This window comes from Vidua chalybeata, chromosome 6 (assembly GCF_026979565.1).
Source record: "Vidua chalybeata isolate OUT-0048 chromosome 6, bVidCha1 merged haplotype, whole genome shotgun sequence".
NCBI lineage: Eukaryota > Metazoa > Chordata > Aves > Passeriformes > Viduidae > Vidua > Vidua chalybeata.
This window is the reverse complement of record NC_071535.1, coordinates 62,476,536-62,598,431: the sequence shown is the minus strand read 5'-3', so window position 1 is coordinate 62,598,431 and position 121,896 is coordinate 62,476,536. Positions and strand designations below refer to the sequence as shown.

At 44.7% G+C, this 121,896-nt stretch overlaps 1 protein-coding gene and 1 long non-coding RNA gene across 9 annotated transcripts; one reads left to right on the top strand and one right to left on the bottom strand.

Annotated features, from left to right (window-relative positions):
• Window positions 1-557: 557 nt before the first annotated feature.
• On the bottom strand, window positions 558-48,259 carry BDNF (brain derived neurotrophic factor). Of its 8 annotated transcripts, XM_053944897.1 has the most exons (4): window positions 48,153-48,259; window positions 43,980-44,071; window positions 41,217-41,371; window positions 558-2,388 (listed from the first exon to the last, which is right to left on the bottom strand). In XM_053944897.1, the coding sequence occupies exon 4, from the start codon at window positions 2,365-2,367 to the stop codon at window positions 1,627-1,629; it is 741 nt and encodes a 246-aa protein (XP_053800872.1). In that variant the 5' UTR covers window positions 2,368-2,388; window positions 41,217-41,371; window positions 43,980-44,071; window positions 48,153-48,259; the 3' UTR covers window positions 558-1,626. The 8 variants fall into 8 exon arrangements, with proteins under 8 accessions (XP_053800872.1, XP_053800865.1, XP_053800871.1 ...); XM_053944890.1 differs by lacking the exon at window positions 48,153-48,259 and having other exon boundaries at window positions 43,980-44,385; XM_053944896.1 differs by lacking the exons at window positions 43,980-44,071; window positions 48,153-48,259 and adding an exon at window positions 27,070-27,243 and having other exon boundaries at window positions 41,217-41,254.
• Window positions 48,260-61,602: 13,343 nt separating this feature from the next.
• Window positions 61,603-64,100, top strand: LOC128790185 (uncharacterized). The gene is made up of 3 exons (XR_008431652.1): window positions 61,603-61,690; window positions 63,012-63,055; window positions 64,010-64,100. It is a non-coding gene; the product is annotated as an uncharacterized LOC128790185 (long non-coding RNA).
• The last annotated feature ends 57,796 nt before the right edge of the window (window positions 64,101-121,896 follow it).

Genomic DNA, 121,896 nt, shown 5'->3' with positions numbered 1-121,896 from the left:
CAGCTCTCAGCCTCACAACCTCTCTTTTTAGCAATACTCCTGTCAGGAGAGGGGGATCACAGAGCTGAACACATCCCTCAGAGCCTAAGCAAGCTAAGCCAACTCCTCCAGCACTTGCTCCTCACTTACTTCCAGAGCAGCTGCTTAGTGCCCGTGTTTGTTTCGTAAGGGAAGTCTGCCGGCAGAGGTGGAGCCATGCAAACACAATGCCAATTGCTCCAGCTGGAAGCAGCTCCTCTCTGTCCCATTCCCAAGCTGGGTTCCGGGGCTCCTTCAGGCACAGGTGCCCAGTCTGCCCGCCAGCTCTGCAGGGCTGGGGCTGCCGGCGTGCTCTGCAGGGAAGGGCACCACGCACACGGGCAGCTCTCGCTCTCTACCGCAACGCGCACAGCGCCTTGGGCAACGACTGCGGGGACAGCCTCGGCCAACCCAAACGCTGGAACTCGTTCCAAAACTGGCTGAGCTGTAAAGCCCCACAACCAGCCTGGCTGCAGATCCACCATCCTCTTTTCTAGACCCTTTTGCTAGTGACAATCTCACCGTGCTTCACCAAGACATTTGATCCAAGCACAGTCTTTTATTATATGAAAATAATTGCTCTGAACACTATAGAATATTCTCTATATGACAAGCTCCAGTTCTATGGTAAGTGAAATACTTAAAGATCACAACCAATGTCCCTCCAGAGGAAGAAAAGGGGGAAAAAATTCTCAAACACAAGCAAACATGGTATAAGCAAATGCATGTCTCAAAAGACTGAAAATTGAAAAAGAAAAAAAAAAAAAAAAACCAACCCCAACAACAACAAACCACCCCCCCAACAACCAAAAAAGCATGTTGCCTTACAGCTTACAGTTAAATAAGTGTTGTCTTTAAGCCTGAAGTTCAACAATGTGAAGTGGAACATCACCATTCTTTTTCAGTTGCCTCTTTTTATTATTTTTTGTCAGTAGTCGGACTGCTATTGCAAACACCTTCACAACATACAAAAACCAAATTTTTTTCTAATCCAGAATAAGGTAATGATTTTTTGTTTTGCAATCTGATGGGAATCCAAAAGTAAAAGAGAAACAGTAAAACTATGACAACAGCACCTTGACATTGTTTTAATTTCAACGCTATCAGAAGTTAGAAGCAGTAAACATATATACTAACAGACTAAAGATACTTACTGTCTAAAATGTAAACAGAATGTTTTGGTTCAATTTATTTTTCTGAAAGAGGACAGTTTATCATTAATTCACAATTGAAGCAGCATGCAATTTTATTCTTTTTTTTTTAAATTTTTTATATTTTCAATTCTTGGCAACGGCGACAAACCACAATGTTATGGAGGAATGTAATGCAGACTTTTTTGTTCGCTTGATTTTCTTTTTTTTTTTTTTTTTTTTTTGGTTTTTTTTTTTTTTTTTTTTTGTTTGTTTGTTTAAACTTGTGCGCAAATGACTATTGTTCCCCTTCAGGTCATGGATATGTTCAATAAATAGATTGTGTAACCACTGTACTGTATAAACTTCAGTCATACATGCAGTCCATAAAATTATTTTTTACCGAATAATTTACCCTGTTATGTATATATACAAATAGATAATTTTGTCTCAATATAATCTATACAACACGAATCCACTATCTTCCCCTTTTAATGGTCAATGTACATACACAAGAAGTGTCTATCCTTATGAAGCGCCAGCCAACTCTCTTTTTGTTATCCATGGTGAGAGCTCTCACGTAAGACTGGGTAGTTCGGCACTGCGAGTTCCAGTGCCTCTTGTCTATGCCCCTGCAGCCCTCCTTTGTGTACCCCTTGGGGTTGCATTTGGTCTCGTAGAAGTATTGCTTCAGCTGGCCTTTGGGTACTGGAACTTTCTCCAGGACGGTGACGGTGGCCCCGGACATGTCCACTGCAGTCTTTTTCTCTGCTGCTGTCACCCACTCGCTCGTGCTGTCACACACGCTCAGTTCCCCGCGGCGAGCCGGGTCGGAGTGGCGCCGGACCCGCATGGACATGTTTGCAGCATCCAGGTAGTTTTTGTACTCCTCGAGCAGGAAGAGCAGTGGGGGTTCCAAAGGCACTTGACTGCTTAGCATGACTCGGGATGTGTACAAGTCCGCATCCTTGTTTCCCTCGCTGGGCTGGATGTCCTGCTCCTCGTCTAGAAGCTCCTCTATGACGTGTTCAAAAGTGTCTGCCAACGATGTCAGTCCCCTTGAACCAGCACTGGGCCCATTTATGCTCTCAAGAGTCCCGTGGGTCCAAAGACCTGGGTAAGCCAAGCTGCCTTGTCCTCTTAGACTGGCTTCTTTCATTGGGGCAGCTTTCATGCAAGTGAAGTATGAGATAACCATAGTAAAGAAAAGGATGGTCATCACTCTTCTCACTTGGTGGAACTGTAAAAACCAAGAAAAATAAATTAACTTACAAGGTTTGGAGTAATAAAAATTCACCCAAGTTGTCACAAGACTCTGCATTTTCTACAGAGGTTTCTGCATGCAGTTGCAACTCATTACCAGTGATAAAATATAGTCTTGTAAAAGAGTGGCCTTTAATTTAGAGTTTCAGAAAAAGCATATGCTGCAGCACAGGCAACACTGATCCCAGCAACTCGGTTCTTACATGCTAAAATCTCTCTGTAGCAAGTATTAGATTAGGTACTATGCAGACTCCTTATTTATTGACCAATTACACTTATTCCAAGTAACAGCAAAAGCAGAATTGCTATTTAGCAATAGAAAATTTCAGCAATAAAAGGCAGCTTCACAGCTGTGAAAGGCAAGACTTCCATTTCAAGTGCAAATGTAAATACTTGATTTTGAGGATCTCTCTATGACATAAAATAGTTCATCATTCTGCCCACAAAAAAAAAAAAAAAAAAAAACAAAAAAACACAACAACTGAGCAGCACCAGGATAAACTGCATTTGTGTTTTGAAAGCAATGTTCAAAACACAGGAAGAAGCCATACAATTCTGAGGTCTCAGCAGGTCAGTTTCTCATCTCAACCTAGAAGGTACATACACCTAAACACAGAACAGGACAATGGCCTGGAACATGACAAGCACAGCAGAGTTGAGCTGGACAGATGCTTGCACCACGTGAACAGCACGGACAGGGCGTGCTGGAACACAGAGCTGTGAAGAGCTACACTGAAGGGACAGCAGCAGAACCACTGCTCGGTGCTTCTCCAGGGCCCCACACCACCTGTTCTCAGGTGGGCAAAACCCAGAGGCCATCATGAAACCCAGCACCACCAGCTCTACTGCCATGCTGAAACACAGCAGTCTGCCTGTTTCTCTCACATTCTGCCCCAAAATCTGGCACACGTTACGGGTTTATGTGTATGCTCATCTCTGTCCTCACTGAGAGAGGAGGGGTAGCACCAGAGAGGAGTGCTGGTAAGGAGATTCCTCACCAGGCTTGGAATCAGCACAGCTCACTCCTGTCAGGATTCCCAACCGCGTGCAGCTCCTAGGAACTCCTTCCCAAGTGCTTTGCTAAGGCTCCTCAGGTAGAAATTGTTTCCTCCTCAAGTGCAGAGCAGATACTTTAAGTCCTGTTACAAGAGGTGCCCCCAGATCCTGCAGTGACAGAGAGCCATGCCTTCTGTCTGATCCCAAGCACTACTACAACATCTATCACATCCAGTTGTTATTTTTTTCTTTCCGATCCCTCTTCTCAGCAGTTCTGTTTGCTAGAAAGCAATGGCATTGTTCACATTTTTGAAAAAGCAGCTAATGCATGTTTCAGAGCTTTTGAAGTTCATTTGGAAGTACCTCATACTTGGCAACACTCATTGGAGTAAATGCTATTTCTGTTTGCCAACAGGGTGCTATGTAAAAAGACTTACTTTATCTCCAGCAAATATACTGTGGGAAATGAGTACTCTTATGACTTAACATGGAACGGCAATTTATCATAAAACATACAAGTAAAATGAAACATGCACTAGAAAGGCAATGCCCAAAATGTAACCCTTAAAGTACTTATTGAAGGCAGGGTGGGAAGTGTTCAGGTTTGTGTCCATGCCCCCCTCATCGCCAGACCCCCACTAAACAAGATTTTGGCCAAGAATCCTTCCTAACCCAGCACAACTCTTCCTTCATCCCTCCATCCCTCTTCCTGTTTAATAGTGTTGTTGTGGCATAGATTTATTAAGATTAAACAAACCTGACATCTGTGACTCACAAGAACATAGTGTTTGCTTTAACCATGCAGAACATGAATATTTTGCAGTTTTTTTCATGTTGGGATTTTTAAAACACTCTTCAGGGAGTGTCAGATTTCTTCCTCAAAGGGGAGGAAAAGAGGCATTACAGAGGTGATTTACAAAAGAAGGAAAAAGATTGCTAGTCTACCAAATGAGACACGAGACAACTCTTCATGTCTTGAAATGGGTGGCTCAGCTAACATACAAATGCAGAGCCAGTGGAACAAAAAAATAATATTTATACACTCTCTCTTCAGAGAATTGTTTAATATAAAACCTAAAATGAAAAGAGCCCCAAACACTCACATCACACTTTGTGGCCACCAGAGCAATGAACAGAAAACAGATCTTCTGGCTCCTAACCAAGTTCCTGTTATTTTTATGGAAGCAGTGCCCAGCGGTCCCGGCCAGTTCCTGACTCTGTGGGACAGAGTCTCTCTGAGCACGCAGGGCACAAGAGAGAGGGCACCAGGGGCACCACCAAGCACAGAGCAGGGAGAAGTTTGCACCCAGCAGGTAAGCACACCACCTGGAGCTGATCAGTGCTTTTTTTTTTTTGAGTCAGACAGATGAACAAAGGAGAGAAGAACCCCAGGACCAGGCCACATGTCACCACTGTCACTGGGCTGCTCACCCTGCACGGGTGCAAACAGAGCAGCGGCTGTGCACCTTCACTCACAACAAGTTGCAAGAATCTGTACAACTCTGAAAACCAACAGTTTTTAGACAGGTGTTACCCACATAACATACTGGTGATACACTGCTTAAAAGCCAAGCCTCTTCCTCCCATTTCAAACTGTACAAGACCATGTCAAAGTAAGCTTTAGCAGCGCAGGTACAAGGAATATTGCCAGCAAGAAACCACAGATCAAACATCTACTACTCTGCAAGTGAGCCCCAGACTAAGCTGAACTCCAGAAGCAGGATGTAAAAACATTCCTCTCTCTATCTTGACAGCAACTTGAGCGCTATACAGGGTCCTTATCTTTGGCAGCAAAACTATATCAAGTGATTTAATACAAGGACATAGTATTTTATCACCTGGGAAATATCTTCATTTTAGAGACCACAGCAATTTGTATTAGCAGTTTCTAAAAATCAACTAGTTTAACATGCTGTAGCAGAATAAGATCTCTCACTTCATGAGTAGAATCACACAACCTTTCAGCTATTCTTGAACTGACACACGAATGCATGTGTGTTGGTTTTACCTGGCTTGATTTTTTGATGAGGAGGGAATAAGCCAGCCACAGAAGTGATTTTTTTTAATACCTTTTAGGTTTGAGCCTATTTTGCCCTTAAAGCATTTCTTTCCCATACTTACCTCAACTCATGAGCCCCTCTGGCTTTTCTTTCCCCCTCCTCTGCTCAGCTATAGCAGAGGAGAATGGCTGAAGAGTTTTTTCGTGGGTGCCAGCATTTAGCCAGCATCAAACCACGACAGCACAGCATGGTTCATCCCTTTCTTAATGAGGCAGGACTAATATCCCAATGTAGCACCAATAAGGTCGTTGGAAACACTTTGGATGGCAGCTTCCAGTCCTTTTCCTCTCTGTTCTCCAACCACCAAACCTTCAATAATTGCAAAGATTAAAGATACTGCATGTCCTGTTACATTAAGTGTCTTGTAAACCCCAAACATTAACATATTGTGTACATCCTTCTGATTATGAGCCAGTCAGTGTCCCAACCTGCGGGGAAGGGGACCTGGGCTGGGAATATGGGAGAAAACTATTTTTCTATTTTCCCAGCCTGCTCCTACCGAGCAAGGTACTGATCCTTTCTGTGCTGGCCATATCCACCACTGAGAGGCCTGGCATGGAGATGCCCCAGCATTTCTGCGTACATCCATGCTTGAGGCCACGCTGGCAGACTGAGCCACTATCTCCCATGGAGGCTCACCAGTGCTGAGTTTTTCTTAACTGGAGCAACCTGGCTGGTAATGCATGTTCTGAGGGCATCAATACATCTGAATGCCAGACAAACAGTGTAGCCATGACTACTTGTCGTAAGATGTGCACCCACAAATACACAATAAAAAAAAAAATCACTGATGTTACAACATCAGTCTGTAGTCCTACAATACACTCATTTTCCCTCCCTTCTCAGGTGGAGGAGGTTCAGGTCTTTACTCCACACCTTCTAGGAACAACAAGTAAAGGCTGCAACCCCTCTGCAGGCCTGTTCAGCCACATCCCTGGGCATAAAAGACTGCAGACCTCCTTGGTCCAATTATTGTCCCACGCACTGTACACCCACTAACGTGTACAACACAGATGCACACCAGCCTCCCTGAGAGCAAGCCTTAAACTGCTCCCTCAGGACATGAGGCGTGTCTACCAGAAATCACATTTGAGACCAGCTTTGTGAACACTGTCCATTCTCAGGGCCACAAGAATGTCCCCTCTGCTTTCATGCAGCACGGTGAGGCTGCAGCAATGAAAAGAGGTCACCCACCGGACTGGATCTCAGGAAGATGTGACCTACTTCATACTCCAATAAAGTCCAACAATTACAGCTACAGTAAGGGCATGGAATTGTGGCAGGCATCTCCACTAATGGGAAGCAGGCTCATTAAATGAAGGTCATGTCAATTACCTACAGCTACTTTACATATGCAGTCAATTACCTTGCTGTACTATTTATTTCAGTGCTTGTATTTAATGAAGATTCATCAGTTAATTGCTTTATTTAATTATTTTTACTTCTTTTAAGTGGAAATCCGGTAGCTTAACAGGTTATATTTCCAGCAGAGAGACCTAAGGAATAGCTGTGAACATGCACTTGCTTTCCAGCATCCTGATATGTGCCATGTGAGTTGAAATAACTTTCAGTAGTGAATAGATTCATGCTTTAATCTCCAGAAAGGAGTGCGTGAAGGAAGATAAAATTAGCAGCAAGTGACATTCATTTTGTGCCTTGCCATTTTCTAAGATCTTTACACAAAAGTTCAATTTACTAAATCCTACTGAATGCCACAGGCATGAGTTTCTGCTTTATGCATCATTACCAGAGTGTGTGAACAGATATCAAAATGGGATGCATGTCAGCACATGATTTGCAAAGACTAAATGTACTGAGAACAAATAGTATTAACCTTTATCACATGCATAACTGGATGTCTGACACACTCTACTTATCCTCGAGGCTATTTATGCAGCAAACTATATAATTACATTTTATTACTGCAAATAAAGCACCCACCCCCAAGAAATATACATGCACACCCATATCCAATTTGTATTCTTGTAAGTTGGTGCTTCTCGTCAGGAAGAATAAACCTATTTTATTTTTATTCTCATGTTGGTTTTCCCTGAGGTAATGACATCTACTTAGTCTTAATGCCAGAGATAGCAGAGACTAGGAAGTATTTTGAAGTCCAAGATAAACAGCAAGCAAATTTACAAGTAGTGTTAACTTTAACTATAACTTTTAGCATGAGAAATTTGCTTTTATCTTATGTTGGTAAATATCATCTGTGGTACAGCTTCTGAGAGCAAAGAAACTCAAGCAATGTCTATATTGGCTCTGGAAAAGCATGTGTCTGTCTAAAGGAATACAAGACATTTTTTGTGGGGTTCCAAGGTTTTAGTGGCCTCTCTCCTCAGTACATACAGAAATCACAGCTTCTGACAACCAGAGGTGAGAAAGAACCCAAAGAAAATAATGGCAAAACAATAATGTCATGACATCACAGTCCTGATCTTTCACAGAGCTGTGTATCAGAGTTTCCTACAGACTTTGCTCATACCTTCCTAGACACTCAAACACTGAGTGAGAATTCAGCTGCTTTAATGAGTGCAGAGCAGACTCACTGCAAACACGTTTCATTATATTTCAATTGGCTAAGTGCAGCACTACAAGGTGTTCCCAGCAGGATCTCTGTTGGACACATCTCAGACCCACTCTGCCCATACCAGGGAACAGGAAGGATGAGTTTTGACAGTACGTACAAGTGAAGGAACAGCACACCAGATTCACAGATGGTATCAAATATTTTCAGAGAGACAACATCTTTAGAAGAGATGTGCACTTATTTTACGCTGTGATAATGGGAACTGATTATTGAGCCAGCGACACACTTACTGCCTTTGCAGCTGTTCACACAGCACACCACACTTGGGGCACTCAAACCACAGAAGTTGTGATTCCAGCTGTACTCAAAGAAACTCAGCTCCCAAAGGAGCCTGTGTGTGTGCCACTGCTCATATCAAGCACCATATGCTTCACCACGACATTCTTTGCCAAACTTTCATGTTGAAATCCCAAGGTATTCAGTGAATGTCCTCCACAAATAAAAGCACTACCAACAGGTTTATTTCTGCTTTTCAGAGTATTGGTAGAGTAATATGCTGCACTTCTATTACTATGTCACAAATACTGTACTAGTAGGAATGATACTTCTAAGCCCAAAACTTGTGCATTAGCAAATTCCAATTTCAAAACTGACTTCAGAAAACTGCATTTATCCCTTTAGAGTATACATCGAGGTATGTCCATGCCCTTACTGTGGTCATTCAGAAGTAACATTAAAGCAATCTCTGGGAAAGAAAGGTTCACCTATAGAATAGGGTACATACTCCCCCCATGAAAACAATCCATTAAGTAATTACTCCATCCCAAGATACTATCTGGTTCTTCCATGGGCGCAGATAATGACAGTTCTCTGAAATAATTTGCTTCAATAGCCACTAGAGCTTTATAAAATGCTAATTCAACCTGTGCACAAAAGAACATTAAGGCAGAACCTCAGACCTTTGAGCAGCATCTGTAGGTTGTCTTCTGTTTCACTAGGGTTCTTTGGTATGAAACACTGCACTGAATCATCACAGGACTAAGCTATTCTGCCAAGTACACACATGAAGCTCACACAGAAGTCAAGGACAATTGGCACCCAGGAGCAGGAACAGAACAGATCATGTTGTGCAATCTAGCACGAGTTGGATCCCTTGAACAGCGACGTGCCCAGCAGCCCTGGCACAACCCAGGAGTTCCTGCACCAGTTGAGGCTGGATCTCACAGAGTGCCTACAAACTATTGAACAGCATGTAAAGCATCCCACACATCCACCAGTTCTGCTGCAAGTGGCAGCTTCCTAGGACCTACAGAACATTATGCACCCAACAGGAATGTAAGTGAAGATTTGCCAAGGAAAAGAAATGGTTAAAAAGCGTGATGATCAGATGGAGCAGTTAGCAGTGCTTTCACTAGGGGGAGGAGAGGAGAGCAAGGGCTATTCCTGCTTGTTGCAAGACTCTTACCTTTGCCGAGACCCTGACTGTGCGTGGCACTGCTCTAAGACAATACCTCACTTTTAGCCATAGCTAATACTTGAAACGCAGCTGTACACTGTGATGTGCACGAACCAGAAACCAGAACTGCTTGTTGTGAGAGCCCTGACAGGTATTAACAGTACTCCTGCATTTGCTAGTGGTGTTTCAGTCATCTTTTGGCTGCCTGCCCTTGTGTGTGGATTTTTCTTGACACATGCTCAGTCCAGCTGTCAGCACAGCATCTCCATGGAAATAATTTCCGTACACAGGGCAAGGATAAAAACTTACTCTGAAGTACCACAGCACTTCCTGGGAGTATTCAAGTCCAAAGTTACGCGGGAGCAGAAGCAGAAATCCGTAGGTTTGCAAAGTCACCTCAATCAACGTTAACAGAATAACGAGGACTTGTACAATGATATAAGGATATGCTTATTGGGAATCCACTTCACTGGACAGCCAGCCCTGAATGTGTCTGGCTGTGACAACAACTTTATCTTTGGAGATAACACTACTGGAAAATTATGTCAGTGTGTTAACATAACTGTAGTGAAAACACTTAGGCAAGAAGTGCTCTTTCACCAATGATATTTTACAATGACAATACAGCTTCCCACAGATTTCAAAGCATTATAGTTTTCAGCTTTTTTTTCCCACCCTCTAAGTGGTTTCATGTTGAAACAAGACTTTTACACTTGCTGTGGCTGGTACTCTATCCCTAATCTGTTTGAAAAATCTGGGGGCCAACGTCAGCCAGATTCAATAGAGGGATACACAGGGTCACGTTGTATAACCAGCATGCCAGCACCTGAGAGTGACCCAAATAAGCTCTTCTCTTCCTCCATCCTTAGGCAAACACCAGTGTATAGGCTTATGGACTTACAACACTATTTTCCCTTTCATTTCACAAGCTCCACAGAGGGAAAGCGTTTGGAATCCCTAGAAGGAGTGAGGGGGGTACAAATCTGGCAAAGATGCAAGGGTTTGAAAACAAGCTTCATTAGTTGTACTGCTCAAGGTACAAATATTTAATGGAACATACAGAAAAAAAAGCCCCTGCAGTCTTACAGGAAGAATTAATTTATCCAACTCCTGCATTCTCCCAGCTGTATAATGGTGTAATTTCTTTCACTAAGGAGTGTTACACTGTGATTTCTGTGAATTACATAGACATTGGGACCTTCCCTTCCCTAATTAAAAATGAAGTTACATGGTTCCTGACTTTTCATCCTTGCCACCAGATATAACAGATTGTAGCATCATGGGGAATTATATCCACAAATATTATGGAAGCTCCAGTTGACCTAATTCTGGTGGACACAATCCCTTGCCTGGTATAAATCCACAGTGTTCCATTCATAGATTTATATCAGTTGCAAAGGTGGCCATTATTTATGTGGTCAGAAAATCAGATGGGGTCACAACCTAAACTATAGCTAATAGCTGTATCAGAACAAAACGTGGCCGGTTTCAGCAAAGCAGCTTCCTCAGGACTCCTGAGGAATCCACACACATTTGGTAATACAGTTTAAAGAGAAATGAAAAAACCTTTCTAGGTGTGCAGGCTAGCTCTTCTCTTCCCTCACTGACACAAGCACATAAATAGTCTGGACATGTCTATAAAGAGAAGTATGCAAAATACAGCCCAACACCACCTAATGTTCCTCACTTGGGTGTCCCATTTCAGGCACAGCCCCCCACTGAAGAAAGTGGCTTTGCTGCCAGCAAAGCACTGTTCTCACTGTAAGAGCCCTTAAGCTCCGAAGGATAGGTTTGTATATGAGATTTGAGTCTTTAAATAAACACGTCTCGAGAAAAACTTCAATACCTGTCCTTTCATGTAAGCAGATCCCACTATGCTGCAGGGAAGGACAGCTTCTCGTCTAACAGCTGGGGGTGGGGGAGGAAAGAGAAAGTTGAAGCAAGAAACATTAAATTACACAATTAATCTTGGAAACAGCTAAGTATTCTCCCTCTCCCCAAACATCTCCACAACATAATGGAATAGCTACAGAAGTCACCATCCCATTCAAAAGCAAAAATGTCACACCAGAGATAATTAGTAGTTATAGAGAGGAAAAGAGGTTGCAAAAGCTAAGAAATCTGATACTTAAGCTGTTGTGACTCTCAGTTGTACAACACTTTTTGGAGAACATGCTATCAAAGCCTCCAAAGTGCTTTGCAAACACTGTATCCCAACATACTTAAATGAGAAGGAACTGCATCAGAAACTGTGTTTTCCCTCTGGGTAGCCTAAAGCCCACAGGTATTTTAAACAGTTTACCCCAGCAAGTCACTGCTGAACCAGAGGAGAACAGGGGAGTTCTTGCTCAAAAGTCCTCAGTTCAGCCACTACACAAAGCTGCCTTTACCATGTGTACCACAGGCATATTTTGCTAATCTCTCCACGACAATTTAGATGCCTAACACAGAAAGATGCTGATTAAAACCTTAGGGGTATTTATTTGAATACATATGCTAGCTCACTTCCATCTGTGTCATTATTAGTTGCTGACTGTAGGTTAACTATAGGGCATGTTGTCACGAGCCTAAGGTGGGGTGGCAGAAACTCCTGCTATTGCCATATGGCTTTTTGTTTCTTCTTGCATTTTTCAGCTTTTAGCCTCATGCTTCCAATCTGTGGGCTCAGCCACTACATAACAAAGAGCAACAAGGAAAACAAAACTAGCGTTAAAATACAAATATTCTTCACCATTAAAACCTCTAAGTTTGATTTGAAATGCAACACAAGTTCCTATCTCATCCAGACCAGAGACTGCTTTTACCTGCAGCAAACTCGTTATGAAATTTGGGAAAGACCTATTCCCATAAAGAAGTACTATTGCACAAGCAGGTATTTACCAGCCCTACAAACACAAGCCAGGAAGCTTTGCAAGTACCAAGGGTCATCCTTAATTCAGATAAAATGGAGAACAGCAAGGTTATGCTACTTGTAATATGGGTAGCAGCACCATCACCATCAAAGCAATAAAAGGAAAAAAGATGACTGAGTTCCAGTCATCTTTATTCCCAATGCACATCCACAGATCCAGCTTTATGTTAAAATACCGATGGCTCCATACTGTCCTTAAAAAAAACTACAGGTCATGTTTTGATGTACACCTGAGCATGACAAATTACAAGATATGCAGAATATCAGTAGTTCCCCTGCAGCCACTTTCTAGTGAGCACAATTTGAATACAAAAAGGTCTGGTGGTGCTTTGCAACTGAAGACTTGCTCCAAAGTGTTTAATTTAAAATAGACATGGAAGTTATTTATTGTGTTTTCTAGGTCTCACTGCATGCCTGTCCTTCCATTAGCTAAAGGCAGGAAGAATGATTTATAGTATTTCCAAGCAAAAGAGTCTGTAAGTTTTGTAACAGTTACAGGAATCAGAGCAGGTTAAAAAGTATACAATCATTTCGATGTTGGACCAAATTGATTAAGAACCAGGTGATAGGACTTCATGCTTGAAGTTTATGGACTTCAAGATGTTGCCTACAGGTTTGTCACTCTCAAAGGCAGACTTCTTTGGAGGCTTAGACTTCTAATTAACTTATTCTTAAACATTATTTCTGCCTTTTTTAAAATGGAGGCATGTGGAATTCACTCACTTATTCTTTTGCAACAACCTTGTTCATTGGTGACATTGCTGCTACTTTTGCAGTTGCAATGGCATAAAAGTTTTGCACAGGGGACAGGAGAAATTTATCATTAGTGCAAAATCAAGAGAGACAAAGGACTTAAATGAGTCTTTCAAGGAAGGTACCTTCATTCTTTGTTTTAAATTCATGTGCCAATCATTTGCCTTTAAGGGGGAAACTCATTTCCAGACATCTCTTGCTAGTCAAAAAAATCTGTATACCTGTGGAAGATGTAAAGAAGCACCTGCTTCTTCGCTTTACACCTTTTCATTGGCATCAATTTGCCAATGCCACACCAGTAAATACTCTGCTGCTGTAATAACATGTGAAGCAGCCTTCTTTGCCTCCCATAAAACAAAAACAATCCTTCACCAGTCTACAAGACATAAGCTGACAACAACAAAAAAATCATGACATTGACATAAATGGTAGTGTTTATATCTGGAAAAGCAAAAATGCAAAACTTCAGATGTGTTTATTTCTGGTTTTGGTTCAACCCATTATAAAGATAAAGGGTGGTCATGATGCTCAGAAGGACATTCATAGCTCACCACAGTTTCCTGGCACGGGTTCTGGTTAAATCACTCTTGCCAGCTTGAACTTGTTATTGAATTTGCTTCCTCCTCACACTGGCTCTCTCAGTACAAATTCTATCAAATAGCATTTCTCTCTCAGCATTTACAGCTCAGTCAAACTGGATAATCAACTCAGAAGGAATGTAAATAGCAAGAGAAGATCCAAGTCTTAATGGAGGCAGCCAGCAGGCAGAATTACCTAGAAATACTTCAAAACAAGTCCTGTCACTCACTCATCCCAACAGTATCCATACACTTCTGTGTCGGAAACACGGTGGAGCCACAGCCAACGCCAAAGAAGGCTTCAGGCATCTCCTCTTTATTCTCAGTACAACCTTTCATCCTCTTAATCTTACATGCATTCCACCTGTGTGTCCTCTCTACCCTTTGGTAGAGTGCTCAGCACAGCTGGGCACTCCATGGCTCGTTACCTTCAACCTTCCTTCCTGGAGTCCTTCCTTCCTTCCTTCTCACCCGTCCTGCACAGCTGCACCCACTGGGGATCGGCCACAGCCCCACTCCCAACCACCACACACCGTGTGCCCACAACACTTCTGTGGTACAGTGAGAGCTATGACTAAGGGACAGGTTGGTGTTACTAATCCAGCCTTTCAATAAAGTGTAGGTTTCATTTCTTTTCTTCGCAGTGTATCATGTACTGAACACTCTACAAGAGCACCAAGGCCAGTGTAAAGATGGATAAACTAAACCATATGGCTACTAGATGTTGCACCAAGCTTAAAAAGGGAATGGCATAACAGGCTAAGGAATCCATAAATCAGAACCTTTCATTTCTTGATCTAGAGTAAACAGCATTTCTCCAGGAGCAGTGTTTTCAAAAAAACCTAGTGTTTAGATCACATTAGATAAGGCACAACATGCACTAGAATTGGAACAAGATTAGGCTTCACTCACTTTTAAAAGATATATAGTACAGGATTCTGTGTTGAGTCTTTTACATGCTGAATTAATAAAGAGCATATAACAACATTTTGCTCAAGGTTTTGCCTAGTTCAATTTTTTCCCAGATTCTTCCTGCATTTATGCAAAGCCTACTTGTAACTCAGTGCACGTCCCGGAAAGGTTGAGGCTGATGTGGAACTCCAGTGAGCCAAGAATAGTTTTTCAAACCCTAGTTTGGTATTACAACTCACGCACCCTGATATGGTATAAGCAGTTTGCAGTTGCCTCCCGACGTGTGGCAAATATCCCTGCATCACAGTTTCTCAGTTTCCCACAGGAAAACTCTGTTCCCTCAGAAGTTTTTGATTAAGCTCTTATCCCAGTCCCACTGACAGACTTCGAAATATCTTAAGAAATTTAAAAAACCATCACCTGGAAAGTTATACAGTACACGCAATTAACCAGTGGGTCGCATTTTCGGGGCTCTGTGAAATGATGTTATCATCTCCAGGTTTAGTTGGGTTGGTTTGCTTATTCCAGTGGGCATTTGATAGATGAGAGCTAGCATTTGTTATAAAAGCCCCAAAACATACTGTGTCTCTAAGAGTCACAGAGAAATAACTGAACATGAGATTACGAGTTCAGGGGGTAAAAAAGGCTCATTGTTTCCCTCTGTAATCAGGAAACAATGTAAGTAGGGAACAGTGCTTTTCTCTCAAATGCAGAGGAAGAAACTGCTATGGCAGTTTGATGTGCAAAATAAAAAAACAAGGAGCAGATACTAGGGTATTCCATGTTGTTAGATTTGAGGTAGTAACAAATAGCTACATATCAAACTTAACTGCGATACTTCGTTTTAAAATTGAGAAAATTCTGAACCTAGTGAAACCAATCTAAAGGCTGCTGAGTTCACACATTTAGGGAAATCAGATTTTTTTCTATTCCAGCAAATATATACTAAAGGACAGTCCCAACAAGTAGGCTTCAAAGATGGGATAGGGAACAAACCAACCTTCAAGCAACCTCAAATCCTTAAGGGACTAATTCTACATTGCATATTATTGGTGTAGGCTTTACAAAGGCTACGGGGCCTCAGCAGCAGCTGCACCAAACCCTTACAAATCTGACTTGCAAATACTTCTTTAGGTGCAGTCTAAATTAAATCAGCAAATGATTTACTGAAAATGATGCTTATTTGCTTGCCTACTTAAGCCACACAAGGAAGACTGTATACAACTTAGTTACCTTCATCACTAGAACAGGATTCACAGGTAGACATCAATTACAGGGCTAAAAAAGTCTGTACTCGTACACTAAATCTATACTGTGGAGTAAGGACTGGGATTAACTCATTTTCAAGACGCAGGCTCCCTTGCCAGAGACAGCCCAAGCACCCTATGTTCGTGCATCTCTAGGTGGCAGCAGCTGCTCAGATTTTGAGATACTGTAAGATGCTTATCTCAAATTTAGCAACCAGTATCCTTCCATCCTCCTAGAACTGCCTTTCCTAACGTGAAATGTGACCCCTCCCCCATTTCTTCATAATTTATAGTAGTCTGTAGCTGAGTCACAAGGATTTCTGCATTTTCCTAACCAAGTACACAAGAAAAGAAATGAACTGCCAAAGGATTGAGGTAATTTATAGCGTGAAGCATTGAGAGCTTCTAGCCGATCAAAGGACTCAGAGAAACAAATATAAGAACAATCATGCCTTCTGTTCTCTACAAATGCCACGGCCAGAAATAACTGTCCTAATTAACTGGTTTCAGAAAATGACTTCTCTGAAAAATACAATATTCTTACCAAGGAAAGTATACAACTGCTACAGCCTTATGGCAGCTGTCAGCAGGGCATGAAAAATCACTAAACGAAGTTTCCTTTTGCTTCCTCTGGTTGTGCATGGTACTCATCTTTAGACAGCTGTATCTATTCACGGTGCCTAACTTATGCTGTAAGGGGCATTCTGCTACCACCGGTATCAGTGTTACCAAGAATTACAATCACAGCAGGTCAGTGCCACCCCAGCCAACCTCTGTTCACTGCTTATAAAGGGCAGACGTTGTACCTGAGATGAGGTTGGCTTTTTTTTTTTTTTTTTTTTTTTTTTGGTAAGACAGTTGCCTGGTCAGTCATGCCCAGGGCATTTCCAGTATTTCAGACAGTTTCATGTTCACTGTTGCTGTTGGGCGTAGCAGTTGAACTCCACCAGTCTACAGCTGCCTGACAGTGAGGTCCTGAACGCTGGAAAGGAGGAAAGGCTGAGCCTGACCCTACAGATCACCTACACTTCACACATAAGACTGTTTGCCCTGTTCCACATGGACAACTCCTGCAAACAGTGCTCCTCCCCGGACTGCTCAGTGCCTGGAATTGGTAACATGCAAGTTTAAGGCACCACGGCAGAGTTGCCTGTATGCACTGCATAGCAAAATCTGTTATTTATTGTTTGCATTACAAGAGCATTGGCGAGTTCTTGTTGGGTACCAGAAAGAGCAGAGAGGCAAGACTATCTCTGCCTCAAAGAGCCTGCAGCCAAAGATAAGACTGGATAACAGATGGATAGGGAAACAAAGTAAGATTTGTGAGCTGGCAGACAGGGGCACAGCCTACCAGCCCCATCCCAACTCATGTGCCAGGCAGTTCGCTCAGTGCACACCTGTGCTGCTTCCTCCTGGTGTAACACAGCACACAAGGGCTGTTACAGAGCCTTCCCTGCTGGAACTGAAGACAGGAGGTTACTGGCGAACAGTTCACTTCAGCAACACACAAAAACAGCCTAGCTTCAGTGTCTTTAAAAGCTTCCTTTTACAGGGTGTTTACAACTAAGGATTATCAAGAATGCCAGTGGATGAACTGATCTAAGAAATGATTGAGAGTTTCTCAATTAAGCAGCATTTCAGCTATTTAGGAGAAACCAAGTGCTCACAACATACGCTTGAGAACAGGTCAAGACAAGTTAGCAATTAACCTATTAAAAGCACATATCCTTCTCTAGTGGAGCCTCCAACAATTCACACAATGCCTGATGTGAGATTTCTAGTGTAGGCACAGGGCACATTCTTAGATGAACTTTTCAGCCTTTTATACGAGCCAGGAAGGCAAGTATGAGAAATATCTTTTTTTTTTTTTTAATAGGACTATACTTATTGCACAAGTCATTCAGTAGAGTGGCTTGTTTCTCCTCCTCATGCAGTGCTTACCCATAGAAGGGTTGAGAAGGTCTCCTACTTCCAAGCTTCTTGTGACCTGCTTTTACACGTGCACTCCCTGAGAGAATTATTATGTGAGCAAAATGTGCAGCTTCTGTGTTTTCCTTACAGCAACAGCAGAGTAAGAGTTGCACAAATACTTCAGCTACTGCAAGGACTTTTTAAGTGCAGCCACTTTCAGCTCACCACTATCATGTATACAAAGCTTTTAAGCAAAAGCACAGAACCTTATTCCCCCCTATATTTTTTCCCATGTTAATGAGCCTTTAAAAACCTTTGCGTCTGTGCACTACATTTTGTAGTATTCCAGCATACTGCAGTACTTCCCGAGCACCACTGTTACAACACAATGCCTTGCTGCTTAACGGCTTGAAGTTAACACTTTTTTCAGTTTAGCCTTCCTCTGTCCAAGATAAAAGTCCTTTCCCATCTTCCTCCACCATTGTATCTGGATTATTCAGATAAAATGTTCTTCATCTTTCTGACCTGGTTTACCCTGATTTCACAGCCACATAACAACAGGATCTACCCTGCAGTTCCGGAAAGCAGAGAGCTCTTGCAACATGAACAGAAGGCACGCTGCTTACAAATGGGTTTTCCCAGACAAGGTTCAGTGAAGCTGAACATTAGTGGTAGTACTACAGCAGAAGATAGATGTTTTAGAGTTGAAACAGAGGCGCTGCTTTGCTCTGAGAGCCAGGTGAGGGACGGCACTCATTCCTGCAGAACATCACTGTCTGTCTTCTCCCTTCCCCGGCTCTGTTTACACAGCCAGTGCCCTGGAACTCCGCACACAGGAAGCCGCAGCATCCCCCAGCAGCTGCTACCTCCTCTCACACGCCAAACTACAGGACTCGCAGCGTGCCTGACGCCAAGAGCATCCCCTCTGCTGACGTCCTTCCATACCCACACCAACTCAGGGCCGTCGCTGGGCTGCAGTTTTCACCTGAGGGCTTGCAGACAGCAATCAGCTTTGTAAGCAGAGCCTACGATTTACACACTCACTACCCAACACAAAAGAGCAGGCAATATGATGATCTGCTTACCCGGGACAGCCACTCACGTGTAAATAGAGCAAAGTCTTCACCTTTGTGACCAAAAAGCCATTAAAACTTGGTGCTGTGAAAGTTCCTCCTGCCCACAAGCAGGCGGCTCATTATCCAGCCCTTTACTCGTATCTATAGACGGAAATTCATTTTATCTATTTATCACCATGAATTAAAGATTACAGAAATACGGGCTGAAGAAAAATGTATTGCCAGGATAGATTCTTTGCATTCATTAGAACTGTGTTACTAGAAACATAAATAAGTAATGACTATTGATCTTGCATAACCTCAGAAGAGCAAACTACAATAAACTGAGAGGAAAAGGACATATCTTAACTGGAATGAACAAACCAAGACACCAACAGCACCTCTTAAAAACAACCAAGCAAAGCAAGCGTGGCCCACAGCTGTGACACCTCATGCTTTTAATCTTAGGGGGAAAAAAAAAAAACCCAAATCTGTGGGACAGCACAGGGTTTCCGAAGCATTAATTAAACCTCTGCCGAACAAATTTACCATTTAAGCCCAGGGTTTTTTCCTGGGTGCAGGCGTGTCTGACGCCCGACAGGAATGCCCAGCCGGCGGGTCGAGCCCAGTCGCCGCTGCCTGCCGAGCACCGACAGCTCGGGCCGCTCCGGCCGCCGGACCCTCCTTGCGCCGCCCTGCCTTCCCTCGCTGCCGGCGGCACCCGGCGGGCGCCCCGCGGATGCTGCAACGGGACGGGCAGAGCAGAGGGCACCGGCTCCCGGAGACGGAGCCGGGCATGCTTCACATTCCAGCGACGGTCCAGCTTCAACAAGTGCATCGCAACGGGGGTGCATCGCGCCCCTCCCCGGCGGCGCCCGGCCCTCCCCGCCCGCCCCACGGCCGGGCCCCGCCGCTGCTGCCCCACGGCCCCGCCGCTCTCCCGTCACGGCCGGGCCGGGCCGGGCCCCGCCGCTCTCCCGTCACGGCCGGGCCGGGCCGGACCCCGCCGCTCTCCCGTCACGGCCGCCCCGCGGCCCCGCCGCCGCCACCGCGCACGGAGGGAGGAGGCCGGGCCGCCGCCCCGCCGCGCGCCCGCCGCCAGGGGGCGCGCCCCGCCGCCTGAGGGGCCCCGCCGCGCCCCGCGGCCGCCGCCGTCGGGGCAGCGCCGCCGGGCCCCGCCGCTCCGCCGCGCTCCGCCGCTCCCCGCGCCGCCGGCAGCGCGCTCCTGCTCCCGCCGGCCCCGACTAAAGCCCCGCCGGGCACCGGCCGCGCCGACAGGTGCGGGAACAAAGGGGCGCGGGGTTGCGCCGGCCCTCGCCCGCCCTTACCGCTCCCCGACGCCTCTCGCCGGCCGGCGCCCTCCCGGCTCCGCAGCCGCCCGCACCCCCTGCCCCCGGCCCCTTAAGTTTCCTGGCGGGGCGCCGCGTACCTTGTCGTCCACACAAAGCCTGTCCGGGTCCCCCTCCGGGAAGTCACATCCTCTCCCGGGCGCCCAGTCCCACCGACCGCCTCCCGCCGCCTCGACAACACAGGCGGCGTCTCAAGTGTCTCATCAAAGCTTTATGAGGGGCGGGAGGGCAGCGCAGCCGGATCCCACACTCCCGCCGCTCAGCCGGAGCCTCCCGGCCCAGCCCCGCCGCCTTCTCCTCGCCGAGCGGCTTCGCCCCCGGCCGGCGGCTGCGGCGGCCGTAGGCACCGCGCTGCCCCGCTCGGAGGCTCCGCACCGCCTCCCGGCCCCGCCACCGCCCCCGCCCCGCCCGCCCGGCCCCGCTCCCCTCCGCTCCCCCGGCGCTTCCCGAGCGGGGAGCGGGGCGGGGGGGTGTCGGTCCGCCCGCGGCGGGATATTGGTTTACTCCGCCGGGTATTAAGCAAGCCCAATCCATTTAAATATCGCTCCCGCGCTGACCTCTCCGTAGTTCGCCTATTAAGAATGCAATCAAGATAATAACAGGCATTGCTTATTAATGAGCGCCCCAGGTAACGTTACACCGGTGACTTTCTGCAGGCGCCCAGCGGGAGCTCAGTCCCAGCGGTCCCGAGGCGGCTCTGCCCAGCCCGGGACCGGGACCGACAGCGGGGCCGCCCGTCGCATCATCGCCCGCCGGCGGAGACAGGGGCGACCGCGGAGCCCGGCGATCTCGGGCGGAACGCCTGGCTCGGCTTTGCCCGGCCGCCCGCGGGGTGCATCCTGTACCCCCTGACAAAAATCTGTTTGGCCATCTCCTCCTCCTGCGCGTGCAGCAAATACAGTAAATTATTGATAGTGGAAATTGAATGGCGCAGGCAATAATGGTATCCCCTGATTGACTAGCTCCATTTGATCTCGGTAAAGACAGAGAGATGGCACGCTCCGGGCTGGGCTGGCTGCGGCGAGCGGGAGCGCACGCGTGTGCTGGCGGCAAGAGCGAGCGCTGGGAGAAGAGCTGGCTTCACCCCCTGCCTGGCATGGGCTGTGGTAGCCTCGCCTCTTCCCTTCCCTCTTCCCTCACAGGCAAAATTGGAAGCAGCTGATCTTCAGAAGAAGCTAGCACAACTCTTTCATGAATCGGTTAAAACGCATATTTTTCTACACCTCAAAGCCTGACTGCCATCCAATTGCAATTAATACCAAAGGCCCATTCACTCCATGCACTTGTGAAAATGTATTTATACTACGAGAAACGTGTGCAACTCATTGCTGCCCTCAGACAGTCTGATTGCCTGTGTGCTTTTGCTATGAAACACCTGCATTTATCAGTAAAGAAAATAACCCAGGTGTTTGAAATTTGAGTACATCTAAGGCCTTCCATATAATTCAGCTTTTAATATATATTAAAGGAAAGATTCCTGGTGGTTAATAACCTTTGCAGCTTTAAGAACTTTGTAGAAAATCATGCTTGAGTACCACATCACCATTCTTCTTGCACTTGGGGGTTTGGTTTTGCGTGTTTGAACTAAAAATGTCAGCGAGCACGAAGACAGTTCTACCTCTTTTTGTCTCAGCGTTTTCCAGTCCAAATATATCCAATTTATGAGAAAGGAGACATTTTCAAAGCCTTCACTAGCAGCCTGGGCCTGAGGAGTCATGTCCAGCTCTTGCTGGCTGATGGATAGTCACTAATAGGTAGCTCTTCAGGCCAAGTCCTGCTCTGCTATTTCTGTGTTATTCAAATTCTGCCATTGGGGATACATCAACCGCTCTGATAAACCAGTGTAAGCTTACAACTCCCAGCAACAATGCCGGGTGAATGTTCCAGAGGTGTTTCAAACGCATGCTTGTACCTGGAACTTGCTCAGTTTACGTGTGCAATTTATTTATCTGTTTTAGACTTGGCTCCACAGTACCGTGTAGCTTTCCAGGTGTTAGTGCTGGTACCTGATTTCACCAAGGCAGCACGTTTTCAGCAGCCTTTTTGCACAGTCATAAAACAGCACAGTTCAATAGTCTGTGTTTATAAGATGGTGCCTGCAAGTATTTGGATGATGTACCAGACAAGTTAAACAGCAGCAGGAGAGGCTACTTTAATCAGCTGTAATGTAATACATTGCACACTTGTTATTCCTGGAGGAAAGACTCTTCTGCTGGTACACTAGACATGCAGATGAGCAGCAGCAAATATCATGCTTTAGAAACACTGCTGGCTTTTTCTCAGGAGTGAAGGAGAAGGGATATACTCTGAAAAAAATCTGCTTGCAATCAGATTTTTTTTTTTTTAATGTTGGAAAGGAAGCATGTTACAGACAGCCTGACAAGTCCTCACTCTGTGGGAAGCGCTTCAGATCAGCTCTGCTAAGAACATGAGAACCATTAATTCCATGCAACCATGAAATTCCCATTTCTCTCTGCTACAAACGTGTTGCCTTTTGCATCGGTGTAGAGATTTTCCCAGGGAAGAGGTGTGGTCAGAGGAGCTGCTGATTCTTGCTGGTGTAATCAGCCCTTGGAGCGTTATTACCAGCCAGTGCTTGATTACTCGGAAAATGAAAAAGTAGCGTAAATAATTACTTGTTTGGATTTTTAAATCACATCCAAGCTGGGTTCCGTGTTGTTAAATCAGACCCTGACTTCCAAGAGAATTTTTATGAATGAACCCCCAAAAATTGTGTCTTCAAGGTATTTGTTTGTGAAGCAACTGCTAGTCCTGACATGGGGACACTGCTCTGGCTGGACCTCCACTCCTTTGTCCATAAAATGCACTATAAATTGGGAGGTTACATGAACCATCCCCTTTGGGATTTGTGGGATACATAGGATGCAAAGGTCAGGCATCCCAGTGTTTTCTGATAGACCCAAAAGGAGTTCTCTCTTGTTGTGTCTTCCAGCTATGTTTTCCCCATTTGGACTGTACAGATGTCACACGTAAGAGGCACCTGAAAAGAAAGTCACACCACAATTGCATGGGGAAGAAAAGGGCAGGCAGACCCTTTTCTGGTGGGTTCAGATAATTCAGTGTATCAAGCCTCTTGGTGCTGTCACAGTATGCCTGCTTTAAGCATTCACCTTGGAACCAAGTGGTTTTTTCCTATTCATTACTAAGTAAAATAATTGTTTGCATACACAAATCATACTTCACCATTTTCCAAACAGCAGCAGAGAAAGAGTATGAGTTGTCAATCAATCAAATGCTGATTTATCCCTGAAGTGATACTGTTTGCAGGAGGGTAAGACATTGCTTTTTGCTGAATTCAATTTAAACTGCAGCATAGGCACTAATGATGCTGTAGATACTATAAAGAAGAAAGCAGAAGCACGCACACCTGGTTTCTGTCTCAGTGGAGGTTATGCATTATAGTGATTGATGTATGAGGTCCAAATTTACTGATAAACTAATTATATGATAAAGTAGTTTGTAGGGCTCTTAAATTCCCCCATTGCAATTGTAGGAGAAGCAATAAAAAAGTCAATATTTGAAAAGAGTAACATTCATAAAAGGTACATAATTAGACAAAAGGCAACGGGTGATTGAGTCTCCCCTCCCCCAGACTGTGTCTTTACACTCCCCATTTTATTCTCGTAGTATCTTGACCTGTTTTTGAATGAGAAAAAGGTCAAGAAGCTGTAATTTGGAATTCTTCTCACTTGGCTGTCAGGAAATATAAACTAATCCTGATTACAAAAAGGACAATGCTACTGATGTATTCGGGGTTTGATGCTACAGGGTTTTTTCCATTTAAAATTTTAATTGGCTGAAGTAATTCCTTATATCATTACAAGCAATTTATGTTTGATTATGTTTATTCATGTTTCCTAGTTACCTTTACTTGCTATTTTTTTCACATTAAAGAGATGGAAAATTCATGGAAATAAACTTTTCCAACTCAAGCAAAGCTAAAAATTGCAGTGGGTTATAGACACAAGTTGCATACACTGTCAGGGTTGCAGACACGGTGCATTTGTAGGATGACTGGGCTATGATGCTGCTCTGCAATGGTTCAGTGGCTGCAGCACACACACGAGAGCCCCTCATGCTCCACACCAACATCACTGCACTGGAAAAACTTCAGCATCTTTGAGGACCAAAGCCAAATTCTGCTTAACTTTGTAAAATCTTCCTATTTTTGAGGCTTTGACTGAAGATGATGAGAGAAAGATGGTGGTGGTCACTTCCCCAGCTTTCCCCTTGCATTCAGGGCTTGGCCAAGCTGTGGCCACAGCCGCTCCCAGCCATCAGTGCTGTGTGTCAATGCCCTGGGGCTAGTGGCTCTCGGGTCTCACAAGCCCAGGGTTTACACTGGTTCAGCCTACAGAGCTGCTGTTGTTCTGGTCTGCAAGCAGCTTGCTGGGTGACCAGAACAGACCCTTCAAGTGCCCTAAATAGTGCAGGGTAGCTGCTCTTAATTTCAAGCATAATTTCACCTTCAGTGAACAGCATTTCTTGAGAGGCCTTGCAGCCTCATTTTAGCAGGGAAAGTATTAAGTGAAACAGCAAAGATGGGAATACAAACCCAAAGGTCTTCCATTAGACAAGGTTTATAGGCTGCATGTACACAGGATAAAGGAGGAAAACCTACTCTTTGAATCACAGACACCAAAACCACAACATTTTTCCTGGAGAAAATACCACTTAATAGCTCAGAATTGTCACCCTGCAGCTACAACAAAGGTAGCTTTAAAACTCTAGCCAACAATTAAAATAATTGTTTTCTTCTCATGTCTGCTAAAGGTATGCCAGCTTTCCATCACATGGCAGGATCTGTACCCTGAATCTTGTCCCATGCCTTCTAATCAGGGATTTCAGCACAATTTATGTGCATGAAACCTCTTCTCTGACAGAGTTCTGTGGTAGGTGCAGATTAGCCATTTGCAAACAAGGAAATGCATGTGTCTATCACACACAAGTCCATTAAGCTGCTCATGAACATACTTGTTTGGCGAGCACACCAGTTCTGGGTTTGTCCCTTGCCACTGCTCATATCGTTGTCTCTACTGGCAAGAGGTGCAGAAATAGAATGTGTGATATGTGGCAATGGCCACAAACACACACGCAGAAGATCCTCCCCATGCAAAGCTCTAGGCTTTTCTTTTGGGGTTTTGCATGAACTCCATGCACTGTTTGGACAGAGGGACTCCTAAACCACACGTGAAGTGTCTCTTCCCTGTGCTGAAGGGCTGGGGGAAGCCAGGAGGATAACTCACCCTTCCTTCTGATCCCTGGTCCCTTGGCCAGTGTCCAGCCACACCAGGCTTGCCCACACTGTGGGGTGCTGGGCAGCTGTTGAGGATGATGGCACAGGAAAAAAAAAGGTGAGAACAAGAAAAAAAAAAAAAAAAAAAAAGTAAGGAGAGGATGAATCCAACCCCGCAGAAACATTAAAAGTTTGGTTTGTCATTTCCTGATGCTTTGACATTCACTAAAGCTGGCAATTCATCTCCTGAGTGTCTCTGCCTTACTGCTGCTGTTTCAGAGGCATTAAACCCCCATTACCTGAGCAAAGAGGAAAGTATCTGGGCTGTGCCCAGGAGTATCCAGTGTACCAGGTGTCTGGCGTGTGGTGCCTGAGCCTCCCTCACTCACCCCTGACCCTCCTGCTAACAGCACAGCAGACAGAAAAGAGGGCATGGGACAAGAACAACAAAAACGCAGATCTGAGGGAGCAGCAGACATGGGAAGGGAGAAGAAAATCCCCTCTTCCCCAAAGAGGTTGTGTGTGATTCCTTGGGATGGTGGAAACCTGAGCCAAGTGTGGAAAGGTTAGATGGCTGGAGATGCTCTCCTGTGACGAATCAGGCCATTGGAGCTCTAGGATTAAAGAAGATCAGAAAACTGTTGGTGCACTTGTGGGTGAAAGGTGTGGGGATTGACTCATCTCTCCTTTCCTCTAAGTATTCAGTGGGTTTCAGTTAGATGCAATATAGTGGATTATTTTTAATATTTAAAGGGATCAGATTCCAAGGGGTTTATAAACTTAGCCAGGCATCTTATCAGAACAGGTACATGCCTTAGCAAACCCTGCTCAGTGCATAACTTTGGAGAGCTTATTTTGAGTGTGTGCTAAAAATAAGCAAGGCCCAAAATCCCAGGCCCACAGCCCTATGAATGCTCTTCTGTAGTTTATTTCTATTGAAGCAACTAAGATCTCCCCTGACATCAAGCTCAAGCGCTGCCTTGGCCAGGTGCAGCAGCTTGGCGACATTGCCCGAGGGTGATGGCCAGTGGCTGTCCCGGGGTGCCCACCACCCACGGGGTCCCACTCTGCCAGGAGCTGGCAGGAGGGATCCTCCTTGGGTACACAGCAATCCTTGGGAATGCAAAGCATGTGTAAACATTAAATAGTTCTTCTGGCTCTCCTGCCCTTCAGGACTTTCATATTAACATATTTTATGCTGAACTTAGATAGTTGTCTTCATCTTCTCGAAGGGGTTAAGGAACTTTGGCTCCATCCCTTTTCAAAGCAGAGCCACATCAATGCTTTAAACAAGCTGATGTGTTTAAAGATAAATTCAGGATATTTTTTCTTTAAATAGCATATTGAGCTATTTCACCTAAGAAACAAAACATAAGAGTTCAAAACATCTTCTACGTTAACCACCTAAAGCATTAAAGAGAGAAGTATCTGCGAAACAGTACATATTTTTGTTAATTGCAAACTAAAATTATCAGTACAGCAATAAATATTAAAAAGAGTCCTCAAAATGAAGGTTCTCCTCCTCCAGTCCCTGTGACTCGTGGCTCAAGAAATAAGTACTGGATTAGTCACATTAAAGCAAAAATTTCCTTTGACTAAAACATTTCATTTGCATGGTGTAATTTCTGAGTATTGAATACCTGGGGTTGTCAATCCTTCGGTAACGTAATGGCTGGAAGCACGTTGTGTGTGAACGTTACTACATTCCACTCTGGAGATCAACGGGCAGCCACGTGCCTGCCCAGGAGCTTTCATCTGTCCAAGTGAAAGGCAAATCTGCTCATCCGTGGTGCTCACCCACTCCTCAGGGTCTGCTAATACACAAAAAGTGCAACAAAGAAGGTGCAGTCCTCACTTCCTCTGTCCTCACACTGCAACACCCAGCTCCAAGGGGCAGGAATTGCACAGGGGCTGTTATTAACTCTACACTGGCCAGGTGAAATTATTTCATTGACTTGCATGGCAGCATTGCTTTAAATAGTGCCAGTACAGCTGGCACAGTTTTTTGGTACTACTATTAAAATATTATTTTCCTCCTCAGCAGCACAGTATGGGGATGCACAGCTGGATGCAGAGCTGGTTCTCTCTCTACAGCATGTGATGTGCTCAGACTATCATTTACAGATGCAGAGAGAGGGGAACAAAACACAGGGTGGATGTATGACTACTCGGGAATCCAGAAATTCTGAAATATCGATCCACAAAATCAATACAAATTTTAAGCTATTTTAAAATAACTTTCCTCACGTTCCACACCATTTCTCAAATGGGAAAACATATTGATTTCTCTGCCCCAGCAAGGTCAGGGTGGCCTTTGAGGGGAAAAGGGTGGTTGGGCCGGGCACATCCAGCAGTGGAGACACCACAAACCCCATTTGAACATGATCTGAAGTGGGAGGAAAGCAATCCTGCATTCTGAGGCTCAAAGCCCCTGTATTTTTAGTGTTGGCTATAACTCAAAGAATACCCAAGTAAAATCTACCCCTAGCCTTGGCAAGTCAGTTAGTGGGGCCTTGGTGGTTCAGGACTTGTGCCATTAGAGTATAAACTCATAAACAACATAATATACATTTATTTTCTGGACAATGTTTATTTTTCATGTAGTTTATACATCTGAAACATAAATGCTTACAAGCGAGTGTTTTAAACACCTCTTTGTATTTCATTAGCTGGCTGTTTAATCTGCTATAATTTATTGCAAATTGCAGTTGTACTGTATGGCCTCACGGTGTCTTTACTTATTTGAACATAAACACCACTGAAGTCAGCAGGAATGCAAAGTTTTTAAATCAGAAGGGAGCCAAATGCTAGATTTTCAGCAAGGACTTTGCACCAAGGCATTAAACCCCTTATTTTAGACTTTTGTTATGTTTCTGTTTGATGCTTTACCCTGCTATGTGCTCCAAGCAGAATCATTTTCCCTTGGAGGCATGTACAGCTCCTTCCCCTTTGGTTCCTTAATTTGGGTTAGATCCCGTAATATGAAAAATATACTCAGATATTGCACCTAGAGCACATTGGTGAGACCTAAAGAGCTCTTCTGTGAAGGGAATTAAGATCAAAAAGAATGTGGAATTTAAATATTCAACATTTCTTCTTGGATATGAAACAGAAAAATTGTTTTGATGCAAAAGTTCTTGTGACAGAATACGTTACTTAGACTCTGAGACCATATTAGGATAAATTGGCTTTTTTTATATAGGAATTGCACTCCTTCATATGGAAATTATGACATTTTGTCTATTGCCTCTTACTACAAATGCTTAAAGGATCTGTTAAAAATATTCTTTTAAGAAGTTATATCAAGATAAAAGAGAGTAAATAAGAGCCAGTACCATTTTCAGGCTTATTTCTGATTAGTTTCTTGATTTAGATCCCGTTAGCTACCAGAAAATTGCACCAACTACTGGAGCTGGGGAAGCATCTAACTGACAGCACAGTTCACTTTGCAGGGTGGGTTTGCTGTGCTTTTGTCAGACCCTCACCCTGGCAGAAAAGGAACATTGTGTTGATTCCATGAACGGATGGGCTTACAGAGACTTGGGAAGAAGGGCTCAGCCTGAGTGCCGACACGAATGAAAGACAAGCAGATGAAATGCACATTCTCATGGTCTGACAAAGTACTAGACCTTCATCTACATTTAGCTGATCGATTTTTAACCAGCCATTAATCTTTACTACCACCCCACGGAAAGCACAGACTGGGAAGGCAGCGGACAGCTTCCCCACCAAGGCTTCAGGTAAGGAGGGCAGGACACTTGCAGATGGATGAGGGATTGCCAGATTACCTGTTGGGAAGGCAAAGGAAAGGGCCTTACCCTGCGCTCTTCCACACTAGGCAGGACTCACTGCTGGTTCTTTTCCATGTCAGCACTGCTCCCCTGGTGTGGAGGACTCCAGCCAGGACTCCAGCGCTCTCCACCGCTTCTGCCTGCCCTCCACCTCCAGTGCTCCCACGCCTGCTCGCTGGCAGAGCCCCACGGGGTGACAGGAGCCCTGCAGGGCTTCCCTGCAGGCAGGCTCTGAGGTGTGAGAGCGCCAGGCTCTGAGCTGTCACACTGGAGCTGGGTCAGTGCTTGCTCTGGTCCTACCCTGTAGCTCTTGCACAGGCTGATGGATCCAAAGAAAACAGTTTGGAAAGGTCCATCATCTTTGGCTTTTCTCCTGGCCTGAAGTGCACGCCTCACATCAGTCTGGATTTCTTCCCTCTTTTGGCCCTACAGAGACTGAAAAGGAAATTCTGGCCATTCCAAATCAACTTCCTAGGCTTGTCTTTTTAAGGACTTAGCCTTCTTGTCAGATGTTTTGGCTTCTTTAAAATTTGGGAACCAGCAGAATTTTCTTAAGGGACTGCTGCAGAAATACTTTGATGGGAAAGTAGATGATAAAAATAACCATTAGGTGCCAAAGGCAGTGGACTGGGAATTAAAAGCTCTTCTTAACTCAGAGACATTTGTGTATTTAAAAGAGCTCAAAAAAAGAGGTGAGAAAAGCAGTGGGGATGCAGGGCTATGACCATGGCTGGACAGCTGACTGAGTCCAGGTGAAGGATTTGGGAAGAGGAAAACAACAGGTGGTGGGCAGGAAGAGCCTGAGAATCAGATCTGCCTGGGGAATACCCTGTGGATAGAGTGACTGGTGCAGGAGCAAACGCCACACAGACAGAAAAGAGGTGAACCTGTGGTTAAACTTCACCTCCTGCTACCACCAAGACCTTTGTGAAAGACTTATGCATAACAACTAAAACTCAAAAACCAAAACTAGGGAACAATCCTAGGATTAAGTACTTGTTCCCTCAGAAGAGGATGAGAACAAAACCTGGGCCAGAGGTTATTCATGTCACTCAGGTGCTCAAAAACGGTGATCAATGATGAGTGTGCTGCAAGCACTTAAAATATCTCAGTAAATAAACAAATTTGGGGCACAAAAAGACATTCATAAGGAAAATACTGTAAGATTCACTCTTTCTGTGGATGGCCAATAGATGCAGTAGGCTTCTTTCTCTCTGATGCAATAAATTTTCAGCAATATAATAAAGGGTATCACACTTCAGGCTACAGCAAGAGATTTGTACAGTAGCAAAAGACATTTGAGATGTATCATCATCACTGGAAAATTTCAAACCTAGAATTTAGCCTCATTTAAAAACTGCTAAGTCTTTTTGTTTTCCCGGTCAATACTATAATATCAGCTATCTCTTGACAAAATTCAGCCAAATATTCTCTCAGATGGTTTACAGACTTTTGGCAGGTCTGAGAGAACATGGATTTTACAGAGCAAACCAACACATGAGCAGCTCCAGCCTCTTGACCTCTGCTCATGTCTCTTGCTTCATCCCATTCTCAGTAGAGTTGGTTGGGTTTCAAAAGGTATTTGCTGTCAGAAAGCAGCTGCCTTTTTTTTTTCCCCCTTTGGTAGCCACCTGTTTTCCTGAAATCCATTAAATCCATTGTCTCTTCATGATATTCTGTGGGTTTGAATCTGAATATTTTATCAAATGTCTGTCAGATTATTGATGATAGCTTTAGACAGAAGTACTGAAAGCCTTTTTGAATACTGTTAAACAATATAGAACTCAGTTTATGTTGAAAATATTGGAAAAAAAATTAATTTTGAAATGTCAAATATTTTCCCAGCTCTGTCTGCCTTGACAATGTGTGGCCTTTCCTGATTCCTGAGAGAAAATCTGAATGGGAACTAAATGACAGATACAAAACTGCTTGTGGGCCACCATACAACCTCCTCCTACTGCTGCTGTTTCAAGGGGTGAAACACGTAAAAGAATAAAGAAACCCGAATGCAGGGTCAGGGCTGACGTCAATATTTTGACGTTTCCATAGCTGTACAGGTTCAGTCCCTAATATTAGAATAATACACTGCAAAAGGTGGTTTGTTAAGCTACGCCGTTATGCCTTGTCTTAGACTTGAGCAGGAACCATCTAACTAACCTCCATCATGCTCTTTCCATTCTCAAATGTTTCTTAAAAACATGTCCTTCAGATGAAAGACTGTGAGCTTTGTGGTTGGGTTTTGCTCCGTTTTCAATTTGTGGTATATTCGCCTTATTCGGTGCCCAGAGGGGAGCTCGGTACCATCTCTGTGTGGCTGGTGAACAAAAGGAGGTGAAGGAGCTGGGAAGATCTGCCACAAAGCACACAGGCTGCACAGGAACCTGGCTTTACCATGGGTTATCAAAGGAACCAGCCTGGCTGCTCCTCCCTCCCGTTTGCCTCTGAAGAGCACACACACAGAAAGGGAGCCCCCAGACACTGCCTGTGTGCAGTGATGAGAGAAACAGATGAGAGAAAAGTTTATCCTGAAGCCTTCCCACTGCCAGGGTCCCTTCCACCTCAGCATGCCTCACCTTTTTTTTTTTTTTTTTTAACTGCTTCAATTTGCAGCTTACCATTTGTTATAATAATGGAGTCTAGTGAGAAGCTTGTGGCCCCATAAACTTTGGACATAATTTTAACTGTGTCAGCTTTAAAAAGTCAGTATCTGCCTCATCAAAGGGCAATCATGTCCAATGTGGGTGTCTCTGTCAATTGTGTTTTGAACTGCAGCAATAATCCAACCAAACCATGCAAAGATCTTTTCTACACCCACATTTCTTAATTATCATCATGAGACTGAGGTAGCTGAGACCAGATCTATAATGTTTTCTGGATGTCAAAATGCCCACACACCTTCTGTAATCCTTGTGCTACCAGCCCCCTTTCATATTGCTTTTAGCTGGTCCATCTAATTATCTACTACCATAACTTTTTACTGCATTATTCCCAAATCCCACAAAGGCTCTGTTTAAGAGAAAAAGAAACAACTGGTCTGATGAGACCTCCTTAACTGAACAACCCTATTAACATTTTAGTGGATGATAAACCCCTCTTCACCCCTTTCAGAAATTAAACAATTTTTTTAGAGTCAGGGAAGACCTAGGGCCTTAAAAGTCTCTGCATACATTGCATCCATAAACAATGCAATTTCTTGGGAGCTTTGGGGTCTACTGTCCATTTGGAAAATAAATAACTTTGTTATTTTCACATGTGCTATAGTCAATAAGGATCTGGAATGGGAAAGTAGCAAAAATGTTATGACTTAATGAACACATTGCAAAATCATTCTTGCCAAATGTCAAAATAAATTGGAGGCCAGAGTGTATGGTTTATGCTTGTTAAATTGGGGGTTTGTGCGCTATTTTGGGAAGGGGAAAAAACAAAAAAGGACAGACCACACCACGAAAAGGCAGGGGGAAGAGAAAGTATACACTTGGCCACTTATGGCAAGAGCTTGGCCCACTGCAGTGCCAGCACCAGGGCTCCCCACAAGGGACAGCACAGCAGCCGGGGCCGTGGGGAAAGCACTCACTGACAGCAGAGCTGGCTCTGGGGCACTGCCCTGGCCCCGGGGCTCTGCCCAGCAAGGGCAGGGCCAGGCCCCGCAGCCCAGCTGCTTCCCCACACCAGACCCCTCCGGGAAGCACCGAGCCGTGCCAGGTGAAAACGCCTCACGCCCATCAGCCATTTCAGAGACTTTTTCCATCAGGGAACTGTGCATTTGCACTCTGCCATGAAGTTCAAATGACAACAGGAGTAACGTGACTGGAACCAGATGTGCTTGTGCTGGAGACTCCTGTGACATGCCTGATCATTGCCACAGGTATCCCACTTTTGGCACAGACGAGCAGGTTTTGCCTACATTGCAGAGAGTTTTCTGTTTGTCCAAGCAATGAGCAGCTTGAAAGGTCTAAGTTTAGAAATACCTACACAGCTGAGGACCTGATCCTTTGAACACCAAAGTGTGTCACAGCTATTTTCCCTTTGAGATTGCCTCAGGAAGAGACCAATTAGGATTACATGATAAGTAAAATTATTCCCATACTTACATGGTTGGGAAAATAGGTCTCTCCAACTGCATATTCAAAAGGAGATCAAAGCAATATTGTTCTTTTGCAGTTAGATTTTGACTTATTTATGTTTTTCCCCATTACGTACCTGTTCCAGCAGCACCAAGAGGCCACAGGCATGTGCTTCTTACCTCCCCTCTACATCTAGTAATGGGAGTGCCATGAAAGTGCCTCTATTTCTGGCTGCCTGCATGAAAATGCGTGGATACATATATGTATGGCTTTCGGTTATTTTACTTCACGACACAAGGGTGGGGGGAAATCTTCTTCATACACCTACATCTATCACAAAGCAACTAAGAATAGAAGCAATATTGAGCCAGATGGAAATGTTAATGGTGACAGCTCACAAGCAAGAATCACACATTTGTGAAATAATGAAATGGGTGGGCAGTTGTTATATGAACTCCATGTCAGTCGGTATGTTTTCCTGGCTATAATTTTGCAGAAGTATGTCTCAGAGATATTTTCAGTTCATGGGAGAAGCCTGTGCCCTACCCTACACCTTGCTGCTGGCACGTGGGCGGAGGAATTCACCAAAGGTGGCGAGCAGCTCGCCAGTGACCCTGCTCATCACGTGCCCTAGGGGTGCAGGATGTCCCCTGACATTTCCCTGCCAGGGCACTTCACTACTCCTAACAATGTGGTGGGAGAGATGCAGAAAGGAAGTGTAAAGACATTTGCAAAACCAAACATGAGAGAAACATGGGATACCCACACTTGTTCCAAAATCTCACTTCCAGGCATACAAGTATTACCTTTCCTTTTATATTTCATCTGCCCGTATTCTGCAGTCCTTCTTATTAGCTGGACTTGCTGACCACAAATGAAAATGAGCATTACAAAACCAGTCCTGCATTTCTTCACTCCTCCTTTCTAGTTCTTCATGCCCCAAAAGCCATCAAATCCATTTTAAGGACCACTTTGACAAGTTTGCTTTTGCTAGCCCCAGTTTCTTAGCCCCAGTCTAATGTTAGCTCAAAGGGGAGGGAGCTGTGAAAGTGTCTTTTCAGACATATTTTACCTTGCACTACCTGTCTCATTCCCAAGGTCTAGGGAATCTACTGATTTTCAACAACTTTGATAGGTACTGTTTCTTGCAGATGCTGTTTACTGCACTTGACGTTACTATTTTTTGCCAGAGGAATGAACTAGTTCTCCTGAAATCTTTTGGATGCTCTCTTTGTTTGCGTAGCTGATTAAAAAAATTCTAGCAGCTACATCTTCAAGTGCTTAGTGGTGATTTACTACAATGATTCATGGTAAGACTTACAGCTCCGAGGAAAATCTGTCCCTCAGGATTTATCCACCTTTCCAGAATTTCTCATGGCAGGGCAACCATATGCCACTGTATTTAGGAAGCAACTTATGGTTACTGAATGGCAGCCAGTCTGCATTTTCTTAGTGCATTTCTAAGAGCTCAACAGCATTAACGTGATAAAGGAAAAGAAAAAAAAAAGGACTTGCTGTACAAAGCCAAATGTATGCATCCAGCCACCTCAGATTAATGAAATGCTAGACATTAATCCACTGGCATACATGCCTGTGAATGCTGGCCACTAAAAATAAATAGTGAGAAATATCAGACCGTTTGAAACAGGAAATTGTTGAGCAATCCTGAAAACCAAAAGGTTATCCAAATGGTGAGCTGCTGAGAATGGCAAACTTGCACAGAGACAACGCCTGTGTCAAACACCATATATTATAAAAACCATCTCGTGCTGGACACAGACACCTGACAGACACCAAACCACTGAAGACAACACTCGTGGTACCAGGTAAAAGAAAACCTTAAAAAATAGGCAAAAATCACTGCCACACCAAAACTGGAGGATGAAGACATACTCCAAGGAGATCAGCCATTTTACAGTACCATAACTGTAAGAGATGAAAGGGGGTGATGAACCACCACCAAAGCAGTGACAGCTCCTGGAGAAACAGGAGATACTGAAATCAATAAAGCTACTTGCAGATTAAGGTATGAGTCACCACGATGGGACCAAATACGGCCGTGTCATTTGTTAGCAGCCGTCCATCCCATGCGTCTCTGCAGAGAATGATTAGAATTCCAGAGAAACACGGCAACAGAGGCAGAAAGGGAAATGTTGGAGTTTTTTAAGAGCTGGCAAGAAAGTAATGGGTGCAAACTTAAAATACAGGAAGATACACAAAATTATGCATGGAGTGGAAAATTCATATAACTAGAAGCTCCTTGACAACCTCCTAGATAACAGAAAAATTTATTTTGGGAAGTGGGTAGATTTTTAGTAGGGCTCATCAACCTCTAGTTCAGAGTGGATGTATTGAAATATTAGCTCTACCACATTACTTTTTCCTAAGTGAAAAAAGGTCAGGGGACATTTCATTATGAATTTAATGAGACCAGTACTGCAAATCACGAGTGTTTGAGTGTCACCCAGCCTCCTGATGAAGGACGCTGCTGAGACCTGGCTCTTGTCTGGCTCCTCTCTCCTCGCCTCCACAGCTGCTAAGAACTGCCTCCTATGGCACCCTGACAGGTATCCCCAGCAAACGCAAGTTCTCCAGGTGGAAATGGAAAAATCCACGGAGGGATGCTGCCCGCTCCCTCTTCCGGCCGGCCGTGGGGGGGGGAAAAGGAGGACGGCGCCAAGCCAAGGCCGCCGGTAGCGCATCTCGCGGGGAGGAGAGCGGCTGCTCTCCCCGGCCGCTCGGAGCCCCGCAGCAGACACGGCCGCAGCACAGCGGCAGGTGACCGACTTCGGGGCGAGCCCCGCGCCCCTCCGGCGCCGTCCTGCGCCACCTCCATTTTGGCCGCGCCGCTGTCCGGTGCGGCTGCGGTGCTGCCGTCCAGGGGCTGCCGCTGCTCCCGGGCCGCGGGGCGGAGGGGGCGGCAGAGGGGCGGCATCCCCGGCGCCCGCATCCCCGCGGCACCGCGTCCGCAGGACGGAGCCTCCCGGGGGGAGGCGGTCGCCGTAGCAACCGCGGTGGGGAGGGGGGAACACGGCGGGACGCAGCCGGCGGGGGCAGCCCGGCCCGGCCCGGCGGGCGCGGTGCCCTGCGCGGCGTCTCCGCCCTGCTGCGCGGTGGGGACGCCGCCCCCTCCCCGCGGCGGGCCGGCCTCCCTCCCTCCCTCGCTCGCTGCCGCCTGCCGGGGGCTTCCCTGCCCGGCGGCGCTACGTGCGAGCCGAGCGGGAGGGAGCCCGGCGGGAGGCGGGGGCGGCGGGGCCCCGGGATCCGCCCTCCCTCCCTCCCTCCCTGCCGGCGGGCCCGGCTCCGCAGCGCGGCCGGCCGCGGGGCGCTGCCGCAGGGAGGGCGTGTGGCGCCGGGGCTGTGCCGGGGGGCTCGGCCGGCCGGGGAGCAGGGGGGCTCCCCGCGGCCGGGATTCCCCGGGCGGAGGAGCGCAGGCTGTGTGGAGCGGGGCGGCGGGCACGGCGCGGCTCCGGGCGGGCTCTCCTTGCAGGACCGCGCTCCCCCGGCGGCGCGGGGAGCGGGGGAGGGGGGGTGCACAGCCTCCGTGCGGAGCCGGAGACCCCCTGAGCCTCTCTACCTGCGAGCGCTGCTGCTGCCGCCGCTGCTCCGCCAAACTGCTGACTTTCCAGAGCTTATTTTTAGCCCGGAGACTAAATATTATTAGCTACATTTCTACGTAGGAAGAATCGGAAGCGCGGGGAGGGGTGGGGGGAGGCACTAGAGATAGGGAGGGAGATGAGCAGAAAGCTTATCCGAATGATCTCCAGTTGGGGGGGCTGCGTTTGGGTTTCAGGCTTGCCAAAGGCGCGCACGCACACACACACAACACACACACCATTAATTATGGCAAAGTAGATGCGGATATTGGATCATCAGCAATACATGCACGGCTCTCCCTTTGAGCCTTAGGCTGCGTATACAGAGGGGTCAGCTAATCTCCGTGTAGGTAAACATCAGCTGCGTCCCTTTATCTGTGAAAGATCAGTCCTGCACATCAGTGCCAGCTAGAGCTCAGCTGCATCTCTTTAGCTATGCAAAATCAACTTGCATTCTCAGCCAGGGGAAAAAAAAAAAAAAAAAAATCCGTCGCATCTGCTTCTCTTGGTAAAGATCAGTTGCATCTCTGCCCAAAGCATGCACACACACATAGGCGAGATTCCCAGGTTAAATCAGGCACAACTTAAGTTAACTCGTAGTTAAATCGCATCCAGCTTCTCCTTCCTTCCTTCCTTCTCTAGCCCTCACACACATCAAGCAGCCAGCAAGGTAACAAAACTAGGCGAAGAGCAGGCACCCATCCCCGCACCACAGAGAGGGAGAGGCAGGAGCCAGAGGGGCCGCCGGGGGTGTCCCCCCTCTGCTTACCTTGGTTACAGCTAACACCACGAGCAGTGGCTAGATCGCGGAGATAAATACTGGCATTTCCCAAAGTTGACACCGTCAAACCAACCCCCGGAGCTTGCAAGACTCTTTTTTTTTTTTTTTATCCCTCCTCTCTTGTTCCTATTCCAGTCCGCACCGCTAGGAATTCAACTTAGCCCAGCTCCAGCGGGGCGAGAGGGCGGCGGGCGGGGAGGGGAGGGGAGTGCAAGCACCGGGGGCTGGCGGGGGAGGGAAGCCGGTACCCAGCGCCAGCGGCTCCCCGAGCCCGCCGGGTCGCGGAGCGATGCGGAGCGGCGCGGGGCCGCCTCCGCCGCCGCTGTCCAGGGTGCTGCCGCCTCCCCGCTCCGCTCCGCTCCTCGCCGCGGCCCCCCGCCCGTCACGTGCCGCTCCGCGCCCCCTCCGGGGCAGCCCCGAGCCCCCGGCCCCCCCGACGGCAGGCGGCAGTGCCCGCCGAGGGAGAGGCAGCGAGCGCCCGGCGGCAGCCCGGCCGCCACGGCTCCAAGTTTCTCTCTCAGACGCGCCGTTTCCATCGCAGCCCTAAATCAAAGAGCGCCGCAATTAAAGTTACACCGTCTAAAACACAATTCTCCCGGCCCCCGCGGGTTACGCTCTTTGGCGTATTAAGTACTAGAAAGCCGAGCCCGTGATATCAGATACTGTCGTTAAGCAACATCTCAAGCTTTTTGGTGCAGTTGTTTTGTTCTTCTCTCTAGGTATTAAAAATAAGCTTTTTTTTGTAGGTACTCACCATTGTTTCTTTGCTGTCCTGGAGACAGAAGTGGTTTAAAATCCAGTCTCTCCAACAGATGCTGGAAGGTAATGTGTCTTGTTTGAAGTCATCATGTGAGAACTTCTGCTTTGCTCAGTGGATCGCCCACCACTTGGTGTGACTTATGAATCTAATAACCCTTTGCAATATCCGCAAGCTTAAACTCTCCACCACCTTGGTGCCTACAGAAGACAGAAAGCAACTGGCAGGGAGTTTTAAAAACCTATAGATTTACGCAAACGCCTTAGCTCAGAGTCACGTTTCCCTCTGAGTTCTTACGTGATCTTAATGAATGAGAGGGGTTACCAGCCAATACGGTATAAAACGTGATCGCAGCCGCCTCCCAGGAAAGCGGAGCGGGACGCTAAGTTCCCGAGCGAAGTCCTGGCCGGCCGGGCGCGCTCCGCAGCGAGCCCTGACTCCCACCGCCCTCCTCCCACCTCCCGGCTCGCACCTGGGGCCGTGCAAGACGAGCCGGCTCCGGAGATTTACGTTCGGGACAGGTAAGTCAGCATTTGGGGGCTCGCTTGTTTGTTTGTTTGTTTGAATGTCACGTTCGCTGCGCTCTCACGGGAAGTGCTCCAGGGACTTGTTGCATACTAGGTCCTGCCACAAGAGGAGCGTGGCACAGTTGCCAAGACGAGTTCCTTTCCGAAACCCTTGCCTTTCCCGAGCTGCAACTTCCCGCACGCCTTTCCTCCCCCTCCTCCCTCCACCCTCGCCGGGAGGCGCATCCCGGGGGCGGGCTGCTCCGCCGGCCCGCGCTGAGCCCCTGCCGCCGGCAAGGCGGAGGGGAGAGGAGCGCATCCCCGGCATCTGCCTTTGCTTTCCCTTCTCCCCTTCTCCCCTCGGGGCCCCTGCAGCGCCCGGCTCCGCCCGTGGTTTCTATCGCCAAGTCAATTCCGGTCTGCTTGCGTTGGGAGAACGCCCGCACACCTGGGCGCCAGGGCAGCCCCTTTCCCCGAGAGAGGTGGCCGAGCCCCAGGATTGCTCCTGCCGAGGCTCACAAAGTCCTCGTCCCCAATTTGTCTTCGCATGTGGGGTTTATTCCCAGCGGCTGCCCCGCCTCCCCGGCTCCGAGAGCCCCGCGGGAGCGGTGCGGGAAGGGCTGTGGGAGGTGGTGCGGCGGGTTTCTTCGCCTTTGAAGGCGAATTGCTGTCAACTGAACCTGGACTTGCCAAAGTTTATGGGTGCTGCCTCTCATAAGGAAAAAGGAGACCAAGACCGAGGAGCTCCTCGTCCACACCCGTTCTCTCCCGACTGAGTGTTGGAATCACATTCACGGGTCATTTCTCTCCGAAGCGCCCGTTTCTCCCGCCCCCCGAGTCCCAGGTACCTCTGCCTGGGAGCCCAAGCAAGCAGCCTCTTCCATGACAACCATCTATGTTGATCCATGCAATAACCAGCAGATGCTGCCCTAAGACTGGTACAGCTGGTACTTTCCTGCCTCGGCTGTCCTGGGGACAAGGTGTTAGAAGAAAAGTCAAGTGGTACCCAGCAAAGCTGCCCTGAGGAGAAGCACGGAACCCCTCAGTGCATCACACGCTGCCTGCGTGCCATGTGCAGGCAGAGCCTGCCGGAAAGCCTGCCGCTGATGTAACACTGCACCCGGCACATCACCCTGTCACTGACACGGTGTCACCCGAGACACGTCCTCAAGTGCTGATCTTCAGTCAGGAAGCTGAAGTTTTCTTCCAACAGTTGGAAGTACTCATAGTTACTGTTAACACTGGTCAGGAATACAGTTTTAAGTGGCATTAAAGTTAAAAAAAACCCCATCAACCTAAGTGTTTCAACATGTGGACTTGCAATGAGTTCTGCTTTCTCCCATTCTTCTAAGCAGTTTGCTCCTGCCTCTTCCTCAGGGGAATAAAGTAATTTGGTAATATCTACTTTGGGTAGTAAGTTGTACAATTCACATTTTGACTACATAAACACATATCTAAATCATCTACTTTGGGTAGTAAGTTGCACAATTCACATTTTGACTACATAAACACATATCTAAATCTTAAAGGTTTCTGACCCTGTGGAGTCCTCAGCGTTTTATAGAGAGAACTTTACAAAGATCCTATATGATTTAAAACATATTTCTGCATACTTATTTTAGAGCTCAAGAAACATCGTCTTCATTGAGAAAGTAATTGCCTCTGTAGCACTTGTAACAAAGTGCTTTGCAGCACTGTTCCTCCCCTACTTCTCATTTCATTAACTTCTAGGTATCTTCATTTTCTGATGAAGGTCTCGATTGTTAGAGATGCCCATGAGAAACCTTTGGTGGGCCACGGTATCATATTGATGTAATAACCTTAAAGTTACAGCAAAAAAATCCTTCGACAAAGCTTCCCAGGAGCTCCACAGCAGGAAGCAGCATGGTGTCATTTCAGCCCTGTGCAGATGCATTTCCTACGGGAAACTGGTGGGGTTTGCCAGCAGTGATAAGGCAGGGTGCTGCCTGGAGGGCTTGTGTTTGCTGGGGATACCTGTCGGGGTGCCGGCCACGAGCAGAGTTACTTCTTTGGACGGCTAACTAGAAGGGCTCCTGGTCAGTATTTCTGCTGACGAGCGGGACTCCACCCACCCCCCGGGGCTAGGTGACAACTGATAACACATCTCATTCTCAACAGACCAAATTAAGCACGTGTTTGCTGAAGGGATTGCTTTAGATAGCCTCAAAGTAATTAATGGAATTAAACAGGGCTGCAGTCAAGGGAATGGTACGAAAGTGTGTGGAAAAACAAAAGGTCACAATAGGGGATGGTATGGAGAACGGGAATTACCTGGCAGAAGACGAGTAGGAGGAGGCAGTATAAAACAATCAGAGGTCTTTCCTTGTAGTGGCATTCACAGGTGAGAGAACAGCCCAAGTCATTCTGATGGGCCAGAGTTAAAGCTGAGACACCAGACAATGCACCAGTCACTCTGTCAGGGATTCCTGCAAGAAGGGCATTAGAAAGGGGATGGATTAGAATTAAACCTAAATGCCTGTTGAGTTTCTAGACATTTCCTTTCCCTAGGTCTTGTTTCCAGCTATGTGTTTTTTTTTTTTTTTTTTTTCCTCTAGAAGGTCTTATCCCCAGGCCATGGGACACCCAGCCATGAAAAACCACTTGATGTGAGTTGGTGTGGAGGGTTTTTTCCCTTACTACTGTAGAGGGGCACAAATGACTCAAAGTTACTCACCTGACAAGTCATACACTTCACTAAAAGCTGAAGCAGTGGGTAGAGTTTAGCCCATTATTTAAAACTAATAATCAGGTGGTCCGTTTACAGGCTCTTGAAACAGGATAGCTGTTAGCATTTGCCAGGATGACAGGACACAGCATTTGCTGCACGCAGGTAGTTCATACATATAAGGCAATGTACATCTCTTGTTCCAAGTCTGTTTATCTTGGAATCACATTGTTACCAGATGAAGTATACAGCTGCAGGACCTGACTTCAGTGGGGACTACTCATACGTAAATAGTGACATAACTGTTTAGCAGATGAGGCCTAATTAAGCGGGAATCAGCCATACATTTTCCTTCTCTTAGACAAAACAATGTGAAGAATACTGCAGGAGCATTGCTTGAAAGTCACAGTGCCTTAAATCGACCTGTGAAGCATCCCGGAATCCTAAGCAAGCTGCAAATGCTCTTTCCCTGCCTTAAAACACCTTAGAAGATGATGAGCTGTTGCTGGTTGGCTTTTTCACATAGTTGAAAGACTACCAAAATATGTGGATAACTGCTAAGCACCTAACTGCTAAGGTGCTAAAAGGCACCTTCCATTCATTATGTACAGCTGCTCCTTCAGGGACCACTGCAAACCTGCCTCAGACACCAACATTAGCAATCTGAGCAGAATCAGATGATAGCAGTAGCTGTCAACTTCACAGAGATGCTTCTGAAATAAGAGCTGTGTGACATCATCGCTGGTGTGAAACGGGGCTGCCAGCTTCTCTCCATGCCAGCAATCTAATGGTGTGTTTGCTAGAAAGGTCCCCCAGGGTCATGGTGTGCTAGTTTTGCTGGTAACCTCCTGCTTCTTCAACAGGCGGATTTGGCACCTGCCCTGCTACTGCCTGGAGGGTAAATACCAGCCTCCCAGTAGGTATTTAGGGTAGCCTCCCATCAAGTGTTGATTTTCTGCGCCTGATTTCCTCCTCCTGCAGATTATCTTGCTCTCATATTTCCATCTTTCCCCTGATCTTCGCGCTGCAAGTGTTAGCAGTCTTTCACTCTGCCTCCTCCCTCCCTGGAAGTTTTCCTTTCTTTCTGAGCCTACTTGTCTTCAAAGTGCGTATATTCAATGCTGGTAACATGCAGATGAACATCGTAGTCATGATCCCACTCAGATACTAAACAAGCCTCCCACCAATGCCTTGTCCTCCTTTAGAGTGCTGGAGCATTTCAGCTTGCTTGCAGTCTCCTGAAAGAAGCAGGAAATCCTCTGGAGCAGACAGGCAGCAGCACATGTGCTTGCTGTGGTAGTACCTCCGAGAACGGCTGATCACCGACTCCTCTCCAAGTGTCTGCAGGGAAGGGAGGCTGAGATTCCCACAGGAATCCCACAGGTGGGCCCAGAACCTGGCCTCCAACCCACCTCAGCCCACAAGAGAAGGGCCACACGGATCAGGGCTGACAGGGGGTCTGTCAGCGTTGAGCCAGCCACCAATTTGCTGATCCTGGGGAAATCCTCTGCTCTGCACTTTCAGCTGTCCATAGGTACCTCCACATCCCTCTCACAGGGGACTGGGACTGTAGCAGGACTTCAAGGACAGGTCTGAGAGTTTTGCATTAATTATTTACTTGCCATCAACTTATAGTAAAAAAAAAAAAAACACTATTGTAGTAAAGTTTTGTCTAAACTGTTTCTGTCATTTATGGAAAAGGTGTGTTTCAGGAAAACTTCTAGAATTAGTTAATTTCTCAAACTACCACACATGCAAATGTACTTCAGTACCTGTATGGCACTCAGGTTAGCTGGAAAAGACAGGAGATTAGATAAATGTAATGGAAACTATTGGCCCATGTAAGTTCTCCTGCCTGACCTGAGCAAAATGAGACACCGGGTATCTCTTACTAGAAGAAAACCAGAGATAGGGAGAGAAATCAGAACCTGGAGAAAAAGAAACATGACAGCTGTAATCTGTTACTATTGCAACCTGATTATAGGATTCATTGACAAGGTGGGGGAGCCTTTCTTTTGGCATCAAAGTCTACACCTTGCTTCATGTAACCACAAGAAAACATCTCCAGGCATCAGCCTTTAAAAGAGATTCTTTCTTCAATCTTCTTTAAAGAGAAAACACACAGCATGGCCATGAACAAAATAAGTTACATCCCTGCCTCATCATATTTTTAAATGCTGTTATGTGCAGACCCGAGTTAGAAAACCAGCACTCTGAGACAGAAATACTCTGATACAACTATATGGGATTGGCCTTAGTTGTACTTACAGGTGAAAAGTAAACACATTCCTTAAATCCCTTCCAAAGTTAATGTTTATGATGAAACTACCTTCCAAACCATATGAATCTACTTCTCAACAGGCAAATACCTTCTCGGCTTCCATGGGAGCTCGCAGTCACAGCTTGGAGTCTGAACCCCGTGGCGCATGGTAGAAGCACCCTATTGTTGAGAACAAGATATCTGTTGGAGGAATTACACACAGAGTTAGCAGAGAGCAAGAGGAGCTGGATGCTTGTCCTAGAAGGGTTATTAAGGGATGCTGGCAAGCTCTGAGTAAGAGTGACCCTTGGCTTTGTCTCTGCATTCATATGATGAACTGTTTCAACTATGACTGTGTTCTCTGCAAGGCCCCTGGGTGAAAGAGGAAGAGGGTGAGATGACAACAGAAGAAGAGAGGAATAGTGGTATGGGGTAAAAATGCTGAAGGAAAGTAGAAATGCAGAGAAACTCTTCCAAGGCTACCACTGAACCAGGGGCATTTAGTAAAATAATAACCTCCATCCAGGCTCTTGCAACAAGTTAACTAAAAACACCTCCCTACCAGTTATGTATGAAATTGTCCTGTCTATTTTTATCCTGTCATTTTCAGACTAAAATGACAAATTCTCCCCTGAGATAGTATTCACACAACCAGGAAACAGTGCTAATGTTGACCTAAATAAATAAAGCTGCTCCCATGTAAGAATTCCTGCAAGGATCCTTTAAAACAAGATAACTTTGAAAACATTTGCTGCAAAATGCACATGAAACCCTGGGGGACAAACAGCCTGCTAGACACTATGGTCTCACTATCCCAGTTTCCAAACAAGGCTAAGAGCTTTACTAATGCACTGCTGAAGAGAACAGGGGTATTAGAGCAAGACTTCTGATGCCAAAACACAGGGTCCTGGTATTCCTTTCAGTTAGGGCACAAAGAAATTTTCAAAGAAGAAAAGTATTATTTTGTGCAGTTGTATACACGTTTTTGAGCCTAGCTGCACATGAAGCTTTAACTATGTCTTATGACAATTTGCATGATGCTTTCTGCCTCCGGTGGTGCTATTACCCCATCTTAACTTTTTGATGGGGTCATTCATTACTGCTGCTACACACTAAACCAAACAGATCTCTTCAGATGCACTGTTGATTAAGTTAGATCTGTTGTCCTTATTCAATCAGAAGCTGTAGAGCCAAGATCTGTTTCCAAAACCAAGCTTCACAAAGATAAGGGCAAGTCTAGATGAAAATTTTGTGGAGGTTTGTTTAGGATTTCGTGGTAAACTCACCAAATGCAGCATGTTAGAGGTCATTGGTAAGAATATTATCGCTACTCCTAATTTGTTTTTGCACCTCAGTTTGAAGACTTTCTTTTCCACTGGCAGCCCACATACTGCTGCAGCATCCCTTGCTTTGCTCTACCTGATAACCTGTCAGAAAGGTGAGCCATTAGGAAAACCTCCACTGTGCAGCAATTAGCAAATCTTTTGTTCCAGCAGAGATGAAAAAACTGGCTTTTTTTCCCAAGACCTGAAACTAGAATGGCCAAAAGGGACCATTATTTTCCTTTAGTGCCCCTTGTAATGCTGTCCATTTACCTTAAAGATGTTCTGCATGGGCTCCAGGAGTCAGTGCCTTTCTTAACTGCAATGCACATGTGGAGACTTTGGATGCACAGATGTCATTATGAATTAATCCACTGCAGCCAAAAAAGGCCTCTTTACCTTTCACACCTCCACTGGAATCAAACCAGATACAACCTATACATTTTCCCTTCCCCTTTCTTCTCTGATGTGCTCTCCTGTTCTAAATACTCCTCACAGGAGCCCAAGTAACTTTTGTTTGTGACTTGGGGAACTTTATTGAATAAATATATATGGAAGTGTTCCTAACGCTGAACAGCACACAAATTGCATGATTACTTCTAGTGTCTCTTATTGAAATGAAAATATTTTAATAACTTGAAAGATTCTTCAGTGAACCATGCTGGATCTGTGCAATTTATAGCATATTTAAATATTTTTACATTGGTACCCGAGACTGAATTCCAATATTTCTCTTTTGTCTCTCTGTGCATTTTAATACACTTCTGGGAACACTTACCTTTTATGACGAAACCAATATTTTCTAAGGTAAAGTGGTGATTTCAGCTTAAGTGCAACCATATGTATCTTAGGGCAAAGGCTTTTGCTTCTAAATAACTGGTTAATGTTAAGCATCTTTCACAATGAAAATGTCACAAACTACCATATACCAGCTTTCTCAAGGAAACAAAGATAAAACACAGAAGAGTAGAGCTTCTATAGTTAAGGATGAATACTTTAAGGCATGATTGAAAATTTAGACTTTTTTTTTTTTCCAATTAAACTGGTATAACTACAGAGTTATCAAGTCTGCTTGATTTTGTGAGCCTGTCTCTCTTGGCATGAAATAGATGATGTCCTGTTTTAGTTTACCAGTCTGATAACCGGTGGCTGATAACAGCACTGAACATAATTGTACAAAACTATGCATATAACTTATTCCTGAATCTGCACAGCATATATCCCTCATCAGCAGCTGCATCACATTTGATTATTTTGTTTCATTGCAAATCTCTCAGAAGCCTGAATAAGTCTTTACAGCTTTGAGGGACATTTTTGTGTCCATTTTACAAAAAGACAAACTGAGGCAGAGAGCACTTAAACTGCCAGTAAATGGCTCTGATAGTGCAGCTTGGTCCCTGAGCAGTTTACCCACAATAATAATGCCAGTCAAGATCTGGCAGTCCCAGCACTTTTTTCTAAGAAATTTATAATGACTCTTCTCCTGTGCCTGCTGAGTATATTACTTTGACACTGGGAAAAGATCCATGCAAAAATATTTGTATCATAATGTCAAGGATATGCCATATCATTCATACGGCCTAACAGCAAAACACTGGCAGGGAGTAATTATTAATATGGGGGTAAAATTACTGTAGTCTTCTGAAGTGTACAGAAATTAGAAAAAAAGCAGAGAACTTGGGCAAACAGTGAGGGAACAGCAATCAGATTTTCCATCTCTTATGCCTTCTCAGGCTCACATTATCTACCCTAAATGTTGAGGGTCACCTGTGGGGCACAACGTGTTTCTTGTGCATTTGCTACATGGCCTGTGCCCTGGGGTAGTGAATTTGGAAGTTTTATGGAAGAGCTTTGCAATCATAGAATAGAATCCTAGAATTGTTTGGGTTGGGAAAGACCTTCAGGGTCACTAAGTCAACTGTTAGCCCAGCACTGCCAAGCCCACCAGTAAACCACGTCCCCAGGTGTGCCATCTGCACACCTTTTAAACACCTCCAAGGCTGCCAACAGAACCACCTCACTGGCAGCCTGTTCCAGTCCAGACAACCCTTTCCATGAAAAAGCTATTCCTAAAAGCCAATCTAAACCTCCCCTGGTACAACCTGGGGCCATTTCCTCTTGTCCTGCTGCTTGTTACCCAGAAGAGGCCGATTTGCACCTTGCCACAAGCTCCTGTCAGGTAGTTGTAGAGAACTTAAAGTCTTCCCCTGAGCCTGCTCTTCTCCAGGCTGAGGGCCCCAAAGCTGTCCTCAGAGGACTTGTGCTCCAGACCCTTCCTCAGCTCTGCTGGCCTTCTCTGGACGTGCTTCAGCACCTCAGAGAACTGAACACGTCATCACCAGTGCCAGGTACAGGGGGACAGTCGGTGCCCTGCTCCTGTGGCCACACTGTTTCTGACACAGGCCAGGATGCCACTGTCATTTTGCCCACCTGGGCACAGCTGGCTCATGTTCAGCTGCTGCTGACCAGCTCCCCCAGCTCCTTTTCCACTCTGCCCCAGCCTGCAGCACTGCAATGGGTTGCTGTGATCCAGGGACAAGGCTTGGCACTTTGCCACACTGAGCACTCCACTGAGCTGGGCCCACGGATCCAGCCTGCCCAGGTCCCTCTGCAGAGCCTTCCTGCCCTCCAGCAGATCAACAATCTCACCCAGCTTGGGACTGTCTGCAAACTGACTGAGGATGCCCTCGATCCCCTTGTCCACATCACTGGTAAAGACATGAAACAGAACTGGCCCTGGGGAGTCTGCCCTGTGACCAGCTCCCTCACCATTCCTCACGTGTAACTTCACTCACCATCACTCTCTGGGCTCAGCTGGCCACTCAGGTTTTACCAAGCAGATTGTATATTCATGCAGGCCATGAGCAGGCCCTTTGGCTCCTTCAGGTGCCAAAGACTTTACTAAGGTCCAGGTGAACACTGTCTGCAGCTTTCCCCTGACACACTAAGAGGACACACACCTTGTCACAGGAGAGCGGGCTGGGCACGGTCTGGGAGCACATGGAGACAGGATGCTGCTGCCTGAGAGCTGGCAGTGCCCCTCACCTGGGGCCTGCCTTCCATTTGTGGCTGGGCGTCCTCCTGAGCCCTACCCTGCCTCAGAGCTGCAGGAGCCTGCTGGCCAGCTGGGCACAGGGCCATGGCCAGTGTCTGTGGGGCCAGCTGGGCACAGGGCCATGGCCAGTGCCTGTGGGGCCAGCTGGGCACAGGGCCATGGCCAGTGCCTGTGGGGCCAGCTGGGCACAGGGCTCACGGCCAGTGTCTGTGGGGCCAGCTGGGCACAGGGCTCCCAGCCAGTGTCTGTGGGGCCAGCTGGGCACAGGGCTCACGGCCAGTGTCTGTGGGGCCAGCTGGGCACAGGGCTCATGCCCAGTGCCTGTGGGGCCAGCTGGGCACAGGGCTCACAGCCAGTGTCTGTGGGGCCAGCTGGGCACAGGGCTCATGGCCAGTGTCTGTGGGGCCAGCTGGGCACAGGGCTCACAGCCAGTGTCTGTGGGCCAGCTGGGCACAGGGCCATGGCCAGTGTCTGTGCACAGGGCTCACACGGCCAGTGCCAGTGGGGCCAGGTGCTGCTGTGCTGGGTGGCACTGTGCTGCTGTGCTGGGTGGCACTGTGCTGCTGTGCTGGGTGGCACTGTGCTGCTGTGCTGGGTGGCACTGTGCTGCTGTGCTGGGTGGCACTGGCAGCAAGCCTCACCTGGGGAGGTGCTGGGGGCCCTCCCTGCCACAGCAGCCACCCCGTGCTGTGCCACCAGCCTGCTCTTTAATCAGGCTCTTCATCAGTCAGCACTTGGGTCAAAGCACAGGCCTGAAGAGCAGATAATGCATGCCAATACTTTCTGATCTCTTTTGGGTGAATCATTTTTTGGGCAGCCTGCCTTCCATGAGGAGGAGAAGGCAGCCCCGATACTACTAGGGAAGGAAGATGGGCAGATTCAGATAACTACAATAAATCTCATTTCAGATCATTTGTTGGGATAACGAGATGTCTATCGTTATTAATAATCTGAGGTCTGCGCAGTTACACGAGACCAAAACAAAACTTGGCCTAAGGTTTCCCTGGCTTTCAGTGGGTTTGATTGTTGGCTTAAATATGCAGTTCCTGTGAAGATGCTGTCTCTCATAATCTCCTATTTATCTTTTTTCTTGTATTTTACACAAGTCTTTTGGCATTCCTTGCTCAGGAGTATTCCCCACTAAACCTGAATTATGTGGCAACACTCGAAGGAAAAAAAATTGTGACTAAAATCTAGGAGATAAACCACAAGGTGGAAAACAAATGATTAATTGCAAGTATGTAGATAAGAAGAATGTAATGGAATAGTGTTACCTCTCCATTACTTAATGAGGAGCATATAAATCACTGTATCTAAACATGACACCTTCCTGTACTACCAAGTCTCTCTAAAAAAATATATTTTGGTTATTGGCCTAAAGAGCATTCTTAGAGATTAGAGCAACACAAGCCAAAACAATAGCAAGATGTTAAATAAAATAAAGAATGTAATTTGAAAAGTGCAGCCTGGATTCTTAGTTGCTAAATTGATGTAGCACCACAGCTTTGTGGAGCTCATCCACCTTGCACAAACCATCTTGCAAACTTGCATCTGTCTGTTGTGCCTTGGACCTCTTAAGGAAACAAGTCAAGACGAAAACCAAACAAAAGCTGTTCAAATCAGTCCAATGATAGCTTGACTATATTGATTACTAAATGAAGCTAATTAAAAACCTTTTCCCCACCTAATTCTTTATTATGATAAAGACTTTTTAGCTTTAAAACTGATTAGTAGAGCTTATTCTCTGTCACTTATATTTACTGATATAAATAGGCAAAAAGTGCTGATAAATAACCCACAGGCTCTGAAACTCACCAGTATGGAGAGGCCAGTGCTCACAGTCCTGTGAAGGAAATAAGTACAACATGCTCTGCTGTCAGCATTTCCCATCCTTACAGGTGCCATCTCCTAAATTTGATGTCTTTAAAATTGTTGAAGCTATACCATCAAAAGCAGAAACACCTGAAATAACTGTTCCTGATGCCAGGGTGCACACTGACTAAGCCCTGGGAGGTGGTCCTATGCTTTATGGAGGGAGGTGGGAAACTGGCTCTTCCTGCTGCCAGCATGCAGGCTCTCTCCTCTAGCAGCTTCCCTGGAGGAAACAGGACTGGAGCACACGGAGCCAGGAGGGATCAGGTGCAGGTGAAGCCCTCTCTGCAAGCAGAGAAGGAAGCATTTCCTGGAAAGCAGGAAGTGCTGATGGGCAAGGAGCTGTTTGCTGGGGTCAGCAGCAGAGAGGACAGCAATGGGGCTCAGGGCAGATGCTCCCTGCTCCGGGGGGGGATGCGGGCAGGGCATGATGCCCCTTCTCCACTGTGCATCCCTATCTGTGCCTGGGGTGCCAGGCAGAGGAGGGCATGGGCTAACATCTGTAGGAATGGCAGCAGGGCTCTTACAAGTGGGAAGGCTGGGCACTGTGTAAAGGAGTGTCATATCCCAGAGTGAAAGGCTGGGCATCACACTGACCATACTGCTTCCCAGTCTTTTTGTACACAGGTACTGTTAGATAAGTAATATGACATTTACATGCACTTGTATGTTTCCTACACGCAGACCAAGACTGACTATAGGCCAGAATAGACATATGGCAATTTAGAGAATAAAAACGAGACTTTAGAGAATGACTGAGAGCAATGGCACAAGAGATAGTCCTCCTCAGCTCCTGATGTAGGTTGAAATGAATTACCTGAAGCCTTCTCCTTGGAGGAACACAGAGGGACCACTGCCAGCATTGGTGCTGCAGTCAAACCATGTTATTTGTATGAGAAAGGGTAAAAAACAGTCAGGAAGACTCCATATCTCTGCCATTCTCTCCTACAGATGTGGCCCTTCAACATGCAAAGCTCTTGGTTTGCAGGAATGAGATTATGAGAGCAAGATCTGAAATGTTCAGTATTTATCCTCAGTTTTATCAAAAGCACCATCAAAAACTGAAGTTCAAAAAATAATTCTAATCCATTATCATTATTTCCCACACATAAATTATGGCTAGATTGGTAGCCATAATTTATGTGTGGGAAATAATTATAATTATAAACATTCTTACTTCACCACTCTCCCATATGATACATAGCTCAAGGGCCAACTGCTAAGTGAAGAAGTGACCACTGTCACTAAGAAGAGACATGGCTTCTCCTAATAAACCTAGAGCAGTTCAGGGTGTAAAAACCACTGCATCTATGCAATCTCAGACTCTACCTTCCCCTCCTACCCATGCCTGGTCTATAGAGGACACAGGCACTGGGGAGTTAGGCATGCAGCGTGAGGCTGGACCCCAGGAAAACTCTAAACCCAACCTAATTCCTAGTCTCCCACACCTTCCTGGACAAGCCAGCTGATCCCTCCTCTAGAAGGTGTCAAGAGCCACGTGCTCCTTACCTCCTGGAGGTGCTGGGAGGATGCAAGCAGCAGGGCCCATGGGTCCCACCACCTTGGAGAGCCAGTGGTCAGACTCAGCAGTGAGCAGAGCAGCAGGGCTGTGCAGCTGTGAGGTGCAGGTTGTGTAACAGCCCAGGTGATTTACGTGTGCTATCTGCAGATAGGGACGAGATGTGTTGCCTGCAGTGCAGTTTTGCAGTGAGGCTTGCACGTTCCCACACGCACGGCCCGAGGGAGAGCGAAGCAGAGCCCTTGGAGCCCAGTCAAGGCAGTGATTCAGAGGCACAGCAGCACATGCAGGGTGAGCAGCTGCTAGACAGGTACGTGTTGGGTGGGCTTGGGCTGATTAAGCTGATTGGAGAAAGGAATCAAAGATCCAGGACTGAAAAGAGAACAAAAATGCAAGTCAAAATTCAGTGTCCATTAGCTTGATGTGTAATCTTATGCAGTTTACAGGCCTACACATGAGAACAAAGTGGAAAACATCTATTTTCATGTTGTGGAGGGATGCTGAGCTGAAGATGAGACAGTTCACGAAACACGGTTTGGCTTTTTAGTCTTAATCCACCTCCTGTTACACACTCCTCTGTTCAAAACACCTCACATCTTCATAACGTTGCTTGCATGCAGGGTAATATTGTTTTGTTACAGGACTGGGATCAGGGAGGAAATTGGTTTCTGATGCTTGGAATGGCTTTGTAAATGAATGATGAATGAAGATGCAGGCAAACTGGGAGACACAGGGAAGAAATTGATAAACAGAAGAGAATGCTATGGAAAAAACCCCAAGAGTATCTAAATTACTTACACAAAAGGCACTAGTAATTTGTGTGCTTGTTATTGGGTATCAATGGCATCTCTCTCCCTGCTGCACAAAACATGCTTTATATGCACAAAAAAAGGAAACTGCCATCCACTCCAGCGTTTCCGTTAGTTTTAGAGAACCCCCACATTTAATTTCCAAGCTTAAAAGGAAATAAGAAATCTGAAGCTCTAGAAATCATTGCTGGTTCCTTTCAGAGCAATTCTGCATGTTTGACATCCTATCTGTTGTTTATGTCAGGCAAACAGAGGCTGGACAACACGGAGTGGGCTGCAGTGGTGAGACAGTGAGTGAATATCTATGAGCCTCGGTGATTCATCCTTCCAAGGAGCTCTTGCTTTAATCACAGAGGGCTGCCAGATGAGGAAAACCATGAGGATTTATGACTTTGGGGCAGAGTGACAGCTGTCCTAGGCATTTCAACCCAAAACTACAAATCAATACTTTTATTAGAAAGTGACAGTGAAGGGCTGAGCAACCAAACATCTTCCAGGACAAAACTGCTATGTGAAAGAGCATCCCTGCTTGACCCATGGAAAAATCAATCTGCAATTAAAGCTTTTCAATGGCTGAAGGATCCACCTGTAGGATTCCCTCTAGCTGAGGTAATCTGGCCTTTCTGAGTGTTGGTCTGCCTGTTTTGTCACAGACACCCAGAAGCATTAAGTTCTAGGACCTCGTAAGCAGCAATTAACCATGGAGCATCACTCAGCCCTGCCAGCATCCCTCCATGGCCACTGCACTTCATTGCTCCACTTTCACAGAGACCTTTTCACCCCCATCTGCTGGTTTAGATGATGCCCAGTGTCTGTACCATGGATTACATAAGACTGATGCTCCCTTCACAGCTGCACTGCTCCTCTGCCACAATCAGCTGTGTCCTGTCTGCAAGCAGCAATCCCTACAGGTCACAGAAAAATGAAAGCTTACCTCAAAACTTGTGGCTGGATTGTATAGCTGGAAATTAAGAGACCTGGGCTCTACTGTCCCTTACAACACTCACATGTGCAGGTGAAGAATTTTGTTATCCATGTGACTTAGTTTCTCCATCTCTGAAATGGAAAAGCTGCATTTCTGGAGGGATTTTTCCCAAAAATGGATTTGAGTCTCAGTCAGGAGACACAAAAGTACAAAGTGCTAATATGGGCAGCAGCTGTAACCTAAGAGAATGAACTAAAGGAGAGACACAGCAAATTCTTTCATATCTCCTACTGCACAAGCCTCTACCTAAACCAAGAAATGTATTTTATTTTAGCAGAGAGACCTGCCCTGGATAGAGCAGGGAGGTTCAGGGGAGCCTTACGTAGATCCTTCTCCCAGACTGACCGGCTCCAGTAAAGTTGATACCTGATTTCTAGCCTCAAAGAAATTCCCACAGGAATGATGTCCCCTTTCCAGTCCTATTTTAATCACGTAGAGCTGGAAGACTTTCCAGCCTGCAAACACTCAAAGATCAAGATGTTTCAGCCCATACCTGCCATGAGGACTGAGCCATGTGGTTGCTGAGGTGGCCATCAGAGCTCCATCAGGGTCGTTTAGGGCTGGCTGATGGGACTGTTTGATTTCAGTTCTCAGGAGCTGTGGAAATAGCACAAATAATCTAAATAAGGGGGAGAGGGCAGAGAAAAGACCTCAAATGCTTGCTTTCCAACTGCACTTGTTTTCCTGCAGAGTTATTTGTAGAAAGCAAAGTCAAGAGCAGTTGTGTTCACAGCCAATACACCCATTTTGCCATCACAAATCTGTGGAGCTGGGAGCTGATACAGGCTAATGGTCACCTGGTGCTGCAAAGGCAGGGCTTTTCTGCAGAGAGAACGGAGAACCTTATGTAAAGCCCATGATAACGCTGCGGTGTCTGCCTCGCTGTCTGAGGAATGCTTAGAAAGAGGAGGGTCACCACTCCCAGAGCCTCTGGAGGCTGTCACTTCTCACTCTGCAATAGCTGACAGGGCTATCATTACCTGGTGGGAGACCAAGCAACAAGCTCACCTCCTCCTGAGAAATGCAACCCACTCGAAGCCTTAGGGCTGTTTGTAATAACACTCTCCTACTAGACTCCATTTGCTTTCAAGAGTGATAAATGTAGCACTGGGGGAAGAGAGACTTTTGAGAAACTCATAAACCCTTGAGATTTTCTTGTATCCTCATGGTATACCTTTACCATTTCATTAGGAAATACTGCTATTTTTTTCTTGAACTCTGATCCTTTAGAGAGGTAACATCAGTAGCCAGAATCACCATTCAAGCTTCTGTATAGAAGTCTCACCTGCAACTTTCAAAATGTTACACCAAAATGTTGGCATAACATTTTCCTGCTTCTACATTCTCTTCTGCAGTAGGTCAGCTCTACCCACCACATATGCAAGATCAAGTGTTATTTCTGAGGATGTGAATTTTCCATCATTGATGGGAGAGACAAGAACTATCTTCAAGTCATTGCTGTGTCTGTACTCAGTTATCAAGGAAAAACAAGAAAAATGTTTTGACACATACAGAATAGAACAGTATCAAACAACTTCTTTCAAATGAAGAGAAAGTAAAAATAACAAGTCATCAGCACATTTGAAATTCCTATAATAATGTGAAACACTATTCTACCATTTCTTTGGAAAAGGATTTTCTGTGCAGTTGCCTCTATATGTGCAAGTCAACTGTTTACATGACTAGCTCCTAAACTCCATACATTTCCAGCTGAAAGATCAGAAAAATGGACAAGTTTGAGAATGTCACCTCAACTGGGACTTTTGACCACAGAAGAGTCTTCATAACAACAGTGGGTCATGGGATAAGAGGACAGAGTGTTTGAAAGAGAGAAAAAGGTGATATTGTCAAGATATTCCTGGTGACTTGAGGAGAGTTTTGCAAAGATGCAACAAATATTGATGTTGTTGTGAGCTGTGATGCTCCAAACCATCTTCCCGCTTAGTGCTTCTAGTCTGCAGAAAATTTGAATTATGACTGTTTTCCTGCTGTCCAAAAGGGGATGAATAAGCAGGCTTGGAAAACAACAGATTCCAAGATTTGCCATTAGAGGATTTCTAATGTTTTAAAGACCTGGGAGCCAACAATTTTTTAATTTTTTTTTTTTTTTGGCAGGGTGTTTGGTTAGTATTTCAGTAACATGCCTCATATGTTTTGCTTTACTCCTTAACCTCCAACATGGTACAGCACAGCCAGATACTTGCAACACATACTGTCACAGGCAGGCATGAGGAGTGCTGCATATACAGTGGGAAACACGCAGCAGTGACATGCACATCTACAGCTAAATGCACACTTGTTACCATCCAGGTGAGCTCAGGCAGCCTGAAATGTTATTTACTCTTCTGTCAACTGTGGAAGATTTTTTTCCCTGCTTCCTTCTATCAAACTTGCATCTGGAGAATGGGCATCCAGTGACTTTCTCCCAAGAGGCCCCCAGCTCACCTCCCACCCCAGGTCATATTAGGTAAACATTGGCTCTTAACCCCTAAGGAATTGAACTTGGCCTTTGCAACCACTGCAAATACCTCCCTAAATAAATGCTTGAGTAACAAGGGAGGAGCAAATGAGGAAGGATTCAGGAGAAAAAGAACACATGCAAAACTCAGTTGGGCTGTTTGGTCCCTACATCCCTACACAAAGGTGACTGGGAGGTTCTGTGGTAGATGGCATGCTGTTCACAGGGGCTCTGTCTGTAGCTGTCAGCACAGAAAGAGGCCCATAAAATTCCAGCAGCTACAGCCCTGCAGTCCGTCAGGAGAGAGCACAGACACCCACCCTCCCCCTTGGCCAGCACACGAGCCCAAATGGCAAGCATAAGTCACAATCATTTTCTTTGTGCAAAACTCCCTGGCCATGAACTCCCAGCCATGGAAATACAGTACATTCTTACACGTGAGAATGATTGATTTCATAAAACATCTTGGACATGAGATCACTGTTGCTCCAACTTCCATTTGTAGGCATTAAAATACTATTGTAACCCAATTAATCTTTTTTTCCCTTTTGATTGTCACCCATCACATGCTGTGCAGAGCAGAAATTGTTTTTATCTGCCTTTGTTTGGATCTCAGCAGCCTTTATTTTTAATTGAAAGCCATGGTCTTACACCAAAAACTAGATGAAACTGATTTGAACTTCAGTCCTTTGACTGAGCTTTGAGAACCTTACATTAGTTTACACTAAAATAAAAAAAAAAAAAGTAAGTGATCTATGCAATGTACTCACCCTTCAGAATGTTTGAGGAGTTTTTCAGATTTTCCCAGCTTTTCGCCCTGCAGCTCTTGGTTACTTGGTCTGGTTCCCATACTGCTCATTCTGGCTTAATGCAGACTAATTTCTATCAGAATAAATAGCATTTCTCAGTCGGTACAAAAGCATGTGACTTCTCTGCCTGAATTCTGAATTCTCCACAGGTTACACCTGTGGCCAATATGGCCTGAGGGATAAAGCAGTATGAAAGCAGGTCATTACTTGGGTAAACACAGGATGATGCCATGAGGAAGTATTTGACTCACCAGGTGGCAGAGAGAAACAGCAGCACTCCTCTGCTGCTCTGCACTTCTTCGTCAGGCTGGGCACCACTGGCCACTTTCCATATCACACAGCTGTCTTCCCTGGTCCCCTACGGCTGAAGCTGTGGTTTCAGGGGTGATGTGATCCAAGCTGGAATCTGATCTCAACAGCTCTTTCTCCCATTGGCTGGAGGCACCAGCTGGGAACACCTGTGATTAACAGGAGCAGCATTTCAGTGCAGAGAACACGGGGCAGTTGACAGAGCATGGTACACCTCACCACCCGCAGTTTGCACAGGGGTAACCAAGGTGGAGATGTTCAGATTGAGGCAGCTTTAGTGCCTCCAGAGAGTCCCTGTCATTTCACACTGACTCTTCTGGACTGGAGGGGAGCTGCCTGAGGGCAAGCAACACCAGGAGCTGTTATGGACTGTACACACACACACACCAGCCAACACCAGGAGCTGTTATTGACTGTACACACACACCCCAGTACCAACACCAGGAGCTGTTATGGACTGTACACACACCAGCCAACACCAGGAGCTGTTATTGACTGTACACACACATGTACCAACACCAGGAGCTGTTATGGACTGTACACACACCAACCAACACCAGGAGCTGTTATGGACTGTACACACACCAGCCAACACCAGGAGCTGTTATGGACTGTACACACACATGTACCAACACCAGGAGCTGTTATGGACTGTACACACACCAACCAACACCAGGAGCTGTTATGGACTGTACACACACACCCCAGTACCAACACCAGGAGCTGTTATGGACTGTACACACACACCCCAGTACCAACACCAGGAGCTGTTATGGACTGTACACACACCAACCAACACCAGGAGCTGTTATGGACTGTACACACACCAACCAACACCAGGAGCTGTTATGGACTGTACACACACATGTACCAACACCAGGAGCTGTTATGGACTGTACACACACCAACCAACACCAGGATCTATTACTGGTGTCTCTTCCCTGCTCGCCATCGTGACGTCCAACCCAGAGCAAGTGCTGATGCCCTTATAAGGCTCTCTGCATACATTTGAATATGTTATCCTTTGGCCGATGATACAAACAGCTATCTCAGTAGCATACGGCATGGGGAGGTGGGAGATTTTCTTGGCTCTGTGGTGAGAGAGAAAATAAAAAGGAGCCTACAATGCTGAGTCACTGTGACAAATAACTTACTATGGAATGCATTCAGGCTTTAGCAAGGAGGCAGCTGATAGTGAGTCAGTGACTGACTAGTGCCTCCTAGATTTTCCTCCTTGGGAAAGATTCAATTTAATGGGATGAAGTGCCAACAAAAAGTCATTCTCACTGTTACTGAGACAATATCACTAATTATACACATGGTTAAAACTGTCAAGTTGTGTTATATATCACATAAGATGTGATTTTTTTTTTTTTTTTTTTTTGGTGAGTACAGCATCGCCCTATTATAAAGCAGTTTAAAGTCCCATTAAAAACATTGACTTCCAGGAGCTAGAAATTTTGCTAAACTTCAACTCTTCGGCTGTGTTAATTCAAGAATCTCCACTCTTTTGGTCCAGCTTGGCAGGCATATGGATGTCCTATTTAGTGTTCTGGTTTAGCACTCCATGGCACAATTTAAGTCAAAATAGTTCACTATTAAAAAATCCCCTCTAAGCACAAAATGGGTAAGGATTTGAGGCAGAAGGCAGAAGAATGTCACAAGTTTTTTGTTACTAGTAAAGTCAAATTTGTATTTGTTTAATCATGACCAAATTAGTGTCTTCTTTTCTCCCCTCCCCAGTCTGACAGACCTATCCTCAGTCACGCAATCAGGATCTTGTCCAGAGAAGTAGCTCACCCAGCACCATGGACCCAGAGGAGAGAAGAATAAAGGAAATCTGGACAGCTTTGCTCTCGCCCTTTTCCCTGGACACCTAGTCGTGTACCTGCCAGTAAAACAGCAGAAACATCAGGAAGCAAAGCCTCCCAATATTTGAAAAGCTGCAGCCAAACGCTCTTCCTGTTCACACATCTTTCTGTTCATGCTGCCTGGCACAGCTGCCAATTGTTCTCAAATATTCATGTAATCTCCTACCCTCACTTGACTGAGGCCACTCCTGACAGGAGACTTGCTGTCTTGATGAAGGTAAAAGACATGGAGAAAAGTTAAAGGGCAAAGCTGTCACCCCAGAACCAAGCAGCAGAGACTTTTCAGCCAGTCTGTCCTTGGCAGCAGGGGGTGAAGGGACCAGAACAACACGATCCCTGCTGTGTTTCCATCAGGCTGCTCATGCAGCTGATGTTCCTTTCTTACTTGCCTGTGCTCTCGCTTTCAGAGAGACCCCATAGCATCAGCCCTGAAATTCCTCAGATACCGTGCTAACCATTACATTATGGGGGAGATTATAACTATTCCCAAGCAGACCACAACCAGAGGGAAAGAATATTCTGCCTCCACCTGCACTCCAGGAGGAGACATGAGGCTCAGACTGGCAGGGGAACATTTTCCCTGAAGTAATTCCAGCTGAGACACTGCAGTCAGGCTGCCCTTTCTGAGCACATGTATCACAAAGGCATAGAACAATCTACTGCTTGCTTAAACTGTTGATTGGCAAATGAATTATACCAATGCTGTTCTGTACTGAAGAGTAGCTGCTCAAGTGTAACACCCGTTGCCCAGCTCATATGAATTTCAGTGAATAGGGCTCATAAACCTGGTCAAATATTTTTACATGATACTTTTGTTAATACACTTTTGTAAATACACTTAAAGTGTATTTTTTCTCCCCCTAAAACAAAGTTTTGCTTGAGAAATGGTGCTATCATCAACAGTTTCATTGTCTTTTTTTAGCCCAGTGCACCTCTCTCCTACCCTGTGGGACGAAGGGCCTCCTTATTTCCATCACAGCTCTATTAAACCCCACTACTAAAGCAAGTGGCATTCCTGATAGGAGAGCAGAGGGGCAGCCAAGGGCTCTTCCAGACCAGGGGAGAGGCATGCCTAACAGAGCTGCAGGGAACTACTCATTCCACCAGTGCCAGCATCTGATCATTTGTGGCTGCTGAAGGAGTTTGGAGCGAGGCTGTCACTCACCCTGAGATGGCGAAGTGGTCTCAAAGAGGATGTGGGCATATAGCTATGATCAAAGGCATCTTCTTCTAAGGAAGAATCATCTGTCTGTGAAAAATCATACAGACCCTGCTTTTAAAGGGAGCAAGTTCACACCATTTTAAAGAAAGAAAGGTGATCATGTTTTTCTTTGTATTCTTGTGAAGACTCTCAGCTATGACCTTTCCAAAACACCTGTCAATGTTCAGCTGTAAAACAAGAGATCTCAGTAATATTTTTTCTAATGCAGAGTAAAGAGCAGCCAACTTCCCATAGGAAAGCAGGAGGGTTTTCTCCAGCTAATTTTATTTCCTTATCTTTAGTCATCTGTTGAAAAGAAAACACTAAATATATTCCTCAGTCTACTCCTTCCAGTGATAGCTCGAAGGAGTAAAGAACCATATGGTCCTTCAGCTGATCTATACTGTCTCCATGACAATGCACATTTACAAAGTTTGCTTTTGACAACTTGGTAGTATGAGATCCAACTCGTAACTAAAGGTAGGAGAAGCCTTTTGGGAGGGAGGGGCTGCTTGCTGCTGAGCCTGGGCTCTCCTCCCACCCCAGGAGGGGGCTGCCTTGGGGCACAGGGCTTTGGTAAGGCCCCTGCACTTCTGTGTAGAATTTCCCAGCCCTTCAGCTGGAGGAAATTAGTTCATCTTCAGCCATGTCAGTCCAGTTTCAGCCAAGAAGCTGAGATACTTAACTCCTTCAAGTTCCATACAAGTTCTAATGCACAGGACACCTTAAAAGAGCTTTTGTTTCTCAGGAAATCTGGGATTTTCAGAGTCTCCTCCTTGCTAATGCTTCTGTAGTGTTTTAATTCAGGGAAACCAGATTTCCCAGAAGTTCTCCACTCTAGGCTGCAGCGGGGTTTTGCAGCCATGGCCTCCTGGAGCAGGACAGAAGAGTGGCACAGCAGGGCCTGAGCAGGGGCACATGGGCACCCACCACAGCTGAGACACAGGCAAGGGGAAAGGTGGGAGCTGCCTGGCAGGGAAGGGGAGCAGCACACCAGAAAGTAAAAGGCCACGGTATTCTAGACATAGACATCTTTTAAAACTAGGGAAAAAACCCCAAAATCCTTGTTTGGTAATCTTCCCTTTCCTTAAGGCAGAGTGAAAGTTAGAAAGCCCTGTATTTAAGGTTTGTTCTCCTCTCTCTGGGCCAGCCCTCCTCACCCCAGTACAGTGGGCCAGCATTTCTTCCCAGGCTCAGTGGAAATGTCAGGAGAGCTGTTCCTAGCCCGGGAAGCAGGTCACACCATCCAAGCAGAGAAGACACTGCCTGCCCTGCCATACCACCCTCTGTGCCTTGCAGGCACTGTGGATTTGGGGTCCTGGGGTCCTGCTCAGGGCCCAGGTGCCAGCACTGCAGGCTGTGTCCTGAGTCCTGTGACACTGCAAACTCACCCCAGTATGGATTTACCTGGCTTGTTGAATTTTCCTGGTGTGCTTGTGATGAGCAGCGTGCTCTGTGACGTGCACAGCCACCTGCAAAGGGTGGGGGAGCCACCCAGCAGGGCACTCAGGCTGGGGCACCTCCACAATATAAGGACCTTTCCAAAAACAGCCTGTGGAGTGGCCAGGAGCAAGAGCTGTCACTTTACAGCGCCAAACAAGTCATATCAGGTATATCCCATCAGTAAAATCCCATCCTGTCAGTAAATGCAGTCACCCTTTCGGGCCTTCACCCTTTGCTAAACACTGGGCAAGGTCTGCTCTGGAATAGCTGGGAGCTGTCCAGGAAAGACAGCAGCCAACAAAAAGTCAGCCACCAGCACTCCTCCTGCCCCACAGCTGTGCCAGGGCAAAGCCAGGGAGAAATACAGGAGAGGTGATGGTGCAGTGGCAGATTTTACATTTTGGCCCCTTAGATCTTTTGTATCTTTCTTGACAAGAGTAAAGAAAGGCTCTGAAATGCCAGCAGGTGGGCAGCAGCAAGAGAGCGACTGATGCCGTGTTTATGGGCACAAAGGAGCAGACTGCCCACGATGGGAACCCGCTGCACCCCGAGGTGCAGGTGACCCAGCTGAAACAAGGTCTCACCACCAAAAGTGTGGTGGACCTCTTCATTCTCTTTAAATCCATTACATTTATGTTTTTCCTGACATTCTTGGGTTTTTTTTTTCTTTTTTTAAAAAGAGGTAGCAATAGTTTAAATAATAGAAATAGAAATAATACATATTTAAATAATATAAATAATATAAATATAAAACAATAACCAACAGTTTATTGTTTTATATTTTTCATCTACATTTAGAGGGGTTTTCTCCTATCACAACTGCAAAAATAGCTTCCAGTTTAATACATTATTTGCCAGGAAGTGTTGACATATGCCAATACTTATGGAAGCCACTTCCCATACCCAACAGTGTGCAGTAGTTTGGATTTACTTCTACCCAAGCAAGCCAGGGTGTCCACATTAAAACCCAGGGTGTTTTGATGGACAAAAATAATCTTACACAGCAATATAACAGCAGAGGAGAATTGCTGCTGTGTCTGGGCCACAGGCTGTCCACTGGCAGCCTCCACCTAAGCAAGTGCAGAGAGATGTAATATTGTTCTTTTCAGAGCCTGTTGTTTCACTGTTCCTCGATTGGTACAATAGCTGTCAACACTCCCATTTTTGAATTTCACACAGTTGCTTATCAGAAACCATTAGAAATACACAACCAGTTGAAGAGGTGCACAAGACAAATATTATTATTTTTTTTTTTTAAATCAAGCAGTGGCCTAAAATATGGGTTGCAGATCAGGTTAACCCACATAGTTTCAAATGGACCTATAGCATATATTTCAACTCAATAAAAACTCCAGCTGGCTAAGATACGACTGTAATTAAAAAAAAAAAGTATTCAAGGATAATGATACATTTATTTTGAAATAAACCTGACACATTTATTTGTCAGAACTAAACATTCAGATATTTTTCCCTTTCTGTACTTTGCAGGCTCATAAACTGACCCAGGCAGCAAATTCCTATGAATTTATGAGGTATTTGGATTTTTTCTACACTGGTTTTCTACACTGGTGATATTCACCAAGAAACCTCTACCATTAACATTTTCACTGTTTGTATATCACATGTAAACACAGACAGGCCTTCAAAGGCCTGGCAAAGCCCTGCTCCTCCCAGCTGTGCCCTGCCAGAGGTCAGGCCCAGGACACTGCTCCAGATCACCACTGCATCCCCCTGAGCCCTGGAAATACCTGCCGAGCTCCGATTGGGCTCCACAACCCTCTCGAAACTCAGATGTCTTTTTTTTTTTGCCTGCCCTGAAATTGCCAGATTCCTCGGCAAGCCTGTTGAGGGGTGAAAGGAAGGGTTTTCTAATTAGAGCAGAGCCTCCAGCTCTGCCTTCACCCGTGCAGCAGAGGGAAGGCAGAGCCTGCCAGAGGAGTCCTGTCTAGACGAGTCTACCATCGTTATGCAATGGAAGGAGGCGTGCAGTGCAAGGAGGAGCTGCTGCTGGAAGGAGAGACAGCTCAGAGTCACAGCTTCCCCCTTAAGACTCCGAAACCCAGAAGGATTTGGTTTCTCTAGTAAAGAACAGCCCTCCTCTGGGGACAGGCCCAGCCCGGCAGGGACTCTGCTGGCCTGCCCGCTCCTGGGCACAGCGCACCGGGTCTGGAGCTGAGGAAGCTGAGGAAGCACCGCTCAGAGCTGCCTGCTGAAGGACAGCCTAAAGGATTCAGTGTGTGCCTCCAAGTGTCAGGCAACTGCTGCCTGTTAAAGGCTGTAAGGACAGGAAATGCTTTCCAGACACGCAGGCCTGTCCTAAGGCAATTGCTACCCTGTAGGATGTCAGACGCATAATGCCAGTGCCATAAGTGTCACCAGACAGCAGTTTTCATTCAGAAAACAGATGATTGATGTCAACAAAATTCAAGGAAACACATCTCCCTTTTAATTCCTCTTACCCTTGTATTTTTTTTCCGGGGATTTAGGAAACAGGCTTCAGGAGAAGCTTTGAGGACTCATGCAAAATCAATTGTCTCCAGCTTTCAGAGGGTGGGAAACAGCTGAAAACTTGCCACATCTTTGGTGAGCACCAAGAAAAGGGTGCAGAGCTCCAGCACATGTCTGGTGCCCTGTCCCCCTGAACCCCACAGAGCTGCCAGCACAGCCCCTTGGAATGAGCAGCTGCTGTGTCCCAGGGACATATCAGAGAGTTTTTTTTTGCTAGGGAGGATATAAAAGCAGGAGCCTGTAAGGGAAAAAACATCCTCAGTGAAGGCAGAGGAGCTGCTTACTTCCCTGCAAGATTATTGTATTTTAGCAAACAAAAAAAAAAAAACACCAAAAAAACAAACAAACAAACAAAACCAAAAGCAAACAAAAAAAACCAGACAAAAAGGCATTTCTTCCTATCCTGTTTGGGGTACACACACACACACATATCAAAGAGCAGGTGGAGCCAGGGGCATCTTACAAGACTGTGGTGAGACAAACGCCAAGGAGTAGCTGTGCATGGATGGCAGCAAACCCTGAGCCTCGTGGCCAGCAGCATCTCTGCTCCTGCAACTCTGACCTCACACTGGGACGCTTTTCCTCACCTTCCTCAGGTTCAGGAACCCCTTTCCATTCCCTTTCCCAATGTTTAGAAAAGAGAACCTATTTTTCTTGTTCCTATTTCCTATTTGTTGGCTTTACATTTCCATAAGCCAAAAGGCTTATTTGTTAGTTTTGGTGCCAGAGGAGTTTCCCCGGAGGCGGAGGGCAGGTGGCTATAGACACACTGCCACAGCCCTGGGAGGGGCACTCCTCTGTGTAGGGAGGTTCAGATCTTGGTTATGTTTATTTAAATGCCTCCAGCTTTGTCAATAGGGAGAGCTCCAGGGTGACCCCAGCCAAGATGGACTGAACACCATGGAGGTGGGTCTGTACCAGGCCTTACAGCAACGACCCTCCTGGTCTGGATGTGCTGGAGAGGTGGGGTTCATTCAGGCTGGCTCAGGGCTGCATCCAGGCTTGGGTTCAAGCTGGAATCTGGCAGAGGAGTTGTGCCCATACCCTTGAAAACTCAGACCAGAGGCTGCACCCAACTGTCACCCAGTCCCCACTTTTTACTGTTCCTGTTGCACTTTACAGTCACCAAGGTGACTTTCTCCCCGCTCAGTTCCCAAGATGTGACTCCCCAAAGTGGGCTGTTTGTCCCCCCAGCAGAAAATAGTCACACCAGCAGCAGAGGGTGTGGGGGCAGATGCTTTTTGGGCATAAGAACTGGCAGTTTTTAGAGCCTCCAAATGAGTAGGTGACTGTGCTGAGGCTCTTTCTCCCACCACAAATCACGAAGCCAAATATCTCGGTTGCACTGCATGTCTGCAGCAGTTCCTTTCCCAGTGCTGGCTAGTGTGGGAAGGGCTCTGTTGGCACACAGCTTGCCCAATCTCTTGCCTGTGTGTGGTCAAACTTAAGGGGACCATGTGTTCAGGATGCACATGTGGGCAGGGCCCTTCTGCCACTTAGAGCCTGCCTGGCTTCACAAGGACACCCAGAGCAAACATCAGCCTACCTGCAGCCAGCCAAATGGATGTGGGCTCCTGGAGAGCAGGCAGGGCAGCAGGGTGGAGGTCTTCTCTGCTTCCCAGAGAAGGGAGGGAAACCAGTCAGCTGAAGGTAATAGAAATATTTGTGTATCTTGTAACCTACAAAAGAAAGGCCTTTTCCAGTGAAACAGATGGGTTTAAGTGCCATTTAAAGCAACTCCTGCTTTACCCAAGAAAGCCTCACAAACTCTGAATGTGGATTACACAAGCAGTTTATAAAACAGAGAGTCTGGCAACACATCTCCAACACCACAGAAAGCCTTTTTAAGCAAAGCTGAACAAGAGGAGTCAAAATCAGCCCCTATATCCTTGAAATCCAAGCAGTGCTACTGACTTAAGCTACCTGTGGCTGGGAGCTGAAGTCTGAAACTGCTGCTTCTCCTTCTGTTCCTCTGCTCCCACTCTTGGTAGCTCAGTCACTCTTGGTAGCTCAGAGACTTTTTAGGAACGTGTAACAGCATGGCTCCATTGTTTCTCACGAACTGTAAAGACCAAAAGTGCATAGGCAAAAGTGAACAGATTTCAGAACTACAATCACAAGCAGAAGTTGCCATTGGTGACTCTAAACCTTTCAGAGTCTAGCCCCTGATTTAGCATGTATTGCCTCTTAGCACTTTCCTGTACATTATTTTTCTTCAGGGTCCTGACCAATGAGAGCTAGCAAGAGCTGTCAGACACCTTCTTCCTCCTTTCTTTTGCAATCATGTACTGAATACCAGAGTTATAACCAACATGTGCAATAGACCTGCAAATGGTCAAAATTGCAGAAGACAGGAAGTTCCTCATCATGTTTAGTGAAAAGACCCTACACACAGAAAAAAATGGAATTATTTGTTCCTTCCAGTTAAAAAAAAATAAAGCAATCAAAGTGATACGACAGTCAGCCTTTGTTAGAATAATCAGTATGGACAGAGGAAAGATTGGCTTGAATGAAATTTAGAGAGAAAGATATCCTCTCATCCTTCCTCCATGCAGAGCTGTCCAACCACTGCTGCCATTTCAGAAGTGATTGCTTTGAGAAGAGCCAGGGCTGGCTTTCAGTACTGAGCTGATGGAAACACAGGTGAACACAGAAATGCAGAGGAAATGAAAATGTTTTTAAAAGGAAAAAAAAAAAAAAAATGAAACCCAGGGGTATAAAATAGAGTGGAGGAATTCGGGCAGAGTCTAGGCAAAAGGCATCCAGCAGTGAAAGACAGGCTGCAGTTTTGGCTCACTGCTTAAGCCAGTCCTTAAGAAAGTCTGGTTCTGACAAAGGGACATCTTCAACTACACCAGCTTGCTCAGAGCCCCACCCAACCTGGACTTGAATGTTTCTGGGGATGGGGCACCTACCCCCTGCTCTGGGCAATCTGTGCCACTTTTTCACCACCCTCACCGTAAGAACTCCTTCCTCACACCTAATCTAGTTCAACTCTCTTTTAGTTTAAACCCATTATCCCTTATCCTATCGTAACAGGCCATGCTAAGAAGTTTGTCATCTTCCTTCCAGGCCCCCTGTACGTGCTGAAAGGACATGATTAGGTCTCTGCAGAGACTTTACTAGGTGAGTGCAAAGCACTGGGGTGCTTATCCAAAACATGGATAAGTCAGCAAAACTGATGAAGCAAACTGTTCTCACACATTTGAAAGCAAAGTGACTAAAATGCAGCTGCTGTTACAGGATGGGAGTACACTTGAAGGTGTTTTCACGGGATAACAAATTTGTACAAATATTCGGTCTCTGTATTTCCCATTTCTCAGACCAGATTTTTGGTGGCTCTTTCTGGGATGGAGTGTTTCCACAGCTGTTCTTTATCTTTCCGACCTTCCTGCTAACAGGCAGAAGGAAAACAGAGTGAAATAATGGCAAATAAAGGATTTGCAGGGGTACAACTGTTCTTACCTCAGCGTGGCCCCTTCTGTCATACCCTAGTGACAGTGAGCTGGGGCTGGACCTTGGTTACTGCCCGCTGGGTTTGGTCAGTGCTTTGCACAGGGCTCTGAGCAGCACTGCCTCCTGCCAAGAGAGCAGGAGCAGGCTCCTTTCAGTGCCTGTGCCTCACCCCACACAATTCAGAATTGCACAAGTGCAAGTACCCAGCCACCATTTACACAGCCTGAAGGACCATGCCTGAGGAGATAGAGGGTAGGAGAGGAGCGTAAGGATGAGGGCAGTGAATTTTGTGAGTGTAACCTTAAAGTAAATATTTGAACAACAAGCTGGAATTCAGCCAGCTCAAGCATTTTATTGCAAAGGAAGTATCTTAGGGATAGCTGAAGCTGGCATCAGGGTGATACAGAAGAATTAACCACGTCCTGGCCAGAACTAGGACTGAAGAGTTTGGGCAAAGCAAGGGAATAACCGAAACTAAGGCAGGAGGAAGGAAAACACAGTCATAATTAGATGTCATTTCAGCATGATGCTGGTTTTCAGACAAAAAATAAAACCAACAAATCTTCCAATTGAGTATGCACAAAGCATAAAAATATTAGAAAAATGTTTAGGCAACAATGTTTGCTATATGAAGGCAAAAGATGACTTCATTACAAAAGAAATCTATGTTTCTCTGAAGGTGGTGGTACAGCACCCAGTGGTTTCAGTGGAGTAGGCATTCAGGCTCTTTGTTGTAGCCTGAGACTCCACATAAACAGGAGGAAGTGGTTTTCATGTCAGGGATGATGAATGGGGAATCTCTTTCTAGAGCAAATCCACCCCATCCCTTCTAGGGAGTCAAAGAGAGCAAAACTGGCTTTTTTGCAGTTAAATTGGGAAAGGTGCCAGTTTTGGGCCATAGAGATGGTGCTATTTTGTGTGCCTGTTCTCCCCTGATTGAGAAATGCTGGGGAAACAAGGTTCCTTGGTCTCTGGGTGCATTCCTTTATAGGTGGAGAAGGATGGAGCTTGCAGCCTTTGACAAGGAAGACAGAACAGAATCTACAACAAGAGGAGGAAACACTTGTAGATGCTTTTCCTTCCAGACACTCATTCAAACATTTCAGCTAACATTAAAAAAAAAAGCTTAAAAGAGACTCACCAAAATCACTTTTAATCAGGTTTTGTTTCCATGGCACCTTTGATGTCATAAGCTTAATAGCTCTTCAGTGATCCATAGAGTCTTCCAGGGAAAAAAAAAGGAGAAAAAAGGCTAGATAACCTGAATGCCAAATGTTGAATACACCTTTAAAAGTACCTTTTCTGAAAAGTTTTCAGGCCTCCCTTCTCTTTTAAGAGGCAAGAGAAATGAAAAATCCAACCAGGAATTTCCCCTCCCACCAGCCCCCACCCTGCACATCAATGGAAATCTTTTCAGAGAAGTAGGAATATATGGAGACCCACAAATTTATTAATAAACTGCAACGGAAATGCATAAAAAGACTGCTATAAAAATAGCTGTAAACCTTTTTTTTTTTTTGTTCTACAGATGCAAACTCTCAAGAAACATCTTTCTGTCAAAACTGAAACAGATTGTGGTGTTCAGCAGCACATTTCTCTGCTAGGGAAACATTCTTGGTACAGTATTTTTGCTCTTTGTCTGATGTTTGCTCCAAGGATTTTCTGATTAAACATGGTGATGATGGATGACAGCAGTCATACTACGGTTGCTGCTAACACACACAAGCCTTGCCAGAGGTGAAGTAGATGTAATTTGCTTTTATTTAAAAGCTTTTGCTCAATAATACTTTCACAGCCTGATCTGGCACTTGTAGTCAAGCATCATTCCCAGTTCCATCAGCCCTTAAGGTCCTGGTCTGATTTTATGTGAAAAAAAAGGGGCAGACCTTTGGCTCAGTGGTTTTCTGGGATCTCTGCCACAGTTTGGAGAGCAATATATTCCTCTACCTGGTGGTTTTGATGTGTGCAGCAAAGGGGATAAACCTTCAGATGACTTGCTGCCGGACACTAGCAGTATCATGGAATGTACTAAAAATAATAAAAATCCTAATCCTGATTGCTTCTTTGAAGGTAGACCGTAATGGTTTTTACATGCTGATAGCAAAACACACAGCAAAGGTACACTGTACTAACTTCAGTGGAAAGAACAACTTAAAAATTCTCATCTGAAAGGGAAAACTTGATGAAACTCTGAGTAAGAGATGTAAAACATGCATCTCAAATGATATTTATACAACATATGAACAAAATAAAGTAGTTACTGGAAATGGCTGGTGGTGGAAACATGGCCAGCGATTCCCCAACGTGGAACCTGGACAAGGTCAACCTCGTGGAACCTGGACAAGTTCAACCTCTTGGCATCTGGGATCTTACAAGTAACTTTGAATTGATGGAACTCATACCACCTACAAGCAGCAGATTTTCTTTGAGTCAAAGAGGAGGAAGTGAGGGAAAACAACATGATGACACCAAGGGCAGCAGAAGAAAAGGAGGGGAGGAGATGCCCCAAGTGCCAGAGCCGAAATGGCTCTGCAGGCTGTGCTGAGGACAGGCTGTGGTGGAACAGGCTGTCCTGCTGAAAGGCATGAGGTCCACGGGGGATGCAGGGATCCAGGGGGATGCAGAGATCCAGGGGGGGATGCAGAGATCCAGGGGGGATGCAGAGATCCACGGGGGGGATGCAGAGATCCACGGGGGGGATGCAGAGATCCACGGGGGGGATGCAGAGATCCACGGGGGGGATGCAGAGATCCACTGGCAGCCCGTGGGAAAAGTGCTCACACTGGAGCAGGTGGATGCCAGAGAAAGCTGGATTCTACAGAGAGAGAGGGCCCTGCTTCCAGAGACACAGAGAGAGGCAGAGAGCCCTTCTTCCACACTGGAGCAGCCTGTCCTTAGAGGGCTGTGCCCCACGGACGAGCGACCCACACCACAGCAGTTTGGGGAAGACAGTTTGCCCGTGGGGGGCACTCACACTGCAGCAGTTTGGGCAGGACTGCTGCTGCTGAGATTAGAGCCACGCTGGAGAAGTTCGTGGAGAACTGGCTCCCATGGGAGGGACCCCATGGCATAGCAGAGAAAAAACTCCTCTGAGTGAACAGGAGGTCTCAAGTGATGAACTGACCAAAACCCCCATGCTCTGTCTCCCTGCGCTGTCGCTGGGAAGGAGAGAGGGGCTGGGGGGAAAAAAAAGGTGTTTTAAGGGCTTATTTTACTTCTCATTATTCTCCTCTGACTCTGTAAATAGTAAATTTACTTTACATTTGAACCTGCTTTGCCCTTACAGTGTTTTCTGCCAGTCTTCATCTCAATGCATGAGCCCTCTGTTAATTTTTTCCCTCTCCTGTGCCCAACTGAGAACAAGAGAGAGTGAGAGAACAGCTTTTGTGGGTGCCTGGCACTTGGCCAGTGTCAAACCACGACAGACATCGTCTCCCTAACCTTGTGTCACTATGGAAAAAAAAGAACCACGTAGCTACAATGTGTTAAAAGACAGAAAAAAACCCTTCTTATATTTTGATAATACTTTCTTAGCGATTTTGTGTGGCTTGTGTTTTGCATAATGGGACAGATTTATTTAGATATATGTTTATATACTCATTTATATATATGCCCTTATTCAAAATGATGTTCTTGAAGAAATGCCAGCACTTTTCTCACTGGGAATTCTTTTAGGTGAAGTTCCCCAGTGAACCATGCAGACATCCTATACATGTACCTCCATGAACGTTCATGTACATGAATATACAGAGTCATGGTCACGTTTTAACGTGTTTCTATTTATCCTGTTTCAAAGCAAGTATTTCCAGGAAAAGGAGATTAACAGACACATTAAAGTCCCAGTCAATGCAGCTACATGAAATGTTGTATAAACTGGAGCATGTTTAAGTCACACTGCAGAAAGCCTTGGAGAGGTGCTTTCCAAAATACTCTTGGATATGAGAACATGCCTTAAAAATTACTTTATAAGAGAGGGTTAACGAAAAATTATTTTATCCCCATACCTGATATTGGAAACCAGTGACAGCTGAGCTGGGTGAAAGCTGGTTGCTGATATGCCTAAAAGCTCTGTTAGATATGGCACTTACAAGGCAAACCCAAGCAAAACATGCCTCCCTATTAAGTTAATAAGAAGTGCATATAATGATAAATCTTGTCAAGTTATACATATCTGTCTTCTATTTGGAAAGTGAGTCCCTGAATAAAGACGGGGGCAGGACCCTGTAGGAATCCAGTTCCGTGACTGGAGCAAGTGGAAGCTCCAAACAATCCAGAATTTTTAAAAGCATGTTTTTATCATCATTACACACACACATCTGCACACACTGACTTATACTAACTTTTTTGGGTTTTTTTTTTTTTTTTGGTAATTGTAAGTAAAATATGAGTATTTTAAAAGGAAAAAAAAGTCTTACTGAAAGCTGCAAGTTAACTATTCCATCTTGAAAATATTATCCTCTTTTGTTTCTTCTTAGTAATGATTTCTCCTTCCTCAGACTTGTCTTAGCCACTCTTTCTTTCCTGCTTTCTTTCTGTCTTGGAGATGAATACATTTCAAGAATGAACTTCAGAGCAGTCTGAAAGAAAAAAAATCTCTTCCAGATTGGCTATTTTTCTATTAAATCCAACAAATGCATATTGCAGGCAATTCAGACAACTGGCCATAAACCACACAGTCTTTCATCTCTGTGCTACCTTTTCAGCTGCACTTTCAGCCAGATCAGAAGCAGTTGGCAGACTTCAGTCAGTACCACCTTCTTGAGGACCCAGGACTTTCTGCAACACAAGCTCACCTTTGTTAAAAGAAGATGCTCCTACAAACATGCCACTTTCCCCCATTCTTCCATCACTTACTTGTTTCTGCTGGTGTTTTCTTCTTTTCCTTGAGGGCACGTTAATTTCCTTCTTGTTTAAATCTTCTCTTGAACAGAGCAGTCAGCCACCCTCTGGTTTCACAGTCAGTGGAGGGATTCCAGCCCCTTTTCTCTCCGCATCATTCACGTAACAGCACTTTTTGTCTCCCATAGCACCTTCTTTTGAAGATCCCAACTCGGTCTGCAGCAATACTTCACCTTAAAAAAAACCCAACAACTCTCTTTCCTCTTACCCATTCTCCACCCCTGCCTCCCCTTCCACCCAATCAGCAGAGTATTAAAAATAACAATTTTTTCTTGAACACACTTGGCATTTCTTTCCTTTAGATAAAGAATATAAGTTTTACATTCCCATTTTAAAGTCTTTCCTTTAAACTACTATTTCAGAGCCTTTTTACTCTGCCTGTTCCAGGGATGCAATTTTTCTTACGCTTGTCTTCTATCCTAAAGTTCAGTGTAAGATCAAATATTCAAAGGTACAAAGTAGCTCCCAGTTATCCCAGACTTACATCACAGGAACAGAGAAAAATCTGGACTCAAAGCCCCAGAGAGATGTCAATGCCACAGATGTCACTGTTATTTCCATGTACTGTAGTGCCCTGATAAAAAACACGTGGCTCTGACTTACAGAGTTACCTCAGAGGTAGCTTTTTTTTCCCCAGACACATAAAGTGCACATAAGGAGAGAATAAGGGCATGGCTAACATAGAGGCAAGCTGAACAGCAGCAGCTTCAGGCTGAGCAGTTTCTCTTTGCTCCACTTTTGTAGGAGATGAGTGGCCAAGTGAAGCACAGAACACACCAACTGCACCACAGCCCACCCAGGAGCTTGGGAGTGCCAGACTGTCATGCAGATTTTTACTTGTTTGTTTGGAAACGAAACCCAACAGAGCAATAAATACTCAGCTTGGTACACCTCAGATCAAATCCTTCATTGTTCCTCATACACATCATGTACAGGGCTGATACCACCACAGCACTTCACCTTTGGAACAGCTCCTTGTGTAATGATTACAGTAAGGAGTGAGGAGCTGAGAGCCCTAGGTTGTGGTCTTAGCTCTGTTTGAAATTCCTCCACAAAAAAGAAAAAAAGAGTTTGGAGAGTTTGCTGGCAGGCACGCAACTGACTCCTGGAGCAGGCTGTGATTACACTAGCTGGTGTGACCAAGGCTCCCCTTCTCCTGCTTCACAAGCCCTCTTCTATTTACTTTCCTGGTAAGAAGAACATCTGTGCTTCTTTGCTTAAACCTGCGAGTTTGAGGAAAAGTGCAGGCTGGCCACTCTCCTGCTCCTGGAGGAATGAGACCAGAAGCTGTGTGAGAGAGAGGGGTCAGTCTGTGCTTCTAGCTCACGCCTGCAGTGCTTGTCAGGATGAGGAGCAGGATGAGACATCCTGCAGGGAGCTTCCTTTTAATCATGGAGCTTGAGCATGGTGACAGAACTCTTTTGAGCGAGACCTTTACACAGGTACTCAAAACTAACCATTAATAATGGATTTAATTGAACTGAACATTGGCTGGTGTACTGCTACTAGTTTCACCCTCCCAACGCTTTCTAAAAGCTAGAGTTTATAGAAACCCTCTTTATCTGACTCATGATGGCTTCAGATCGATCCCAACAGCCTTTACAATATGTGAATGCCCTGTAATTTCATTAGTCTGGCTTTTTTCACAGATGTTTTTGCAGTGTTCTGGTGATATTAGAGTAAGTCATGCAACGTTACACTGGCTTTTTGGTGATGACCATCTAGCAAGTAAAACAACAACAACAATAACAAAAAGAAAAACCAGAAGTCAAGAGACTGCGATTGCTGCTTTTTAAAGTTTTTCTATACCCAGGACGGCAGGCACATAACTTCTCCCCATTTTAATGGTCTTATGTAACTAAAGCCCTTTTCACATGTTTGGGATAGTACTTACAGCACTGTAATATATTTGTGGCACTGCTTGTCCACACAACAAATATTCCCTAAAATGTGCTCAGGGGTCTGAATCACAAAAGGGAATGGTTTATTTTATGATCCTTTTTTGTGGCTGCTGTCTCCAGTTGTCCTTTGAACACCCCTGCAGAGCTGCCTCAGTCGCCAATTTGCAGTGAAAGAAATCCAGACTTGGTACGACTTCACCTCAGTGCAAACTACAGACTGTGAGCAGCTGCCACGTGGAGAGATGAGACAACACCACAGCAAGTGTGGGAAGAAGGGCAGTGTGCACCTCTGCCTGAGAAATCACTATTCATTGTGGATTGAGTCATCTGTGTTTATCAGTTGCAGCCCTTTAGGTCTAAGTTGTCATTTAACATACTTTTACACAGGCCCAGAGGTCTTTGGGGAACTATAAATAGGAACTGAAGCTATGCTAAAGCCCCCTTACTTTGCTGAAGAGGTGAAATGAGGTTTATTCTAAATAAACATTCAGGTGAAAGCTTTTCGAAAGGCATGGTTTTTAGGATTTATGACAAGAGATATAATTTAAATAAAGTGATTATTTTAAAACCATGTTATCTTGTTCTCCATGTAAGGGACATGCAAAACATGAATAGGTCACTGAATAATGGCAGATTTGGTGGAATTTGCTTTTTTTGGATGGATGCCCAAGTAGTCTAAATCATGCATACACATGCTGGCATCACTGGATGTGAGATTACAGAAACGGAGACTTAGATCTGCCTTTTTAGTAATTAAAATTTCTATTGCATTAGGTGTCCTTATTAGGCATCCCTGATCCCTTTTAATTCCCATTGTTAGAGTCCCTATTGCCTATTTTTAATATTCCTGCAATGTAAATACATTTCCATGTTGCTTTAAGGACCTTATGTGAATCTTACCCAAATAAACAGAAAACAGTGAACCATATAATTTCTGGATATTCCGCATGCAAGTAGTATGAATTCAGGTCATAGAGAACAGCGAATTTATGGGGATGTTACACTGGCTTGTAAGACCAATTAAAGAAAAAGGTAGAGTAGATGGCTTTAGCTGGTTTGCAAAGAAAGCTTTGAATATTTCATTTGCATTTTGTTTACCAGGAGCTCCAAGTGAGTTTCAGGCAGATGTGTGTCCTCAGGAGCTGGGCCATCCCATTTGCATTTCAGCACTGCCATGCTGCTGTGGCTGGCACAGGCAGAAGGAAGAGACCATTCCTGCAAAAAAGGCAAAATTCGGTATTGTGGGGAGATGGCAGTGGGCTGGCCCTGTCACCTGCTCCACTGCAAAGGGACACCTGCACCCTCAGGGTGAGGGCACCAGCAAATGACTGAGTGGGTCAATAATGGACATGGTTCTCACACCATCTCACCTTGGAAAGCTGTCCGTGCATCCCACTGTCCCTGCATCCCACTGTTCCTCCAGTCCCACTGTCTCTGCCTCAAACTGTCTGTGCAATCCCACTGTCCCTGCATCAAACTGTCCTTGCATCCCACTGTCCCTCTGTCCCTGCATCCCACTGTCTGTGCAATCCCACTGTTCCTCCAGTCCCACTGTCTCTGCCTCAAACTGTCTGTGCAATCCCACTGTCCCTGCATCCCACTGTCCCTCCAGTCCCACTGTCTGTGCAATCCCACTGCCCCTGCATCCCACTGTCTGTGCAATCCCACTGCCCCTGCATCCCACTGTCTGTGCAATCCCACTGTCCCCTGCATCAAACTGTCTGTGCAATCCCACTGTCCCTGCACCCCACTGTCCCTGCACCCCACTGTCCCTCTGTCCCTGCAATCCAAGAGCCAGGCTGCCCTGTGGCTTGGCTCCTCCTTCTCCTGTGACTGAACAATGCCTCTGGCTTGGTGCTAACTACACTGGATGCCACATTTAATATTTTAATAGTATTTTAATATTTTATTAATTTAAGTAATAAAATTAATTTTATGAATTAATTTAATATTTTAATTTCTAGATTTCAAACTGACATAAATTGAGAATCCCACAATATTACTGAAAGTGGGATGTTTGGATAGGCAAGAAAGGAGGAGGAGCAAGAACTTTGTATATTCTGCAATTGCATATCCAGCTGTACATAATACTAAGTTCAAATTAAATATCACTGCTAACTAACCCAAGCAAAATGTTTCACTGATATTTTGTATTTAAATTCCATTCCTCTCACATTTTGCTTGGCAGATATCTGAAATGCCCATCAGACTGACTTGCTTTTGCCCTGCACCACTCATTATTTTACTTTCACCAGCAGAAGAGCTGTAGTTGCCATAGTAAACCAACCTGGTATTGCCTCTGGAAAAGGCCAGTCCTAGTTTATATTTCACCTTGCAAAACTGAGAGATGTCCTGAGCAGTGAGGTCAGTACTGGAGTGTTTTGCCTTGTAGTTTTAGGAGCAGGTGCTCCTCTGGGTCTTTGCAGTTCCCAGTAAGGGGGGGCAGGCTCAAAGCTTGTTCTTGGCTCCAGGACAGGACAAGAGCTTTGTCACAATGAGCAGGAGGTACCTACAAACAAAGATGGGACAGCAGATATTTTTCTTTCAGAAAAATTCTCTAATAAGAGAGAATTATCCATTATCTATGCAATTATCTATGTTCAACAATAACTCCTGAAATCTAGGATATTCCTGTGAAAAGAAATTGTCTTCCCTGGTTTATAGATTCCCCCAAATATGCTGTATATATGTCTCAACAGTGAGTACAAAATTTCAGTTACCAAAAAAATAAATTCAGAATACTGGATGAAAGCAAAGACATTGAGATTTCCTGGAGAAAAAAATCCTGTGATATTTTCTTGTTCTGATTAAATCCAAAGTGTTCTGAGGGATACTATTTTAAAAAACATGTGGTGAAAATGTTACTAAAACCTCCAATATGCAAAACCTTTTTCTGCCCCCAAACAGTTGCATTTCTTTTGGCATTGGCTTACTTTCCCAAGGAGTTAGAAGCAATGCCAAACAGTGTGAGTACATGTTGAACACATTTCTCCAGGTGTCTACAGACACAACATCACCTTACAAAAGGTTTTGCTGGGGGAGGTTTCAACACTGGGTGTTTCTGCAACAATTCCAAGCATCTGGATACAGAACACATCACCAGCTTCCTCACCCTGCTGCTAAAGGCTGGGTGACATTCCTTCTACTGGGAAAAACTGCAGAGCAGTGATCCCACAAGGCTTGCAGATGACTCTCACTTCTGTCAGATTTTTCACCCAAGTTCTAAAGAAACTATTCCAGGGTCAGAGAATTTTATTTGTACAGGCTTTAGAAAGCTCAAAATAAAAACGAAAATTTTCTTGTTGAGAGAAATATTCTGTCCAGTATGAAACATATTAATTATTAACTTTGCAGTCCTTTGATTTTTAATTTTTTTTTCTTGTGAGTGAGCCAACAGCTCTAGAATCAACCTCCTGAAGGTAAAACTTGCCCTTTTCAAAAGGACTTGAGAGGCAGAGAAGCAAATCAAGTGTTCCCAGATTGCTGAAGTGACCTAGCAGCAGTATTATTTTCCTTTACCCCGGGCAAAAATGCACACCAAAACACCTGTGTATGTGCCTTTGCATGCCATGCAAACACTTTGGGGTCGGGGGAGGGCTCTCCACAGGAACAACCAGGTATTTTCCCTAAGCCTTTGATGCCATCTGTCTTCCTGCCTCACCTGTACCTCTTGGGTCCCCCTCAGAGAAGGAGAGGTGCTGCTGGACCTGAAGTCCTCCTGAGCAATCTGTGTTCTGATTCAGTTTATGAGATACATTTCCATGCTCCTCAAATATTCAAGAAATTAGCTTCTTATTAGAGAGATTTTTATATAATAGAAAGTCTTCTATTTTATAAAAATCTCTGTCTGGCCTCAGTCACTCCTTGCTCTTCAGCATGGAAATGAGAAGTCCCCAGCACAGGTGGCATCTGTTCCTACCTCACAGGATGAAGCTGCCCACAGGTGGAGTCCCTGCTCATCACACAGCACCAGCAGAAGCCCTTAGAATCATCAAGGGAATGATGATTTTAAAAGGAAAAGCAGAGTCAGGATTAGTGCTGACACAGAGCTGACATTAAAGAAGAACAGAGAAGCATGCTGACCCAAGGCCATTGAAGATGACTGGAAATAAGTGTCCTGCTTACAGTACCTGCTCACCAAGCTTCAGCAGTGGCTTCCCACGTTGTAACCAAACTGGAAGAGTCAGAGCTCCAAGAAACATCTCCCAGATTGTGGTAAAGGAGAAAGACACTGCTGCAGTTTCAAAGCAGCAGCACACTCACCTTCCTCCATCTCCTTTTCTCTATTCAGCTTCTACATTTACTCACAGAAGCTGTGGAAGCAAGATTGTGCATTAAGCAATACCCTTGGTCGTGTACACAGACACAGATATTTTCAGATATTTTCAGTGGCCAGCAGGAGCAGGGAAGTCACCGTTCCCCCGTGCTCGGTCGGCGCTGCTGAGGCAGCACCTGGAGCGCTGTGTCCAGTCCCGGGCCCTCGCTTCAGGAAGGACATGGAGACGCTGGAGCGTGTCCAGAGGAGGGCAACAGGGCTGGTGAGGGGCTTGGAACACAAGCCCTCTGAAGAGAAGCTCAGCTGTGTAGCCTGGAGAAAAGGAGGCTCAGGGGTGACCTCATCTTTCCCCACAGCTCCCTGAAAGGCTGTAGCCCAGCGAGGGTCGGGCTCTGCTCCCGGACAACCAGCGACAGAACGAGCGGACACAGACTAAAGATGCACCAGGAAGGTTCAGGTTGGACCTCAGGAAGAATTCCTTCACAGAAAGGGTGATTGGGCATTGGAACGGGCTGCCCAGGGCGGTGGTGGAGTCACCATGCTGGAGATGTTTAAGAAAGCCTGGACGTGGCACTCAGTGCCATGGTTTAGGTGACAAGGTGGTGCTAGGTCAGAGGGTGGACTTGATGATTTTAAGGATTTTTCCAACCTAGTTGATTCTGTGATTCTTAGATCTGTATCCCTTACCTATTGCCATGACATCTGATCAGATAATCCAGTGGGCAAACCTGATCAAAGCTCAGCTTTTCCCCTTCCCCCAACGCAGGGGCAGAAGCAAATACAACTGCTTCCCTCTCATTTGGAAACAAAAAAGCCAAACATTTTACATATAGGACCTGGAACCATAATTTCCTAGTGTCAAAGTTCACACGAAATACCTCTTAAGTTGTCTCAGCCAGTTTCCTGGCAGAGAGCTGTAATCTCCGAGAACACATAAATGTTTCAGTATTAGTACTAAGAAGCCACATGAGGGAGCATTTGGAGAATTGAAATGCTTTCCTTGTATCATTGTAAATAAGGGAGGGAATCAAACTTGATCCCTCTGGGATATATGGAATTCAGACAGATCTAGATGTTATTATTCATTTCTCCACTCACACTGGGATGCGGAAATTGTGATTCCCACTGAAGACAGAGGGTTTTTTTTTTTTTAAAAAAGCCCATTAGTGGTCTGAAACAGACAATTTCTTACTCTGGCCAAGGTATGCTGTGACTGGTATACCTGAAAGGGAGCACAGACAAATGGGTTTACATTTCAGCTAAATGAAATTATGGGACACTCTGTACAGGGTATTCCAGGCTGAGTGTGGCAGCAGCACCAGTTTTCCCAGATTATCAGCAGCCTCAGCTGACAGTGGCAGGGAGTGGCAAGGTCCCACTTTCTGCAATAGTCTGACTGAGCAAATAGCTCAGCCTACATGCTTCTAAATTACTTTTACACCTAATACTTTTATATCTTAGAGCTTACTAAAATCCAAAATCCACAGGTGTATAAAATTAATCCCACTGTTCTTATAAACTGACTCAGAATTTTTGGATTATTTGGGGTTGGCAGTAGTGAAAATAGTCAAAATGGGAAATAAAAACTCGTCCACATGAACTGTAATGGGAAACGTGCATAAATTAGTGCTCTGTATTCTTATATCAGAAAAAATAGTCAGCTGCCACTTGGGCTATCCTTATTGACAGAGTCAGCTCAGTCAAATAACATCATATGACTTTACCAAAAACCTTTTTGTCAGTAGTGCTAAACAGGTGTTCAATAAATAAAACATTTAGCACTCTACCTCAAAAGTCAACATTCATAGGACTTGTTGTCAATCAAAGAAACTCATATTAAAGGTAATTTTGAAATCAATAGAAAAGGACTCCACCAAGATCCCATTTTCCCCCTCATTATTTATACCTGAAATTGGCTAAAGAGCAAGTAATTAAGGGACTGCATAAAAATCAGGTTGCAGCTATGATGCTGTGACCAGACATGGCTGTGAATGCTTGACTACAAAATCTGCAACTCCTTTAAAGGGGCAGAAGTTCCATTATTCTCTTTCTGCCTAAATTATATAGTAATCAACTCCAGGCGTGGCAGAGAGGTGGAAGGGAATCAGAAAAAGGAAAGAGAAACACAAACTTGTGGCTTTTGAGTAGGTTTGCTTGGAGCTGGAGGAGGAGGTTGGGTGTTTTGGGGGAAGGGCTGGTGGGTGCCAGCTGAGCCATGCCAGGAGCCCAATGGCCACCTCCAAGGGGCTTGGCTGCCTGCCTGCAGGGTGGCCCTGCAAATCCCAGTGGGAAACTGATCCGCACTGGGAATAATCCCTGTTTGTCAAGGGATTAAACCTAACCCATCTGGCTGCAGCCAGTGCCTCGGGCTCAGTCCCCCCCAGGCCCAGTGGTCACAGCACAGGGGCAGCAGGAGGTGCTCAGGAGGCTGCACGTGGGGCAGAGCTCTGCAGGTCCCCCCTGCTGCCAGACCCCAAATCCTGCACCTGCACGGCCTGGTGGGGCAGGAGAGGCTGGCACTCATCCCCTCTCATTTCCACCTCTCCCACTGCTTACTGATCTTTGCACGAAGTCATCTGACCCTTTCTATCAAACCAGAGGAGCTCTGGAAGTCTGGTGCTTGCCGATATCCTCATCTCCAGAGAACAATTCTTTCCAGCTCCAGTAAATAGGACTTTAAAGGTAAATGGTACTATAGTGTTAATTTCAAAGTGAATTATTCAAAAAGTGCTCCATATATCAGCAAGCACCATTTTGTGGAACTATATTAATGTCTTAAATACAGTTCTCCCTTTCTAAAAGCTGTTTTATAGATCCAGGAAATATGTCTGGTATGAAGAAGTGCTTATTGTAAAGGATGTTTTAGCAGTTGTGTCCAATTAATGAGGAAGGCAGGATGTAGTCCTATATAAGAAATAGCACAACAGCAATAATTCCTTGGGGCTTGAGAATCTTCACACTTTCAGATCCTGCACAGTTATCCATTCATTCAAGACACCAAATCAGTTTTGTTTCATATTCTTATTTTAACCCATTAAAAAAAAAAAGAAAAAAAAAAGATAAAAAGACTAAGTTCTCCTTTCAACAAAGGCTCCCTGTAAAGAATTGAGAGGCTGAAAATAAGAAACTCTTGCTTTTCAGCAGCAATGCCTCAAATTACTCAAAAAGAGCCTTGAAGCTTCCAGGATTAGCTGTAACAAGCAGAAAACTCCCAATGCTGACAGCCATGGCCATTCAATAAGGAAAGGAGCAGACTGCAAAATTCCATTTTATCCCTGTGATTCAACCAGCAGCTCCCTTACCCCAGTTTCTCAAATTCGAAAGGTGGAAAGAAGACATATGAGCTGCAGAAGGCCCCTTCCTAGATTTCTCCATATTGACATGTTATTGAGCACCTCTCAGCAAACAAACTCTAGCCTTACTTTAAGGGAGAATGTAGGTTCTTTGAAATTGTACAGCAATAGGGAAGTGCTGGGAATCTGAGCAGAAATCTTGGTTTTCAGGATTTTTCCCATTCAGATGAAAGAGCCAAAACTTCCCATCTCTTATGTCCCACATCCATTCCATGAATTCTATGGCACTGAGGATTAAAAACAAATAAATGCAAATATTAAGAGGATTTAAAATGTCTGTGAGGTGGCTGTGTCCCTGTTGTCTTTAGCAAATAATGGCTGAGTCTATCTTTATTTGTGTTACCAAATTGCTTAGAGGCTCAGCCAGGCTTGGAATCCTACAGTGAGGGCCAGTACAGACTGGGAGGTGGAGGTGACAGCAGGCAAGGATTGTTCTCATCCCTATTGTGCTGCAGATAATTGTGGCGTGGGGAGATTACACCCAGCTGAGCACCAGCAGCAGTTGCTGCCATTGGGAGCTCGAGGGACACGGCAGAAAACTGGAGCTGCAGCCTCTGAGTCTCAGCAGTGTCATGGCTAAAACTGTAAACCTCGATAGGTCCTCCTTAAAAATCAACCTGCCCCCTTGAACTCGTGCTCAGCTCCCTGAGCCTCTCCAAAGCACGTCCTGGCCTTCACAGAAGAACTGGTAACTGTGATGTAAGTGCTGGGAGCTCACATTTACTGGGGAGGTTGGATCTGACATCCAGGGTTTGGTCTTGGCTCTCCATCTCTTGCTATGCCAGTGAAAAATCTAGTCAGAGTTTATTTATATTTTATGTATGGTTATATTCATATCAAATACTACCTGGATTATTGCATTGTATTACAGGATGAGTGCTATTATTCTGCTCCTTACTCTCAAGTATTCCTCTCCTGAAGTGATGAGTTGATCTATGCTGTTCATACTTAAAATATAGAGGAGAGAACATTTGTGGTGGTGACACTTTTCAGATCAATTAGAAGCCCTGTAATGTTTGGCTGTCTTACACACTGCACACACCTGACAGTTCCTGCAGCCAAAAACTCCTGCAAATCACACTGGCTGCTTGTGATGGAAAACAAAAGAATGAGATATCTTCTATTCAGTGGGTTTCAGATTTTTTTTTTTTATATTGAGTTTGACATCTTGTGCATTTAAACTGTTGTTGTCCTTTCGCATTGACAATTAGTATATATAAGATATTAATGCAATATTTTTTTTTATTGGTGATGACCTGACTTTAAATCCTCAGGTTTATTAAAAAAAAAAATTAATCCCTCTCAAAACTCATGGTAAAGACAATAAGTCTTCAACCGCTCTTTTTTTTTGTGAAAAACACCCATTGACATTCAGCTACCTTATGAAAATCACCTGCATGGTGAGCAGCCAGAAAGAAACAAAATCTTAAGACCTTTTCTTATGGAAAATTAAAAGATGAGAGCTTAAAATCCAAAACTCCTCTTGTTGGCTAGCAAGTCAAAGTGGTTCAGACAAGGACTTGTGCCACACACCCAGCCCTGGGTTATGCTAACATTATGGTCTCTTGACCATATTTTACTGCCAAAGCCTAACTCTACTATTACTACAGAGTCTGAAGGTTCAATAGAAGGAGAACTTGATGGGGGAAAACTGGAGGACAGCCCACCACAACCTGCCTGCCCAGTGCTGCAGGTGCTGCAGAGAATTTCACCACTGCTCACATATGCTGCTGAGCACAAGCAAACAGAATTTTTCCCTGGGATTTACAAGTTGGCCAAGTTTCAGCAGATTTTCATGAGGCTGGCTAAAAGAACATCATCAACATGAGGCTGACAGACCTGCTTACTTACCAAATAACACTTAGCCGATTTTTGAATTCCTGTTCTCAAGCAGGAAGGCACCATAAATGAAACAAGTTTTCCTAGAACAAAAATAAAGTACTAAACCAAAATATTTCTTGCTATCTTTACTCCAAAGGTTATTCTGATTTCTTTCTCACACATACACAAACCATCTTTACAGGATCTTCAGCAGAGAAAATACCATTCCCAGTAACTAAACTCTACTGAAGTTAAAAAACAGATAAAGATGGTACTTACTGGGCCATGTCAGGCAACTTTCATCATGGTGCTCCAAGCTGAGCCAAAAAAAGATGCATGGTTAAACAGTGTAAGAGAGACAACTAGCAGGAGAAATGTATCTGAGACACGTCTGGAGGTGAGATTTGAACAAGAGAGGATTGCAAAGAGCTTTGGCTCTAAAAGTAATGTGTGGGGTGAATGATGTTTGCTATAATCATACCTTTCTTTGCTTTTTTCCGTAACTCACATGTGCTCCTTCTTATGAGCCAACCTCTCTGGAATGAAGACAGCTCAAAACACAATTCTTACAGCCTTCAGTGGCACAGGAATTTGTAAGTGGCTAGCCTGCCCGTGCTGTGTGACTGGAAAGGGCTGGCTGCCTGGCAGGCAGACTGCTCCTGCAGCTCACCTGCAGGGAGGGAGGGCCGAGCAATACTTCAGTTAATTTGGACACACAGAGCCAGTCCAAAGTCCCTCTCGCTGTCCCTCCCATCACGTCCTGGCACAGCTGGGGAGGGCACAGCACGGGCTGCTGGAAGGAGGGGTTCTGAGTGCCAGGGCTCATTGCTGTGCCAGTCCCAGGGCTTTGGGACCCACAGCCCACAGCAGGTGGGGGCCCACAGCCAGCAGAAGGCTGTGTGGGGCACAAACTGCAGGGGAGCTGGCTGGTGCAGGGAGGGACTGACTGGGTCTCAGGCTTTCAAAGTGCATCCACTCTGCTCAGGAACACTTTTCTCAGGGGTACTCTCTGTGCACTGCACAGGCTGACTGAAATTCAATAGAGAGGCTGTGGTACATACTTCTCTCTTTGTGCCTCCTTTCATGGGAACATCAGAAAGGGTCTGAGGAAAGATTTACCTCTTTTCCTCAGCTTGCTTGGCCCCTCCTGCAGTCAGAGGTGTTTGGAGCCTGTTTTCTGTCTCCTGAGCACCACTCCCAGAGGATTTGCTCCCACACACGTTTCATTCTCCCAGCTCCCCACCTGTGCCCTGCTGGGAATAAGAGTGACTGGCCCAGCAGCCAGCCTGGGCTTTGTCACAGCTCTTGGTGTGACTTACAAACTCAGACTGGCCCAGCTGAACCTGCTCACTGTGGCAAGCACATTTCTCTCTCTCTCAGGATTTTTCATAGAGGTGCACAGAGGGAAGAAAGGGAAAACAATTTCTGTTTCTGCTCCTTGTTTTTCCTATGTGGAATATGTTTGGAGAATTGTTTACCTGGGGTGATTGCTTGATTGGATTCTGGTGAGGATTGTTTGGGCCTGGTGGCCAATCCAACCCACCTGTGGCTGGACTCGCGACAGAGAGTCACGAGTTGTGAGTTAGATATAGTAGTTAAAACAAGTAAGTATGTAATTTTAATATCTTCCTTTAAATAGTATATTAATGTATCATAGTATAGTTATAATAAAGAAATCATTCAGCCTTCTGAACTGGAGTCAGACATCAGCATTTCTTCCCACTGGGTTCGCCTGCATTTTACAACAGCTCACCACAGGTTTGCTTCCCCCACTAAACGCAGTCATTTCCATGAAACTTCTCCTGGAGGGACAATAGGTTTTCCACGGTGCTACTCGCAGTCTCCCCACCAAGGCAGTAACGTGTGACCTTGGCTTCAGCCCTCCCACCACCACTGGAGAAAGCTGCACTGACCTGCTTAACCTGTGTCACAGGCTCTGTCCCTCGCTCCCACCACGAACTCTCTTGGACCACAGCAGAAAATGGGCAAAAGCAAAGCAGAAGGAAGGATAACATGTGCTGAAATCTTCAGTTTCCATCATCTCCCTCTTCCTCCCCTGCAAAATAAATCAGTTTCTGTGTGGTCTGCTCAGCAGATGGGTCAGCAGAGGCACTCTCTGCCCTGGATGTTCTGCATAAAACAGGGTAGGAGTTCACATTTACCGCATGAGAATCTACATTTTGGAGTGAATTCACAAACTCGTGCCCTTACAGTACCAAAACCAACTGCATTAAGTAAACTTCTGTCCCAACAGCCTGGATACCAGTGTCAGAATCGTAACTGCAGTTGTGTTTTCAGCTGCCAAAACCCAGAGAACTGGGAGCCCTGTAGATGCTGAAATTGTCATGCACGTCCCAGAGCACGGGCAGGTGTTCAGGGATTTCCTACCATGCATGGCTTGTTCACAGGATAGCATCTTTAGCTGGAATTTGTCTAGTGGCTGCTTAAGGGATGTAACAAAATGACTGAAGAGCACAATGGCAGCTGATCAAAAAAGTGCCAGCTGATGAGATCATTCTCCACTCTGTTATAAAGATATAAACCCCATGGGCTCACTGGGATTAATACCTTAAACCCCATACAATGGTTTTTCCCAGATAGTGCAGATGGATCAGTTCTATTTGTCTGTGCTCCATTTATCTGTCAGTGTCTATGTTCTGGAAGGGCACATCTCCTATAATTTTTTTTCTCTATTTTTTCAGCTTCTAATTAATGGAAAGTTGGTAAGAATTTTGTCGCACTTGTTTGTTAGCTGTCTCTTCTTCCAGCTTCAGAATTGCATACCACCAAGACAGCCCAGCTGCCATTCTAAATGCACTGTAAGGTACTGAAAGATGCTGCTATATCAGTCCTAGATTAATTTGGTTTTGTCTGAAAGTCCATCATTTTCCTTTTTCATATCTAAATCACTTCTACTTCAGCTGTCTCTTCTTTCACATTTGGTGTGGTGACAAGAAATAAAAATGGCACTTTCAAAAAAAAAAAAAAAGGAACTGACTGATTTCTAAAATAAAATCATATTTATACTTCCCCCCACGTGATTTATATTGCCTGTTTTTCTCATCCCTTTTGGGCACAGCTTGCCAGGTTTAGATTTAGGTTCAAATTTAGAGCAGGTTCTAATTTTTAGCCACTAACCTCTTTCAACTCAACAGCACTTTACCTCTCATTTCATGCTTTCTCTACTTCCTTAACAGTCATTTGTGAATATAAAAAAATCAAGGTATTAAGGAGACACATCATCCCTTCAGGAAGAGGCTGGTTTTCCTTTCAGTTCATGTTCTCTGCTAAACGTTTTGGACATCCACATGATTGGTTTTACAGCTTTTCCTAGAGGTAACCAACAGCAACTTGTACCTCATTGGGGTCATCATTCCTGTTACAGGACACTGAAAACCACTACTTTAATTGCATTTAAATGATGCATAATCAGACAAATACATATAGTACCACACATGTACAATATGCATCCAGTAGATAGTGATACCTTCATGTTTTAAGGCTTTACACCCAGGCTTCTCTGGATTCCAACTCCTCAGGGATTCCCTTGACTAACTCTGGTGTTTTGCTATCCACACTGATTACCGGTTTTCAACATGTATTAAAGCAGCACCTCAGTCCCAGAATGTGTCATCCTTGTTGCCTGAGGAAAATTGGTGCCTCTCCAGAGGCTCCCCAGAGGAGACTGACAGAAGTACATCGGCGAGGTCCTCAGCAACATGCTTTAATTACCTCTCTCTCACTTTATTTTCTGTAACCTACTTGTCACAATGTAATCTTTAATTACCTCTGACCTTTATTTTCTGGTAACCTACTTGTCACAATATAATTTTTACTTTTCTCTTCTGAAGAGCTCCTTGTTTGTTTTCACACTTTGACCTCCTATTTTCCAAATCTGCCCTTATATCACTCAGAATTTGGACTCTTTATTGGCTTCACAGTCTGCCCAAAGTACTTTTGTTATTTAACCACGAGAAAGTTTTGGTTTTGTTTGGTTTTTCTTGTTTTATGTGCCCAAATACATTTGAGGGTCAATTAGTGGCTAAAGATTTGTGTTGATAACTCTGCATTACTCTCCCATCTTCTCTGATTTTTTTGTTCATCTTTCCCATTCTTTGTGGCTTTCTTTCTGATGTTTGCAGCTTATTTTTAGACTGGAATTCCTGGCTCACACCCAAAAATAAAAATATTGACCTATTTTTGCCTGCCCCAATACCCTCTTTCTTCTCACACGGGTTACTCCCCTCCTGTTTTCTGAAGATACTCAACATCCAGCACACACTGTGTAGTTCAAACACTTCCACAGATAAAAGCCTCTAAAGGGGGATTAACACCTGATAACAAACTGAGGAATGGACCAGTCCCAGCCTTTGAGGCCTCCCCCTGCACAGTAATGAAATCTTTAAAGTGATGCTGACCTTACACATTTGGAGTTAGAAATGAGACAAGGATAACATCGTGCATGGCTTGATTGAGTGGAGTTCTGAAAAAACAATAAAGGTATGGGATATATTACACAAAGACCAAAATCACTGAAGTTTTTTAATTTATCTTCAAAAACCAGAAGCAAATACTAAGCTCATCCAAGTGAAGTAAAAATTTCTCTGCTTCTGAAAATAAAGAGCTAATCAAGACTGATATGAATCTATATGATTTCCAAAGGATTAGGGAGTCCTCAAAATATGTTCCAGGCACAATTCTATTCAATGTTCATCATAAACAAAATAAATTAATGTCTCTCTAGGTACATATAGACAGAAGTGCTGTTGGTCTCCTAAATGTTTTTGCCACATAAGATTTACAGGAAGTGTTCATATTAGACTGGGTAAGAGAGGCGCTGGTATTTAAGATATATTTCTAGGTTGAAAGACAGTCTAGAATCTGAAAATTTGATTTGTTTTCAGGCCAACCAGAAACCAATGGAATTGTTTTAATGCTTTAGTAATTTCCCCTGACATAATTTGATCCATAGGAAGTTTTGCAGAGTAAATTGCAAGGGAAGAAGAGTAAATGATGGTGCTAATTAAGAGGGACAGGGACATGGATTATGCTGGCTGTTGTGTATATATCACTGTGCCATGTACATTAGCTCAAGCACCTACAGTTACCAATAGGTGGCAGAATATTAAAAAATAAAATAAAAAAAAAATTAAACTCACCTTTAAGTAGAAATTCAAATGTAAGCACTTTTTCTCCTTCTGTCTCATATCTGCATGGAATTAGATGTAAAGAGAAAAATATTTATGAAGGTGACAGATTACTTGCTAGGATTTCCTGTGTTTTTAAATAATCCCAGCAATTTCCCTAGAGCGTGTGAAAGCCCACAGTGCAAATTATTTGATCCTTGTCACTGTTTATATAATAAGCCATAAATGCCTCTGAACTATTGGGTATATTGGGATAGCAAAGTACAGTGGCTCTACAGCTTTCTACCTTCTCACATCAACCAAGAGATCGAGAAATTTTTTTTTAAAAAGGAGGAATCTGTAGTTAATGAAACGTAGGTCCATAAGTATTTATGATTGATTTGTTTCCAAAAAAATAATTATAATGACCATGGTCTTAATTTCATTAGTGGTAGCTATTAAATTTGCACAAAAGAATCAGAGCCAGATGTACTGATGAGAGAGGTCTAGGATATCCAGTTGCAGGTAAAATTGCTAATGCAACATTTTTAGCACTAAAATGCATTTATTAAAGTTCTTCTCACATCTCCTATCTGTTCCCATCACAGTCAAATGGACAAAAAAAGAGATTGGGCTAATAGGGTTTAACATTCAAATCATCAGGGACATTACCATCCACTATAAAACTAAATGAAAATATTTATACCCACAAATGTAGGCTGTATTCTCCTTTTTTTCCCGAAGAAAGGCTGCTCTGAAATTTCCAGTACTCGGCATTTCTGAGCAGAAATGGACCACGTGCCTGCGTCAGCTGTTGGAAATCACAGCACAGAGCCACGAGGTATGACTGGAATGAGAACTGCTCTGAGCACAGCACTCGGGGCAGCGTGCACTTTGTGCCCAGGGTGTGAGCCAGACCTCGCGTGCCCTTGGAGCCAGTTTGAACAACTTCTGCTCGAGGCACACGGGGCCAGAGCGGCGCTCCCCAGGAGAGCTGGGATCCAAGCGCTTCAAACCCCGGAGGAGCGCTCACCCGGCGATGCCCGCGGCCACAGCCCAGAGCCCTCTGCCTCCTCTGCCCTCTCTGCCTCCTCTGCCCTCTCTGCCTCCTCTGCCCTCTCTGCCTCCTCTGCCCTCTCTGCCTCCTCTGCCCTCTCTGTCTCCTCTGCCCCCTCTGCCCCCTCTGTCTCCTCTGTCCCCTCTGCCCCCCTCTGTCCCTCTGCCCCTCTCTGCCCCCTCTGTCCCCCTCTGTCTCTCTCTGCCCCCTCTGTCTCCTCTGCCCTCTCTGTCCCCTCTGCCCTCTCTGCCTCCTCTGCCCCTCTCTGCCTCCTCTGCCCCCTCTGCCCCTCTGTCCCCCTCTGCCCCCCTCTGTCTCTCTCTGTCCCCTCTGCCCCCCTCTGTCTCCCCTGTCCCCTCTGTCCCCTCTGTCCCCTCCTGCGGCGCAGCAGCTCCGGGAGCGCCTCTCCCGCACCGCTGCAGGCAATTCCGGCAGCCTCACGGGCTGGCTGCAGGCGGGAACGCGGGAATGCACCCGCCCGTCCCAGAGGAAGCGGAAGGAAAAGATGCAGTGCTACAGAATTTCAAATGGTTATTTCCATGCTTGAAACAGCTGAAGAAGCCCCTGGTTTTTCTATCTGCTTCCAGTTCTAATGGGGGACTTTTTCTATTTCATAGAAACAGCAACTCATCTTTATAACAATACCCCATAAATTAATTAATAAACACAATTTTAAATTACACAATTACACAAATTTTTGACAATTACAAATTTCCCCAAACAACTACCATTCATAAAAAACTTAAAAACCACAAAAACCTATTTTCTTATAAAAAAACCTCCATAACATTAACAAAAAAACCCCTCCTCTCTCTAAGCAAACTAAAAAAACCCTATTCTATAAGTAGCAAACTAACCAAAATGTTAAGTTATATCTCTTTAAATTATCCATTAAAAAAGTTATAAAAAGAAAACAAATAGTCTAAAAATGTTATTCTAATTCTTATTACTTTCTTTTAATTATCATTAATAAGTTTTTCTTTATACCCTTTTAAAATTTGAAACCTACTTTACCTTTCTCCTAATCCTACCTCACAACAAAAAATAAATAAGTATATTCTAATAAGTACACTAACAATTAACCAACGTTAAACCCACCACAGTCATTAACACATTAACCAAAAAATGTCAAATTAACAAGCCAAAACTACTACACCTACCTAATTGCTTAACAGCTAACCTAAGAAACATGACAAATGGTAAAGGAAAAGCATATTTCACTCTGCTTCTAAAGCTGGGGTTCTCTGATGGTGGCTTTTGTGTTTTGTTTGGGGTTTTTTGCTTGGTTTCTTTTTTGTGCTGTTTTAATTAAAAAAATTAATATAAAGAGAACGTCCTCCCCAGGACTGTTTTTCTAAACTCTTGCTGCTCTGTTACTCACAAAAAAGAAAATAAATAGGATAATTCATAACATCATCACGTCTACAATGAAATAATGCCAGAAGATTTTCCCCTGTGTGGCTTCAAGCTCATTCAAAGATCTAAAGCCAAATAAATGTCAGGCAGTTGGGACCAAATAACCCCTCAGGAGCTGAGGGGGTGAGAGTCGTGCATGCACCACCCAAAATGCTCCAGTAAGCCTGGGAAGGAGCAGCACGAGGGGCACTCGTCAGCCCCAAAAATCTTCCTGTAAGCCCGAGCACAGAGAGGTTTAATGATCTGGGGGTAGAGCACAGTCAGCCTCTGCCTGATGCCTCAGGTTCTGCTTTTCTATTTTTCACATTCTGGGCTGCTCCAGTGTGCACTTCTGAGCTTCACATGAGGGGATGGGGAGCTCTGTGCACAGAGCAGGGAGACAAAACAATTCCTGCTCCAGCTGGGCACCAAGGACAAATGATCCAAAGCTCAGGCCCAGGAGCACAAACAGCGTGGGCTGGAGAGAGAAAAACAAGCAGGATGGGAGTGCCTGGGCTAAAGCTGGGATGGGACAATGAACTGCAAGGTGCAAATGGAGCAGAGCTGATCCCAGTGAGAGCCCCCGGGAGCGCTCGTGCATTTTGGGACCATTTTGGTTCATTTGGGTGCAGCCCTGGCTGGGCTCTGGTGCTGCCCAAGGTGGATCCATGGAGGAGATCCTTGGAATCAATCCCTGCTTTGTTCTTTAGCTCTGCCCAGCTCTGCTCTAGCTCAGCTTTCCCAAGGCATCACACTCATGCATGAGCACTCAGCCAGTGCCCACCTTTCTCTTTGCCACCAAAGCCACAGGGTGCCAAGGGGTGACCCGAGTCCAGAGCAGGGTTTTGGGATTCATTCTCAGTTTATAAGGTTTGAGTACAAAGCTGAGCCAAAAACTGGTGGTGAACCTCTGCTGCTGACTGTACCCAGGTTTCCTTTTCTCCTGTGAGTGGTTTGGGTGTGAGCGCTGAGTGGAGCTGGGATGAGCAGCTGTAGGTGACCAGTGCCAACCCAGAGAACACACACAAAAAGGGAGGAGTGGATGATACCCTGTCAGTCTGATTCTGGCATTCTTATTTCTCCATTTTTTCTCTTAAGGTCAGCAGGTTAATAATGTAGTACTCATTTCTGACTGGCTATGTCAGTAACTTACTCCAGAATCTGAAGTTTCCCCCCATCTATAATTTTCCAAGCCATTAAGAGTTATTGGGCCACATTTAATTTCTTTGGATATGCTCAATTGTTTAATCTGATTTATCAGATTGGGGCATTAGACATTTATTCTTCATTATTGTCTGGTTAGAGCAGTCTGGAAGTTGCTCTTGACTGGGGGGAAACAGCAATCTGCTGCTCCAGGAATGGTAATATTCCCAGGCAGACACAGAGAAAGTGCAGATGGAAAACAGAGTTCTGAGGGGAATAAAGATGAAGGGTGCCACGAGTCAGACAATAATGGCTTTCCACATGCCTGCAACATTAAATTTCAGGAGCAAAACGCTGTCATTCTGAGATGTTGTTTTAACTGACAAACCTTTAAACGTGAGGAAAGGGCTGGAAACCACGCAGGGCAGGCTTTTAGCCACATTAGCAGGCAGCTTGATTTCAGCACAGGATCATTCCGTGGAACAAGGTTAGAGCTGCCACAGGTGACAAGAGAGGCTGTAAATAGCTAATAGGTGTGCTTGATAAAACAACAGCAGACCTGGAGGAAGGACATTCATATACTGCTAGGAACTTTTCTTCCCAAGTGTCTGCAGTTCTCCCCCCAGCTCCTGATGTTCTCATCTAATTTCCAAGTCATGCTTCTGAGGCCTTAGCACCCTTTTGCAAATGTCAATGTCAGATCTTCTGTCTGCAGAGGAGAGAGGCACTAAATTTGAGGGTAATGCAATGTGTTTGGGTAGTACCACTGAAGCATGGATGTTACCACAAAATAATAATATATATATTATAATATTATAAATAAACATATAACAATATATTTATAACTCATATAATTTAATTCATAATTCTACTTCCCTTCATGATTTATATTTATAATATATTATGGCATTTATAGTTATAATAATAAATAGACAATAATATTTATAATAACAATATAAAGTAATAATATAAAAATAAAATTATAGTGTTAATATATAAAATCAATAATTTGATTTATGTTACCTGTAGCACCAAATATCCCAGTATACATGTAGCTTGTAATACCTAGGAGGGGTTTTACATCTTTTCAGAAAAATGTGTACAAATCCCAAGGCAAAAGAAAGTGTGAAGGCAAGAGCTCTCAAACCAGGATTTTAAAAAAAGTACTCACCAGACTCACCATTATTATGTGGGTTTGGCATACGCAGCCTCTTGTGTCTAAAAAAAAGTAAAATTCCAAGATTCTTATCACCAAGTGAAATTATTGTGCCAGGAGAAGTTTGTGACAAAGACATTCAGAGCATGTAGGGATTTCCAGCAGCAAGGCAGTAACAAAGTGGATCTTCACCTCTACTTAATCACAGCATCGAGGAGCCAAGTCTGCTCAGAGGATAATTTTCCCTATATTAGTCAAAAGCAATAAACAGTAACAAGCATTTAATTTCTTTACAAGGCATAGACAATCTCTGAGCCAGCCTCTTTCTGCAAGCTTACACAACAGTGTCCCAGCCAGACAGTAAAAATAAACATTTTAGGGGTAAATTCCTGCAGGTAAATTAATTTCCCAATAAATCAAAGAAAGTACACCCAGATGTTATTTCACTTTATCACTGATCAACACAGAGACATTTCCTTCCATTTTGCCTGCTCAAATTCCAAATGATGATTTTACCTACATTGCCACGTGGGGCTCTTTCCTCGTCATCGTCCCCCTCCGTTTGACTTAGCACTCTGTATTTAAATTTAAGGGGGAAAAAAAGTAAAATTATATAGAATAGAATTGGACTTTCCCCCTTTATAGACTCACTGGGCTGGACAAAGCAATAGCTAGAGGCTGTTTGGTTTGGATTTTGGGTTTTATAATGACACTTTTTCTTTTCATGAATTCTCCAGCTTGCTTTGGAGTTTGGCAGTTTGATGCAAGGAGCAAAGCTGAGGAGAGGGGCCTCTTTCCTGCCATTCTGGCACAATAGAAATAAAAATGCTTCCTTCAGCTATCAGCACCATGCTGGGGTTCTCCTGCACTGATGGAGCAGAAGTTGAGCTAAGACTAAGACATTTCACCCCTTCCCTTTACGAGCTCATTATGTTTTCTAAAGGCAGTTTATGTCACCTGCCACTTCTAGGACAGATGAATCTACAGGAGCAAGAAGCAAACCCAACCCAAGGCCATAGCTGCTTTTTCAGGATAAAACCGCTTTGGATATTTAAGCCAATTTTTTTTGTCAGTTAAATTAATAATATCCAAACCAATATAATTTATGCCTAGCTCTTGTAATGATCAATCAAGAAAATTAGTCATGTTGTATGTTGAACTGTGGATTCAATCTGCAATTGGGCTAAAGAGTAACTAAAAGGGAAATCATCAAATACTATTTTTTCATGCTGCATAAATCTCCTTTCCACGCAATCACAACCCTCTATATACAAAGCTGCTTAGCAGGTGTAATTTATTATTTATATTACGTTACCAGCTTGTTAGCCTGCTTCAACCACACCAAAGTTTTACTGTGCAGGGCACTGCACAAATAAATATAAATGACATTTCCTGGAGCTGTGACACAGGGCACACAGAGAAGTGGAATTACACCCAGCTGAAAGCACAGGGGCTGTGTCACCGGTCTCAGCAGAGCTGGAACTTCACTCACATAAATTAAGGCACAAAAAATTAGTAGACTTACTTCCTTGAGGTGAGGTTGGAGGAGTCTGGAAGTGCAGCGTGGAGCATTTTGTTTTCACTCTTAAGTGGAATCCAATGAACCATGGATCAGACCAAACATTCAGTTTTGTATATTCCCATTTTGATCAAAGCCTGGGAATATCCATGTAGCATAATTTTGCACTCAGAAGCACAGGAAGGACTCTATTACACCACCGAGTAATGGCAAGCATTCCACACACATAAAAAACATACAAAACGTAGTTAGCAAATTGAAAAAAGTGGTTTTGATGAATATGTTTCTTTGGTGTTTGATGCTTGCTAATGACTAGATTCATGCTGCCCCTTAGGGATAGCTTGGAACTTCTGACCTTTTGTTGCTTGCATGTCATAAGTGTGTCACACATTGAATTCTGTGCAACAATCCAATAAACCTCTTAGTCTAATACCATACAAGACTAATAAATAATTTTCTATGCTTATACTCAGAATAGACTAAAAAACATTATTATATATATAAAAAGAAATATTTTTATGCATTCTATTATTTTTTTTAAACACTAAGAATATAATTTATATCTTTTTTGCTAATTTGCCTTCCAACCCTGTACCTTTGTTTCAGTATCTTGCATTTGAAGAAAAGAAGATGAAGGTAGGAATTCCAGCAGCAGGCTTACCTGCTGTTCTGCAGCCCCTGGAAGATGTGCTGTGTAGGACACCCATAAACTCCACATGATGATTACATGAAGTTATTAAAGTGATTAATGCACATGACAGAAAAATTCAGGCTTTACAAAAAAGATCCCAAAAGAACCTACAACTTAAAATCCTTTTAAAGCTTCCTGTTGTGGTGCAATGGTATGAAAAGGTGAGATTTATTTCTGATCAGCTTGCTTTGTGCTGGAATTGGTTCAAAACACAGCCGTGTGCTCCTAGCAAAGGAGACCCGTGGCAGAGGGATGTTTGCACATCACCCTGAGCCACAACACCCACAAAGCCCAGGTGCAGGAGGCTGCAGCCACGTGGCTGCGTCACCACTCTTTACATCCAGGGCTGAGAGGGATCATCCTGACACGAGGAACCGTGCCAGGGTCCCCTCGCAAGACAAAAGTTCCAGAGAAAACAAAAGTTCCAGCTGAAATCCACATGCAATTGTCACAGCACAGGGGGGAAGGTCTTATGCCATGAATATTTCATTACCAAAGTGAGAAAGCATTTTCCCCTCAAGCAGATTTTGTTAGTTGGCACTTTTCATCTCCAGCCTTTGCAGCAAAATCCCAGGTTGAATTACATGCTCCCTGAAATATGTTGAAGGAATTCCCCTCTGCTCACCACAAAGTCATTTTCTGTGGTACAGCATGGAAAGAAGGATAGAGAAAGGAAAAAAATCAAAGACAATTAAAAGGGGGAAAATGAATAAAATATCACTAAGAAAATTCCTGCTGTGGTGCATCAGGGAAATCAAGGAGGAAATCAGTACCTCAAAGGCCTCTTTTTCAGCCTAGATTCTTCCTCATGAAGAAAATATATAGCCAGCAACCCATGGATTAGAAGTAAATGACTTTGAATATAACATGTAAATATAAAAATAATACTTATTTCACCATTGATACCTGAAGAACTCAAAACACTTTCTTACATTTTTTCTCTCTCTCCTACTTTCACACGTGCAACACGGAATGTTAAAAATGCCAGTGACCATTGTCAGAAGCTGGAATGAGAACAACATTTGGCCAGTTGTCCACTCTCCTGCTTTACCCACAGTTGTGTGAGCACTGTCAGGGCATGTATGTCCCAAAACCTTTTACAGACTGCATTGTGCAGGATTTTAAAGGGAATTTTTTAAATGGACCAAGCTTAGATATGCTCCAACCACTAAAGGGTATAACAGTTTTTTCACTTGGACATCAAAACTGGGAACAACTCATATCAACCTTTTTTTTTTTTCCCACTACACATAGGCTTCTTCAATAATCATAGGCCAGTAGGTTTTTTTTTTAACTTTCATTTGACTTCTTATATGTACGCTTCAGAAAATGTTTGTATAAGTTTGAAATGTAAAGTTATTCTATGAGATGTGGAGGGAACAATCCTAATTAAATTACAGGGTTTTTTACCTGGAAGGTATGTGCTCTGAGATAAAACTTACACTGCATAAGCAATGTAATCATCTATTGTTCTGTAATTATCTGCTTATTTTTTAATGTACAGTTCAGTGCTCATCATTTAGGGTTTTTTTTAATTTAAAAACCCCTTCAAGTCTTAACATTAAACATCAACAATAGGGTCAAACTGAAAAAAATAAAATTGAAACAATAAAAATGAAAGGTGGCTATTGCCACGAAAGAAATTTCAAGGAAAAAAAGCCATCCAGGAGGTGCAGCCTCCTCTGGAAATGTGGATTTCTGTATGCAACACACATGGGAGAAATGGGAACTAAAAGTGCTTCTTTCTCTGATTTGCAAGTCATGATAAGGCTATGGGGAGCAGCCAGTGTTTGGAACATCCCTGGTATAATTACATTAACCTCATCTGGTGAAATTTGGATGTAAATTACTTCTTCACTCAATAAGAGGATTTAATTGAAGTTGTTCTCAGTCATTGTGGCAGATTTCTTAGGGAAGGTTTGATATTATACACATTTTAAATGGTCCTTGGGTTTAAAAAAAAAAAAGCCTGTTGAAAAGGAATTTTACATCTCAGTGATTTTTAAGAATGAACTTCAAAGAAAGCAGGAAATATAAGTATTCTTGTCCTCACTGCAGCTATAAATGGTTGGGATCTTTAGTCACAGTAAATGAGAACAGGCACGGGGATTTATGAATTAAAGTATCAGGCAGCCAATTAGCTGCAGAAATAACATCCTGCCCCTCAGGATGGAGTCATCTCTTCCCAGCTACAGCAGCTCAAATGTCAAATACGTAGTAAATGTTGTGAATGAGGAAACCTCAACACCTCCTTGCCTTATTTCAAACAAAAACGGTTCTCTTTTTGGTTTTGTGGGGTTTTGTTAAGTGATTATGCTTTTCCATCACCCACTCTGATGTTGTCAGAGGAGGCATCAGGGGAGGGGGCCAAAGCACTTTTCAAAATGGGTAAAAAACACTCTAATGATTGGCTACTCATTTTCTTCTCCCATCACTGAATTTTTAGGTGCCTTTTTATAACACTTTATTACTGAATACATTTAGTGATATTTATTTCCCCTTAATAAGCCTCGAGGTGATGACAGACAAGAGAGAAAACTATAACAGAATTTTCTCCAGCTCAACAGTTTTAGCCTTACAGAAAATATAACATCTTTTAAATAATTTATTATTTCTTTTAACTTTTATTTATTTCTGAGCTGAACAAATCTGTTAATTACTTCCTTCACTGATTACTTTTATCAAATGACTTTCTTTTTGCTAGAAGATACTTAAATATTCTTTATATAGAATTTTCCACCCTTGTTTTGTGAAATATTGCAAAAAAAAAAAGGAAGACATGTAAGAAGTAATTTCTTATTAAACTGACTTTTAACAGTTGGTCACAAAAACCTCTCGGCATCTTGGGAAAGGCTTATGTGTTCAGTTTTTTATTCCCTATCTCCACCCCCTTCCTCCCCAGCCTGTATCAGCTGGTCTAATAAAACATATGAATATATCCTATGGTCCTTATGTCTCTTATGCCTTTGGATTATCAAAGCTAAATCATTACCACTCTTTTAAAAATAATATATATATAAAATATTTTAAAATGCTTTAACAATTTCAAAATGCTTCTTTATGGTAAAAAGAAACATGCTGAATGGAAAAAAAAAAGTACTCTGGTGAAAAGATTGGTGACTAAAATCTTGCTGAAGGAAAAAAAAAAACCCAATGTTTAATTTCAAAACCTCCAACGTAAAAACAGCTTGCTGAGAAAACAACACAACGATAATAAGCTATAACTGGAATCTGACAGTAGACGATTTTCAGCTAGAAATAAGATGCAAATGTTTAACAGTAAGAGTAATTAACCATTGGAATAAGTACATTAAAAGGAAGACAGGATGTTTCCTAAGAGGTATCACTTACTTCAGCCATATTTATGGAACTGGAAGCAGGAATTAATTCAGGGAAGTGCATCCATTAGATGCCATGGGTGAGTCAGCAACCTCTCAGAAAAGGCAGCATCAATCTTCCCATGAAAATACCATGTAGCCCTTGGTCTGCTACGGGCAGGTCCTTGGCCACAGGCATCAATATCTGCCTTGCTCCGTGCTGTAAAATGTCCTGAAACGGAGCTGATAACGACCAAAGAAATTCACATGAGCTCTGATTCACACCATCTTCACCATAACTTCCCCTAGCTAGGAGCACTGAGGGGAAACAGGCTTGTTGGGCTTGTTAGCACCAGGGGATGGCTGCATTAACACACACCTCCCTTATTTAAGGGCAGCTGCCTGCCCCAGAAGGAGGCATTAGTAATGCCATAGCAAAAAACCCCAAACCAAACAAATGCGAAGAGGAGAAACGGAGAAAAATCAATCCTCCCCACACCCTGTTACACTGTCACAAAGCTTTGTGCCAGTACTATTTAATATAATATTTTTGGGAACCATGAGTGCTGGTTTCATTTTCCCTTTGTGTGCCAGAGCACGTCTTGAGTGCAGCAACGAGGAGTTTTCTTGGTGGTCAGTCATGGGCTGAGCCATCATTCCCCTTCTGAGCTCTGCCTGCAAATTCAGCCTGTCAGGTGTCTGGGGCCAGCCCAAGAACTCTTTATTGCGGCACGGGGACAGCTAGCAGGTGTTTAAAAACACAGGGGTGGTGTCACAGGTGCAGCTAGTGAGACACCAGGTCTGCAGACACACACCCCTGTTATTCATCCTGCCTGTCACCCCTGGGGGTTTCCCATCACATTTTGCATTTCTCCTCTACTGCAAAGAAGTCACAAACATCTCCAAAGTGCAGTGACACAGCAAATGATAGAATAAACTAGTGTGCTAATCTCAGAGTAAAATAATGCTTCTCTTCAGAGTGAGCCCTTCCTGTCCCACCCACAGAAGCCTGGTTCTATGGATGAGCTTAACTAAGTTTTTTTTTAAGTCAGGATGAAAAAGTTTTGTTAAAATGCAATTTAAATAAACCACCAATCAAAAAAATATTGCAAAGCATATGAGTAAAAAAAAAATTAAAGTATTGCAAAGCATATGGCTTTACTTTTTTTCCCCTGCAATGTAAACTTCTACATGTCAGTGCAGAAACACAGGATGAATCAAATGCCACTCAAAACAAATAATGTAAAACTGACTGTGCCCCTTTTCCAGACATCTCTGTCCAAGACCTGCGGCTAAATGAGAATTTAGTGTGCTGACAAAAACACGGGAGCTGCCCCTTCATTTCCCATCAGTGGAAATCACCGTGCAGGACGTGCCCCTGCTCCTGCTGGCCCCTGCCGTGGGAGTCTGTCAAGCCAGGCTCCCTGTCCTGCCGGTGAGAAGCTGTGAAACATCCATCTAATTACTATTATTTCTATTTTTGACAATGCATTTAGATACAAAAAGTCTGAAGCAGCACCTTCAAATTCCTTCTGTTCACTGCAAAGGGATTATTTTATATTCAGGTACATCATCAATGTTGTTAATTTAGAAATAAAATAACTTTAAGACTTAAGCAGGAATATTGATGCTTCCTTTTTCTTTTTTGTAATCAGACAACTTAATTCCAACTACAGCAATATGTGCAACTAAACAAGATGATGTTTGTAATTTCTGAAATTATTGAAAAGCCTGAACTCCCTTTGGTATGATACTTACAACTTTTATTCACATTATTTCATTACCTGTAATGGAGGTAAAACCATAAACAGAGACAAATAGATTTTTCTTTTCTTTTTTTTTTTTTTTTTTTTAAACAGGACTTTATCATGATAGTCACTTTATTTTAACATCATCTTCTGACATGAGATCATTGTGCTGAACATTAGAGAGAAGGAGCAATTGTGAAGGAGCAATTACCCTGACTAAATGGATTTCTAAGCAGATTCAAAGAGAAAGATATCAACAAGCATCAAAATGTACATTAGTGAAATAAAGCTAAATCAAATAAGGATTTGAAGATGCTGCTAAATGATCCTCAAATAATGCAGTATTCTAACTGCTTAATTAAAAATGGTTTTCATGTTCAAGAGACCGTGCTCCACTGCAGTACAGCCATAGGATGTCCAGAGCTGTCCTCTGTGCCTGGCTTCTCCAGCTGTGACACAAACCACCAAAGGAGAGGCCACTGTAACAGCACAGGAGTTTGAGTTGTGGCCCACGTGCCATCACCCTGGGGACAAATCCAGGGAGAACTGGGGACCTTGTCTCACAGCCCCCCTGCAGGGAGAGTCCAGCCTGGCCTTGGACATGCAGGGATGGGGCAGCCACAGCTCCTCTGGGCAGCCTGTGCCCTGTCCCACCTCCTCACATAAAGAATTCCCTCTTGATATCTCTTCTAAAGCTACCCTCTGTCATTGCAAACTCTTGCCTTGTAAACAGTTCCTCTCCAGCTTTTCTGGAGACCCCTTTGGGTACTGAAAGGCCACAGTGGGGCCACCTCAGACCCTCCCCTTCTGCAGCTGACGCTCAGTTCTCTCTCCTGATGAAATGAAATGCTCAGCATCACCAGCTTTAATGTCGTGTGCAAGTTTCAAAGCTTTTAAACTTGATGGCATGTCTTGTAATGTTTAGCAAGTACTTGTACAAGTGTCACGCTGCTGAAGAAAGGCCTGCAAAGTTTACTTCAGCTGTTCTAGGAGCAACCATTATCACTGCACAAGCCATTGCCCTTGTTTCCCTAGAAATTTGTCTTTTTACTGCTGGGGAAAGCTTTGCTTTTGACATTACTGCATTTTACAGTACATATATTAACATGATATTTATTACCTTAAAGAGGTAAAGGAAAAGAATTCCTTGCTAGGAGCTTCTATATCCAGCTTATGAATTTTCATCAGGCTAGCTCAAGGTGGACAATCCAATCACAGATTCAACACCAAATCCTGCTTTCCTCCATCATTTGAGAAGCCCCACTGCCCAAAGTGAGACAAACTTGGGATCTACACATAGCAGCTTAGGTTGATGAGGGAACTGTGCTTTTCCAGGGTAGTGGCTGAAATGTTGAGAGGATAAAATACTGATATTAAAGCTAATTTAAGGAGCCTTGTACCTCCCTGCTTCTCTCAGGCTTGCCATTCCCCAAAAGAGAAAGAGAGAGATGTAGCCGGAATTTTAGGGAAAAGGAGGGCTGAGTGGCCAGCCTGGGAAAGCTGAGCCTCCTGAAACAAAATGTCCAGCTGACAAATCAGGAATTGGGAATTTAAGCTCCAAGACCAAGTAATGAATAGCACTGATTTATCTGATCTTGTTTTGACTCACCAGCTGCTGTAAGAGAGGAAGGCTACTGGCTCCACAGCCAACTCTGTCAGGAGAACTTTTGTTGGAGATGTTCTTGAAAGACTGCTGGATTTCAATGAGGTTGCAGAAAGTTGGCAGACCACGTCATATCTGTGTGACCTCGGTCCAGATTTAGCAGAGAAGAAAATGTCAAGAGCCCCTCCATAGCCACTGACCTCTCTGCAAGTTTAAAACCTGATTTGTTATTAGAACTGATGGAATGAAATTCTCAAACTGCAGTAGCACAAGAGATTTATGCAGCTGACTTAAATCAGGGCTAGGCTTTTGCACATGCTGTTAATTTACACAAAACAGCTGTTCTATAGTCACAATCAGGAAGCCTTAGGATGCATTTAGAAAACTAGATTTTGGAATACATTGCAAAAGCTCAGAAGCAAACACTCAAAACACCAATTATTCAATCACTGTGAAACTGTGCTCATTTCCCAGAGAGAACATTTTGTTTGACGCGCCAGCTCAAGGCTTCTGTGTGCTTGACTATGTTGATCCTTGAGAAATTACATACATTAGAGGTTTGAATAACATACAACAGATTAGCTAGAAATTGGAAAGCATTGTTTGAAAATGAATTTCAGACTACAAAAGGCTGAGTGCTGTTGGCAGGCATCCTTGAATCTGACAGCTGATGCACAGAGGGCAGGAACAATACACATTTTTTTTCCGGGGGGAAATTCTCTCAGGGAGTTCTCGAAGGAAGTGCTACAGAAAGTACAATAGTGACAAAGTTGTTACTACATCTTGTTATCAGTGTGAAAGCCAGGAGAGAATTAATTAGAGTCTGTTCTCTTTGTTGTTGATGTCACAGTGGCTCATAGACTCTCACATCCACAGTGCATATGGCACTGCACAGACACAGCGTGGTGTGGGGCTGGGGGGAGGAGGAAGGGGAGTTTGCTCACCACCTCCTCAGCATCCTGCAAGATTTGACTCAGGATTCTTACCTGAAGTGCCATCCTTAAGACACCGTGATGATCTTTGCGTATCTGAGCACTAATACCAAAAGCTGACTCTAAAATATTTGCCTTTGTCTATTCAAAATTAATTTTGAATATTGAAACCACATTTTTGCAGCTCTCATGTGAGCTTAAAGGGGTTTGATGAGAGAGAAGAAAGACAGGATGGTGGAGGAATGGGATAGATTTTTGTTTAGTACATCCCAAAATTATTGCAAACATCTTCCTCTGCAAAGCTTATTCCTTCACTTAACCCTCCCATATTAGCAACCAATCTCCTGAGACAGGATGACTTCTGTAACGTGTTTTAAAAGATGTTTGAAATCTACAGAACCATTTAATGTCCCAAATTCCATGAAAGACCACTGAACTCCTGCAAAACATTTTCCTGCCTTACTGATCTTCTCAGATTTTGGTGGAGCCATCAAATGAATATGAGTTTAAACCCTATTTTAAATTTAGCAAATTGTTGAGTCTACAGAGGTAGCATGCTAAATTTTAGCTACTTAAACTCCATACTGTAAACTCCTTTCTTCCAGCCAGTTTCAGGGCACCTTCCCAAATTACCCCCTGCATTGCTTAACACCACTCCATTCAATTACTCTTGTGAAGCTTTGCCCCCTGATCAAATGGCACTCGCATGGATGGGCAGGAAATCACCTTCCCACCTCATTCCACTACAAAAAATCACAGCACGTGTCACAGTTGAGACAGCCACAATACACAGTGTCCCCATACAACAGCAGAAAGCTTCAACCCAGACAGAGTGACACCAGACAACTTCAGAAAGCTTCAACCCATACAAATAACACCTTACCTCTTCAGAAGGCTTCAGGCTTCTGCCCACACAGAGCAACACCAGGGCACTCCAGGAGGCTGCAAGTGGCTGATCTTTTTGTCCTTCAGCCCAACCTTTTATCCCCTCCTGCTGATGCACTGCACCTGTGTGCCTCTGCTCCCTGTGTGGTTATTCAGCACACCTGGGCACTCCATGGCTCCTTACCTTCAATTGTATTCACCTGTCCTGCACAGCTGCACCCCCTGGGGATGAGGCTCAGCCCCACTCCCAGTCACCACACACTGTGTGCCTACAAACCACAGATTAATTCAATAGGCTTCCTCTTATTAGCCATATGAAAAGGTTTCATAAATTCAAGGTGAAACCTTTGCTGGAAGGATAACCAGAAGATAAAAGAAATTGATATTTTAACATTAATAATAAGGCATTGATAGGAGTTTGCTATTTTTTAAATATTTTACATACACATATACATTACAAGAACTGGTAATCTATGCTCTTGGGTGACTTCTGATAGCCAAGGAAAAATAGTTACCATGATAATTCATTGCCCTCTGCTTAACCCATACACAAAGTTCACTAATAATGTCAAGGGGTGATAATGAATAAAATAAAAGGAGAAGTTGTTGACTTGTACATCCTAGTCCTACTTAAGTATTGTTGCACTTGCTAAACCTAAGATGACAATTCTCAAAAGTTTCATTTTATTCTGTCAGTCTGTACCCTATAAAGATTTTGTTCTTTCAGCTCATTTGTGACCCAGTTCTGCCCTTCACTAGACCTTTCCTCTGGCCATGAGCAGCACCAGTGAGGAGGAGATGGGTGGAACATACCAATTTCCAAAGCAATCACTGGATGGGGTGAGAGATTCAACCTGTGAGTTCCACCCTTCAGGCACCACGTGTTCACTTACAGTCTCCTCCTGACACAGACACCCACCCTCCAGTCCTTTTGCTGAAGCTTTCTCTTAAATAATGAACACCTGGGCAACAAAAGGTGCAGGAACATTGTGGAGCAAACCCCCATAACTCCAGCCCCATCACAGGGTGATGCCTCAGGGTTCAGCTTTTCTATTTTCCAAAGTCTGTGCTGCTTCAGTGTGTGGGTCTGGGCTTCACATGAGGGGATGGGGAGCTCTGTGCACAGAGCAGGGAGACAAAACAATTCCTGCTCCAGCTGGGCACCAAGGACAAATGATCCAAAGCTCAGGCCCAGGAGCACAAACAGCGTGGGCTAGAGAGAGAAAAACAAGCAGGATGGGAGTGCCTGGGCTAAAGCTGGAATGGGACAATGAACTGCAAGGTGCAAATGGAGCAGAGCTGATCCCAGTGAGAGCCCCCGGGAGCGCTCGTGCATTTTGGGACCATTTTGGTTCCTCTTGGCTGCAGCCCTGGCTGGGCTCTGGTGCTGCCCAAGGTGGATCCATGGAGGAGATCCTTGGAATCAATCCCTGCTTTGTTCTTTAGCTCTGCCCAGCCTCTGCTCCAGCCCAGCCTGCACCAGGCATCGAGGGAGCAGTTCCTGGCTTTCTTTCCAAAACCCAAGCGTTGTCTATCATGAGAGACCCTCAAGGAGACCCTCCCTGTGCCCAGCCACAGGGCTGACCTGTGAACCTGTCCTTTTCTCAAAGCTCACGTTTTCAAGGACACCAAAATAGTTCTGATATTGACATTTTTCATAAGGCAAATAATCAGCAGTGGTATTTCTTTTTAAGTATTCAGTCACTACCATTCCTTTTGGAAGTGGTGACTAATAGGCAGTAGACATCAATGTGAATTAACTTGAAATTAAAGCAGCTCTCAAGTGGGACTGGAAGTGTTCCTTACAGATACAGCAGTATTGAGACATTAAGGCAAGTCATCATTGTTTTAAAGCAATGTGACATCCCATTCACTCTGCTTGTTACATCACCTCGTGTTCTTTCAGCATGGAACTCAACAGGACCATTAAAAAAAAAAAGGGAAAGCTATTTTTAATACTAATTTCTCTGGTTTTCAGAATTTATCTCAGAGATATTTTTCACGTAACAAGATATTCATTCACTGCACCAAGTTCACTTTTACAATCAGACTGCAAACTGGGGACAAGAGCCTTTTCTCTCAATAGACATCATGCCAGCAGCTTGGCCTGTAGGAATCATACCTCCAAATTGTTTGCATTTTCTCACTTTACACTCCTCTATGTTTTACAGAGACACTGGGATGGATTTTATTACCTTTTTGGGTGAAGTATCACTTGCTGAAGTCTTTCCAGAATTTAAACAGGACTACTTCAGAGAAATTTACATTCATATGGTATATCACAACCAAATAATAAGATTTTATGATACTATAATATTTTATATCTTATAACAAATAGCTATATTGTCAAAAGCACAGCATGTACAGTTGGGGTTAAATTCTCAAAAGAGCTCAATTGTCCCTTTGGGAGCACAGATTACTCTATTTTTTTTTACTCTCCCTCCTTTTTCAGACAGGTCTTAAAACCCTGATTCTTGGTACTGTGTTTTTTGTTAATATTTGGCATATTGAATACTTAAGAGCATAATACCCAGTAAGAAATACATTTGGACCTGACAGTTGTGAAAAAGATGAACTTAGGGCAGCAGCAGAGTTATGTTTAGCTATTTGTTTTTAAATAGGAAATAATACAAGTTCTAAGACTGAAGTTGAAGGTGTGAAAATGGGGCAGGACATAGGATAGGACAGAATGAGTTAAGTTATGAAACATCCATTTTTTTGCCTAGATAAAATGACATTTCAAAGTCAGTTATGTGTATAAATCACATCATTTGTTTCATATGAATTAAGCAAAGAATCTCAGTGAAAGTAGCCATGAAAAGTTTTGTGTAATTACCACAGAAAGATGCAGCTTGCCAATTTACATTAAAGGGCCAAAAATCTTTTGCATATCTGGTAAATTATCTTTGTTGTTAAATCCAGCTTTGAGGGGGTTCCTTTTTTCCCTTGATATTTTATATTACTATAAATTACACCAGTGGAACTCTTTCAACTACTTTTGGTATTGGCAAATGGCCATTTGAAATCAGAGGAGCTGGAAGGAGATTGGCATCCCTCCACAGGCAGGTCCAATCTTCTAGAAATACAAACACTTAGAATTCAGAATAAAATATGAAATGACAGTGTCTCCCATAGGATAAGTTTCAAAGAACTTTTAAACATAATTTAGAAATATTTCACATGGATGTCCAAACTAAAAGATTGAAGATACACATTTGTCGGGCATATAAATAGGTGATATTAAAATTAATACTTTTAAAAATCATGCCTGTCACAATGGAATTAATAAACAGGATTACCTTAAAGTCTGTATCATTTTTTAAAACTTTTTTTTTTAAACACTTATTCTAGGACATAATTATGAAAAATCAGTATGGGTTTTTTCTCAACAAAAAAGGAAGCACTGTGAGTCAGAAGATCTGGCTCTGGCCCCAGATACATCCTGTGATTAATTGCTCTGAATGCATTCTCTATGTATCAAGGTTCTTTTTCTCTAAAATGGGAATAGTTACCTAACTCTGAATAGTTCAGGTTTTGGACAGCAGCTCAAATTGTTGGTGAGTGGAAGCTGAGGGAATACCTTTGCACATTCCCCGAGCATTGTTTGTGGTGCACAGGGATATACCTAAAACAATGCATTTTTAAAAGAGTGTGAAATGATTGCTGTTAAAATTGTCTCATTCAGCTTTGCTCCTCAGGCACTCCAGGGTACATTAGGAGAGAAAAAGTTTTCAGTTCCCTGCAGACAGAAACACGAATCTCCTGAGCATGCCTTGCAAACACATCTCCCTTACATTCAGGTCATGGTTCAGGGCACACTTTTCTGAGAGATTTTCTTTAGCAGCTTTTCATCTGCTCAAGCCATCCCCACCCAGCAGCACCCTTGGGCCCCCTCCTGCCACACATGGCCCACGGAGGAGAGCGGCGTGCAGGAGGCTGCAGCCTCAGCTCCAGCCAGGAGGGGACTGCTCTGAACACAGATGTTCTGTCTGCTGGGTTCCACTTCACACAGCTCCCTGACCCACTGGGAACTCCACCTCCTGTGCCCACGCGTTTTGGGAGGTGGCATGGACCAGGAACGAGCACTATTGGAATGCACAATACTGCCACAGAACATGTAGCCCTAGCTGCACCACTTGTGAAACACACTCCACTCCTGAAACATAGTGCACTTGTGGAACATGTTCCACTCCTGAAACGTGCTCCACTCCTGGAACATACTGCACTTGTGGAACACGCTCCACTCCTGGAACATACTGCACTTGTGGAACACGCTCCATTCCTGGAACATACTGCACTTGTGGAACATGTTCCACTCCTGAAATGTGCTCCACTCCTGGAACATACTGCACTTGTGGAACACGCTCCACTCCTGGAACATACTGCACTTGTGGAACACACTCCACTCCTGAAACATACTGCACTTGTGGAACACACTCCACTCCTGAAACATACTGCACTTGTGGAACATGCTCCACTCCTGAAACATACTGCACTTGTGAAACACACTCCACTCCTGAAACATACTGCACTTGTAGAACATGCTCCATTCCTGAAACATACTGCACTTGTGGAACACACTCCACTCCTGGAACATACTGCACTTGTGGAACACGCTCCATTCCTGGAACATACTGCACTTGTGGAACACGCTCCACTCCTGGAACATACTGCACTTGTGGAACATGCTCCACTCCTGAAACATACTGCACTTGTAGAACATGCTCCATTCCTGAAACATACTGCACTTGTAGAACATGCTCCATTCCTGAAACATGCTGCACTTGTGAAACATGCTTCACTTGTGAAACATGCTTCACTTGTGAAACATGCTCCACTCCTGAAACATACTGCACTTGTGGAACATGCTCCATTCCTGGAACATGCTCCACTCCTGAAACATACTGCACTTGTGAAACATACTGCACTTGTGAAACATACTGCACTTGTGAAACACACTCCACTCCTGAAACGTGCTCCACTCCTGAAACGTGCTCCACTCCTGAAACATACTGCACTTGTGAAACATGCTCCATTCCTGGAACATACTGCACTTGTGGAACATGCTCCACTCCTGGAACATACTGCACTTGTGAAACATGCTTCACTTGTGAAACATACTGCACTTGTGGAACATGCTCCATTCCTGGAACATATTGCACTTGTGGAACATGCTCCATTCCTGGAACATGCTCCATTCCTGGAACATGCTGCACTTGTGAAACATACTGCACTTGTGAAACACACTCCACTCCTGAAACGTGCTCCACTCCTGAAACATACTGCACTTGTGGAACATGCTCCACTCCTGAAACATACACAACCCCTGGCACTTTGGAAGCAAGGCAGAGATAAACCCTGAAGGAAACCCTGACCCAGGGGCTGTGCAGCCCGGGACAAGTGGCATGCAAGGAGAAGTACTGAAAGGGGCTTATGGAAAACAGGGAGAAGGATTTTTTCACAGGCAGACAGTGAGAGGACAAGGGGGAACAGTTTCAAACTAAAAGAGGAGAGGTTTAGATTAGATGCAGGAGAAGGTCTTTGCTCAGAGGGTGCCCAGAGAAGGCATGGAGGGCCCATCCCTGGAAGTGCCCCAGGCCAGGCTGGTGGGGTTTGAGCAAGCTGCTCTAGTGAAAGGTGCCCCTGCCCATGGCAGGGGGCTGGAGCTAGATGGGCTTTAAGGTCCCTTCCAACCCTTCTGTGATTCCGTGGAGGAGAAGAATCCTGTGGAAGAGCAAAAGGGCAATCACAGCCTCCTGCATCTTCAGGATCAGGTGTCCTGTCAGCTTCATGGGAGCTGTGCATGCAGCAGCCATGGGATTGGGATCACAGGCACAGAAACTTTTCACACATTAATACTGCAGCCATGGGATTGGGATCACAGGCACAGAAACATACATTTTATCACATCTTAAATGCTGTGGCATAAGCTGGTGACTTCTGTGGTAATATATTTCTTCTCATGTCCAGGGTTGGTTGACTGGCAGTAAAGAATGTAAGATCTGGATTTGGCTATTATTTGAAGACAAGACTTTTTTTGGTGGATGTTGAATTAAGTTTCAAGTGGGAATTAGAGCTTTTTGTAACTAAGAGAAGATTTGATTTAAAGTACAGGATGTGTATAAAGGTCATAAGAGAAAAATGAGGCAACTGTAGATTATGTATTATTTATGGATGTAGAAAGGAATAAATATTCATAATTCAAGGAAAACAGATAACATGGGGCTAAGTTATTGAGTGTTGTCTACTAAGAAAAAGAAGAAGTCCTTTTAAATGAAGAGAGATTATTCCTTCCCGTATGTGTAAAGACAGTCAGAAAAGTGTGATTTGTTTGACTGTGACTCATCCTTCCAACATTTGACGGATATGAATCAGATGACCTTCCCCTGGGAGCATATGCTGAAAACAAACTGAAGTTTCTGATTGTTTAGAACTCTTCAAAGATAGTTCTTGCAGTCAACAGGATCATCTTCGTTTAGTGTTCATTTTTGTGGCTTTTTCCTTTTCCTCTCAGGCACGGTCAAAGGGCATTATTCCCCGATGATGACTTGTTTCTCCAGCACAGGGTGAACAAGGTACTCAAACAGATTTACGTACTGGACCAGAGGATGGGAGACGTGGAAGGGGAAGGACTCCAGCTGGACGTGTTGATGGTTGGTTTGACACCACTGTGCCACAAGAGAAACATCTGGGGGCACCAAGTCTGAGTGAGAACACTTGAGCAAACCAGTAAATTGCCCTGTGAAAAGGTCTGATCTTCAATTCATGGACAAGTCACATACTGAGAAGGTCTCCCTGGAAACCTATTTTAATTTTCATGAAATGTTCTCCATCCACCCAATGGACAATGAAAAAGTTGATTTATAACCACTCCAGTTCCTCTGAGGCATTTAATTGACCTTGGGAAGAGGTCAAAGGGTCGAAGCAAGGAAGCTGCCAGTAATGAAAAAAACATTCCTTTTATTCCCACAGCTACTGTTTTTTCTATTGCACTTTCTGAAAGTCAGCCTACCATAGCTGATAAATCTGGTTGAAAATCAACCACAGAAAATGTGATGCTCAGGTTGGGCTCTCCCACAGCACTGAAGAACGCAGCTGTGGGACTAAAGAAGTCCATGAGAAGAACAGTTTGCCTTCAATAGGTGTAGACAGTCCCAAGCACTTCCCCAGGGTTACTCACAGGCACGTGGCTCTGGATATATATACCTTGCACTGGAGGAACTAAATCCCAGCTGTCCTGTGAGCTGCAGAAGGCCTTCCAGCTCCATCAGTGACATTTTATCTTCTCTTGGTCATGAAACAAAAAAAGCTCTTTTGCCTTAGTTCTCTTAATCTAAAAATGAAGGTGTCCAGAAACTGAAGCACAGCCTAAGGAGATTTTATTACTATGAATGAGTCCAAAACAGCAAAGTACTGACATTTTTTTCAGAAGGCTGGGGGGAAATTTGAAAGCAGTAATCCTGAACCAGACCTAAGGGAAATATGGAAGGCTAATGGAATGGGAGCTGACAGTGAAATGTGGCCAGGGAGGTGAAGAAACCCTGTTTGCACTCACCTCTGGCAGGGCACACTGTGCAGGACAGGGGCTCCACACAGCTGCTGGGAATGCTGCAGCTCCCCATGGAGCTCTGCTCAGCCTGTGCTTGCTGGTGGGGATGCTGCAGCATCTCATCTTGGCTGCACTTGGGCAAAATCACAGCTGCCAAATACCAGCCTCTCCTGCCTGTCTGAAAGGGGAAATACAGCAGAGGGAGAAGAACCAGGATGCACACAGCCCTGTCTGGAATGGGATGCAAAGAAGACAGGACTATTTTGCTTGATTTCACAGGGAAAATATAGCTAACACAGGAAAATATACCTAACAGTGAGATGTTCTGTGTCATCAGCTCTGAAAGATACAGGATCTCTCTTACTTGAGATATTTTAAATCTAATGGAATAAAATACCAACAGAGATGCTAGGGAAGTAGATTTTTTCAAGCAGGAAGCTGTACAAATGTAAGAGCTCTTCACTAAGTTTGATGAAAAAAGAGAGATACACAAGATTTAACAACAAAGGGCAAAAATGCTGGTTAATGAATTATTCTACCAAAATTTAGGGATTTTCTGCAGCTTTTCGGAAGTGAGAAAACACATCATTAGTTATTAATCTTTGACAATTCATGCTAGTACCAATCCCAGAGCATCACTCTGTTAGCCCTATCTCCCCTCCTTTGTGACAGCAGTGCCTCAGCATGTTGCTAGAAGGCAATGAGATCTTGCAGGAAGCCCAGAAACAAAGTACCATAAAAGATGGGCCTACATATAAATAATTTACAGGGAAAATAATGCTGAAGAGATTTCTTAAATTAAGATTCCGGAAATTCAAAAGCAACAATTTAAAACATAAAGATAAAATATTAAATGACTGGTTTCCTCTGCCTTTCAGATCCTTTAGTCCTTTCTACATTGCATTTTGCTCCCTCCCACTGTAGTAGTAGCTTGCCACTAGGGTGAGAGGATCAAGTTTATTTCTGCTCTGTGAGTAAGAAAGTGATAACCCTCTCATTTTAGTGGTTGTAAAAGCTGGCATCTCTGCTGCCAAGCAGTGCTGGACAAGAACAGCAGCTTTATTTCTTACCTACCAAAGGGGGCTCAGCTCACAGGCAGCCTCTGCTGATGCCAGGTTGAAATGCTACATTAGCTTCCATTACTTCAAGACATCAATCACCATTTTTTACATGTGAGAACCATCTGAACAGCTCAGTCTAGCTCTCCTCCACAGGCTTTAGCTTAGCCATTTTGTTGCAAGCTGATCTAGTGACGGCATCCCTGCCCAAGGCAGGAGGCAGGATGGAATGATGGAACTGGATGATCTTTAAGTTTCTTTCTGCCCAACCCTTTCCATGATTCCATGATTCTTACTTTATTTTGAATTATAGGAGCACAAATAATTAAATATGAGCACGGCTGATGAAAATTGAAGCAAGTCCAGCATAGAAGAGAGGAAACCTGCATTGTTCCTGTTCAGCCCCCTTGGGAAGTGAGAAAATTCCTGCACCTCTGCTGCCACTTCCTTTGCTAAATGAGCCAAGCAAAACAGCTCCTAAAGGGTCTTACCCAAGGCAATGGGTCGGTTTGCTGTGTTCAAAAGCCTTTTGGCAGAGTTAGGAGAGCCCAAGCAGCTCCTGACACTCTGGAGTGCAGTGTCAAACACCACGAGTGCAATGGCTATGGTCAACAATGCAGCTCAGGAGATTTACCCAAGGACTGCAATTTCAGCCCCTGCCATGAGAGTTAGGGAGCACTCTGAACCCGGAGTCAGATGGAAATGGTACTGGATTAAGATTATATTGAATTTTTTTAGAAGGAGGTTAGAGCAAGAGATGTGAAGTGTATGAAAAAATGATGTTTAATAAAGTAAAACCATAACCTTTGATGGCATGCAATCACAAGCAGCTCCAGAGGTCAAGAAGTGAATTTACACAACTCAAGCCATGTCTGCACTGCCCAGCAAAGGTGAACTCTTAACTGAAGTCAGTTGAGTAAATATCCTGGCAAAGGCAAGGCAATCTAAAATTTCCCTGTGAATCATTGAGAAGAAGCCCAGTTTCTTATGATGTGAGCTTTTGACTCAACCTGGTAAATCACACAAAAATTACACCATGCTTCCTTGTCCATACGCTGTCTACCTGACGTTAAAACCCAGAACTTCTCACAAAGTGAGATAGAGCTCCATGTGGAAGATGGAGAGGTGGCTTTTGCAGGGATCTAGATAAGTATTAATCAGTCTCATTTCTAAAATCTGGAGATTAAACCATAAATTCTTAACCAGATGTGAGAGCCCACACAAATATCTAAGTTTTGTATAAGCCCAGCTTTTGAAAAACCTGGGCTTTACTTTCAGTTTTGCTGCCAGTTCAGTGTGGAATTAATAAGCAGATTAATGTAATTTACAGCTGGATGGTTCATTAGAGATTAAGGTGCCCTGATCTACTAAATGCTAGTAAAGCCATTTCTTCAGGTGTAAAGTAGCAAAGATATCTGGGGAAACATCCTACGTTTGCTAAGCACAGACAGAAGGTGCTCCTGCTCTGAAGGGCTTTGGGGAAGGTGTGGGCAGGGGCTGAGGGCACTGGGGCTGCTCAGCCTGGAGGAGGCTGAGGGGAGGCCTCAGGGCAGCTACAAATTCCTGCTGAGGGGAGCAGGAGGGCAGGCACTGATCTCTGCTCTGGGTGACAGGGACAGCCCTCGGGGAATGGCCTGGAGCTGAGTCAGGGAGCTTCAGGCTGGAGAGCAGGAAAAGGTTCTTCCCCCAGAGGGTGTTTGGGCACTGGAACAGCTCCCCAGGGATGGCCACAGCACCAGCACCACAGAGCTCAGGAAGTGTCTGCACAGTGCCAAGTCTTTGGGCACGTGTGGTGATTCCTGGGGTGTCCTGAACTGGGCCACGAGTTGGACTCAATGATCCTGAGGGGTGTGGCAAGCACATTTCTCTCTCTCTTTCAAGATTTTTCATAGAGGTGCGCTGAGAGAAAGAGAAAACAATTTCTGTTTCTGCTCCTTGTTTTTCCTATGTGGAATATGTTTGGAGAATTGTTTACCTGAGGTGATTACTTGATTAGATTCTAGTAAGAATTATTTGAGCCTGATGGCCAATCCAATCCACCTGTGTCTAGACTCTCGAGAGAAGGTCACAAGTTATAAAAGAGTTAGATATGGTAGTTAGAAAAGTAAGTATGTAGTTTTAATATCTTCTTTTATATAATATATTGATGTATTATAGCATAGTTATAATAAAGAAATCACTCAGCCTTCTGAACTGATGTTGGACATCATCATTTCTTCCCACTAAGTTCACCTACATTTTACAATAGAGAGGCCCCTTCCAGCTCAGCATATTCTGAGATTCTGTGGTACCATCTGTAGCTATATAGCACAGTGTGAAGCTGCCAAACATTCTTTTAGGAGTTTGTATCTACAAAAAAAACCATACTGGCATGCTTGGCTGGATAGCACTGATATTCATGCCCTGACCTATTCTCCTAATCCTATCTCACAACAAAAAAATAAATACACTAATAATTAACCAACACTAAACTCACCGCACTCATCAGAACGTTAACCAGAAAAAATCTCAAAATGAATAAAATTTCAAATTATCAAACCAAAACTACTACACCTGTGCAAAAATAAAACTGGCATTGCAACAAGGCATGTTGGCAAATAACAGGGTTATTCAGACAAATGTGCAGTGAGAAACAGTGCTAGCCTCTAGTAGTCAGAAACCTCTACACAGATGACAAAAGAAGTCACACAAGTCACTTAAAAATTCAAGAGTTTCATCAAGGAAGAAATGCTCACTTCTCAGTCACTTCTAATTTAGCAGCGTTTTTCAGCTTTTAGTGAAATCCCGAGTGCCAGAACTTCTAAAAAAAATTATAGCTGATATTCATATGAAGTTCCTTGTTTCTGGCACCTCATTTGAAGGTTTAGACAGCAGTATTCTGAGTTCTGCCATAAAAATTCAGAGTTTTGACTCTTGTCAAACCAACATGTTTAACCCAAACCAATATGATAATACAGTGGAATCGTGCTTTTTCAGCCTGAGGCTAGAAAACACAATAAACTAATTCAGAAATATTTTTTAAAAAATTTAAAATAGAGGTTAATGGTCTCTCCTGACAAAGGAAAGGAAGACTCATTCTAACTTTGATGTTCAGTTAACGTAATGATATCTCTCTCTCTTTTTTTTTTTCTGTACAAGGCCCCTGAAACTGGAGTTTATTCAAACACACTGAGCTCTTATCCAAACTCTCGTATTTATCTCAAATATTGCAACCTCCCACCTTGACAAATGCAGCCTTGCCCCACTGATCTCCAGCCTGGATGTTCCACCAGGGGAATTTTTCAGACTCATCTGCCCGTGCTGTGCCTTGTTTGTGCTGGGCACTGCTCTTACCTGCAGAGCACCAAGCCCAAGGCGCTCAGCGCAGCTGCTGGGGACACCTGGGGTGCCTGTCAGCCTCCACCCTCCGGAGAGCATCCTCTGCCATCCGCCAGCAGGTACCCCCTGATCCTGTGCCCGCAGAGCCAGAGCTGCCTCGGTGCCCGAGTCCAGCGGCTGCGCTGCCCTGCGCTGCCCTGGTGCCCAGGAGCTCAGGACTGCTGAGGCTGGAGGGGACCTGCAAGGCTGTCCTGCCTCACGCCACCTCGCCTGTCAGGCGTTTTCAGGCACGGGGTTTCTCTCTGTCGTGTGTTACGCTGGCTTTGGGTCCTGCTCCATGTTAAAACTCCCGAGCAGTGCCGCTGCAGAAAACCAGATGTAAGAGCAACAGTCAGCCGTGGGGTGACTGAGGAGTTCAGTGACTGAGGGCTTCCAGGGCACAGAGTGAAGCTGCCATGTGATAATGGGATATCCCTCACTGGACACCAGTGCAGGGTGCACTAAACCTCCACCATCACACCCCAGCCCAGAGTGAGCACCAGCAGCTTTCTGCAGAAACGCCTGCAAACCTTTTCAAATCCTGCCAGGCTGCAAGAGCACAAAGTTCTTGGTGCTTGTTAAGAGCAGGTAGCAGCAGGAAGTTATTAGTTTTTATGGCACTTGTTTTCTGTCTAGAAATACCCATCCATGCAGAGCACCAGGCCAGGCAGGAGGTGCTGGGTCTGCCTGAGAAAGGCATGCACCTGAAACAGAGCCAAACTCTGCACAGCTGTTGTCTCTGCTCAGCAAATCCTACACATAAATATAGTACTTTAAAAATCATAATAGCAGGTACAAATCCATAATGAGATTTTTGGTGTTAAATTATTATCTAAATGCATAGTTAGTGCTTATCCTCTAAAGCTTGATGTCTGTTGTTGCATCTGATGCTTTTTGCTTAGGGAATTTTTCATAATCATTAATAGGGAAAAAAATACCAAAAAAAATCTTTTACACTGATAAAGAAACACATGTTTTTGTGACAAGGCCAAAGCTAGCAGGCACCAAAGCATTGAAAGTTAATTGCAAACTCCTTTGTTCTTAAATTTGCTTATCTTTCCAGCAGATGAAAATAACCTTATATTGCTTTACACCTTACCCTTTTCTGACACTCTGAAGCTTATAAAATTGACTCCACTATTTTGAGTGTGCATTAAAAAAAAAAAAAAGCAAACTATATAACAAAGCTACAAAGAGCAGAAGCTGAAGTTACAAAGTTCTTAAGACTGAGCACTTAGGCTCATCTTTGACTTCTTAATTCACATTTATGTTTTAAACATTCTTCATGTTTCTGAGCTGTTTGAACCCTGGGGTTACAGAGTTAGTTCAGATTCAGGATCTAAGGCTGAAAATTATTTCCCCTGGAAACACACAGAAACTCAGAGTGTAATTTCTCCTAGGATGGAACTTCTTGTTGAGCTCCTCTCTTCTGCTGTGCCAGATTGGAACTTGAGCAATGCTGTGATGATGATATTGTGATGAAGCTTTACTTAATCCAGTTAGGGTGAATTAAATTTGAAAGGAGAGAGGTGCAGGATGCCGTGCCAAGTAATTTGCTCAAGTTACTGAGCAGAAAAATGAAGCACCTGTTAAAAATGTGTGGTATAATCCTTGAATGGATGTGCAGAGTATTCATGGAGGTGTTATTGTGTCCTCCCCAGGCTCAGGTAAAGCAGTGCCAGGGTTCAGGAATGGCATTCCCCAGTTTAGTGCTCCTAGCAAAAAGATCAGTGAAGTCTTTCCTCTCCAGCACTCTCCAGTGGAGGGCACAGTGGGCTGGGATAAGAACAATTTACTGGAAACAGCAATGAGATAAGAAAAAAACAGCAACAATAGTGGTAACAAAAGTGTGCAAAAGAGAGGGTGTTCACATGGAAAACTGCTCTCTGAGAACACAATGAACAGATGGCACACGGCTTCCCCTGCCACTCGCTGTCTGCTGGAAGCCCTGCCCCCCTTATCCAGAGCAGCAAGAGACTCCCTTGTCCCCAGCAAGGCTGTGGGGTGCTCTCAAACACCATTAGGGTCTGGACACAGCCCCTGGGCCGTGCAGAAAATGAACACTGTCCTTGGTGGAAACCAGGACGCTCAGCGCGCTGTGCCAGGAGTGAGGGGAGGGAGCCACAGCCCCTGCTCACTGCACGGAGCACAGTTGTCACTCCTCACACCTGTCTGCACTAAATCACTTCTCCTGCTCCTCACTGCCCATGTCAGAGGGCATTTTGGAAAGCCTTTGGGTACAAGATGTTGGAGCCTGTACTTGCGGGCAAGGTGACAGAAGAATGAAGTGTGTGGGCTTGTGGGAATGCTGAATGCCTGAGCTGGAGAGGATGCTGACACCAGAGGTGTGCAGAGCAAGGAGACCCTGCAAACAAGCTACAGAGTGTGCCAGGGCCTGCCTGCTATCCAGCAGGAAAACCACAATTCTGCCCTGGGTGGCTCCAGGCTCCATCAGGCGCCGTAGGCAGAGAGCCAGAGGAAGACCACAGCTCCTGGAGTCATTTGTTTTTCCACAAAGGCAGCCAGTATGCAGCTGCACTCCCCTATAGCTGAGGAAAAAATTTAATCCCATGCTAGGAAAAAAGGGAAATTTCTCATGAAGAGATGTCACATAGACCCCTTCCAGAGGGATCCAGATAGACTGGAGCATTGGAACATCTAGTTGCACTAGAGGAGCATTTTTGTTCTCTTCCAAATGAAATATTGTAATCCATTCTATCCAACTTATAAATCATAGAATAACAGACAGAGCATTGCATATCTACAGCTCTTGTGTCTACAGCTGCCATGAACCACAAGCATTTCTTCCAATGAATACTCTGTGTAACACAGCCTTCAGTAATGTATCAGAAATAGAAATAAAGGCTAGAGTCATTTCAGCTCCTCATGGCTTTTACTTGCATTCCTCTCTTCCCTGTGAGCAGATACAAGTGCACACATGCAGGTACTCAAGCCCTGCGTTTACATGGAATTATGTTCCCACTCCCATGCAGTCCACAGCACTGCAGCTTTACATGGTAGGAGTAAGAGGAAACCATTTCAACCAAACCACACCTTTCATCTCCCTTTCCAGGGAGCTTGTGTTGGCACTACTGGAGGTGTTTGACCACAGCTCTTTCTCTTGTCACATTCTCTTTCCTTACAATGTCCTCACTTCTAATGGCACAGAGACCTTTTCTCCCATGCACACAAGACTTGCAGAGACTCCACTTCCCTACACTCCCTTCCCTAGACTTCCCTTCACTCCCCTAAATGTTAGTGAAGTCACATTCCCCCATTGCCCGTGTGATGGGTTTAAGGATTTGTCAGAGGATAAAATATTTTGCAAACAATTTAGTCAGTGCCACTGGGCACATGTCAAATCATGGCCCAGTGAAATAGTCTGTTATGACAGCAAACCCCAAATTTGAAACACATTTGTGTCTGCCCAATTTGCCCCAGACAATCACCTAATGATTGAGCTGCGCAAGGAATCTTGTCTTGTACTGCTGCTTTCATGTTATATTACCTAAAGTGTTCAATTATTACCTTACCAGATTAGGTTTCTCTCACTTTCATTATTTACAAAGGTTCAACCTACATGGGAAAACAACCCCAAGATAAAATTTGAGGAATTCAGGGCCTGAACCTGGAAGAGTACAAAGCAGCACCTCGTCTGAGGCTGTCTCAGTGTCCTTGAGACTGGCCCACACAGTTCTCTAGGAGGCAGACACAGAGATGCTGGCCGACAATATTGCCTTGCTCCTTTGATGTTCCACACTGAAGTGAACCATGGCAAAAGGCCCAGAGGCAGCAGGACTGCAGCCCATGACACACTTTTCTTACAGGGAAGGGCACCACTCAGCAGGGTGATGCAGTGGGTCAGCCCAGCAAGGAGAGCAGCAGGTGCAGTGCAAACACAAACCTCCCGTCCCATGGGTCTACTGCCCCGCGGTGTGGCTCAAAGAGAAGGGATCCCAGGAGCACTGGGAGCACTGTGCCTGGCTGTGCTGTGCCTGGGAGCAGCAGAAGGCATTTGCTGTTGTGAAACAGGACTCCAAGGAGCAGGCACGCCTGCCACTGCAGGGATAACCAGCCCAGGGCACCGGGGCTCGCCTTCTCCACGCTGGGCACGGCTGAAAGCTGGGGAGCAGAGCTCTTGCACAGCCACACGTGCAGCTTTCCTCCTGCAGCACAACCACACGTGCAGCTTTCCTCCTGCAGCACAGCCACACGTGCAGCTTTCCTCCTGCAGCACAACCACACGTGCAGCTTTCCTGCACTGCAGCACAGCCACACGTGCAGCTTTCCTGCACTGCAGCACAGCCACACGTGCAGCTTTCCTGCACTGCAGCACAGCCACATGTGCAGCTTTCCTCCTGCAGCACAGCCACACAATGCAGCTTTCCTGCACTGCAGCACAGCCACATGTGCAGCTTTCCTCTTGCAGCACAGCCACACAATGCAGCTTTCCTGCACTGCAGCACAGCCACATGTGCAGCTTTCCTCCTGCAGCACAGCCACATGTGCAGCTTTCCTCCTGCAGCACAACCACACGTGCAGCTTTCCTGCACTGCCAAGGCCAGCACAGCCCAGAACACTCGTGGCTCCAGCTCCAATTACAGACCCATCTGAGCTCAGGAGGAGAGGAAGTGTGGAGCAGATGGACAGGGTATAGGTCACCTGCAAGTATTCAATGAACATCTCCTACAAACAGGAGTCTAGTGCTGAGAAACATTTCTGCCCTCTGCCCTTGCCCTGCCAGCAGACCCCTACGTGGTGATGCTCTGAAAGCAAAACCCGTGCCATAGAGTGAGAAGTGCCATCAGGAAAACAACCACAACTTCAGAGCACATTCCTGCACAGCAGTTGTTAGTGCCAGGGGCTGAGGCTCCCTGACGTTTGTCCCTGGGCTGTCACAGACCCCAGGCCTGCCTCCCACATGCACAGAAGCTCCTGTTCCTCCCTTGCCCACACACACTCAGCCAAGCCCATCCCAGGGCTGCTCTCCTTCAGGAGAATGAGGATAACTTGGCAGAAACCCTTGCACTTCATGAAAATTAGGACTGGAGACCTTCCTTTAGGCCAAGAGGAAGACCATTTATCTGGGGCCAGCCCAGCATGCAGCAGGTGCCACCAGCACTGCCCTGGTACCAGCAGAGCCCATCTGCTGGCATGAGGAGCTGGCCTGCACAGGAAAGGGTGTCTGTGGTGGGGAAGTGTCACCCAGTGCTCACGGGACAGGTGAAGTGCACACTTGCACACCAACATTATTTCTGTACTATTTTGCCCATTACCTTCTAAAGATTACTCTCTGGCTCTCAGTAGCACACCTGCACCTTGTCTGCAGGTATGTATAAAAAATAATTATTTTAAAAGAATAATTCAATTTGCTGTTGAGTACCAACCCTAAAAGAATGAAGATAATGCCTCTTTAGCCATGTCAAGAATATCAGATGCTAAGCTCTTCTAACTCACCAGCAATACCTACTATTTGACAAGAGTGAAACCAAATCCACTAACCTAAATCTGATCAATTATTTTTCAATAGAAATTGACCAAAAGCAAATTCTGAACCCTCTAAACAGCATTTAGACACCAACAACTGGTGTTAGCAAGATGGTTTTATAAAATAAATATGTTT

What these genes read in the sequence shown, in the direction of transcription:
- BDNF (XM_053944890.1), bottom strand. Translation starts at nt 44,199, where the DNA reads ATGAATGCAGAGACAAAGCCAAGGGTCACTCTTACTCAGAGCTTGCCA. An exon ending in CTCCCATGGAAGCCGAGAAG is followed by an intron (nt 41,372 to 43,979) that starts GTATTTGCCTGT and finishes CCCTTCTTGCAG; the next exon opens with GAATCCCTGACAGAGTGACT. An exon ending in TCCTACTCGTCTTCTGCCAG is followed by an intron (nt 2,389 to 41,216) that starts GTAATTCCCGTT and finishes TGGTTTTTACAG; the next exon opens with TTCCACCAAGTGAGAAGAGT.